We start from the raw sequence: 144,179 nt of genomic DNA on the forward strand, positions 1-144,179 counted from the left end.
AATCACTATAAATCTAAAACAGGTCAGAGTATTTCATCCAGTTATAAACAAGGAAGTGGTCCGGGTCTGCGACCATTTGATTGGAGGAGACAATGTAAGGAGCCCTAGGATTGGCTGAAGGCAGACCGATCTGATTGGCCAAGGAATCTGTCAATCAGAATGATTGGCACGTCAAAAACCAGCACCTTCCTACTGAGTGTGTTGGGTTTGAACTAGCACAATTCTACAAGGTACTCTACAGATAACTTGTGACTTATCCGCTGGGCCACTTAGCGGCACACAGTTCAGCTGGAATTTCCAGGCCACTTGATGTCAGTGTGGAAAGGAAAACTTCACAGTAAATAGTTGAGTGTTTGGCTGATATTTTTTAATCCTCCAAATCATGAAGTACACATGTATGTCTTCCAAACCCATGAACTATAGTATGTCTTTTTTTATCCTTCAAAATCATGAAAAACAACATATTATAGTAAGTCTTCCGAAACTATATACAGTTTTTGGTAACTCATTTCAACTGCCGAAACACAGGATTGAACTAGGGACGTTTAGATCTTCAGTCTAATGCTCTTCCAACTGAGCTATTTCGGTTTGTAAGTGACACATCCAGAATGTATTTTTCAATGCATTGTTAGTTCTTAAACATAAACTCATACAGTTCATCCCGCAGTGAGATCAGCTTGAGAGTCATACGGTTGTCTGTACCTCATTTCTACTGCCGACTCACCTTCTCCCGATCATGTGGCAGCGTTCTAACACACTGAGCCACTGGCTCCAGACAATTCACACTGCTTTTTTGTTTGTTTTCTTCTTCTGAAATTGGTCTTGAAAATAAAGACTTATTTGGGGTTTGAACTCACCATCTCCCAAACATGTGGACAGTGTTCTAACACACTGAGCCACTGGCTCCAGACAATTCACACTGCTTTTTTGTTTGTTTGCTTGTAAGTGACACATCCAGAATGTATTTTTCAATGTATTGTTAGTTCTTAAACAAAAACTCATACAGTTCATCCCACAGTGAGATCAGCTTGAGGGACATACGGTTGTCTGTACCTCATTTCAACTGCCGAATCACAGGTTTGAACCAGGAACCTTCAGATCTACAGTCTAACGCTCTCCCAACTGAGCTATTACAGCTTGCAAGTAACACATCCAGTATTTATTTTTACATTGACTGTTACTTGTTACTTCTTAAACAAAAAAACTCATAAAGTTTTTCACCCAGTGAGATCAGCCTAAGAGTCGTAGGATTTTCTGTACCTCATTTCAACTGCCGAAAGCCTGGATTGAACCAGGGACCTTTAGATCTTCAGTCTAATGCTCTACCAAATGCGCTAATTTGGCTTGTAAGTGTCACATCCAGAATATATTTTTCAATTGATTGTTAGTTCTTAAACAAATAAACTCATACAGTTTTCCCCCAGTGAGATCAGCCTGGGAGTCATATGGTTTTCTGTACCTCATTTGACCTGCTGAAAACCGGTTCCATTTCTACACTGTCAAAGTAACTAACTTAATACTATCAACATCTATCTATTCTATAGTCCCTCTACAACAGTGGTTCCCAAACCTTTTCTTGTCAAGGACCCCCACATTTACACTTTATTAACCTGTGGAACCGGAACCTGAACCTAACCCTAACCCTAACCCTAACCCTAACCCTAACCCTAACCCGAACCCCATAAGAGAAGATTGTTACGGATCTAGCAGTGATCTAGAATGATCAATTATATTAATAAAACGTCCAAAACTGTGAAAATGAAGAAAATGAAGTTGAAGAATCACTATAAATCTAAAACAGGTCAGAGTATTTCATCCAGTTGTAAACAAGGAAGTGGTCCGGGTTTGATTGGAGGAGACAATGTAAGGAGCCCTAGGATTGGCTGAAGGCGGACCGATCTGATTGGCCAAGGAATCTGTCAATCAGAATGATTGGCAGGTCAAAAACCAGCACCTTCCTACTGAGTGTGTTGGGTTTGAACTAGCACAATTCTACAAGGAACTCTACAGATATCTTGTGATTCATCCACTGGGCCACTTAGCTTTGAGGATTTGAAAAAAAATGAAAAAATGAAAAAAACGATGGGTTATAGCCCATCGTTTTTAGAATTTTTGAAAAAAAGAAATCCTCGTTTTTCATCATTTTTGACCATGGGCTTTAGCCCATATCGTACGGCATACTATAGCACGCTGTTTTTCATCATTTTTGAGGATTTGAAAAAAATGAAAAAAACAATGGGTTATAGCCCATCGTTTTTTGATTCTTTTTTTTTCTTTTTTTATCCTCGTTTTTCATAATTTTGGACCATGGGCTATAGCCCATATCGTACGGCATACTATAGCACGCCGTTTTTCATCATTTTTGAGGATTTGAAAAAAATGAAAAAATGAAAAAAACGATGGGTTATAGCCCATCGTTTTTTGATAAAAAAAATTATCATCGTTTTTCATAATTTTGGACCATGGGCTATAGCCCATATCGTACGGCATACTATAGCACGCCGTTTTTCATCATTTTTGAGGATTTGAATAAAATGTTAAAATTTAAAAAACGATGGGTTATAGCCCATCGTTTTTTTTATTTTTTTGAAGAAAGAAAAATCCTCGTTTTTCATAATTTTTGACCATGGGCTATAGCCCATATCGTACGGCATACTATAGCACGCCGTTTTTCATCATTTTTGAGGATATGAAAAAAATGAAAAAATGAAAAAAACGATGGGTTATAGCCCATCGTTTTTTGATAAAAAAAAATATCATCGTTTTTCATAATTTTGGACCATGGGCTATAGCCCATATCGTACGGCATACTGTAGCACGCCGTTTTTCATCATTTTTGAGGATTTGAATAAAATTTTAAAATTTAAAAAACGATGGGTTATATATAGCCCATCGTTTTTTTTTTTTTTTTTTGAAGAAAGAAAAATCCTCGTTTTTCATAATTTTTGACCATGGGGTATAGCCCATATCGTACGGCATACTATAGCACGCCGTTTTTCATCATTTTTGAGGATTTGAAAAAATGAAAAAAAACGATGGGTTATAGCCCATCGTTTTTTTAATTTTTAAAAAAATAAATATCCTCGTTTTTCATCATTTTTGACCATGGGCTATAGCCCATATCGTACGGCATACTGTAGCACGCCGTTTTTCATCATTTTTGAGGATTTGAAAAAAATGAAAAAATGAAAAAAACCATGGGTTATAGCTCATCGTTTTTTGAATTTTTGATATTTTTTTTATCCTCGTTTCTGGGCTGCTTTAAAATTGTCCTTCTGGAAATCAGTGTGCAAAGCAAAGTGTCACAGTTATGACTAATGTGGGATTTGAACCCTGGACCTGTGGCTCCTAAGGACAGCCTCTCAACAGACTGAGTTAACTGCTGGATACTACTACACAGCTTTTTTGTTTGTTTTCTTCTTCTGAAATCGGTCTTGAAGGTAAAGACTTAAGTCGGGTTTGAACCGGCACACTTCTACTAGGTATACTACGGATATCATTTGACTTATCCGCTGGGCCACTGAGGCACACAATTATGGTGAATTTCTGGGCTTCTTTAAAGTTGTCCTTCTGGAAATCAGTGTGCAAAGCAAAGTGTCACAGTTATGACTAATGTGGGATTTGAACCCTGGACCTGTGGCTCCCAAGGACAGCCTTTCATCGGACTGAGCTAACTGCTGAATACTACTACAGAGCTTTTTTGTTTGTTTTCTTCTTTTGAAATCGGTCTTGAAAATAAAGATATGAGTCAGGTTTGAACCCACAATCTCCTGATCATGTGACAGCGTTCTAACACACTGAGCCACTGGGTCCAGACAATTCACACTGCTTTTTTGTTTGTTTTCTGTGAGATCAGCCTAAGAGTCATAGGATTTTCTGTACAGCATTTCAACTGCCAAAAGCCTGGATAGAACCAGGGACCTTTAGATATTCAGTCTAATGCTCTACCAACTGCGCTATTTCGGCTTGTAAGTGTCACATCCAGAATATATTTTTCAATGTATTGTTAGTTCTTAAACAAATAAACTCATACAGTTTTCCCCCAGTGAGATCAGCCTGGGAGTCATAAGGTTTTCTGTACCTCATTTGACCTGCTGAAAACCGGTTCCATTTGTACACTGTCAAAGTAACTAACTTAATACTATCAACATCTATCTATTCTATAGTCCCTCTACAACAATGGTTCCCAAACCTTTTCTTGTCAAAGACCCCCACATTTACACTTTATTAACCCGTGGAACCTGAACCTGAACCTAACCCTAACCCTAACCCTAACCCTAAACCCATAAGAGAAGATTGTTACAGATCTAGCAGTGATCTAGAATGATCAATTATATTAATAAAACGTCAAAAACTGTGAAAATGAAGAAAATGAAGTTGAAGAATCACTATAAATCTAAAACAGGTCAGAGTATTTCATCCAGTTATAAACAAGGAAGTGGTCCGGGTCTGCGACCATTTGATTGGAGGAGACAATTTAAGGAGCCCTAGGATTGGCTGAAGGCAGACCGATCTGATTGGCCAAGGAATCTGTCAATCAGAATGATTGGCACGTCAAAAACCAGCACCTTCCTACTGAGTGTGTTGGGTTTGAACTAGCACAATTCTACAAGGTACTCTACAGATAACTTGTGATTTATCCGCTGGGCCACTTAGCTTTGAATGAAAAAAACGATGGGTTATAGCCCATCGTTTTTTTTTGTTTTTTTTTATCCTCGTTTTTCATCATTTTGGACCATGGGCTATAGCCCATATCGTACGGTATAGACCGATTCCGTAGCGGGTCTCATGGTCGCAGCCTACGTATTTCCTGTAGGCGGACTCGACGTAGCTGCGGGGGTAAAACCCTCACCAGGCGCATCTCTTCCACTACAGTGAACGGCAGAGTGACTGATGTTAGTTTGCCTCAAACTTTACTCTTTTACCTGCTTTTTTACTAACACTAACATTACAAAGATGCTCAGAACATCGAGATGAACCTGTGTAGTTTATGGCTGCTCCAACAGTAGTGGCAACATACAAAATAAATAAATACGGAATGTCAAAATATCCACCGTGGTGGCTGAGACCAGAGCCATTGAGTAATGGTTGAGACAAAGCAGTGAAAGGTTCTGAAAGATACATAATTTCAGTCTTACCCAATACCCAATCTTTCTGTTTTATGAACACAAGGCTGCTGTATTTTATACCTCATACTAAGCATTTAAAGTATGAGGTATAAAGTACAGCAGCCTTGTGTTAATAAAACAGAAATATTTGGTATTGGGTAAGACTGGCGTTATGTATCTTTCACTGCTTCGTCTCAACCATTACTCAATGGCTCTGGTCCCCGCCAACGCGATGGAAATTAGACATTCCGTTTTTATTTATTTTTTATGTTGCCACTACTGTTGGAGCAGCCATAAACTACACAGGTTCATCTCGATGTTCTGGGCATCTTTGTAATGTTAGTGTTAGTAAAAAAGCAGGTAAAAGAGTAAAGTTTGAGGCAAACTAACATCAGTCACTCTGCCGTTCACTGTAGTGGAAGAGATGCGCCTGGTGAGGGTTTTACCCCCGCAGCTACGTCGAGTCCGCCTACAGGAAATACGTAGGCTGCGACCATGAGACCCGCTACGGAATCGGTCTATACTATAGCATGCCGTTTTTCATCATTTTTGAGGATTTGAAAAAATGAAAAAAACGATGGGTTATAGCCCATCGTTTTTTGGGGGGGAAAAAAGTTATACTCGTTTTTCATCATTTTGGACCATGGGCTATAGCCCATATCGTACGGCATACTATAGCACGCCGTTTTTCATCATTTTTGAAGATTTGAAAAAAATAAAAAAAACGATGGGTTATAGCCCATCGTTTTTTTTATTTTTGAAAAAAGAAATTATCCTCGTTTTTCATCATTTTGGACCATGGGCTTTAGCCCATATCGTACGGCATACTATAGCACGCCGTTTTTCATCATTTTTGAGGATTTGGAAAAAATGAAAAAATGAAAAAAACGATGGGTGCCCGTCGTTTTTTTGATTTTTTGAAAAAAAGAAATCCACGTTTTTCGTCATTTTTGACGAGCGGCACACAGTTCAGCTGGAATTTCCAGGTCATCAAGGTCACTTGATGTCAGTGTGGAAAGGAAAACTTCACAGTAAATAGTTGAGTGGGGTTTGAACCTTCAATCTCCAGACAATGACAACAGCACCCTAACTCAGTTACCTATTGCTATCTGCGACAACAGTCTTCCTTTGCCTGTGAGTTAGAGTTTGGAGCTTAGAGCTTGCAAGTAACACATCCAGTATTTATTTTTACATTGACTGTTATTTGTTACTTCTTAAACAAAAAAACTCATAAAGTTTTTCACCCAGTGAGATCAGCCTAAGAGTCATGGGATTTTCTGTACCTCATTTCAACTGCCGAAAGCCTGGATTGAACCAGGAACCTTTAGATCTTCAGTCTAATGCTCTACCAACTGCGCTAATTCGGCTTGTAAGTGTCACATCCAGAATATATTTTTCAATTGATTGTTAGTTCTTAAACAAATAAACTCATACAGTTTTCCCCCAGTGAGATCAGCCTGGGAGTCATACGGTTTTCTGTACCTCATTTGACCTGCTGAAAACCGGTTCCATTTGTACACTGTCAAAGTCACTAACTTATCATCTAGTATAGACCCTCTAGAACAGTGGTTCCCAAACCTTTTCTTGTCAAGGACCCCCGAATTTACACTTTATTAGCCCGTGGAACCTAACCCTAACCCTAACCTGGCTATAATCCATGGTCAAAAACGATGAAAAACGAGGATTTGAAAAAAAGACAAAATCACTTCCAGACCATGGGCTATAGTCCATGGTGTCGGAGTGATTTTCGTCCTCAAAAATGATGAAAAACGGCATGCTACAGTTCCCTAACCCTAACCCTTGATCGTAGGAGATAGTAATGTAGGACTCTACAGATCAAGTGCTATCCAGTCATAAAGTTTGACCACTTGAAGAAACTACTACAGAAAACTGGAAACACCGCCAATGTGGCGCACTGCATCCTATCCGTAGGAATGAACAATCGACAGCAGGTGACAACAGAAACAGGACGGAAGACAATGAGGGTGGACACAAGTGTGGCCTGATAATTTGCCCAGCTGGTACCCACTTAAGGCCCAATCAGATCCCAGTTCAAACCCATATAGGCAAACACAGGTGGCACACATGGTTCTGAAATAAAATGGCCCATTTGGATACCACCTAAGACCCAGTTAGAAACCCATATAAGCCCATATGGGCTAACACGGGTGCGCCCTTTGTGAATACTGGGTGCAAGGCCCACTTGGAACCCAAGCCCATAGCCCATGTCAAAACCAAATTGCGCCCAGGTGGACATGTTAGCTGGGCTATAGCCCATATCGTACGGCATCGTACGCCCATCGTTTTTTTATTTCTTTTTCTTTTTTTTATATCCTCGTTTTTCATAATTTTGGACCATGGGCTATAGCCCATATCGTACGGCATACTATAGCACGCCGTTTTTCATCATTTTTGAGGATTTGGGAAAAATGAAAAAAACGATGGGTTATAGCCCATCGTTTTTTTAATTTTTGATTTTTTTTTAATCCTCGTTTTTCATCATTTTGGACCATGGGCTATAGCCCATATCGTACGGCATACTATAGCACACCGTTTTTCATCATTTTTGAGGATTTGGAAAAAACGATGTTTTTTGAATTGTTTAAAAAAAGAAATCCTCGTTTTTCGTCATTTTTGACCATGGGCTATAGCCCATATCGTATGGCATACTATAGCAGGCCGTTTTTCATCATTTTTGAGGATTTGAAAAAAATGAAAAAAACGATGGGTTATAGCCCATCGTTTTTTTAATTTTTGAAAAAAAAAAATATATCCTCGTTTTTCATCATTTTGGACCATGGGCTTTAGCCCATATCGTACGGCATACTATAGCACGCCGTTTTTCATCATTTTTGAGGATTTGGAAAAAATGAAAAAAACGATGGGTTATAGCCCATCGTTTTTTGAATTTTTGGAGAAAAAAAATTATCTTCGTTTTTCATCATTTTGGACCATTGGCTATAGCCCATATCGTACGGCATACTATAGCACGCCGTTTTTCATCATTTTTGAATATATATTTAGAAAATCTGCCATTGAGCCCCATGTTAAAAGTCTCAAATTTGAAAGCACTATATTTCTAAAACTATGACACCTTTCAAAGATTCCTTTTCAGGTAAGATGAACCTAAGTAACTACAAAAAGTAGAAACTACAAAACATTTCAAAGTAAAACGTTCCAGCATGTGTCTCCACAGTAAGCTGAATAATAAAATCACACACGTGTGAACTGAGTGGTGCAATTCCCCCCCCCCCCCCCCCCCCCTCTCTCTCTCTATCTCTCTCTCTCATTAGAGTCACTACCTCTCTCACTCCCTCTCATTAGAGTCACTACCCCTCTCACTGTTTCTGGCGCCCCCTACTGCTATTTTTAAGTCACATACTCATGCTCACACAGACACACAAACAAGTACGAGACAGACACACAGACACACAGACACACAAACACGTACGAGGACATTGCAAGCTGGTTGTAGGAGTGGTTGCACCACTCAAAAAGTGTGAATGGAGTTTCTAGGTGAAAGTGATTTTTTGACGTGCCAAAATCTGCCTTTGAGCCCCATGTTAAAAGTCTCAAATTTGAAAGCACTATATTTCTAAAACTATGACACCTTTCAAAGATTCCTTTTCAGGCAAACATGTCCGCCGTAAGATGAACCTACTGTAAGTAGGCTAGAATGGGGTTGGTAGGTGTAAGTATGTAGGACTAGTAGCATGCCAAAGTTTGTGCTATTGCCATAGAGAATGCATTGGGCGTTTAAGTTAAATAACTCAGAAACTACAAAACATTTCAAAGTAAAACGTTCCAGCATGTGTCTCCACAGTAAGCTGAATAATAAAAAGTGTGAATGGAGTTTCTAGGTGAAAGTGACTTTTGACGTGCCTATAGAGCAGCCATTGACTCCCATTATAAATGTCTCAAATTTGAAAGCACTATATTTCTAAAACTATGAAACATTTCAAATATTCCTTTTCAGGCAAACATGTCCACCGTAAGATGAACCTAAATAGGCTAGAATGGGGTTGCTAGGTGTATGTAGGACTAGTAGCATGCCAAAGTTTGTGCTATTGCCATAGAGAATGCATTGGGCGTTTAAGTTAAATAACTCAGAAACTACAAAACATTTCAAAGTAAAAAGTTCCAACATGTGTCTCCACAGTAAGCTGAATAATAAAAAGTGTGAATGGAGTTTCTAGGTGAAAGTGACTTTTGACATGCCTATAGAGCTGCCATTGACCCCCATTATAAATGTCTCAAATTTGAAAGCAATATATTTCTAAAACTATGAAACATTTCAAATATTCCTTTTCAGGCAAACATGTCCACCGTAAGATTAACCTAAATAAAAAACATTTTTTGGGGTTGCTAGGTGTAAGTATGTAGGACTAGTAGCATGCCAAAGTTTGTGCTATTGCCATAGAGAATGCATTGGGCGTTTAAGTTAAATAACTCAGAAACTACAAAACATTTCAAAGTAAAAAGTTCCAGCATGTGTCTCCAGAGTAAGCTGAATAATAAAAAGTGTGAATGGAGTTTCTAGGTGAAAGTGACTTTTGACGTGCCTATATATAGAGCTGCCATTGAGCCCCATTATAAATGTCAAGGATACTTTGGCATGCAGCCACAAGTACAGTTTAATGTAAATCTGATATTTAGAAATCTATAAGACGTTTTCTAAGTTATATAATGAACACAAAAACATTTTATTTGGTTGTACTGGCCCAAAAAAGGTAGAGAAACACTGGTGTAGAGAAGAGCCACAAAAGGAGGCCCTGGGGGGACTGGTCAACTAATAAGTAGGGTTTGAGGTGAATCAGCAGTTATGGAAGATGCGGTTGAGTCCCAAGGGCAGTCTGTCAATGTCATGAGATATTGGTGTCTGGCCCATCACACAGACTGGAACAGCTGGTTGCTCCACCGATAACTGGGAGGTAGGCATGGTGCAGAATGGGCAGCTGTATAGACAGCCTTCGACGTAAACTGCAAAAGAAAAAGAAAAAAGATTTAAATATATATACCACAACAGCAAAATTAAATAAAAATAAATGCACATCAGTAAGAATATGCATACTTGTAAAATGCAATAATGATCAAAATCATGCTTTTCTATATTAATTGATGTATCTGCAAACTGTTTGGTTTTGCCTTTTTTATTTGTTAAGTTTTTTTTTGGGCTGTTGAGCCTTTTGGGCATAATAGTACAGCCTATTTTAGGTACCCCGTCCCCAACCACTCAGCTATTTGGTCACCCAGTTTGGTCTTGATCATCATATGAAACTGATGTTGCAATAAATAATATAACTTATTACAGTGCATTAGTGTGCATGAGCTCTAGTCTTACTGCTCAGGTGAGTTAATGTCCTCCTTCATTGCAGATCCCTTGTCCTCAGAACAAATCTGGACTTGATGGGTCAGCTTTAACGGTCTGCTGACTAAAGATCTGTTATCTTCTGCTTGGGAAAACACAAAGTAAACTTAATTTAGTCAAACAAAGTCCTATTGGTGTCAAAATAAATACATTCTTAATATCTATGCTGTACAAGCTCAGATGTAAATGTTATGCTTTTAACATTATCTCCATACTGTATATCGGCCCTCACTCCTCAGTAATGCTCACTATAAGATGGGATGGGACCATTCATATCTACAAGCTCTGTATCTCAAATGTGGGCTGTGTCTATATTAAACAAAAATGCCTGCCTCAGACTACAGTAAGTGTAGTAGACTGAGCGAGGACTGAGTTATGGAGAAAGTGTTATTTTAATCATAAATTAGAAGAAAAATAAATGATACAGGGCAAACAATTTGTTTGTGTAGTTAATTTATAAAGATTATTATATTTTTTTAGCTCAGGTTTGGTAGTCACACTGAAGCTGGACGATGTACTGTACATTAGTTGGCAGTGTTGTGTAAGATACTAGCTGTGTCCCGTCTCCCGTCATTAAACATTGACCACTATGAATGAGATACACAAAATTATACCTGCCATCACATTAAGATCATGTCCCTGTGTATTTCAATGCACGTGTTGCAAGTGTTGAAGGTTTTATTCCCACTTTGGGTAAAAATATTAGAAAATGTGAGCTATACTATTAGATTTATCACACTGTCTCAGGTTATCCTTACCATTGTTAATTTCTGGGCTTGTGTGATATTGCCTTGCACCAGAGGGACTTGACATTGGCATTTCATGAAGTTGCATACTAATAGTCTCCAACTCCATATCAAGCTACATGGAACAAACAAACATTACTTCCAAAATATGCATTACATATACGCACGCACGCACGCACGCACGCACGCACGCACGCACGCACGCACGCACACACACACACACACACACACACACACACACACACACACACACACACACACACACACACACACACACACACACACACACACACACACACACACACACACACACACACACATGAAAATGAAATGACCTGTGTTATCCTTCGCCTCAGCTGATGGTTCTCACTGTGAAAGCATTCTGCTCCCCTGCTGCTTGTGTTGACATTGTCCTCCTGAGATCCATCAACATCCTCACAGGTCTCCTGGTTAGGACCACTCTCTGAGTCTGAAGTATGTGCCACCTCACTGCCATTTGCACTGATGTACACAACCTAAAGAAACACCATAAAAACAAACAAACAAACAAACATGCTGAAGTTCCCAAAGCATTGGTTCCCTCCCTGGCTTTTAATGTCAGTTGAGGTAGCCCTGTTCCCTTCACTAGTGCAATAGTCTGCTTTGTTTGCTCCTTTGTATTGTCTGCGTATATTGTATATGTTTGCTTTCATTTCTTCTAAATGCATGTTTGTTTTCATGTTCTAAATGCCTGTTTATATTGTATTTTTTTGAACCTGTACAGCACTTTGGTTGACCTGGTCATGTAAAATGTGCTATATAAATAAAGTTGAGTTGAGTCTATGCTGCAACCCAATTTGCCCTTTGGGGACACTAAATAAACTTGAATCCTTGCACCTTAACTCAAGCATGTATATTTGTACACTCTTTGTACACTCCTTGTATCCTTGTTTGTAACCCAAAACAGCACACTAACCTTTGGCCTAAACACCAAGGCCAGAATTGTTGTGTTGCAGAAGAGAATATCAAGGGTGGTCAGACAAAACTGAATATTAGGCTGTTGCAGGGTCAGCGAAGATCCCAGCACTCCAAGTATACTGGCGATCACCACAGCACACACACTCAGTGCCAGGTGTTTGTTATTGTCAGGAGGGTGTGATACCTCTGAGTCACTGATTTTCCAAGCAAGAAAACATCCAAGACCCTGGAGAGAAAAAAATAAGATGATGTAGCTTGTAATATGTTAAGATGGTTGTGCATTTTAAGGGGTTAGAATACACAATAACCACTCCTCAGAGTCCTCACCAAAAGAGGTCCTTTGTAGCCATACATTACAGTGATAAACAGGTCTGTCTTGATGCTACCACATTGCTCTGAGAAAGGCCTGATGATGTCTTCGCCATTTGGAGCAGTCTGAAAAATAAAAGATCATAATATATTTACACACACACACTCACACTCACACTCACACTCACACTCACACTCACACTCACACACACACACACACACACACACACACACACACACACACACACACACACATAAAATTCAGAGAATACCGTTGCTGTCATTTGCTTTAACAACTTCTGTTTAAAAAGTACAACTTTTGTATATGGAAACCAAAATGGTTTTTTTGTATGGTGTTTGAAACAAATACAAAGAAAGAAAGAAAGAAAGAAAGAAAGAAAGAATATATACAATATTTCTAAAATATGAAGACTGGAGAACAATTTCCTTTGACAAAAATGCATGTTGTATGTCATGTAGGCCTACTGTTTGTTTGTGCCTAAATGTTAGTCTGTGGTTGGTACTAACTACTGTAGGTGATATATGATATCAACTTATTTCCCCTCATGGTACCGCATTGTGTTCTATTTACAGATTTAAAGAAGTGATCCTGGATTTACCACATTGTGTAATGCTTGATCTATTACTATGTTATATGTGATTTGCTTTAGTTCCATGTTCCTGTATGTTAATTTGCCGGGCAAAAACCTTGTACTTTTCATGTTGTTTTTCCCCCATAAATGAAAGCCCTACTTTGTCGTACAAGAGTGTCACACAGAAGCAGCAAAAATAGTCAATCTAGATCGGCTATTGCTATTTTGGAAACTATTTTGCTTCTTTTTTTTTATCCTACAAGTTTGCAACCCATTTTTCACCCAGTGTCAATTATCGAATGTAATCCTAGGCGCTAGGCTCCCTCTGCCAACCTGGGGGGAGCAACGGACAGATCTCATGCGTGGAAGGAACACGTTATTCCAACCAGTTCCTTTCCCCTCCATCATTCGCCCCGGCTGACCAGGGGGACGCAGTTTAGAGACCAGGATTACTGCATGTTTTATGTGAAGGGACACGGGGGAGAACATGCAAACGCACTGATGACACAGAGGAGAGAACATGCCCCCAGCGCACACAGCGGTAATCGAACCCAGGACCTTCTACCCTAGGTTTTATATATTGAACCAATAAAAAGTATTAGACAGAACTTGGTACTAAATAATAACCACATTGGATTCATTGGAACATAGGTTTCCATATCCTGAAAAGTAATGAAACAGTGACAATTACTGTTTATTGTTACAGTACCTCCAAGCTGTGCTCTGACACCACCCTTGTGACAGGGTCCATGATCTGCCAGGAAGTTAAAACAAACACATCCAGCAACAACATCCCAGCCATTAGCCAGTCTGGCTGCTGCGTCCAGCTCTTCTGAGAGGGTGACAGAAGTTGTTGAAAATTGTTGTGTAGCTAAGATTATTTTATTGTTGTTGTTGTTTGTTTTGACACTATGCTTCACTATGCAAACATTGTGCATTATTAAACAAATGGATGTGTATTTAGAATCATAATAGCCTAGAGTGCACAAAGCTTACTGTTAATTGTAGCAAGAGAACCTAATTATGGGGCTTTGTTTAGATTAGATTGTTTACTTGTTTAGATATCTGATAATTGCTTAAATTGACATATAATTCAAGAACCAAAACAAATTGACAGCTAAAAGAGGAATAGTCATAGGTGGCTATACTGTACCTTTCCCTCTGTTCCATTGTTAACACAGATTGACAGCATCCTCCAGATCTTGAGACACAACGTCCCAAAGCCCACGGTGTGACCTAGTGAGAGAAGCCACAGGTGAACCTGTGGGAAGTCAATGACAAAACATCTGTTCAGATCAAATCTTTTAAAAATGTGAACGAAATGTGCATATTTTCTGCAAAGGGTACAGAAGGCATTGGTTGAATAGAACAGTTCCCTTAGAGAGATGAAGACCTAGAACATTGCATTTTCAATAAAAGATGTTTAGGTGCTTTAACCCAGTGCACACATCTCCTCCTGAAAGTATAAACTGTGACACTACAGTACTTCTAAACCAACACAAAGAACCAGGAGAGAACAGACAGAGCAGAGAGTGTCAGCCACAGAAGAGTCAGACTCCAACGCTCCATATTCTAGACCATGGATGAAGACTGAGCAGGAAGACAACAGCATGGCCAGGAGGAGGACACTGTCCTGGGGTAGACTGGACCCTATCTGCTGCCTGCAGGAGGAGAGAACACAATAGTCTCTCATCCAAGGGATATAAACCGCATCTAAAACATTCATGAGAGCTTAATTTAAGAAGACAAAGCTGTTGTTAAACATGAAATATGTTGCTTTAATATTTATACTTTATATAGTAGGCCACATGTTGATATCGTTGCTGTCGGGCAGAAACCTTGTATCTCCATATTTCAACTTCTTATGTTTTCTTTGTAAATTAATACCCTGATCCGATATACTACATTGTAACACATCCAAACATTGCTCATCACTACCAAATTAAAGGGCTTAGTTAATACTGGCAGTAACACATTCCCAAATATCCTTCCCAAAAAACAAAAGGAATAGATGTTCAATAGATATTCACTTTTAAGATTTCTCAAGAATGAAGCATCAACTTTTAAAGTGATTATTTTACCTCCAAGCACACTCCAGACGAGCATGGATAAAGGTTATAAAGCCGTTATTGTGTCAGGGCATAACTCAAATCAATAGAAAATACCAAGGATTCTGCCCAGTTTCAATCCACAGGTTTTAGATATACAGTAGTAGGTGACACTGGACACAAATGTGGGAGTAAAACTATATGTTTGCCAAGTAATGTACCAGGGTTTTCTGTTTTTCACAATGAAGCAGATGACAACGAGAATGATGAAGATGGCCAAAGCGGTGACTGATGACAAGGTTATGTACAGAGCAGGACCGATGTGCCTTCTACTCCGCAGTACAAGTGTCTGGTCTTTGGCTGGCCTGCCAGCTACAGTACAGGACAAAATAACAGGATTTAAGTGGCATTTTGCTTTAAAACACTTCTGGGGTCTACTCTGGCTATTGTGTGTACCTTAGACAGTTTTGAAGTTGCTTGATTCAATATTTCGATATTTGATATTGATTAGACCATTCAACTTCAATGTCAATTTCAACCATGTTAGACTGATTTAAAACACACACCCCTGGTTCTGGTGACTGATATTTGTCCTAATGTGTGAGGCTGGCTTTTTAAATTATTAATATATATATATATTATTATTATTTTTTCCTTCTTTTTACTTCTTTTTAAGTTCAATGAGTTTATATAGAGGGTTATCTGATAAATAAATATCAAATATCAAAAATATTGAATCAAGCTACTTAAAAAGTCTGTGTGCGCACACAAAAGCTTGAGTATACATTAGCATATTTTAAAGTGTAATGACCATTTAAACGGTAATCTGCACACTAGATGTGTGTTATGTATGTACTGTATAGGCATATAAATACTATACAGTAGGCATATTGCATACATACAATATCATATACATACATACACACACACACGCACACTCACGCACGCACACACACAGAGGTCTGATACCATGGGAGATCTGATACCTTTAAACTTCATTGTGTGTTGAATCATTTGAAGTTGTTTTGTATGGGTATTATATTGTCCCACTACCACCCGTCTTGTCTCTGTGGAAACACCACATTTGAGATATAAAAATAAAATTAGCAAGTAGTATACTGTACATGACATGTTGTATGGGAATGCCAAGGTATTGTCACGTTTTAACGGTATCAGAACATACCTTGAAACTGTCTCAGTTCAATCAATGCCACACGCTCCCCATTTCTGAATAAAACTGGACCCTAGAAAGATAACAGCTTTTTTTGTCAGGGAGTTGCTCAAGTATAAGTACCTACTGTTATGACATCTACAGTAACTCATAATTTGTCAATCACTGAAAATAACAGATTTATTGCTTGAAAATGTGTCAGTGACTGAAGTACAAATGAGGCCTTACTGTTACTCCTTCAAACTGCATCTGCTTCATAGAATCCAGCAGCATTCGTCCCATCTCCTTCTCTGTGATGGTGAGGTTGCGCTGAACACTGTATTTCTCTCTGTGTTTCACTGCCTCCATGACGTGGCTTAAAGCTTTGGCTATGACCCACACTCCATCGTAGGCAAAGCCATGGAGGTAGCTGGCTTTGACCCCTTCCTGCCTCACTTCTGTGAAATACGCATCTTTATATTCCTTGGGGGTCTAAGAAGAAGAAGAAGAAGAAGAAGACTTTTAAACACTTGAATCCCACTATCCATATTTTGGGGGGAATATTAAAGCCAGAAACAGCAGATCTACAAGCTCACAACACGTTGCAACATTACGTGACACGTCGTGAGCTTGTAGATCGGCTATATTTGTTGAAGAGATTTGGCTGCAGATGAAAAGCGGTCCTAGTACAACGTCAACTCATGTCCACATTACTAAATCTGGACTAGAAGGTTTAAAAAAAAGTTAAGGAAGGTGGAGGCTAAAGGTTCTTCTCACCCTTCCAGAGATGCCTCTTATGTTTCTGTCACTTAGGTAGGTGACATCCAGGGTGATGGAAGCCTCCCTGGCAGTCAGCAGACTGTGTGGAGTACATCTAGAAGCCTGCATGTCCAGCCTCGACCCTGCATGCCCAGAGCCACTGGTTAGAATCCACTGGTAGCTCCCTCCAAACAGGTTCAGTCTGTAGGCCTGTAAACAGAACAGATATCACAAAAGGTTTAAATGGAATATCCCACTGTGGAATGTCACGTCACTTATATGCTCCATAACAATGTTAACAATGGATGCTATATGCATTGATGTTCTATCGTTTCTTTTATTTTATCTTGGCCTGGTGTGCACGCCAACCCCCCCCCTACCCACACACACACCCCACCCCACACACACACACACACAGGTTCCTTGATATTGTAAAACACATCTTCACATTTTAAATAATTTTCAATACTCACACAGCAGAAGACATTTGAAGCAGAAATTTCTGCAAACTGTCCAATGATTATCCGTGTGTCACTGTCCTGTTAAAGTGGGACAAGTCACTATTCCATTAATTATATTACATATTAATTGTATAAAGAATGTACATGAAATGCACGTTATATGCTCACATAAAATCCTGACCTAATAACCCCAATTAAAACAAAATATATTTTCATAACGGACTCAGTGAGTCCATTGCAATTAGTTTGGACTTTTACAGCACAAAGGTATGTGCATTCAGGATAGTTATTGAAATTCCATGGCATAATAGATTGTAAGGATGCATATAGGTATTATTTTGAGACGCTATTTTTCGCAATTCAGTACTGGTATCTTTTCATACCTTTCTGAATGAAAGTATGTTTCTCTATCAGTGGTTCCCAAACTTTTCAGGTTGAGGCAAGGAGATTATTAGAATTTTGCCCAGGACCCAAACTAGTGAAAATAGCTATTTTCACCACTTAATTGTCTCCACCAGGCCGAAGGCATGGGGAGAGAGTATGTTTTGCACGCCGTCCATGTGTCCGTCTGTCTGTGTCCATCCGTCCGTCTGTTACCAGCTAATCTCCGTCACCGTTAACCCCCCACATTTTCCAGAACTGCCTGTTATAGCGCCACCAGGAGGCCGACTTTGGAAAAACATTTTCTTTTACTCCTCCAGATGCTGTTAAAAAATCCGGCAAATCTTTACACACTATCTCTATAGTCATGTGTTCAAGACGGATCTGTCCGATATTTTATATTCCATCCTAATTGGCTAACATTGCCTTTCATAGTTGGCAGGATTGGCACGTTTTGAACAAAAAACCTCAAATCATGAACGCAGCGTGCAATTTACGTGAAATCTTTCACTGACTTTACTAGGCTGAGGAATACTGTATATCCCACCCTTTTTTTTTTTTTTATGATTTGTACTTACCTACTTATATCCCACCCTTTTCAAATTGGCCTGTTATAGTGCCACCAACAGGTGGATTTTTGCAACACATTTTTGGAACAAAATGCCTCAAATCATGAACGCAGCGTGCAATTTACGTGAAATCTTTCACAGACTTTCCTACTAGGCTGAGGAATATATGCCACTATTTTCATATTGGCCTGTTATAGTGCCACCAACAGGTGTTTTTTGCAAAACACATTTTTGGAACAAAATGCCTCAAATCATCTAATTGCCATCCAAGGCAAGAAGAAATGGCACCCTTTCACATTGGCCTATTATAGCACCACCAGGAGGCCACAACCTTGGTTAGTTATACCAAGCTGGTAAGGTACCAGCAGAGAGATATAGCCTACCTTTTTATAAATACAATGCAGCCTGAGTTTTGACCGCACCAAATTACCTTTCAGATACATTTTTACTCAGTATTTAATGGACATTTAATGGAATTTGCCGTGCAGTTACCTTCAGTTTCTTGAGGCTCGTGCATGGGTTGTTAGAGTAACTTTCTGTTGCAACAATCTGAATATTAGCCTTCATTAACTGTTTAATAAGATCAGTCTTCATCTGCATATAAAAGAGAGAAAAAAAAACATTTAACATAAAATGCCCTTGTCCCTAGAATGTTTGTGTATAACATATATGTAAGGGCTATAAAGGCATACAAAACATGCAAATCAAGGGTAGAAATTCTATAGTGAAAGCACCTCTGAGAACCGCTGCCCTCTCTGGGTGAGAATTCCCACTCTGCTCCATCTGTAGCTCTGCAGGAGCTTCACTACAGCTTGATTCACTGTTCTTTCTGATGGAATGGTACTGAAGAAATTAGGATACTTCCCTCTGTCAGTCAAGGCAGGGGATGTGGCAGCAAAAGACACCTGGAATATTAATAGTTGGAAGCAGAGAGCAGAATATTGGCTCAGAAACATTAAACGATACTAATGTTTTGCACCATAACAATATACCTTGAAATTGTTTTCAAACTCAATACACAGTGCATGTGAAATAGTTAGAAATGAAACAGTATCAGACTAGTAACTACAAAACTTGTATGGAGGTGCTGCATATAATTATAACATGAAACTGCATAGAATTGCCTTAGAAGTACTTACCTACAGCTTTTACTTCAAGTATTTACACTATGCAAGCAAATCATTAAGTCAATTGTTTTAATGTGTACTGAGAGGGTGCAAGATTTATCACAGCAGACAGCCTTGGATTAGACCCCAATCTCCAATCTTAAAGTTTCACCCAGTTTTAGATACCTGCAAGAGGTTCAATGCTTGAAGGGAGCGAGCCATGAGAGTCATCACTGAAGAACACACACCTCCAAAGATCATGAGGTATTTTGGCCCTGTCCACACAGCATCAAACAATGCTTTTAGTCCTTTGGCACTATCACACTAAAATAGAAAATCAAAAATAAGGCATACATATATAAACGCAGGGAAACTAAAATCACACAGTTTAAACTACTGTATGTTATTGTGCTCAACATAATTCAATATCTGCAAATGACATATAGGCCTACTGGTAAAAATAATTGTGGAGTGTCAGTGCATCTGACAGTGTACAATATGTCTAATGCACAGAAACGCAGACAAGTATTTACATACACAAAAACAACAGACCTGTGAATCTAGTAGCTGAAAGTGGATCTCATAGCTTCCCAGTGGAGGAGGTTGTCTCCTCAGGTCTTGCAGGGCCAGTTTGATGGCTGGTGCCACTGCTGCAGTTAGGTTCTCCTGCCCTGGAGGTGGCATGAGCCACAAGACTGGTAGTGGGTGATAGATCTGAGTGCAGCAGGGAAATACCATAAACCATGCAGATATCAGGAATCTTCCCACCTCTGTCCAGCTAGCCATTTTCTACTCTTCTTCTGGAGTTCTGGACCGACTTCCCTCTATCCTTTTAACTTACTTTTTCTGTACAAACCAACACACGGCCCCTGCAAATAATCCCTAATCCTTTGTTACGGAATAACCAGCCAACTGTGTTCACTGCAGGCTATTGAAGAGGCCATGCGTGGGGATAAAAGGATCAAGATCACTACAGATCACTGACATCTGCCACTAGGATCCTTGTCTTAGACTCTAAACTCTACTGTTGGGACCTTTTTCTTTGGTTTGATGTCATAGATCCCTTTCTGTATACTATTTATAATTCTGTTTTCATCCATAACATGAAAAGAGACCAAATACGGTTCATATTTACCACTCAAAGAAAAGTTGAATTACTGTAAAGGCCGGCCTGTTCTCCTTCCACAGATAAACACAGATTATAATTTCAGCCATGAAATAGGGACACTCAGAATAAAGAAAAGTGAAGATAGTGGGCAAGATCTCTTATTTCCTGTCTCATGAAACAGTATTTAAAACAAATAAACGATGTTCTCCCTGCTTTGGTTTACTCTGACTCAAAATAAAATGTACAGTCAGGTCTGTTCTGTTGTGCAGCTTGTGCTTCTCTCTCTTAAGATTTAAGTTTTAAGGCCACCAGTTTTACCTCAATCTATGATCTTATTTATGTTTTATTTATTTTTAAGTACGTTTGGATCTGCCATTATGGAAAAGAACACTTTTCCTGCTCTTACACCTGACACATGGGAAAACCTCACCTGTACCTTAAATGTGTATTCCCAAATATGTCTTTGTTTACTAAGCCTGGGACCGAGGCTACTTTAGAAGTAAGCCTTGTTGAGCCATGAGGCCCATAGGTCAGGATCCCATCTTCTCTTTCTGTAGCGTGAGGCAGCTTGATGTACACCCACTGGACATGACACTAGTACAGGTATGTCGCAGGGACTTGCCCCCAATCCAACCCTTGATGCTGACTGAGTGCCAAGTAGTGAGGCATTGGGTCCCATCTTTCAGTCTTTGGTATCACCCGGCCGGGGATCGAACCCCGACCTCCCAGTCTCAGGGCAGATACTCAAACCACAGCAAGGCCACTGAGCTGGTTACTTTAGAAGAACATGACCTAAACACAATGAAAGCCATGTGGCTAAGAGTGGCCTAGGCTATAATGTCTAATATTCGGTTTACCAGATGGTGGTGGGGGGGACAAAAATATTTGGGGACATTTATATTTGCATGACAAAATCAAAAAGGTAAAGAAATCATCGTTACATTTTATTTCTCAAACAAAGTCACTAACATTACTGTAGACTTTGAGACATATGCCTTTCACACAATTGTTGAAACAAATTAGACACCAAAAGTTGGTGATTTCCGGTGATATTTGTTTAAAAGCCAATTCAAAACGAATGTAGTTGCCGTTTACCCATCAAAATAAGAAAATACATTTAAAACAAAATAGCTTCGGCTGGTGGCTGCATGGCTAGCTGTGAGGAATCACATGAAAGAAAAAGCATCCATCAATGCAATTCTGGTACAAATTAAACAGAACGTTGCAAGGTTTTTATCAATATTCTGCATTACAGTGGTCAAATGATGCAAGCAGAGGTAATAAGATCCTAGTTGCCTGAACATAAAATATCTGAGTGTCCAGGTGTGTATTCTTCAACTTAAATATTTTTCTAAACTGCAGTGCCTGAATTAACTCTGGCTCTTAAATGGCTCTTTTGGCCGACCAGTATGACGTCCAGACCCTCCCTTTCCTCTGCTGCTGCCACTGCTTCCACCACCTCCTCTCTTTCTCTTGTTGTGTCCATGTCTCTGACCCCCAAAAGCCCCTGCCTCTTCTTTGGCTGAATGAGCCCAGAGGGCATCAAAGTTCCCTGGAGCCTGGTACCCTGGCAGATTGGAATCTAGAGGGTCCCTGGAGAGGAGGATCCAGATGGCCGGCACATTCCTGCTGACCGTCAGACTGTCCAGCCCTGCTGTGGGCTCCAAGGGCTCCCACACCTCGTCCACTGTGCTGTACAACAGCTTGGTGTGTTGGTGCAGCCCCTTCACACGTCGCTTCATAATCTCCACACACGTGATGGCTTTGGAGACCCCTTTACCAGTCGCTGTGAACAGTATCTTCCGGCTGAGGGACTTCTCAGTGGTCAGCGAGCGGCCTGTCACTTCCCGAGTCTCCATGGCTACTACATCGCCTTCATCAGTTCTAGAAAGTCCCTTTTCCTCATCCTCAGCTACCCTTGGTTTGGGCTCCATGCGGCTCAGGGCATAGCGCATTAGGTTGCAGATCTTGCTGCCATCTCTGACCCGTACTTCTGGGGTGGTGGGGGGGAGATCAGGGAACGGGGAGGGATAGGGCTGTTCCACCGCCTTGGCCTTACTGTAGTTTTCCATTTGACATCTGCAGAGAGAAAAGTTTTGATCATGCAATGCAAACATAATGGTTATTAGCAGATAACACAAATATTAAATTAACTTGACTCCGCCAGATGGAAGACGTTTGCTTCACAATCACATTTGTTTCACAACGTGAACTTGTGAATAAATACCGCCCCCATCTGGCGGAGTCAGGTTATTATTAATTATCAGCTAATTAGATTAAATCATGTCATTGCTTGACTGTACAATGGTATTTTGCGTGTAGTCATAAGCGTTATGTAGTCTAACTAATAGTATGTCGACATTCACTAGTATACAGTACAATTGTATCTTGAAGTCCTTTTCTGTATTTGGGGAGACGGTCTCCCCAAATACAGAAAAGCTACAAGGGTCCCGAACGGGCCCGGGTTGAGACGTCACCGTGGCGTTCAACCTAAATTGTGCAAATTGTTTGATGACATGATCAAAATCGTTACTGTAACTGACATGACATCATTCTAATGTTACTTTGTAAAACGCGTTGACCCGTGCTGTAGTCTACCACCCGGGCTACCACCAACACTGCATGAGCTAAGCAGCGAGTAAGCTAATACATTAGCGTGGACAATATGTCTAGAAGTTATTCAGTTGGTTAGCATGTAGCGTCATGTAATTTAACCATAGTCATAGCCTGGTTCAACCAGCTAGTTGGATGTATTGTATACGTCTAATTGTAGCGAACAGACACTGAATTTATATTTAATAATCTTACTTGAAGTAAAACCTTAGAAACTGCCCACATGTTTACTGCTCCTGCCAGTTTCTAACGTGCGACGATACCAACTGCTGCAAAATGCTGTGATGATCTTCTTCTAAATTCTAGGGCACATCGGTGTTCACTAACCTGACTCCGCCAGATGGGGCAGCAGAGAGTACACTGGGTTAGGCGTTCACAATTTCACATCACATCGAGCAATGGTTGTGGAGAACGTTACCTTTCTCTAAATGTGTATTTGTTTTGTAGGCTACATTTACGTTCATGGCTTCTTAATAGCTATAATAATGGCTATAATAATTGAATACCCAGGAGGACCATTATTGGAATAAGAACCTTTGTGTTATTTCCTTAACAATCATTATAAAATCGTATAGTGCACACTCAGACTGTTAATTAATAAAGTATTCAATCAATCACTCAATCATGTGAAATCAAGTGATGTAGGCAGGCCGAAGGCATGGAAAAATGTAGGGTGTATTGTGGGCGATTGAGAGTTGAGATAGTTTTCATAAACATATAAGCCATGATGCATGATGCATGGCTTCCGGCTTTTTGAAGCACAGCAAGCAAGTACAACAGTACATGTTAGCTAATCTGAATGGTGAACACTTGTCAGTTCTATAGGTATGCCTAAGAAACATCTGATTAATATGATTCTGTGTTAATTATTTTAACTTTACTAACTGAAGGCTAACAAAAAAAAGATCACTTCAAAATTACCAGGAGACGTTGACTGAGTCTCTGGCTGATATGCAGTGGTCTAATCATGATCAGTCTTTCAGTACACACAATCCATGTTCAAGTCCCATTCCGGCCTACAGCTCAATGCTTCAGTAATTTGAACTTTTCAAGGCTCGAATGAAAAAATAAACACTCAAAAGCACCAGGAGACACGTGCTGAATGCCCAAAGGTGCCTTGGCTCAATGGTGTGGTGCGCTTGATCGGTTGCCTCTGCCACAGACAGTTGGCGCAGGTTCAAGTCCCATGTCATCAAGGTGCACGGAGGACCATCGGGAGGGCTCTCTCTCCCCCTGTTTCCTGAGAAGTAACGGTTACTATTAATGTTTTTAATGTTATAAAGGTTGACATGATTCACCATTTCTGAAGACTATTGGGGTTTAAGTTGTCATTCATTAGAACAATTAAAACTTCCATTTAACAAACATAATTAATTATTATAGTGGAAAAGAATGGAGCAAAACGTGCAAAAATGCAATTCTGAGGTCAATGACCCCTCAAGGTCACCAGAGGTCAGTCAAAAAGTGTTTCCATGTCTGAAATCAAACCTTGGGGTGTGTAGATGATATGCTGAAAGTTGCACGCTATAGTCATAAAATGCACAATTGGTTTTTGTTTTCCGCGGCACTACTCCACTTCCTTGTCTAGAAGGGAACAACAAGGTGCCTGATTGGCTAACTCAGCCAACTCACAGCAAGCAAAGTTCTTGAGAACAACAGTCAGATATTTAGAAATAGACATTTCAGTAACAGTAAGCTTGTTATTGACGGCTGTAACTTGTATCATTTGCTCTATCATAACACTGGCTTTGAACAAAACCATGGTGGAGAGTATGATGCATTTGAGGACATTACAAAGTTTGTCAAGGCTCTGAGAGAATGTGGGATTAAACCGTATGTAGTACTGGATGGAGAGACAGACTGCTCCGATAAGAAATATGACACCCTGATGAAACGAGCTGAAGACGAGAAACGAGAACATCCTGCCAACCCTGGTTGAGTTGGTGCTCAAACAAACCCTGACCAACCTGAAGGTGCCATTCGCACAGTGCTTTGGAGAGGCTGACAGCCAAATCGCCTCCTTGGCGAGAGAGTGGAAGTGCCCGGTGACTTCTATGTCTTTGACCTCCCTGGGGGGTTTCTGACAATCTCGCACTACACAGAGCATGGCGGGAACCTGATGGAGGGGAAAGGTACTGGTCTCTATACTGCCTCCCCCTGGCCAGCCGGGGAACCTGATGGAGGGGAAAGGAACTGGTCTCTATACTGCCTCCCCCTGGCCAGCCGGGGAACCTGATGGAGGGGAAAGGAACTGGTTGGAATAACGCTACGTCCAACCAGGGAAACTGCCCTCTGTCAGGACTCAGGAGTAAACTAAAGGAGCAACTTGGGCACTCATGAAGGAAGCATGAGTTGCTCTCCATGTCCCCCATATATGGGGACTAGGTTGGCGGAGGGTGTGTAGAGCCCAGGATAACATTAGATAATTGACACAGGGGTGAAAAATGGGTTACAAAATCGTGGGATGAAAAAGAAAGAAAAAAAGAAAAGGTATTGACTTGAACCAGTCACCCACAAGAGGACTAGATCCTAATTCAGATTCGCAATGAGATGAAACCATTTAAAGCCCAATTTATACATCATAGTGTCATGGAGTATAAATTAAAGCATTACATTTTATACATTTAAAAACTGGACATTCTGCATAATGAGTAGATTACTTTTACTTTTGTAGCCTACTTTAAGTATACCGTATTTTGAGGTAGGCTACTTTTGTACTTTCACTCAAGTAAATTTTGAATTCCGGACTTGTAACAGAGTATTTCTACATTGCAGTATTGATACTTTTACTTAAATCCAGATACCATATTACATTGACTGTTTTGACAATATGGCAGATCATGGCTCGTAGTGATTTTGAGCAGCTTGTATAATTTGAATGAGAGCTCATTTTACTATCAAAATCCGTTTTGTCTTTGGTAGTCTCACGTGGCCAGACTGTTGCCTCCTGCTATTTTCAAATGCTTCCGTCATACATTCGGATATTGTGGAATAGTAATTGTCTGGTGGCCTGCGCATGAGTAGTCTGAAACTACACATCTTTTAATAATTTGACATTTATTGCCTTTAATATTAATTTGAGATGACACATCTGGTGTCAAACTAAATGCAGTCTTAGGCATGTAGCCTATAGTCCCTAGTACCATACACATTAAAATAAATCATGGACAAACGGAGGTGAATCTAGTTTATATACTATATTTAGACAGATGTCTGGTACTCATGACATTGATGTCAATAGTACATTTTGGATACATCACCATAACCAGTTTGACATGTCAAGTTTGTAAGCAATGATAAAATGGCTTGCTATGAAAACGTGAATATATACCACAATTTAGGCAATTAGATGCAGTAAATGCCAGACTCAGTCGTAAGCCTTTTGAGTCCAACAGAAGCTCACTGAAGACAGCATGGCTTGCTGACAGGTGAGACATTTTATGACAAATAGGCTAACTAGTTTTTAGTTTAGAAGAAAAGCAATATTTTGACTGCTATATCAAAATCAATATAATGGATTCTAAAACTGTGGACAGTCGATCATTTAAACGATATCAAGCCGCTTTACTTTCCTTAGCTTAGAGAGCAATCACTGTTGCATATTTTGCAGTACACGTCTTTTTATTAATTTACTGAATATAACACATCCTGTCCTGGTCCTGATGGACTGAAATAAATGTTTTCTTTTAATTTAAAATAATGTAGAGGTTAAAGGCATGCATCGTTAAAACTTTATGAATGGATAAGACACTATTTGTATTTACATAATTATTATAAAGTAAGTTCATATTTCAATTAAATAAAATCAGGCCATTAAAAGATTCATAGAAAACTTTAATATACATTTTCATCCAGTGACAAAATATTCACTTCCCCTGTGCTGCACACACAAATTATAAATAAAATATTATAAAGAGTGAGATCATCATTTGACTAATGTCCACATCGCCTAGTAGCACGAGACCAAAGCAGTAGCTGACTCAGACAGAAAAGGGACAGAGGAGAAACTGTCTTCCACCAGCCAAAGTGGCAAGTTGCTTCCAATAACTCAACATCCAGAAAATTAAGAAAACATGACTTTTAGAACAGAGCAGTAGCTTGTCATCTACTGCAGTGGCTTGTAGAGTAGATAATACTAACCACAGCAAAATGTGCAGCATTAAACTGTGTCTGGCAGTCCCACTCTGCTTAGCATTCCAGTTCAGTTAAAATCCTTCCATGTCGGCCATCCCACTCTTGACACAATATTGCATTATAAAACAAAATGCCAGGTGACAATGGAAGAAGAATGTTGCTTTAACGATTTTCACAAAGAAATAGTTGGTCAAGGGGATAGCTTTGGAGTTGCCAACAGGCAAAAACCTTGTACTGTATCTTCATATTTCAACTTTTGATGTTTTTTCATAAATTAATGCCAACTTCATCATACAAGAGTGTTGCACAAAAGTAGTGAAAAAAAGTCTCACAACACGTGCGCTTGTAGATTTCACAATTTTAAATGGTTTAAGTTTTGGACATACAAGGTTTTCACCAGATGGCAACAATTTAATACTATTAACATTTATGTAATAATATGCGATTACAGACAGAGGAACATATCAGTTGTGGTGGCTGGTAAACTTCACCCGTCATCCCAATGCGCCTGGTAATGTAAACCAATTTACTAAACACAGACAAAATATAACAGCATTTTGCTCCAGGCATTGATTCTACTGCTTCCTAACTTCTGCCTAGCAGGAGTAAAACTCAGTGCTAACACAGCAAACAAGGCCCATGTGCTCCCTAATGCAGAACACAGTTGTATCTAGAGAGAAAACTTTGTCAATCATTTTTGGCCCCGATACACAAGATACAGTAAGCACAATTGATATAGCAAGCGCATATGAATGTCATTAAGACTGAGACATATTTGCACTTATATTACAGTGTAGACTGTACAAGTTTACATACAGTACCTAGTATCTTCCATCATATCCAAAAGTGATGGAAAAGTTTGTTCTGAAAAGTGAGGAAGAGGAATGCGAGTCACTCTGGGGTGGCTGGTTTCTGGATGGTGTGAAAACTTAATAACTGTACATCTGGAAGAAACCTGGACACAAGTGGAATATACCTCAAAAACACAGGAAGTACAGGGATAAGAAAGAGATACTTAGCATTATGAAGATTATCCTTTACTTTTAAAATTTATGAAACAAAAATATTTCTGCTCGTTTTAATTTTCTCTCAGTACAGACATTTACTCTTTTGTGGAATCTAAGAGCATCTAAGAGTATCATGGCCAGTGTTGGCTGGGTAAGTAACAAAAACTCCAGTTATGTGCCAGTAAGTGAATTATGGGATTTGAAGTCTTAAATAAAATTAGGAATATAACCGTCAACAAAACATATGGGAAATTGTATCAATCATCTGTAAGGAACTGAATATTTTGAACCCAAAATGTCCATTTAATTGCAATGAGGCCGATATGGGTTGATTATTTTCCCCTTCAAGTGTTGCACCTACTGAACATTTTATTAACACTTGAATGAAGGTTTGTTCTTTTGTCCAGTGATGTAAAGTTAAGGAAAAAGTAATTACTTTTCTAAGGCACAGAAACGGAGAAAGCCATAATAAAGGTGTCAACATTGTACCCTGAAGCTACCATATCAGTGCTAACCTGTTCTGAGAACAGATTGTTGCGGTTTTTGAGGACTAATTCCACATTTAAAATGAAAGAAATGTTTGCATCAGGATGGAGGACAAGAATCTTAACTTTTTCCTCCACCAAGCCCAAAGGCTGATTCATTCAACAGCCACAACCTCAATTGCACCTGCCAAATTTGTAGACGCATGACTGAGTAAATTAGCCAGAATAGCCACAGACACAGGTCTTAGGACAGCTTGGCACTGCACTACCTGTTTTTATTTATTTTCTATCACTTGCTCACAGAGGAGCATTAAGCATTTGGAACCATAGTGCAATGAAGCATGACAAGTGTGAGAGAAAAGAAAACTCACTTTATGATTAAAATAATAAATTATTATTATTTAATAATAATAATAACATTTGTTATTGTCCATATAAACCAACCTATGGTTTCTTTTAATTCCTTAAACAATGTGCTTAGAATTAACCAGAAGATCTAATAGACAACAGAAAATGCTGTATATTCACTTGTATAAGAGTTAAAAAGTATTCCACCCATTGCAAATAATTTACCATTATATTCAACCACACAAAGCAGGCTGTGTAGTGGTCAACACCTCCTATGTATATACCAAAACAAAAACATTGAAAAGAAGGATTGCACACATTTCAAGCCATGACTCTTTCAAATTTAGCCTGCATTATTCCTTGATAACAGGAAAATGAACTACTGTAGAAGTTAAAAGCAAGCCGGAATGCAGGAAGGCCAGTGCCAAACTTCAACAAAGCTATGCTCTGGTACCTTCACTTAAGCCAGACAAGAGGGGCAAACTGGCAAAGAGAGCACAAGTCAAACAAAAGACATGGATAGATGGTGCGTTGAGCTGTGAAAGAGTCGTCCACTGGGCTGGGTACCAAGTCTACAGCGAGCTCTCTCAGAAACCACACTGTCCTGCCACGTCTGTCTGGCCAATCCAGTTCCAATATCCATTAAATAAAGCTCTTCTCATCAACCTAGCTGGAGGCCAGGAGCAACCAAGTCCCCAACCAAAACCGCTGCTGGGTCAGGGAGCCCTAGTCAGTGACACCTGGATCCTTTACAGCTTCCCAGGAGCCTCAGTTAGTGATTGCCGGTTGTTATCCCACACTCATTGTAGTCCAACCACTACCATCCTCATCCTCTCATCCATCAATCAATCCCATCTGTGTTTACATTAACTCCATCAGTCATTGCCCCCAAAAATCTATTGTCCTTTGGCCAGGAGGTCCTTGTGCGTCATACTTCGTAGAAGGTCTCGATGGGCATGTTAGTTGTCCTCTCAGCTCCTCTCCACCTCTCTACCTTCTTGATAGCCTCAGAGACGACACAGACAGATGAGGTGAGGGCCACTAGGAACAGCAGGTCTGAAGGAACAGAGATGCAGACAGGGGGAGAAGTTATGAACCACGCAAGGCACCAATCTGCACATTTGGAGCAATTAGGGGTTCAGCGGCTTGCTCAAGGACACTTCGACACCAACTCTGGTGGAGCCCGGGATCGAACTGGGAACATTCCCATCTGGCCTCTCTACCGGCCACTCTACCTCTGAGCCACTGCCGCCCCATTGCATAGTCCTGACATAGCAGGCCACAGCTCTGCCCTCATTCTTTCCTTTCCATTAGTACCGGATACATCCAAAGTTCCATGTGTGCCAAGCAGGTCTGAACCTATACCAAATGGTGACGTGAAATGCTGCAGACTATTGATTGGTCAGACAATGCTCACTAGCAATGCAAAGACCATGGAGGACAGTTTTCATGGTGGCTGCGCTTGATGACTAAGTCCAGTACAGGGACAAACAAAAGTAGTGGTGTGGCAAGCTGGGACAATGTATAGAAAAGGGACATAACAGGGCTTGTCTGAGAGTAAATGTTTTCTCATCTACAATATACCACAATATATAAAGTCTTTACTAGTTTGAGAGCCAAATGCGATAACACTAGCCACTTAGCTCTTACCAAAAAAGCTCAGGCTCTCAGTCTGGAAGACTCTCTGGAGAGGAGGAAAGTAGATGACCAACAGTTGTCCCATGATGGAGCCCAGCACCGCGTAGCAGAACATCGGATTACTGCACAGACCCATTTCATGTACCATACGGGTCTGAGAAACAGGAAAAGAACGTGTGTTAAAGCTGGGTGCCCAATTTATATGCTTGGGCTGCAAAAGTATTCTCTAAGATACTCTAAATCCATTTACCCAGAGAAAAGTGTTCTAAGATTTGACCATAGATAAGCAACAAAAACAAGATTTATAAACATGCCTCAGTTGACATTTAGGCCCCAATACAATGTTGCTGCAATTCACATAGAATTAATTCTGGTTTTCCTACATTTTCCAAACAAATAAATACGTCCAGGTAAATGTTTGAATATTGTCTGATTCACAGCTGACGGGGCTTTAACCTATTTTGACCTGGGAACGATTCTACAAATGTCTTCTACATCCTGAAAGTTTTCTGAAAAAGCTATGTTTCTATGTCAGTCGTTCTTCGATTTTTCAAAAATAGCAGACCTACAAGCTCTTAGCGCGCCACTTGGTGGCGCACTATGAGCTTGTAGATCTGCTATTTTTCAATAGCTAAAGCATAACATAATGCTAACACCAAAAGGGGTTCCTGCCAAGAATGGGTTAAGGAAGCTCACGTGTGCCGTACCTGTGAGCGGGAACTGAGAGCATTGAACATGTCAAAGAATACAAAGCAGGTGAATGTCATGGTGGTGTCTCGTGGAGTGATGACATTGTCCCGGAGCTACATTACAAAAAGTAACAAAAACAGAAAAAACTAAAATGGTCAAACAGTGTATCCTCCTCATAATTATTTGATGTTAAAGACTTATGACGCAGTGTTATTTTAAACAAGCACCATATACTGTATTTTCAAATATTTCAATTCCTATCAGGTGCTCAGTGTTGTAATAAACTGTGCACAATTTTGCTCTTGATAGCAAATGTGGATGAATATGTAGCTAATAAAATAAATATGCAAGTAATTGAACCAAACAAGAAGACAAGCTAAATCGGAAAACAAATGTTCCAGAGGTTTCAGTTAATAAAGAGCTCACCTCTCTCCAGAAGACAAACAGTGTACCACAGACAATGATGAGTGCTGAGACCAGAACTTTGATGAGCAGACTGCGGGTGAGGATGCTGTCTCTGACGTTACGAGGAGGCTTTCGGATCACGTCTCTGTCAACAGGTTCAACTCCCAAACTAAGGAAGAGAGGACTCATATCACTCAATATCCATTGTGTCTATGACATCCGAGTTTCCCTCCAGGTAGAAACCTCTCAACTCATATATAGGGTAATTTTAAAACAGTTCATGACAGCGTGCACTATTTTCCCATGCACCTGTTGCTAAGATACTCATTGCATACTGATATTGCATTGGCCTTCAGCCATGTCCTTGGGGTATTTTATTTTGCCATCTCAGAGCACAGACACCAAGGTTTTGCACATTGGCTAAAGCCACCAGTGTATAGTTGTATGTATTAATTTTAATTCAAATTTTCTTTGTATTATTCATCTTCAATTCAACATCTTATTTGACCTCGGATCCTTGGGTCCATTAAAATCATGAAAAGCACAATTCCAACGGATAAATGTAAGATTGTCAAATGTTTTTTAACAGTATTGATAATACGAGCATTTTATAATACATACATTTGATGTCTGAGTCAAAGTCTTTCCATTGCAGTAAAATCTCTGTTAGTGTTACAGTACCTTTGAGCTGGAGGTCCGTCCATTATGATGTTGATCCACAGGATCTGCATGGCATTCAGAGGGTTGGGGAAGTTCATCAGCGTTGCCAGGGAAATCAATGTCAGTGCTGCGATGCTCCTGTAGACCACCAGAGGCCCATGCAATAGGGATTAGGAGGAGGAAAAAGTGTTTTTTAATCCATAATCCACGATTTTGTAACCCATTTTTCACCCAGTTCCAATTGTCTAAACTGTAATCTTGGGCGCTACTCTCCCTCTGCCAACCTGGGGAATGCCCCAAACTGAGCTCAATACTTCCTTCAATGTATGTGGAGTGAGTAGGCCGCTTCTTATCACCTGGCAGGGGAGAGTTTCCCCAGGTACAACGTAACACGTTATTCCAACCAGGTCCTATCCCCTACATCAGGCGCCCTGGCTGACCATTGGGAAGGCAGCATGATAGAGACCACTATTACTGTGTTTTGTGTCCACAACTTTCAAGACAGGAATCCAACCCAGTCCCTTCTAACTGTGAGGCTAGAAGGGACAGACTGTGCCACCCATTTACAAGTCTACGGGTCTCCATGATGTCACGAGGCGTGACCATATACAGAGGCGTGATGTTACAAGGTGTGACCATATATGGAGGCGTGATATGGCCATATATTGACATTCCCATATATGGAGATCCCTGATGATGTCAAGGTCGATCTGCAGATCGGCGCGTGCACCCATCCGCCTGGGTGACGGCAGACTGCTGGGCGAGTCTGGCAGTGTGCCGCGGGTTCAACTCCCCATCTCTCTCCCCCATTCCCTGTCAGCCTACTGTCTGTCCCTCTATAAAAAATATATAAAATAAAGGCGAAAGCCGAAAAAATAATAACTAATTAAAAAACAGGTATGGCCAGGGTTCATGGCCATATATAGCATATCTTGAGTGTACTGTAGACTGTAGAGGGTTTGATGATGTCAGACTGACATACAGTATGATGGACTGACAACCATATATGGAGATCTAAGGGGCTCCATTATGTAACGTGATGTCACGAGGTCAGATCCATATATGGAGATCTAAGTGTCTCCATGATGTGGCGCGTTACTATATATGGAGACGTGGTTGACTAACTAGCGGACGGGAGATGCACGTTTTCATAGTAAGCCTTACAAAGAACACCTGACAACTCTTCTATGGAATATTTTAATAAAAAAAAAAGAAAATGACCTCCTCCATTGAACGACAACAGTAAATATGATCAACTTCAATTGTTACTCACGTGCTCAGCTGGAAGCGAACAAAGTTTTTGATGTTGTTGTATATCCCTTTACCTTCCTCTATGGCGGACCTGTGAACAAAAATCACACAAGGAGGTAAAAATGTACTGTGATGTACACATTACAAACTGCATTTTAAAGAAACACGCTCATCAGCACAGAGAAAAAACATTTTAGAAGAAAAGCTCATTTAAACAGATCAACAGATGCAATCAAAGCATTAACTTGTCAAATTGAGCCTATGATTCCAATTACACCTTTGCAAAAATTCCTCATTACATTGTATGCCATTTCCTTTAGCGTTTTAATGCCCCAGGTCTTCCTTCTGCTAAGACTCCAATGGGATTTTGATAATCACTTTTTTTTAAACGTTTTCCATCAGCAGTTTTGATTAACAATCTCTAGAATTGTGGGTGTGCTTGTAAATGCACTCCAAGAGTGCTGGAGTGCATACCCCAGGTGCTCTCTGGTCATTCAGTCAGAGTGTAGTCGTTATACTGTACATGGGATGAATTGCATGAATTTTCAAAAGATGAAAATGGCAACATTAATTAATGAGTATCTATTCCGACCATTCATAAATTAACATATCAGACCATTCTTAACAGAGCAGAGCAGCTTATGAAAAGTATTTCTAGGTCTGAAAAACAGATATACACCATTTTTTGATTTCATGAAGGTTTGGTCCCTATACAACTCATCACTACACGTACATGATGGTCTGAAAGTCATCATCGACAAGGATCATGTCTGCTGCTTCTTTGCAGACGTCAGTGCCCGTCATGCCCATCGCCACACCGATGTCTGCTGCTTTCAGAGCCACGGCGTCATTAACCCCGTCCCCTGTCATGGCAACCACAGCCCCGATGTTCTGTAGCGACTGGATGGATAAAGGGACAGCAGGATTTGATCACAGGTTAAAGCCAACATTCACTTCAGAAAGTGATACATGTAAAGATGGTTTGATATTAGTACCAATTCCTAGGGTCTCTGTCAGAGACCTACAATGGTGCTTTTTTGAATAGAAAACTGGAGAAGGAGTGTGTATAACCTTCATAAGATGACAAAGCAGCTTTAATGTACAGCTTTCAGGGGCCTTGTGTGTGTGCAATTTAGAGCATATTTACATTTCATACTTCTGAGATGAAAAAATATTTTCTTAACAGACTAATCCTCACCATCATCTTATGCCTTACCTTGACTATCTTCAGCTTGTGTCTGGGGCTGGCTCTGTAAAATACTGCTATCTGTGGAGAGAGAAAACACAAGGCTGTTAGAGCACCCCGTCTTTAGAGCCACTTTATTATAGCTTTATGAATATATACAAAGCAAAATCCTCAGTGTTCGATTGAATTGAAGCTTAAAATGTAAAAAAAAGTTTACACTGACGGTTACATTAAACAGTTTCCGCGCCAAGATCGACATCAGACGACCATTAATATACCTTTGAGCTGTGCGGAAATAATAATAAAAAGTCCCCCCATTCTGTGTTTCCTAGAACTGGAGGTCTGAAAAAATCATTAACATTGTGCTCTAAGGTGTCAAAACTCGACTATTGTAACTCCCTCCTTACTGGCCTACCAGCATGTGCACTTAAGCTTCTCCAGCTGATCCAAAATGCAGCAGCTCGCTTGGTCTTCAACCAGCCAAAATTCTCACATGTCTCCCCCCTGCTCCGCTCCCTCCACTGGCTCCCGGTCGCTGCCCGCACAGAATACAAAACTCTGATGCTGGCATTCAAAGCAACCAAAGGTATGGCTCCCCCATATCTTGCAAGTATGATTGAACCCTACAAACCCTCCCGCGCACTCAGATCAGCCAACGCAGGGAAACTGGAAGTACCCTCACTAAAAACGCCGGGACAACGCTCCACACGTCCCAAACTCTTCTTCCTTCTGGCTCCAAAACTGTGGAATGCACTTCCCATTGCAGTCAGAACTGCAGCATCACTCCCAATCTTCCGCCGTAGCCTGAAAACCCACCTTTTCAGACTCCATCATGGCCCATAGCACTTACCCTAACCCCTTAGATAGCATTTCTGTTGGCTTAGATAGCATTTGACACAGACTTATAGCATGTTATGTAGACAGCACTATAATTGTATTGTATATAGTCATAGCACGCCATAGTACATATGTATAGCATAGTAGTAAATATGTATAGTTTATATGTATAGTGTATGTATAGTTTCATTATATAGATATTCCACTGTTACTTCTTAGCTTACGCATGTTTCATGATAAATGCTTTTATGTGATGTATTCCCATGCTTTTGTTCTTGCTTAATGTAAGTCGCTCTGGATTAAGAGCGTCTGCTAAATGCCTAAATTGTAAATTGTAAGGTATATTAATGACACAGTAAAATGTTGAAAATGAGTGGTATTCCCCTTTAATATATGAAAATGTAAATAAATGTATTTTAAACCTGCTTCTCAAGTATTCATTTAATCGAAAAAGTAATTGTCAATAGAAAATAATTTATAGTTGCAGCCCTACTGCCCATATCAATAATAACCATAAACACATTTACAATGAAATGACTTTGACACAGTAAAATCCTCAGTATTAATGAATCGATTAACCACATAAGCCTAATTTTAAACTTCATGCAACAGTATCATGCACAAATAATGGAAATAGCAGATCTATAAGCTCAATTAACTGTTACCCCTAATGGACAGTGAGGAACAGTGATATGGAGAGTGAGGACAGCAGGGAGGCCTACCCTGGAGACTATCTTTGACAACTGCTGGAGATCCATCTGATCCACCTCTTCACCTGACAGCGACTGGGAACCCTTAGTGTACAGACCTAGACGACTCGCTAGAGAGAGAGAGGGGACACACACCAGTGTCTTTAATTAAACTTTAATGTGTAAAAGAAGACAAAAGCTGAGACCAGATCCAAATATACTTTCTCAAAAATTCTCACACACACACACACACACACACACACACACACACACACCCACCTATGGATACGGCTGTCTCCTGGCCGTCTCCAGTGACCATTTTGATGGCCACTCCCGAGCCGATGAGTGTGGCCACTGCTTCTTTGACCCCTGACCTAGGTGGGTCGATGATGCCTACCAGGCCAAGGAAAGTCAGGTTGCCTGTCTCTGATCCAGAGGCAAATGCCAGGACTGCAAAGATAGACAGCATTTAAGTCTGGGGCTTGGCACAATTGAACTGTCCAAGGGGCTCACATTTACATACAAATACTAAAAACTAATACCAAAGGACCTCGCTGAAACGTGCTATACAAATAAACTTGCCTTCAAGGAATGAACACAACTTCCAATATTTGATGGTGAAAATGTCCTGTCAGACCCATTTAACGGAAATATGCAAAATAGAGGTAGAAGGTCAAAAATAATAAACCAGCATAAAAGCAATAAGGTTTCAGTATTTGAACCCCCAATAAAGTAAACACTGGCAAACATGAAGCTGGCTTACCTCTGAGTCCTGCAGTGCCCATGTAGCTCTTTTGCTGTTGGTAGAACTCCCTTTGCTGGTTGTTGAGTGGAAGGGTAGCTCCCCGGCTGTTGTATGAGCTGCACAAACGGATGACCTGCTCATAGGCACCCTTCATGAAATATATTGCAGGCTTGTCCTGAGGGGATGGAGATGGTGGGGAAGGGGGGTAAATATACTGCAGGCTTGTCCTGAGGGGATGGAGATGGTGGGGAAGGGGGGTAAATATACTGCAGGCTTGTCCTGAGGGGATGGAGATGGTGGGGAAGGGGGGTAAATATACTGCAGGCTTGTCCTGAGGGGATGGAGATGGTGGGGAAGGGGGGTAAATCCAATCATCCAATATTCATGTGACCTAAATGGCCTCTAATGTTGTCTGGGACTGAGATAGTATGAAAGGTGGTTCTCTTTCTTTTCTTTTTTTATAGGACTCTCTTATCCATCATATAATCTATTTTCTTTGTATAAAGTAAATTATTATGTATAAAATCCTCTATATTTAAGAGATTTGTCAAATATCACTAAACCAAGTTAATAAAAATAATGAGCAGGAAAATACGAACAAACTCACACTCTCCCTAGTGGTGGTGAGGTTGTTGCAGTGCTACTGCAATCACTACTGAATAAAAATAAGACAAAAACAAAGCGGAGAAGAGAAGTAAAGCAGGTTGAGTAGCGGGTGCAGACCTGCTGGGTGCGGTGAACACAGCGGACAGACATCCACTTCTGCTCGGAGGTGAAGGGTTGTTCTTGCTGACGCACATACTCTTGCTTGAGGCCTTCTAAACCCATCTGGAATGCAAAAGGAGCAGGGGAGATGGCTGAGATAAAGCACCACTACCATCTTTAAATCTCACAAGTAGCAATCCACACATCCACAACGTATGCTGTTCAACAACAAAAAGTGAAGCATCGCCATTTTACACTCGTGCTGTTCCGTGTCTCACTAACCACAAAAACATTTATGCAGAATGCAGGAGTAAAATATGCTTAACAGACAAAGCAGGACCACACAGTATATAGTTTAACATTGACAATTTTAATTGCACCTTCTGAATGAAGTAACACATGCACTCCAAATGTTCAGCTGGTTCAACTCCCATAAAGCAAGGTGACCAGGACAACCTTCTTTCAGCTAATCTTAGAGATATTGCCACGTAATGCTTGTTTTTATCCCTGCTGAAAAACAGATTCACGCTTTTGTGTCAAGTCGGCTGGACAATTGTAACGCCTTATTTACTGGTCTCTGAAAGAAATCCCTACAGAGACTGGAGTGCAATTAATTCAGAACTCTGCAGCTAGACGGCCAACAAGAACCAGAAGACATGAGCATAATCACCCCAGTCTTGGGAAACTTTACATTGGCTCCTTGTTTTATTTAGAGTTGACTTTAAACAAGAATTGATTAAATCAATTCATTACCAGCTGCATTGTTATTATCTGCGGGGGTCCGCAATAACTGCCTCTGTGTCAGTTTCAGCGCAGTAGTTTAGGTAGGAACTAAAATTCTCAGGCGAACCTATTGTGTTCTGAGTCGTTCGTTTCCGCCCGGACATATTTGCGGTGCGCACATACTGTACATAAAAATGTTCGCTGGTTTCATAGAGTGTCCTGACGTCACTCGCTCGTCCCCTCGATTCCCCTGGTTCACGGAAGTAATTTCTCTATGGAGAATAACATGGGGTCATCTTTAAATCGTTTCATATAAGCGTTGTTCCAAAAATAAACAAGCTGTCTCTGCGTTATCGTCAGGGAGGTGTCTGTAGTTTGTGACAATCAGTCACTCATATATGATACATATATGAATCTGTTTCTAGCGAAAATGTAACTCATATTACGCATGCACACAAATTTAGACAGGATCAGCTATTTAAGACCACAGGTATAACCTAAGAATTCCATTGACCCCTTTATCCTTTGTACTTTACAATACTGTGAGCACATAACAGTCCATTTTATTTGCAAGGGTGGTTCCAGAAGCAATTGAAACCCATCACCCCAGGCGTAGTGCCAAGCCACACAGAGGAGTGAGACCACATAATCATTTAAAATCCAATGGCCTGGTGCAGTCGCTGGGCGAAGGAGGCTTATACACAACATCCTGTACACTCCAGACCTTCAGTCACAGGGATTGGTACTGTACCTTGTTAAGGGCACTGAGGAAGGTGAATGAGTCACCACCGCTCAAGGCTTCCTAGTCAAAGAATGTGAACCAGCAACATGTAGATCAACAGATAACTTCTGACATTAGAGGGGTACTTCATCAATTTTAGACACCAGAATGTCTTTACTCGTGTGGAGTAGAACATTTTTTTTCCCGTCTCTAGATCGAGTGGAGAATATTGAACTGAAAATTGAGTAACATCAATTATAATTGTTACACAAACTTAGAATTAGTCAGGTTTTTGCTGTGTAATCTACAGTATGTTGTCTATCTTCTATCAAATTACAACCATCTTGCAAACATCCCAGTTTGTCTGCTTTATAAACACAGTTACCTGGCTCAAAGCGAGATGTGCCTTGGCTTTATCCAAGGCAATCATCTAAAGATCATTATCAGTTGTCATGGCAGCATGCTCACAGCAAGCCACTCCCAAGAGGCTTTTGGCTTGCTTGTTTAGCAGAGATATTCAAACTCACTTTGTGATATGATGCTTAGGCCACATCCACAGTCACACAAATACGTTTTTAAAAGGTTTACAGCACACACAGAATCGTCTCAAGAAATGTGTGTCCACACGAAACCACGAAAATGCCACATCCAATACGCCGCCCTGTAGTATACATGTATAAATATGCCCGGCCTGTTAAGTGGCACTGTAGCTGCCACAATGAACCAAAGAGAGAAGACACATGGAGCATGTGCATGTAGTGCCCCGCATCATTTTGCTAAATGTTGTTTACAATTTTAGAACCCTGCTACAGATGTGTTACATTTATTTCTATTACTTTTCAATTTATATTGCTGTTTGTTCATGGTAGAATTGTTATAGTGTAAATGGGGTGTCAATCAACCTGAGCCAACCTATGCAGAATAAGAGGGGGTGGGACTTAAGGAGGAAACAACTAGAGACCTGCAAGCCCGTCGGGTACCAACGGGGCCCGGCCCGGCCCACCAAAACGCGCCAGGCCGACTTTGTCACTGCCCAACGGGCCCAGGGCCGGGCGGGCTCACGCGGCGTTATATTAATTTTCCGATGTGAATTTCACCCAGACAGGACTTACTGTACTTCAGCAGCGCGGCAGCATGCTGCTGTCTACTCCATAGTGACGTGACCCCCTCCACACACACGCACACACACAAGCACACTAAAATCTGGTCAAAACTATATAAAGACTTTGAAACAACGTGTTTTACATTCCATCTCTCTCGCTCCGCGCCTATAAACTCTCGTCCTCTCTCTCTCCTAATTATTGTGCAGCGCAGCTGTACACACACACACACACACACACACACACACACACACACGCAGTACGATTAAAAAAAATTGCGGATTCACCTAAAAATTTCTTCCAGACGCCTTTTGACACCTTCTGGTCCAAACGTCATCCCTGCCGAGATCACCATTTGAAGCCTATTTTAATATAAATTGATTATGGTTCACAACTGTGTTCTCTACACGCTCGTACAACTCCGGTTTAGTGTTCCGCTTATGCTGTCTATGGTATCTCAGATTCTTCTTTTTGGATCAAAACAAGTTTGATTTGCGCCTCATTTCTCTAAACGATATAATCCCCGGTTACAAAATGCATGTTTTGGGTGAATTAAAGAACATTCGTGGGACCCTTTACAGCGATAATACACTCCCCGACTCTCAGTTTCTAAGTGAAACGGCTTTCAAACTAAAAGGTGTCCACAATAGAAATGCAATGTGTGGCAGTCCTGGAGTACACAATTCAGACACCAGATGGGTGTGTTGACGGTAAATGAGTTAGATAATAAGGACTACATGTGCTGGGATCAACCAAAAAAATAAATGTTCAAAGCACGATGGCTGCCTTCCAGGCATCACTGAGGGAAATAAAGAACCTGTGGCCAATAGTTTAATCAAGCAAGTGTGTAGTCAACAGACAGTCCTCACAAGTGCAGTAGCACTAAAGTAGAAGTGTTGGTGTTTGTGTTTCTACCTTCATGGCCAGGGCGATCAGCGATCCCTCGGTGGGCTGACCCATGAGTGTATTGTTCCTGATCAGAGCGTCATTGCACACACAACCAGCCTAGAGAAACACAAACACACACATTAACAACACACAAGAATCAACCTTTTACATCAACCTTTTTCAGGCCTTCTCTTAAAGAACATTCATTGGGTACTAATTATACAGCATTTTATAATTTTTTGTTTTGGTTTGGTATGCTGCAGTTGTGGCTTCCTAGCCTGGTCACCATGACTCTGGACTGTGACTGTGTCCTTTGATCTTTTGTGCGTTATATGTGTATTAAGTGGATTTGCCAGTAGGATCCTATAATGGTTGATATCCCCAGCTTTAATCATGATCCAGGGATGGTGGGGATTCACTGAACTTACAATTGGATAAGATTCACGATACTGGGTTCACAATACAATTACATTAATTTTTTATTTAAAAAAATTAACAAAATTAGATCCTACAAAGAATGGTTCAGGTCATGGTTAATGTACTCTGTTGTACGAAGATGTCGTGCATTGAAAATAACAGATCTACAAGCTCACAACGTGATGTGATGAGACTCACTTGTAGATCGGCTATTTTAAGGGTTTAGGTTTCCTTTTTAGGCCATGAGATTACTCATACTGTGAAACTTTCATTTCTGTAATCTAAAGTGTTCTGCGATTCCCAGAAGTCAATATGACATGAAACTTAAGTCTCACTGGAGGCACTCCTCATAAACAAACATGGGCCTCCCTCTGAGTTCATGGGCGGACAATAGTAGGATCATTAACAAATAATCTAAACTGGACAAACAATGCTGTGATCATAACTTTACCACTAAAGAGAAATGTATAATATATAATATGTATAATAAAATGTATAAAAGCTGTGTAGTCAGGGGCATTCAAATAATGACACACTCTGGCTGAGCAATTACCGAAAAATAAATTAAGCTTTCCCAGACCTAGTCATATACAGTATAGTAGCTCATTGATGCTGTACCATGCAGTCAGCATTAGCCAGACTAGATGATTCGTCCTCAAAGCAACAAAATAATATTAGGACTCATTTTGTTCCATAGTTTCCTAAAATACATCTTCTACTTTTTCTTTTCATAAATAATCTATTATTCCCAGAGCTGCAGTAGAAACGCTCACCTCTACTATTTTAGTGACAGAGGGGTTAGAGAAGCCGTGAACCATCTCTCCATCCACTAGCACTTCTCCTGCGCCATTGTAGCCAACACCCGTCACCTGAGGATGGACAGCTTGGTTAATAATTGAACAATGAAAACACACTGCCCCAAAGGTAAAATATCAGGTATGTCAACTGGTATGTCCTGCTGTCCAAGTGGAAGTGGAATTGAGTGTTTACAAAGAGTAAACAGTTCTCACCACCCTAGGGCATAGGATCAACACAAAGTCAACATTCAGTTGTTCTCCCTTTCAAGTTTAACGACATGAACTTCATGAATTTAAAGGCATGAACTTCTAAGTTCTAAGTCTGGTGGACTGTATGTTTCAAAGTGAAGACAAAAGAGATGAGACCTCAGCATGGAACCCATCTGATGTGAACAGGTGAGTAACAGTCATCTCATTCTTGGTCAAAGTGCCCGTCTTGTCTGAGCAGATCACATTACAGCATCCTGGAAGAAAGAATATATACACATCACTATAAATATAATACCCTTCAATCTGTTGAATAATCCTCTGTGGGTGAACGCCTCAAGTCATTCAGGAAACCATTTTCTAAGAGTCCAATTTCCACAACCAATGAAACATTGATTCACATAAACCATGACTGTCTCATTTTTCCATTTGTTCATGTGAAACTTTTGGCAAACATCGCTCTAATAGCACTATGGATACCCATCACCTGACTCAATCTCGCCATTAGCCAACAGCACTGAGATGTGGTTGCTTACAGTGTAAAGACTAGAATCTACTGTGTTATATGTACCAGGAACATACCAAGGGTTTCCACAATGGGGAGCTTCTTGATGATGGCCCTTTTCTTCACCATGCGCATGACGCCCAGAGCCAGGGTTACGGTCACTACGATGGGCAGACCCTCAGGGATGGCAGCTACGGCCAGGCTGAAGAGGGAAGGAAACGGATCCACAATCAATGCAGTGTGGTACCAAAAGGCACAATATACACACAGTAAGCAAAACATGAGTGTAATCTTAATAACAACCATAATATTTGTTAAATCAAAGTACAAAACAAGAATGCAGGGTATGGGATTTTAATAGACTGGCCATCACAGTAGAACAGAAGGAACCAGGATTAAAGTTCAATTCAACTTGACAGGTATAAAGAAGTGGGTGAAATTATTTGCCGTAAAAGCTCTACTTCTCCAATGCCGTTTCAATAAAAGTGGAAAGAGATGGAGAAATAAAGAAAATGATCAGATATCAACCGCTGCATACCTCACACCAATAGTGAACATGTCCAATATCCGTTTTCCTTGGAGCCAGCCCACCAGCATGATCACCCCTGAAACATGAAACATTTGCAATTTGGTAGTTAACCGACAAAACTATAAATAGGCCTGGGAGAAGTCACACACAATGACACAATACATTACAAATATTAATTTGAGAAAACAAACATTTGCCAACCTATTATCCCAAAGGAATATAGAGAGAGCTGTTTCCCCAGCAGGTCCATGCTTTTCTGTAGAGGTGTTTTAGGGGCCTGGATACAATCAATGATAGCGGTTATTTCTAACAACACAGTGAAATATATGTATGTGTGTGTGTGTGTGTGTGTGTGTGTGTGTGTGTGTGTGTGTGTGTGTGTGTGTGTGTGTGTGTGTATGTGTGTGTGTGTGTGTGTGTGTGTCCCAAACATTGCTTAACAATAACTCAACAGGTATAATGGGTTTTGTCAGGGGTATTCTGGGGTATTCAAATACATACCTCCTCTGCTTGCATCATCTTAAAAACCTCCCCAAATTCGGAATTCTCTCCAGTTCCTATGACGATGCCCTGGAAGAAAGCAAACCAAAGGGGGACGAAACCTTTTGGTGACCAGCATAACAAATATTTCAAATGACAGTAGAAGACAAAATATTTACCTTATAGTGTTCTAGTTTCAAACCAAAAACACATTATACAAGTAAGTAATGTCTACTGTCTTTAATGTTACCCTGTCAATATATTTATGCACCAACATCACCAAGCAAATCCCTGTGTATTTATCAAACATTAAGATCAAAAGAAATTGAAAGCAAAATATACAAAAGCAGCATTTAACGTAAGAAGAGAAGCATATCATTTCCTGAGAGAGATGAAACCAGTGATGTGAGGTTGTGAGGTGTTGTTGGTACCTTGGCTTTGCCGCAGCGCACCAGGGTGCCCATGAAGGATAGGTTGCTGCGGGAGGCCGGGTCCCCATTAAGGGCAGCAGGCTGGGGAAAGGTGGACTTGGGGCAGGGCGCCGTCTCTCCTGTTAAACTGGACTCATCCACAGACAAGTCAGTCGCCTGGCAAAGGGGCACACACAGCATTGAGATTTCCCATTCAAAGTTAGGGGTCCCCTTTAGAGGTTCCAGGGGATCGCCAGCAAAATGAGTTTTAACACATTAATCCCACGTTATACTTAGTATACTGTATGTTTAAATAGCCAATTTACAAGTGCACTGTGAGCCATTATATCTGCAATTTTTTTAAACAATCTTGACACAATTGCATATAAATGCGGGGGAGCTATTAAGAAACACTGTTATGTAGGACAACCGTGTCAGTACGGTACCTCAAAGAGGCGGAGGTCAGCTGGAACCCTCTCTCCCACAGACAGACACACTGTGTCTCCTGGAACCAGGTCCCTGGCTAAAAGGTGCTCCAGTTTCCCTTCTCTTATACTGGAGGATGAGCATGGAGGACAGAGACAGACATGGATGGAAAGATGGAGTACATGGGCGGAAAGACAGAGGAGAGGTATAATGGTAGGAATGGAGAGGAGGAGATAAGGAGAAGAGGTTTTGGGTTGAGACATTTAGTAATATATTTCTCCCTCATTTTACGCTTTACAATTGTATTAGATGCATTTGCCTTTATTACTCGGTTTATGACTATGACAATGTTATTGACACAGAGAGAGACTCACCAGTAGCATTCTGGAGGTACTAGTTTCCCCAGTTCTTCCAGAGACTTCTCTGAACGGTACTCCTACACAATAACTCAAATCAGACATCTTCCATTTCATAGTTTAAATTAAATCAGCTTAAAGTGCACACACACGATCACAGTATGCAAGGATTCACACTGATTGTTCCTATTCATATTTCATGAACTCCTAAAAGAAATTAAATATCATTATCAATCACAATGTTGATACTGAAACGTTCCAGTGTCATTATTTTCACACACACACACACACACACACACACACACACACACACACACACACACACACACACACACACACACACTTACCTGGACAAAGGCGACTGTTACAACAATTATAATGGCCTGTCAGAAAGAGAGAGGAGAGAGAGTTGAAGGAGTCTGTGAGTGATCAGCAAAAATTACACCAATAGTAGTCAAGCCTGATCAAAACCAATGACATGTGCTCATCAAAAGAATCCAGAACAATCAAGCACAGGTCACACCCACGCGCACACACACGCACACATGCACACGTCTTATTCTGTATCTTTGCGGTCAGGTTCTGTTGTCCTGGAAATGTCCGTCAGCACTCAACGTACAAAACATGAATTTATACTTTGCTGAAAATAACACATGGCGACATCGTGCAACTTTTATAAAGGCTTTACTATAGCATGTAGTAAAGCCTGTCTTGGCCATCCATGTGACCAAGACAAAATGAAGAGCATTTGATTCATGTTTTAATCAGTGTAGGCGTATAAGAGAACAAAAGATCAAAAGGCTGAAAGAAAGACCAAAGAAAAAAGAAAAGGTACGGTAAGTAGTGTACTGTTGCCTGAAAATGAGTAATCAAAAGAATAAAGAAAAGTGAACAATGTCGGGTGCACATACCACAGTGATGCTACAGGCATCATCAAACTGGTGCATGAGAACGCTGATGACTGCCGAGGCCAGCAGCAACATGATGAGAGGATCTTTAAACTACAGAGGAAGGGACAAAGGAAGACAGACGGATAGAGAAATGAAGGAGAGTTTTTGTGTGTGTGTTGGGGGGGGGGGGGGGGGGGTATATAGAAAGATAGTAGTGGTTGGGAGAAAGAGAGCGGAGACGTTATGACATAAATTAAACTGGTTAGCTTCAATAGTGCAGAATCAATGTCAATGTGACTGATACTATGCTGCCCCTGTGTGTACAACTGTGCGTACACATAATTTGTCCAGTCAATACGAACTTGACATGTCAACAAGCTCAGAAAAGGTGTCAATCATTCAGTGAGCCATTGTTGAGCACATTCTTTCAGTGATCCAGGCCAACAGGTCCATGGCTATTTTCAGCAGCACGCATTCAAATGACCCCATTTCCATACTAACAACAGGATCGAACAGCCCAACCAACAAAGCGCTTCTACTATATTCTTCTGCATTTTTCCAGTGAAGAGTGGCAGCACTGCAGTTCGGGGGTTGACACTAAAGTCTCAGAGGCACTTGCCCATCGGTCATGTTCTACTTGCCCTCAGCTGATGGCCACTTGCCCCCAAAATATATATTGTAAATTTTGCATTACTGTTCATTTTACCTTATTTTTGACAGGCGCTAGCCCCTCCTATAAACAGGTTTAATGTTTGTTTTTCCTTAGACAATCATTAAAAACGCCATTGACAATGGACAGAGTTTAATGTTCGTTTTGTCCATGTTTTTTTTGTCCTCGATGTTGTAAGATGATAAGAGCGCCCCTCACTTCACACGGGTGTGATTTTTCACTTTCTATTGCATGCTTGAAACGTTTCCTTTCCCAGTTGAAAACTATGTTTTTGTTTAAGTCACAGGAATCGGCTACAGTAAACAATCAAGTTATGTAAATAATAGCATTTTATTTTAACAATAAGAACATAAACATAGAGGTACTGTAGCTCTCTTCATAGTTGTTCTTCCATTCAGAGGACACCCCTCATTACTGGAGGTGCCACTTTGGCACTTCACACAGCCCATGCTTACTATCGCCGTGAGATGAGTGTTGAATGACTGGCAACTATTAAACAACAACGACGTTCTGAAAACACAATTAATAAGCCAACCAGTGGTGGTATTGTTGACAAACTTGACACTTGGCAGACAGGCAATGTATATTGATGTGTTGTGTGCTTGTTCTGCCAGATTTACTTTGTGGTAAAACGGTGTCGTGTGGCGAAAACAAACGATCCACAAGTTCACGGCGCATCGTATCCCAAGCCTTGTGAAGTGTGCTACATCACCGTACGCCGCAGAATCGCCTTGACTTGGGCCGAGCCAAGTCAAGAGATCATAACTTTTTTGGCGACTCGCGAGGCGGGTTATGGCGTCGGCATGATAACATGTTTAGATTGTTTACTGATTGACTGAACTGAACATACCGATCAGCAATGTTGGAAACTTGACAAACTTTTCGCTGACGTCGTTCTGACTAATATTTACTTTTTCTATCGTCACGTTTTCTCTCTCTGACTGTCCGACAGAAAAATAGGACAAAGCCCCCTCTTATTTCAGGGAAGAAAAGCCAGTCTCTCCTGTGCTTCTCTCATCTCCCATTCCATCCAATTTCTCTCTTGCCCTCTTCTGGTGGCTGTGCTATATTTAACCTCTCTCTGTTCTGCTTGTGGCCACAGAGGACTCAGAACAGCTCACCACCATAGAACACATCTCTGCTTTTTCATCCTTCCCCCTGGAAACCAACACAATATTTGGTAGACAAACACACCAAACTCAGGGGTTGCCTGCGATTGCCTGGGAGTAGCAGAGATATTTCATCACCACTGGCCAGATTGGCTGAAGAAACATCCTATATTACCAGCCACTTAAAACATTTTGACCAATTGATATTATAAAAAGAAGCAATGACTGATTAACTGCCGAAGAAGCTTGTAAATTAAACTACTGGTGTGGTGACTACTGGATCCAGCCTGTCAGATATGTGACAGGTGGTAATTCCACACATTCAATTTGTATCCACCATAGTGATATAGAGTAAGTGGAGAGGAGAGTTTGGAAAAGAGTCTGGGGAAAAAGACTATTCTCGTCACCTCAGGAATTTACCTATTATATATTTATTATATGCATGAATCCCACCCCCTTAAGCTACTATTGGAGTTGACTAGTGACCGCTGTCAACGCTACAGTTATATTGGAATATAATAAAATAATATAACTAATATACTGTAAATCTATGGTCAAAACAATATCCCAAGAGGCTGTATTTTACACATTTGGAGTATACAGTCCAAATTTAATCTAGAAGACATCAAAACATCCTTTGTGTCATGGCGACAACATAAAATCACCCCATTTCCCAGCCTCCCAGTATAATTTTGTATCCAATGCACATCTTTACACCATTTTCTATATATTTATGAAGGCCTACTTCTTCTTCCGGAAATTGTGCCATTACTTCATACATGGTATGGTAAAACACTAGTTATCTACTCAGATAGTTAGGTTAAGGACAGGCGCTAGTAATGAGCGCATCGGAATGGTGGTGTGTCGAAATAGCAGGCTTCGGAATGCCGGTTCTATGACTTTGCGATGAATCAGTCTTAAAATGGTCTTTAAGACTGTAACCTTCTTAATAGGTTTTATTTGTGTTGTGGCCCTTTAAAAAAACATAGGATTTAGTACCTGGGAGATGTATTTCTTCCATAGCGGCTCCTCCTCACTGATGTCAAACTCGTTCCAGCCATGATAAGCCCTCCGCCTACACACCTCCTCCTGGGTTAGACCTAATTGCAGGTCAGCCTGGGAAGAAGACACATTGCCACATCAGCATATGTGACAACGCTGTTTTGAATTTTGATATTACATTTATTTGAATGGAATCTCAGTACACTCGTTTCTGGAATTAATTTGCTACAAAGGATCACATAATTAAGCTTTAGTGAACTCTGACATGCTGATTTGCGCTGTTGAGCAATAACAATACTGCTTTTAGTGTGTTCCCCTTAGATGGTGCCTGAGCAGTAGTACTGAGAAAGCTCATCATTTTAACTTTGTACAATTCTGCTTGGCCAGAATATAAATCAAAGGAGCTACAATCAATGGTTTGCCAGTGGTGAGGCCAGAGTAGATGGTATAACAGTCTTAACTTCAAGTGCTTTCTTCTCTCACAGTCACAAGCAAATACTGCACCTCGAACAGGTAAAATAATTTGTATGTTTTGGTTCATAGGCTTCAGGTCCCGCAACAGGTGAATGAATATTTCTCTTAAAATGTGTCACAGCGTAAGTTAGACCAACCCAAACTTTTATAGAAAACCACTCTAAATTCTAAATATGGCCCATGTAGGCATGTACTGTACAAGCATAGGGCTAAACGTTGAATTGTGCTGTCATCTTGAACGGACAGATTTTTGGGGGGAAGGAGGATAACAATGGTACTGATCCTACCCCCAAATAATCTGTCAAGTTTGATCCAAATCAAATTAAAACAGTCTGCTATGTGCTCAGGTGGCAGAGACGTAAAGTACCTGCCCACCACCATGGAGACTAGGGGTTCGAGACCACCATATGGCTTGCCGATATAGGGATGTGAATTATCAATTCATGCATTAATAGTTAATTAATTGATAAGGTTATCGAACGATTAACCGGTTAGTTGATAAGCGGCGTCTTTGTAAAACATTTTTGGAAAATCTTAATTTCCCTCAATGTCTAACATACAAATCTACATTTTGCTGATATACAGAAATAATACAAAAGGTCTATTATATTCCTTAATCAAATATTTATTTGACCATTGACGATACAGGGCCAGGCAATGGCATCATTGTATGTGCGTTCCTCTGCCACACTCGCTTGCGCAGACAGCATTACATTCACAGAAAACCACCCAGTGATAGCACAGCATATTTTTGATTAATTATGATTAGTTATTAACTGTTAACGACTACAGACTAATTTCTTAACGGCGATCAATCGATTAACTATTAACATCCCTACTTGCCGAGCATCTATACAAACACAACTGGCTGTTGATCTTTTTACTGCACGTACTCCTACATTGATTGATTGATTGAAATATTTAACGGTTTGCAGAATTACAGTACATTTCAAGCACAACTCAATACAAAGACTGTTAACTGTGAGTGGATGACCCAATAAAGCATACAGGCTGGGACGGCGCCCGTCAGTGGGGAATTTAGACAGGTGCGCTGGCTATATGACAATCAAATTAAAAAAACGACCAAACTTTTGTTGTGTATTTGTCCAGTGAAGATCTCGTTTATTAACTGATAAATAATTTATTTAATATATTATACAAACACCAGTTTTAGTACCAGATTTCAGTATTGGTCATCATGATGCTGAATATTTGCTCATGACTCCAGTTATGTAGGATACAGTTTTGCACTGCACTTTATTCACATTACTTCTATTACCTATAATACACTTCTGCTCAGGAGCAGATTTGAACTAGAAACACATTAAGTGTCTCCAAACCTGCCGTTTGTGGAGTCAAACAAAGTTATGAACCGGAACAGAAAATTGGTATGCCAAATTCTGGAAACCTGGGACTGCAGACTAGCCTATTTGCTGCTGTTATTGTGTTAACAATTTCCCCTCAGAAATCAACAATGGCTAAAGTTTGTTGTCTTATTACCTGAAGGATACACGCTACTTCGTTCACAGGGAGTTCACTGGCTTTCTTTGAGGCTAGTACTGGGACCATGGTCTCATCTTCACTGTAAGGTTGTCTCTCGGAAAGCTGCAAGACAAAGACAGAGCTCAGGCAAAGTATTTCAATTTCTGAGAGAAAAAAATGGATTTACAGTTAAATTATGTAGTGGTGCTTCTCCTAAACAGAAAACAGTACATGGGAAAGTGACACATCAAGTATTCTAGTAAATGGTGTAAGGTTGGACAAAGACAATTTTACACATTTGGAAGTAATGGGTATTTGTACTAGATCATTGGTCTTCAACAGGGGGTTATTTGTTTTTGCAGTGTGACCCCAGCTGTGGGTTATGGCTCATCTGTGTCACAATATCGTTTTCCGATTAAGATTATTGAAAAGTGCTCATTTTTGGAATTTTCGGTGTAATACCTTAATTTTAATTTTCTTAAACTTTAGTGATCTCAAACAGCACTGCTACAGAAAATATTCTAAAATAAATATATGACAAAATACAAGTCAAGCTGCCTCATAGCATCAACTTGTCTGTGTGTGTGTAATGTTCAGACGCTGTACATAAAAAACAACTCAACCAAATCTTTGGATATGAATAATATAAACATTCACCATCATTTTGTCAATACTTTCCACTTTTTTCCCCTGTGTCTCCGTTTAGCTACTGGGTCGAGAGAGCTGAATGTGACAGCAAACCAAAACTGAAAAAATATTGTCATAAAAAGGTGAAAAATATATTTGCATGGAGATAGGAGTGTCCAACTACAAACCATTTTGCAGCGTAGCTGACCAAGGAAAAACGTATCAGCCTCGTATTCGCAGGACATTCCGAATTTTGTCCAAGAGTTCAGACAGTTTGCTCTCGCCCAGATCTCGATTGGTGTCAAATATTGGAACCTTTGCAACAGAGACGGGATATATACGAGTGTGTCATATATATCCCCTGGAGGAGGACTGCTATGTAAACTACTCCGGCTGCTGTCAGTGTCAAACTCCAGAGGGCTGATACTACATAATAGTATTTATTTTGTCACTCTTCAGTTATGCACCGTGGGCAAGCTACAATGCAGGTGAAAACGTTTTAATACGTTATCAGATTGGGAAAAAAGCTTTACCCAATTCAGACGAACTGCCATTTCGACACGCTCATTATTAACCCTGTCCCTAACCGCATAAGGAAGCCACGTAGTCGGACCCTAAGCCAGGGGTGTCCAAAGTAGCCAAATGTGGCCCTGACTTTTATACGTCCCACGCTTCATACCTGAATGGAGGGTATGCGCATGCATAAAGTGAGTGCCAAATCGAGTGGCAAAGTGAGTTTAATATCGTTTAATACAATCAGATAGGACTTTTCTGTTTGGATGTATGGGCTGTCACTTGCTGGCTATGGCCGTTTTTAGCCCAGAGGACTGTTTTTCGTGCAAAACTAATGCTTGGAATGGATTTAGAATAATGAAAAACCCCTAGTTTGACATGTCACATGCTACTTAAAGCATAATGAAATTTTGAGTTTTTGCCTTATAGGTTGTTTATGGTGTGGTCACTGGTCACATATAACTGGCATTGGAAGAGTTATCATACCAAAATATAAACTAGAGGGTCACCTTAGGTGGTACCAATTCATGAAAATATCAGTGTTGGCCCCTGCACTAGTAGTTCAATATTGAAAATGAGTCATATTCCCCTTTAAGATATTAAAGTTAAAATAATCACAATTGTAGAATTATGACCATTTTAATACTTCAGAATGATATTATTAGTGTGTTTGAGAAGACATGAAGACAAAACATTGAAAAGACAAGTCAAGGGTATGCGGGATGCAAGAATTTTGCATCAAACGCAAGTGCAACACACAGACTCACACAATCAATCCTTTGTTCCAACTTGACATACTGTAGATATAAGCCCACCACCAGCAACTAATTTACCTACTTTGATTAAACTGCAGGGTCTAGTACTGGTGGCTGTTTGCAGTCGTTTTCCCTGACCACTCATCCAACAGGCAATGGTAGCCGCGAAGATAAGCCGATCATTAGCATGAACCAACTCCAAGACAACAGCAATGCATCCCAGTGTGTCCTATCCCCTCTGCAGTGCCAGTCATCACCTGTAACTCTCAAGAACACTAGAGAGGGCTACAAGCAAAAGTGGCCTGGATGCACTGACCGTCCTATTGCCCTATTTGAAGGAGACAGTAGAAGGCATTGCATACGATTAGGTTCAGTGGCTGAAAGGATTGTTTCTGATTAAGAGTGACACGAGCTTAAAGCTGTGGTACTCCTGCAGTCTCTGCTCTCTCTTCTCCACTTGTTAACAATGAACACACAGTCACACACCTTGTCTGATTAAAAAGTGAAACTCAATAGTCAATCCCCATAACACCCAAAAAACTAAATCAGACATGTTTTTCCCCACTTTCTCCCCATTTTTTCATAAAATAAATAAATACAATCTTAGAGAGGATAATGGTGTAGGCCAGTTTATGGTGCAAGGGCTACATGTGGGTCAGGACAACCCATTTCCTTTGCCTATCTTACCAATCCATGGAGAGATATAGCAATGCAAGTGGTTAATATGGGGTTCGAAATACTGGCGAGCCGTCAAGAGGAGTCAGTGTGGAGGATGTGTATAAACTTGTGATACACATATATGACTGACAGTACAGAGCACAATAAAGGGTTTTCAAAGCTGCTGGCAGAGATGTACAACTTGGAAACACCAGCAGGGCAAATCCTTTGTGGCACCCACAATACACTGGGCTTTAGCAGTGCCATGAATACTGTAAAATGGTTGGTGGAGGCCGATATGAAGATGGAGCAAATGCTAAAGAGTTTCGTGGTGGATCTGGATGTAGACAGCAAGAATGCCAGTGTGGCTGGACAGGCACTGGACATGTGCCTCATCTTGGTGGCTCCTGATGCCCACAAACCCTGGAACCGCTACAAGGAATTCCTCCTCTTCTTTGAGCAAAGGCAGGTATATAGATACTAGATAGTATGCCATTTGCCTACAAAGACAGCAGGTTTGGGTGTCTCTCCAGGGCAGCAGCAGTCCTAACTCCTAACCTACCACTTTGGCCATCTGACAGAGATCTTCAGCCAGAACCCTCACATAAACAACGGCCTGGCCTGCCTCATCAGAGAAGTGATGGAGCTTCCCTACCTCAAGGTGGTCCTCGTGCCGTGGTGTTTGCTTGCCTGGGTGTGGCACTTGGTGGAGCCCTTCTATGCCAGAACCATAGAGAAAGATGCTACCCATACTCAGCTCAGGGAGTTCTACAAGGAACTGCATAAAGGCTTGAGCCAGCCAATCAGTGACAACTACACAATGTTCACAACACCCGAGTATCCTGGAGTGTCTTTTTAGACGAGGTCCTGAACTCGGTGTCAGACATGGCTGGCGAACACTTGGAGGAACTGAAGAAGCTGACCAATCTCATGCAGCCCCACATGCAGACTGCCCTGGCCAGGCAGAGGAGGGACTATGGTATTGATGAGGAGACCTTCCCAATGTACTATCCTGTCAGCGAACAGGCAAGCAAGATAGATGAAACCCCTGTGCACAACATTGGAATGGAGAGACAATGTGGCAAGGTGGACTACAGACTGAATAAGATATGCACATAAAACACAGTCAGCAGGTCAATCATTTTGCAGAAGAGCCAGGACAGATTCCGTCCTTCAGAGGTTTCAAGGTAGCAGTCCAAGCAAAAAGGGAGGTCGAAAAAGGGAGGAGAAGACTACATTTGAGAGTGGGACAGACCAGAAACAAGAGATGGCTCAAAGACAGGAGAGGAAGAGACTAGACATGCTGGACACACTGAAGTCTAGAGTTGGCCCCTTCACTGAGAGGGGTAAGTTGAGAAGTTCCTTGTGGATGAACAACAATGCAAAGCAGCAGAGGATGAAGCTGGATGTTCAGTTTGTCAGAGAAAGTTCCCCACTTCTGCCTAAAGTCGATCCCATCTTCCGAATGAGCCCAGTAGGAAGAGGAGGATGAAAACAGCACAGGAGTTTGGAGATGACCTCATGTCATACGACCTGGGCAAGAGGAGTGTCCGAACCACACTGGAATATGGACAGGAGTGACAGAATAGCATAAGAAAAATGTGAGCTGCTACTTAAGACTGAAAAGCTAAAGTTATTTTCTTCTTTTGTCAATGTGACTGAATAAAAATGACCTGACCTGTTTTGTATTTGAAATACAATCAAATGTTCAACAAAGTATTCCAAATGACTTGTCTTGGCTTTTAGTATTAGCAGACAGTAAGACTGCATAACTGGTGGAACAGCCAGTTATTTTTAATAGTTATGGGGGATTATTTTCAAGATACAGAGTTACTTTGAGGTGTAACAGTTCTTCTATTTATAGTGTTTATTAATTCCCAAATAGGTTTGAAAGTATTTATTCAACAGCAATTACAGCATACAGTAAGAATAACTTATGCATACCAGGCGGAATGGGCAGAAAATTCCCCTTTTCAAGTTCAAGGGGTTATTTTCAAGATACAGAGTTACTTTGTGTCAAATGTCTTGTGTTAACCAATTCCCAAATGGTGATTAATGGTGATGGGGGGAATGATTATCCCCCCACCCTATGTGAGGCCAATAGTAGCCCCCATCAGCTATGGGTACTGGGCAAATGTCCAAGAGGTTCAAGATGAGTAATATACCTAACTGCTTTCTCTTCTCTTATCTCTACCCTCGTTCCCTTCTTCCTCAAGTGTATAACCTTTCTTCCCACTCAGCGGGGGTTAATTATTTTCAGGCACCTATAATTAGATCCAGGTCAAACTCTATTAACGATCTTGGCGACAGTGATGGAGAAGTGCCAAACCCCTGCAGGGAGGGCCACAGTAAAGTACAGATTAATAACGTCACTCTGCCTTTAGAATGCACATCACATAAAGCAGATAAGAGCCAAGACCTGTTTCACTATTGCATGAGCGTGATATACATGCTAAGTGAGCATTAAGGCATGTCCGGTACATGGAGATAACTTAGTTACTTTATGACCAAGATTACAGGTCAGGTGAAACTGGCTGAAACTACTGCAAGCACATAAACTATGCTCTTAGTGGCACTAAACATTTTACACTTGGAAGTGTCACTTTTACACTTTCTGAACTCAACTACCACTGAATAAGACGTTTTATGTTGCCATTGTATTATGTATTACTATTGACTAAATCACTCACTCAAACCTATTTGATTGGTTTAGATCCATTAGAACAGTTTGGGTTATGTGTACAGATCCTCATCACATGCAACAAGACGCACACAAGCCATGCACATGCAATACAGCTTCACATGACTTCACAGCCGAGCACAAAAAAAGGCAAGATGCCAAAATACACAGTGCAGGGTCTGACCTAATAGATTTCATGATATTCATGGACATGTCTCGGTACTGAAATGTAAGCCAGTTTACTCCTGAGCATCTGGTTCTCAATTGAAGGTTCTCAAATAACGGACGCAAGTAAACTTTCATTGCCTGAATTCTAACAAATTCGTGAAAATGCGGCACAAATCTTTGAAAATGTAACAATCTTTCAGAAGACTTTTTTTTTATTTCAACGTCAGGCCTAAATGGGTTAATGTAGGCTACTTTCCAGTTTTCCAGAATTATTTTTAGGTGCAAATGTGATTGAAATAATTGTCTGTCCGGCGTCCGTACACGCCACGAGCGTTCATTTTGTGAGACTCAGTACTTTACATTAATTTAAAATGCTGTTTGTGCCATGAAAGTGAATAAAGTGAATATGGTTGGTTGGTATGCAGCACTAAAGCAATGAATGCATGCATTTTTCGAAATTAGGCATTTTAAATAGAAATAAAATCATTCACCTGTATGAATGATGCATCATCAAATTAAAAGTTTGATGATTAATATTCAGTTATTCACCAATGTATTTTTGTATCTTTATTTTACTTTTTAATACTACTTTTAAAAGTATATTAAACTTAAATTCAACATAGTTACATTCATCTTTAATTCTTTAATTGAACTAGCTAACATGTTATAAATAAATAAACTACATGAAATCAATCAAATTATTAAAAACAGGGTTATAAAAATTATGTCAAGCAATGTCAAGCAAAATTATGTCACCAAATGATATTGCTCAAATTAACTACCCCAAAAAGTGGTTAAATTGTTATAATTGCTGATACTGATGTCGTTAAAACTCTGACTCAATTGGCTAACACTGCAGCTAAGGAGGAAAGGACATTAGTACCTAATTTATTATCGAGCAACAATGTTAAGTGCACACTAGAGACAGTTTGATCAGGAGGTGGTTATGAACAGGAGGTCGTATACCTGTTACTGCAGTGCAGCCTAACTACGCCAGCACCACCTTGTGAAAACCCTATCAATTTTGTGTCACAAATCACAATTCAGTCAAAATGATCACTGAAGTCTACAATACAAGGAAAACTTCCTAACCACAGATTTGAGACCTGACAAGACACCACACAAAAAGGTGTTGCCAGTAATGACCATTGTGTGAATGTTACAAGTGAGGGATGGCTACTATTATTCTATTATTAGAATATTTTTTCATTATTATTATTATTATTTATAATCCTTAGGTTTACCAATATTATTCATATCTTAATTTCTGTTATTTAAGATCAACTGGTAGCTTCTATATAGGAAGGCCACTCGATAAGCCCCTTTTTTTCACTTTTTTGGCACTTCCAGCACATCATGTATGTAACTAATCTTGTTTCCTATTGAAATATTTGCTTTCTGTATTTATTTTATTTTACCATATTGTTGTTATTATTTACATATGTGCAATTAAACTAAACTAAACTAAACTACTAGGCTAGCATAGGGAGATTGCTGGTCTGCCTGAGGTGGTGAGAAAACAGACTGAGAAAGAGAGACAGTTAGAGAGCTGGTGATGTCAGCATGGCCACAAAACTACCTTCCTCCTTTTGGCAGGTACACAACAAGAGCAAACATACAGTTTCAACACACAGCACACTTGAGTATACAGACAAGCGGACAATATTTGAATTTCTGACCAATAGATATAGTTTAGTTTATATTATGGAGAAGGATGTATCAGTTATTTTATGCATTTTCCCTTTCTTCTGAATCTGATGACATATTCGTGCAATATTCCTGCATGAATCAACATTCTGAATCTTACCATGGAAAACAAGGATGCATACAGACTCAGGCTACCCAAGTCTCAGTATCCCAGATAAATATCTAATCTCGGTATCTGAAAACACACCATCTCATTCTGTTGCTTTAAATGATTCTTGCACTCATTCATTGCAGGCAACATGGCACTATTTGTGGAAAATACTCCAACTCAGAAACTTGACCTTCAAGCTTACTGCACTAGTTGGCTTGTCTTTAGTGCAGAAATTTCACAGGATGGTGTAGACTCAATGGGCAGAATCCAGGCTGAAATCTATATATGGCATGTTCGGAAGCTCTTATATAGTACATTTGGCAAGTTAAATTATTAAAAAATAATGCCTAATTTAAATGATGGGAAACGTAAATTATATTTATTTTCATTAACAATCAAGACTAAGTAGGTACGTCAGCAGGTAAATTCTAAATATGTTATAATATATATTTGCAAATATTCTACTGTAAACAATCTCTATTGGGCACTGTGGTGGCACCGTGGCATAGAGGTAAACTTCCACCCCATCACTACAGGAACTAGGGGAATCCAATGTGGTGCCTCCGGCTTGCCTGGGCATCCTTGCCTGGGCAGTCACTTGCACCAGTGACTCCTACAGGTTGGTAAAGGGTGACAAATTCATTGTGTATAGGCCGCCTAGGCGGAGGACGATGTTTCAATACTGCCCCTAGGACCAACCAGTTCTTATTGCCCTTTGTAATTTGACAATCAAATGGAAGTCTTTCTCTTTTCTCTTTCTCATCACATGTTCACTTTTCAGCCTGGCCACCATTGTTTAAGTTTACGTTGTGTTTCCCATTAAAACTTCTTGCATTTGAAGACAGTGTGCAGGAGTTTTCTTTCAGCCTGGACTACATCCATACCAAATGGCAAAAGGTTAGGAAAGGAAACCAGTTTTTGTAGCCTATACCTACATTCCACAAACATTTGTTTCAATAGGACAGCTGAGTAGTTGAGTACAAACCTACAGTACCCACGCCATGCTAAATATACAAGATGTGGACTGGAGGTTTACCATTAGTTAAACTAAATATTGGGTGTAATTTAATTTCTAGGACACATGATCATAAACATCTGTCACATCAGTCCTCTGTACTCAATAAACCAAACTTCCTACAAATCAAAGGCCTGGCTGTCTGTCAGTATAGTAGTACCCATTTTAGATAGTACACAGAATAGAATATATGCTGAATGGACACACTGCACAACCGCATCCCTCTGAGAATATTCTGGATCGTGGGTGTGCTCAGAAGTAATAATGTATTTGAAACTGCTTTTAAATTATATAGTACAGGAGCTAATGCTCTCACAAATAACTGAAGCTGCCCCATCTTGCATCGAGTCTGAACATGCTGTGTCCATCATTATAAAGCACTGTGGGCTCCATCATCACAGACTTTAAACCCCATAGGGAGATGGTTAGAACCAACGTACACGTACACCCACATACAGGCGTCTTAATAATGCCGTTCAATGATGCTTGACAACAATCAGTTGACAACAAACTCTTGTCTTTGTATGGCTACATACATGTTATGATTCCAATTTCCAAAATCAGGATAAAAAAGTAATGCATGATTACAAGGCAAGGCAAGTTTATTTACAGAGTACAGACACACGCAAGTAACACCGGGCGAAGACATATAAGGACATATAACGTTGAAGCTATAGCTAAATGGTCAAATTGGCTGACAACAAGACAGAACGCTGCGGACTATAATTAATATTATTCATGAATATTCAATCCTATAGGATATGGCGGCACGAACGGTAGCATCAGCGATAATGTAAACAACAACAATGTCACCGATATACTACCCAAAGTTAGCTGTGTCTAAGCTAACGTTAGCATGATAGCCTCGATCAGTAGCTTTGCTAAAAGATGCTGCTATCGCTGCGGAAGGAAGTTCAATGCAAAGGGTTGAATACCACTATACATATTTAGTTAAAATAGGCCGTGGGAAAAAAGGTTGTGTTTTTAAAGGGCGCGGTTTTAATGGAAACGTGGCAATAACACAGAAACTTACCAAAAGCTCCCGTTTCTTCAGCATCTTCCGTAAAATCCTGCCAGTGTGTCGTTTTGTCTTTGACGGTCGGTAGGTCGAGCGCTCGGTGGCTCTCGGTGGAAGAGGCGGAGTCAGGTGTCATGCGTTGGTCTGGTCCAGAGCCATGTAATAGAAGAGTTACGACATTGAGGGGGCAGAAAACACAGTACTCGCGCGAGCCCATAGACTCCAATGCATTCCGGGTGTCCCTATTTGAAGCCTTCAAATAGGGACAAACCAAGAAGCCTATGTAGAAGAGTCGCCATTGGACTGGCCCCATGAAGTGAACGGAGTTTGCGTAACTCTTGTCTGTCTATACTCTATGGCTCTGGTATGGTCATTGGGCAATTATTTCACAATATCGTGGTATTTTTGGGTTAACGGTTTTTTTGTTAAACGGTTAAAGCACTACATTCTGATAGTAATCTCTCTCTCTCTTTCCTGATTGGATAAAATTGATATCCACTATCCAGACCTAACACACTATCACTATCAGAATAAAAAGAGAGCTCTATTTAACCTATTTAACAAATATACATAGCACTCAAACTTTTTCATGTGGATACAAAATTTGTGTTGTTAAAATATTTCAAAAATATTCAAAATTGATGTCTTTTGTTGACACATGCGCACACAGTGTTGACAATTCACACTCACAGGAAGTCAGGAATCCACAAGTATTCTAACTACTACTACTACTTGCTCTCACAACTACTAAGGTTTTTATGAGAGCAACAAAGTAGACTACCTACCGGTATGTTAATTAATATTGTGGAACATAATAATTCATGATTATTCTAGAGTCTAGAATAGATTACCTATTAGGCTATTATGCTACAACAAAAACAGATATGTTCCACAATTTTGTGACACATTGACCGCAAGGCCTAAAATAAAGAAACATAACTAGGCTATATGTGTTTTACTTTCAGTTCCAATTCTAGAAAGTTCTTGGTACAAAGACATCTGAAATAAAAATGTTTTTGAGCAGAAAGAGTAGCCAAGTATTCTATTCCTGCTGCTACTAAATCTAATACAGAATAATGGAATTTCCTTTCTTAATTAGGTTAAGTATCTCACACTCAGTCATATGACTATGAGTTCGTGACAGTGACACGTGGGGCTAAAAAAATGCAGTGGCATATTAAAGTTCCCAAGTTTCACTTTTCCCGTCATGATTGAAGGCTAAAGACATGGCAGACAGTAGCCTAATATATTATACAATAATTGTCAGTGATGCAAAAGACCAAATACAAAGAATGTGCCATTATTTTATGTTTTATTTATATTCATATTTTTTTTTACAATGAACATTTTCATTGACCAGTGACACTGATTGATATAGTATGATGTTGTTAAAGCATGTAAAAAGTCATGGTATGACTCTAAACCATGTAAAATGGTACTATGTTATGTAAACCATGTAAGGTGCTATACAACACATGAAAAGAAGAAAGCCAGCCAGCAGCTTAGCTAGTGCAGATCCATCATTAAAAGAAGAATAACAGCAGGGTGGCAGGAGCAGTGGGAAAGGGAAAAGAAGGGAAGGCATTACTTTAAAGTTCAGAATAGTGTGCAAAAAGATGTATGCTACCTGGGGGCAGAGAGATCGAAGGCAGACAATGCAATGGGTCTGGTCCACACGATACACCACCCAGATTCGGCACAAACAAAGGACTAAATTATTTTCGCTCCTATGCCACCAAAATGAAGAATGCCCTACCAACAGTCAGACAAATCCCTTGACTCCTTCAAAACTGCTCTCAAAGGGCACCTACGGACGGCTGCAATTCGAAACTGGCCTCCGTAAAATCTGAATCCCCCCCACCGCCCACCCCTTTTTCCCCTCACTGTATATGTTTCTTTTCCCTTTTTCCCTTCTTTATGATGAATTCCTGTTCTGTTCTTTGACTATATAGAAGTGTCTATTTGTACGTCTCTAAATGTTTTGATGAATTGAACAAGGTGGACCCTCTTGTAAACAAATGTAATGCTTAATTGGGTCGTCCACGCAACAGTCTTTATATTGAGTTTGTGCTTGAAATGTACTGTAATTCTGCAAACTGTTAATAAATATTTCAATCAATCAATCAATGAATCACTTTTGTTGACAAAAGAGGACATTCTGCCCACACACTTTCACACTTTCCAAAAAGATCAAACTGTGGAACTCATGGGAGTGCACCCGGTATGCAGAGGAAAGAAAGAGGATGGATTGAAAATTTTAATTGATTGATTTTCTTTTTTCACAGTATGCAGAATGGGTACATTTCAAACAAAAGCACAAAAACTGTTACTGTGGACGGCACCATTGTTTACAACAGGGTCCACCATTTTCAATTCATCAGAACATTTAGAGACATACAAATATACACTTCTATAAAAAACAGGAAAATATCATATAAAGGAAGTAAAAGGGAAAAACATACAGTGAGGGGAAAAGGGTGTGGGGACTTAGACTTTATTTATCTTGTGGACCAGACCCATTACAAGATGTTGTACGTCAACCCTAAGCCATTCTAGCCTGTCAAAATGGGCAGGGTGAGGTGCGTTCGGGGAGGGAGGCCAAGTAGTAGCCTGACCAGTTTGTTTTGGAAGTACTCTAGAGCCTTATTTTAAGGGCCTTTGAGGTGCTGTGGCTCCTGTTAGGGTCTTCAAGGTGTTTTTGTTGACCTGTACGGTATCTTGTTGTCCTGTACAGTTATCTTGTTCTTTGGTTGACTTTTTTTATTACGTTGGTGGCTATACAGTATCTTATCATCTGAAAGATTTGCCTCCAGGATGGAACCTGTAAGTAATTTCATCTTTTCGTGTGATAATATTATTGTCAGTCAACCACTCTAATCAAGAAGCCATCTGCCTTGCTGAGATTACTATTTGATCCAAAGAGAATGAATTCAGTTTTTCCCAGGTGTAAAGATAGTTTGTTTGTTATCAGCGAGCCAGGTGCAGACTGCAGAGCTCAGAGCTGAGGGCCTTTTCAACCTGCAGTTTGTTCCTGTCTGAGACCAGTGCAGAGTCATCTGCGAACAGGAACAAGTTGCAGTCACAAGCTGATGTCATGACGTTTACATAATTATATTAGGAACAGTAAATGTTCTAGTTTCTAGTATGCTTCTTTGTGGAACGCCACAGCTCACTGGGGGGGGGGGGGGATTTGCAAATCAGACGACACATGGTGAGGCGGGTGACCGGTCTGGCACAGGATTAAAGGAAAAATGGACACATGAGGAATAGGCCTTCTCCCGGCCGGTGGGAGGCAGCAATGTGCCGAAAAGGCATCTAGTCTTCCGGAAATTACACGAAGAAGAAGAAGCAGCTTCGCTGAGCTAGTCAGGGCTGTGGCATTTATTTTATATTTTACGACTGGATTTAAGATAATCGCAAAACACCTTCAAAGCAATACAGATGTTTGAGCTATGTATGTCACGTATGATGAAGCATGAAACTGAATAACACGTCTCCAGCTAAAGTCAGTCAAATTTACCAAGTGTAGACGTCGGCTCCAACACCATTGTCAACAACAATAACAACAGCAGCAGCAGTCTGCCAAAGCCTCTTTCAACATCACCCCGGTAATGTAAAATCACCGCACATTTCTTGATAATTTATCAAATGTTATAAAAAGATTTGACATCTTGCGAACAGATAACATGTATCCAAATCCACCCTGACTAACCGCTAACGTTAGCAAGCTAAAGTAGCACTGCCTTGTTTTTCTTGATCGTGGTGTGTCATATGACTGCTGCTGCTGCATGCATGCAGAATGCACTGTTAATAATTAATGTTGTCTATTTGCATCTGTTTTGCATTATGTTCATCTACCCTTGGATCAAGACTGCCAGATCAAGACTATCATATTTGTATTTTAACGAGTCTGACTTACTTACGTATCTATGATATATGTATTTTATCCATTCTGACTTTCATGTTATGATAGTCAAATACATATTTGATAGTCTTGATCAAAGGCTAATATTGATAGTTTTCTGTTGGCCACAAAAGAAACAGGATGAATCACTAACTTCACATTTCATTACACTTTTTTATAAATTAAGCTGTTGATGATAACTGACATTGCTTGTCTAATTATTACCACCATATCATTTCAATTTTGTGCAGTCATGGGGAATCAACTCGCAGGCATCGCTCCCTCACAGATCTTGTCTGTAGACAGCTACTTCTCTGACATTCATGACCATGAATATGACAAGAGCCTTGGAAGCACCCGCTTCTTTAAAGTGGCACGTGCGAAGCATAGAGAGGGGCTGGTGGTAGTTAAAGTCTTTGCCATTCAAGACCCTTCCTTGCCCCTCACCAGCTACAAGCAGGAGCTAGAGGAACTGAAGATAAGACTCCATTCCTGCCAAAACTGTTTGCCCTTCCAGAAAGCATCTCTCACAGAGAAGGCTGCCATCCTCTTCCGGCAGTATGTTCGGGACAATCTGTATGACCGCATCAGCACACGGCCTTTCCTCAACGGTGTGGAGAAGCGCTGGCTAGCCTTCCAAATTCTCACCGCTGTTGACCAGGCGCACAAGGCGGGCGTGCGCCACGGAGACATCAAAACGGAAAACGTCATGGTGACAAGCTGGAATTGGGTGTTGCTCACTGACTTTGCCAGCTTCAAACCCACATACCTGCCAGAGGACAACCCAGCCGACTTCAACTACTTCTTTGACACATCCAGACGGAGAACCTGCTACATTGCTCCTGAGAGGTTTGTGGATGGGAGCATGTTTGCAACAGAGAGTGACCAGAACACCCCTCTGGTAGACCTCACCAACAACAACCAGAGGAGCAGAGGAGAGCTCAAACAGTCCATGGACATATTCTCTGCAGGTAGGCTGTGTATTGTTCTATTTAACCTAATTAAGGCCTGAGGAGGATTCTGAAAATGTCTTCTAAATCAGTTCATCAAATCAAAAATATTCGTACCACACTGCAAGCTTGTACATCAGCTATTGTTTAATAGCCAACACAAAAATATATTTTTTTGCTTTGAGATTGTTTAATGTAAATACATTTGAAATAGCAAGCTGTTAACCAATCTCCTTACTCATACTCTGCACTGCCTTTTGCCTTTTTCAGGATGTGTGATTGCAGAACTCTTCACAGAGGGAGTCCCGCTATTTGATCTCTCCCAGTTACTAGCTTATCGTAAAGGACACTACCAGACAGAGCACGTTCTAATGAAAATTGAGGACCAAAGCATTCGGGAGTTGGTAATTATCTGTTTTAGCTGCAGTTATTATGGAGAATGTTCTGTTATCCATTTGGGGTGCATACCGTTATTGGTGATTAGGGTATTTAAGGAGGCCCTCTAGTAGCTGAAGGTTGAGGATTCACTACTTTGTTTGATGCTGCAAAAATAATAATAATAATAATAATAAATTATATATATATATATATGACCAGCAGTTGTGTGTCCTGTCGTGCATGCAAAAACATTGGTTGTGTGTTTAGTCTTGTCTTTGAATGATTTGTGTAAACAACGTCCTTGTCTGTATCAGGTTGCCCAGATGGTGCAGTGTGAGCCTGAGAGGCGGCTTACAGCAGAGGAGTATCTAAAGCAGCAGAGGGGTAAAGCCTTCCCAGATATCTTCTATACCTTTCTACAGCCCTACATGGCCCAGTTCGCCAAAGAAACCTTCCAGTCTGCCGATGAGCGAGTGCTTGTCATCCGTAAGGATCTGGACAATATCCTCCATAACTTAAGAGGTGGAGCAACAGGAGCAGGCTACTGTTCTGAGAAGGCAGCCCAAGAGAGTGGCTGTGGAGCAGTAAGTCCCAGAGAAGAACAAGGCCTTATAGTGTTGGTGTCAGTCATCACCTCTTGCCTGCAGACACTGCGTTCCTGTGACTCAAAGCTAGCAGCACTGGAGCTGGTGCTCCATCTGGCGCCACGGCTCAGTGTGGACATCCTGCTAGACCGAATTACACCTTACCTGCTGCATTTCTGCAACGACCCTGTGCCCCGTGTACGTGCACAGGCGGTGCGCACTCTAGCCAAGGTGCTGGCATTGGTAAAAGAAGTGCCCAGAAATGACGTCAACATCTATCCGGAGTACATCCTGCCAGGCATCGCCCACCTTGCCCAGGATGATGCCACCATTGTCAGGCTGGCATATGCAGGTGCCTTTTTTGGATGGTGTTTGAGATGGGTGCTCTATGAATGGGCATTGTTTGTTAACAAGTATACCAGTAATGGTATTTTAATATTGCACAAATGTTTGGGCAAGAAGCCCTTCTTCAGCATGGCAGAAATAAATGACTTATCTGACTGACATACATGGCATTCTGAAGAAGGACTTCTTGCTCGCAGCTTTAGCTTTTAGATTTAATATATAGTTTCTTTGAATCTATAAATTGTGACATTAACATAGCTTACTTTGCCTAACAGTACATTTCCCTTTTTTGTAACAGAGAATATAGCCCACCTGGCAGAGACAGCACTTCGCTTCTTAGAGCTGGTCCAGGAGAACCACCTGAACACAGAACATGACTTGAGTGGAGAGGATGCAGAGGAGACCCTCCACCCTAATGAAAACTATGACTCAGGTAGACATTTAATGAGATCATTAGAGACAGACTGTAAGTGACTGCAATGACATTACAGTCACTTTCATCAGATGAAAACCTTGTGAGTCGTGATATTGTTTTCAGGAATTAAAAATAAGAACCTTTTAAACCTTAATTTTAAGTAAAAACGGCTCTCACAACAAAAAACAAAGGAAAACATTCCACCAAGAGCAAAATTATGGTATACTATACCTAATGTAAGTTAACGGTTGACAATTATTTGCATTCTATTTTTTCATCGTTGACAACAATCCAAGTCGCCAATTCAATCCACATGTTTATCACCAACCACATATTTCTCAGATGTGGAATATCATTTATGTACTTTGATGCTTTTAACTGTTTATTGAGACCGAACTTTCCTTTTGTCTGTCTCAGAGCTGCAGGCCCTCCATGAGATGGTACAGCAGAAGGTAGTGACTCTGCTGAGCGACTCTGAGAATATTGTCAAACAGTCTCTGATGGAGAACGGCATCACGCGTCTTTGCGTGTTCTTTGGCAGACAGAAGGCCAATGACGTGTTGCTCTCACACATGATCACCTTCCTCAATGATAAGAATGACTGGCATTTGCGTGGAGCTTTCTTTGACAGCATCGTGGGTATGTAGACTCATGGGGCATTTACATTCTAGTAGGGTAGGAAAATGTCAAATGTTTCGCAATCGTAACTTTAGTTTAAAAATGTCAGATCCACGCCGTTTCTATCAGCAAAAGAAAACATGCTTGATTTATGTTCCATCACACAATGTGTGCCGGAGAGTATAATTATGAATTTAACCCAACTGTTGACCACACTACCTGTATTGTGTTGTCTAGGAGTGGCAGCCTATGTAGGTTGGCAGAGCTCTTCCATCCTGAAGCCTCTCCTCCAGCAGGGTCTGAGTGACGCAGAGGAGTTTGTTATCTACAAGGCCCTCAATGCCCTCACCTGCATGTGCCAGCTGGGCCTTTTACAGAAGCCCCATATATATGAATTTGTCAGTGACATCGGTGAGATGAATAGCTCTTATAATTAATTAGTGCTGTGTATTGCCATGTTTTGTTCTTGCTTAATGTAAATCGCTCTGGATTAAGAGGGTCTGCTAAATGCCTAAACTGTAAATAGTGTTTGTTTAATTATATCCTTGTCTTTAATCAGTTAAGTGTGTAGTATTTTATTTCTATTGTAATTCTTAGGGGCACAGAGTAAAATATTCAGTGTTCATTTAACACAGTAATGGAAATGTTCTCACTCTCAGTTAATAAACACGAATTTGGGTGTGCACAATCCCAAATACAAACTTATATTGCCTATATCTTGATTATATTTCTATGCCACTGTTCATAGCTCCATTCCTGTGTCACCCGAATTTGTGGATCCGCTATGGAGCGGTGGGTTTCATCACTGTGGTGGCGCAGCACCTCAACGTGGCAGATATATACTGCAAACTAATGCCTCACCTCAACCCCTTCATCACCCAGCCCATCATACAGGCAAGTCCTCAATTTACCATTGGCATGACTTTAATACTGTCGTAAATCTGTTTGAGCGGCACTGTCATGATAATTTAGGCTTTTACAGTAGTCTTACCCCTGTATTCATCAGTAGCACTAATCCACTTGCCAGAATCAATGTTGAGGCTGGATGTCAGTAAACATTGGCATGAGTTTATTTTTTTTAAATACCTGTAGTGAACAAGGCACTGCTTTCTCTTCAGATTGACAAGGAGTTGGTGCTTCTTAGTGTGCTGAAGGAGCCAGTGAGTCGTTCCATCTTTGACTATGCACTGCGCTCCAAAGACATCGCTAGCCTCTTCCGCCACCTGCTGCTCCGGCAGAAGAAACGCGCAGGCTCCATTCCAGAGTGTCCAATACCCGAGGACCCGGCCATCGCCCAGCTGCTAAAAAAGCTGCTGTCACAGGTCAGAAAAAGATTATTAACAAATCTACATACAGTATACAGGGGTTGACACTAAGGTCTCAGAGGCACTTAGTGTAGTACAGGTCATGGCCACTTGCCCCCCAAAAATGACATGTTGTCATTATAGCGAAGTAAAGACGGTTGTATCCCCACTCAAACTGCACACCTGCTCGGTCGGGCAACCCGGTAGAAACCCTCACCTGCCCGACCATTCTTTTTTACTTGCCCGGGGCAACCGTTAGTGTCAACCCCTGCATATATATAATGTACAAGTAAGACGCGCAAACGCGGGAAGCGAACGCAGCTCGTGTGTGTGTGGTTGTGTGTGTGTGTGTGTGTGTGTGCTACAGCTGCGCCCTGTGTGTGTGTGTGTGTGTGTGTGTGTGTGTGTGTGCTACAGCTGCGCCCTCTGGTGGCGGGCGGGTGGTGTAACAGCGTGACACACACACACACACACACACACACAGACATTCAGCCCTTGCTGTCATAGTAAGTGGCTCACTGCGTTCGCAAAAACACTACAATCCAGGTCAGAATGAAAGAGTTTCTTTAGTTAATTTTGATGACTGTATTGGGTTTCCGAGGCTACTGTATTAGTGACTCATCACTAATATGGGTGGGGGATCCATGCTACTCATAGCTTTTAACAGATCTGATAATATTCTGTTGAAATGAAATCCTTTCCATGAGTCTAAAGGGATTTTAGGACATATGACGGCCCTGCGATTGTGCCATACCCCCTCACCCAACCACAGACACAAACGCCCACATAATCATTTTCATCCTTTTTGCCTGCCTTTTAAGACATGGTGTCATTAAAGTTCCGCCTCCATCCCTCCTGGATCCAATCAACTTCCAGACACTGTCCTGGAAGTGGGTGTGTGGGACTCCCCTCTAGTATCAGTGGTGTCATAAAAATAACGTTCCTATAAAATTATTGACTGTGTGTTTTGGCACTCAGTTTAAAGTAGCTCCATATGAAGTGTTGAACAGACAGCCTGGCTTTCATTAATGATGTTGTTTTTTGAAAACGACAAAGATTTGTAGGTGAACTTTTTACATTATTATCAAGGCTTATGTATTAATTGTTAGAAAACAATGGACTTAAAAAACATACATGTAAAATGGACACATTTAGAGTCGAATTCTGCTTGGAAATGAATCCCTCCATAAGGAGAGGTCATGTCTAGTCAAGCCACATGGTGTGTTGTTAACATCCAGCCTAATTGGTCTTTGCAGGGAATGACTGAGGCTGAGGAGGACAAGCTTCTGGCGCTAAAAGACTTCATGCTGAAATCCAACAAAGCCAAGGCTAACATGGGTGAGCAGAGCCATCTGGGAGAGACCGCCCACAGCGGTGTTATCGACCTGGCCACGTTGGGCATCACAGGCTGCCAAGTGGACTTGGTGAAACCCAAGTCAGAGACAGAGGACAAGAGAGGTAACATTTGATAATGACATGAGAAGAAACATTGTGTGCCAAGAGATGTTAAGACGGTTCAAAAGAATAAAAGTCTGCACAACAACATTGCTCCTCAGTGTTTCTCCTCAGACATGACGGGGTACACGATATTGTGTCCCATTCAGCCGGAATGCTTTCATCAGGGATGTCTGTCCAATGTACTACTACTAATAAAGCAGTACATTATATCTCAAATGAAAAACTTATTTTAAAGAAAACAATACAATGATTAAACAATAAGAAATAACCTAAGCATTAAAGTAAATGTATTTTTATATACAATGGGAATAAAACTAGGTATTAAAACACGGGATGATTTTGGTAGCATACACTTCTCTCAGTAATTCAAAGCCCAACAAGGGCCTCAGAAGCCAAGTTCCAGACAAATTTGGTCTTTAGCCCAGACATTATATTGACCAGGAGATTTCTCCTTAATGATGGAGAGTGCTAACATCTGTGTTTTTTGTATTGATTGGTTCTCCTAGAGCAGCTATGATAAGAACAGGATGTATGCTAGATTTGAACCCTTTGCCTTGTGAGCACATGCTACACTTACCTTAACAGTTCAGGGAGAACATTCATTACATTATTACTGCACACAGCAACACTGTGAACAAGCGCACAGGTCAAATAATATAACTACCGGTATATAAATAAATTCAAAAGGAAGCATTAACAATAACTAATGCTATAAGATTTCTTCTATGTTTCCCTCTACACCAAATGCCTTAGCCAAATCTTAGACATAGACATATTTAGGCAGACATAGACACAGATTAACCTGTTTGCGTTCCAGCTGGTTACAGTCGCATGGCCACATCCTCCTGGAGTGTTGGATTGCTGTGTGTTTGGTTTGCTTTTGGTATCTGCCAAGAAACAAACCAGTGTTAACATGACTGAAGGAAATCCCCTTTACTGACCTTTTGCACAAAATATGCTCCAGGGATGCTGAAGATCTATTCAATTCTTTCCTGCCCCATCTTGTCCTGTTTAAGCAAGGTCTTTATAGACAAACTTTTGTGTTTTAATACAGCATATGTTATTTTACTCTGGACCAAGCACAATGTGTATTATTAAGAACTTTGGAAGATTAGACGGAGCAGTCTATGTAGTTCACCTCCTGTGCAGAACAGAACCCATCTATGTTCTGTATGTTTACGGAAACAAAAGGCCTTGAATTAATCTGAGGAATAGAACCCCTCTAATGTTGTTTTATCACAGAAACATTTTCTCTCTATCTCTCGCTCACTCTGTCTCTGTATATCTTTTCCAAATGATTACAAATCCTTGTTTTGCCTTGGTAATTGTGAACAGCCCTAGAAGTCATAGCATGTGGTAAAAGAACATGCTTCGTTTTCCTTAATAGCCCTAACTGTAATCATGACTCCATCAACATCTAATTCTTCTATACTTGTTTTGTGTTTTCACCCATAGCGAGGAAGCACACCAAGCAGGACTCCAACATGAATGAAGAATGGAAGAGTATGTTTGGATCACAAGAGCCAGCCTCACAACAACCCCCCACGGTAAACTACCCCTAAAGAGGGCATTGGTTGTCCTATTGTTATCAATTGTTTCCGGTCTAAGCATGGGGGGTGGCAAGACATAGACGCAGATAGGTCACTTATCCGAACAGAGGTTGCACACACCCTCGGGTCCTCTGTGATACATGATACGCGAGACAGACACGCACGCTCACACACACACACACACACACACACACACACACACACACACACACACACACAACAAAGTGCTGTGCTGTATTAGCATTAGTAATAATAACGTTGTGTCAAGATATTTACAGCCAGCTGTTGTGTCCCCAGGCAGCCGACGGGCCAGTGAGTCAGAACAGAAAGAGCACTGTAGCACCTGCCGTTCCTGTGGCTCAGTCAATTGCCGGAGGTCCAACCTACCAGCGGCGCCTGAACACCTGCAAGGCAGAGCTCCAGCAACTGCTGCAGCAGAAGAGAGAGCAGTGCAGCGCTGAACGCATGGCCAAACAGATGATGGAGAGCGCTGAGTGGGAGAGCAGGCCCCCACCACCTGGTAACACACTGCTCTCAGGCTATGGAAAAGTAGATGGATAGTAAATAGTACCAAGAAGGCCTTTAATATGTTAATGATGTGTGGGGCTGTGAGAAGGAGGTTCAGGGTTTCTTTTCCAGACTGCTTTGATGAAAACCACTTGACAAGAGAGGTAATTTACTTGATTAGAAGGATACATGCTTACTTCAAACCACATCAACGAAAGGAAACATGGATCCACTCTTTGAGAAGTATACTGTAGATCAACAAATAAATAAATCATAAGACTTGGCTAACACAGCCCTCGATAGAATTTCAGAATTTCTTTAGGTATGTGTTCAACCAAAAATGTAGCTACTTTAAATTCACAGGATAAGCAGCCGTAGTATTCCTGCAAAGACGGATAGAGACAAATTAATCCTTGTTCTCAAATGTTTTTCTTATGCTGTAGACTTGATTAGGCTTTATTGAAGTCTAAAATGTATAATCTACTGTCTGTATGTGTTTGGTTTGGGCATCCAGGTTGGCACCCCAAGGGTCTTTTAGTGGCTCACCTCCATGAGCACAAGTCTGCCGTCAACCGCATTCGCGTCTCTGATGAGCACTCCATCTTCGCCACCGCCTCTAACGACGGCACTGTAAAGGTTTGGGACAGCCAGAAGATGGAGGGCAAAACCACAACCACCAGGTAGGTTGTCATCACAACTATTGTAACAAAACTACTTCAACATGGTAGTTTATCATAAATACTACTATGACACCATAGTTTATCGTGCCAACTATCAAAACTACTACTACATGTACATGGTAGTTTAACATCACAGCTACCAAAACAACAGCTTGAGATGCTTTACATTACCTATACTTTACCTAACATTGTAATAGTGATGGTGAACATAGCCCATAATATGTATTGTATACTTGCAGACCATATAAATATACATATATAATATATATATACTTTGCCTGCCTATTCCTCCAGGTCTGTGCTGACTTACTCCCGTATCGGTGGCCACGTCAAGACCTTAACCTTCTGTCAGGGGTCACATTACTTGGCAGTGGCCTCAGACAATGGTTCCATCCAGCTTTTAGCTGTAGAGGCTAACAAACCTCCCAAATCTCCCAAGGTTCAGCCCTTCCAGACAAGGTTGGCAACACATATCATTTTATCACTGTGAAACCAGACATATTGACTAAGATGTCGTAATTGAGGTAGTTGTTTAGGGAGTATTTGCAATCGTAGTGAAGATTTCGTACACAGTGCGCACACACGCACACACATACCTGTACATATACTCACACATCTGCCCAATGCAGCCAGTCTTTTAATGCTGGCCAATGTGGGGATTATTCGTCTTGTTCAAGAGCTTTTCAGCAGGATGTAGAGGCTATTATTAACAGATGAGTGTGTCTTATTAACTTCCCAGTGACTAAACGAACTAAACACTTAGTCTTTGTTTTAGTTTTTCTGTTGTATTTATTTGTGCAATAGAAGCAATACAAAGGTAACATTTTATTAAAAGACAGAAATAAGTGCAGGTGAAAAAGGAAACCCATATAGGTTATACAAGGTCACAAGTGAATCCCTCACCTTTGTGTACTCTTGTTTTCAACAGCCTTGCATGCCTGACATTTTCCTCTGTCGTCCAGGTCTCTGGATCAGCAGGACGATGGATGTGTGGTTGACGTTCACCATTTCAATTCTGGAGCCCAGTCGGTGTTGGCGTACGCTACAGTGAATGGCTCTCTGGTTGGCTGGGACCTTCGCTCCAACTCCAACGCCTGGACCCTGCGTCATGACCTCCGCCTTGGCCTCATCACCTCCTTCACCGTGGACATGCACCAGTGTTGGCTCTGTTTAGGTGCGGGTGCTTTTGCCTACCTGTGCTGCTTGCAAAGACCGGAAGTTTCCACTTTATTAATGTTAGCAGTGTAAATAACCACCAAGATACAGATATATGAGTTCATATTGGTACTGAAAATCCTTCCTTCTTAGGTACAAGCAACGGCACTATGGCCTGCTGGGATATGCGATTCCAGCTTCCCATCTCAAACCACTCCCACCCTGCCCGAGCACGAATCAGAAGACTGCTAATGCATCCACTCTACCAACAATCTGTCATTGCTGGTGAGAAGACATTTTTGGATTAACTTACATTTTCGTAGTTTCCTGGACAAAACAATAAACTGGCTTGTGGGGATGAGACGTTACGTGGAGTGACTTGTGTGAATCATCTAGAGCAGATGTTCCCAAATGTTTTAGCTCTCCCCATGACCCAAACATAAAAAAAACATTATGAATGAACCACTTTTAAATTTTAAAAGAAATATGTAGAGGTAGTGCTCAACTGCATTGAGCAAAATAAATTCTCAGGACTCTTTGTCTGTTGCGAGGACCTCACATTACTTCACTGTTAGGTTGTTTCCTTTCTTGACATACTGCAAAGGAAGGAAATATAAAAGGGATTAAATGGAATTTACTGTATTCCAGTCAGGCTATCCTGACCTGTGCAGCGGTTATGTTCACCTCCCAAATATAAGTTTGCTGTGACACTAGATGAGCTCATTTTATTGGCCATGTCTTGACCCGAAACACTTTTTATTGATGCAGTATACTTTGCACCTGTTCTGTATTATGGAACATGATTGTAAGTTTTGTAAAACAGAATATCGGGAAATGTTTCATGTGGAAATGGGTCAGGATATGCAGATAAGTGTATTCCTTTCCCGTAACAATTCACAATAGGCATACGTTCCACGTTGAAGAAATGTTGCAATTTTCACTGTTCATTTGTTGTTAAGAACTTTGGCCAACCCTGGTTGTGTTAATATGCTAAATAAAGGTTGATTGATGTTCCCTGTTGTTCTTGCAGCTGTCCAAGGAAACAACGAGGTTTCAATATGGGACATGGAAACTGGAGACCGCAAGTTCACCCTTTGGGCCAGCTCAGCTCCACCATTATCTGAGATGCAGGTGTGTGAGGGTGGGGCCTGTGCATTAGTGTGTACTTGTTTGTGGTGAGAGAACATGAAAATCAGACCTCAACACATCTGGGAACGGCAGTACATGTCATGAATGGTTTTAGTTGGGAGTATCGCTGCAATTTTGATGCCTGGTTCATTCTTTATATTCCTCAAACTCAGAGAAGCATGAGTTTTTTATATTTTAACTATCATCATTGTTTTGCATGTTATACTGTATGGCTAATACTGATTATCTGGCTCACATTTACCTGTCACTGGAAAATGAACGAAGCCTTTTCAAGCAGCTTTGTTTTTATTCCATGTATACAGTATATCTCTTGTTAACAGTAACTCCATGGTGATTCAGCCAAAAGGGAGGTGATGCTGACAAATGAGCACCAGGATTAGCCATAGTATTAGCATATTATTGTTAAGACAGATGTGAGGATGAAATAATCAGATGTGGTGCTATGGAGTACTTCAAGTTGTTGTAGAATCAGTTAAATAAGTTAAATAATCACTGAAAATAACGTGTGTGTGTGTGTGTGTGTGTGTGTGTGTATGTGTGTGTACCTCAGCCATCTCCACACAGCGTTCATGGGATCTATTGCAGTCCAGCTGATGGGAACCCCTTACTCCTGACTGCAGGCTCTGACATGAGAATCAGGTACTGCACATTTACATTTTGATACAGTAAATAGTGTTCCTATAAGTCCCGTAAATGCTACTGTTAGAGAAATGCTGAACCCAAACCAGGAAAGAAACCTGAAGAATTTCAGTACCAATTTTTTGGACCAGCTGGTCATCCATCCATATATTGTGTGTGTGTGTGTGTGTGTGTGTGTGTGTGTGTGTGTGTGTGTGTGTGTGTGTGTGTGTGTGTGTGTGTGTGTGTGTGTGTGTGTGTGTGTGTGTGTGTGTGTGTGTGTGTGTGTGTGTGTGTGGTGTGTGTGTGAAATGACTTTTCACTCTCTCTCCAGGTTCTGGGACCTGGCATATCCAGAGAGGTCATATATTGTTGCAGGTGGGGCTAATGATTCCCTCCACTGCCCCTCCGTCCTTTACAGCCGCAAGATCATCGAGGGCACAGAAGTAGTGCAGGTACTAAAGGTGTTACTAACTGATGAGCTTAAGATATATAACTGTTACATTCTCTGTCTCTGTTCACTTTATTTTGTTAATTTCTTTGATTTGTATCATCCTTAGGAGAAATTCACATTTATCTATATTCTGTATGTACTGTAACTGTTGGATTTTCTTATTTAATTATTGTCAGAAATAAATGAAATGCCAATAGAAAGCCACTCATTGCAGTTGAGACATACGTGTACAGTAAGGGGCCAAGGGCATACATGTTCTACACGCTCACAGCATGTCTTGATGCAATGCGGGTTGGAGCTTGTAGATTTGCTATTTGTTTTGTTTTTTAAATGGGGCTTAATTCATAATGTTCTTTTGTAATTGGCTATTTATGCTATTTTTGAAATGGGGCTTATTTCATAATGTACTTTTGTAATTGGCTATTTATGCTATTTTTTTAATGGGGCTTAATTCATAATACGTACTTTTTTTTCCGGTACCTCTAATCTGTTCAGATAGGACAGTGTAGACTAGAAAGTGGGAATGACGAGCAACATACTGTAGATCATATTTTAAAGTGGTCATTGAAATAATTTGATTGATACACTACCCAATACTGGCACGCCCCATGGCAAAGTATGTTCACATTTTCATCAACATCACAATTTTATCTTCGCATGGTGTCCTTGCAGGAAATACACAGTAAGCAGAAGAGTGGGGCACCAGAGGACACACCCCGCAGGGGCCCAGAGTCCCTCCCCGTTGGCCACCATGACATCATCACTGACATCGCTACCTTCCAGACCACACAGGGCTTCATTGTCACCTCCTCTCGAGATGGCATCGTCAAAGTCTGGAAGTAAACTGCTGCTTGTTGCAGGCAGAAGTGTAGTATATCTAAAGATAGGCGCAGAAGGATATGCACTCGTACTGTCTCATACACATACGGGCACAAATACCCCCCTACACATACACTGTACGCTCCCCACCCGTCTCCACATTTCCTCCTTGTTCCCCCTACACTGTACATAGCAAGCATATTTTAAATCAATTGAATAATATAAATGACTGAAATTAGAATCTTGTATAAAAGAAAAGAAAATAGATTACGTTTTTTTATGATATTCATTACAGTAATTACTAAGCAATGCCTACAAAACGTTGCTAGCATTTTTGATGTTCTTTGTCAACTGCTCAAATTGACAATAAAAAAAATCCAATATCAATTGACTCCTCCTTGGTTTTATTACTTTAAGATTAGTCCAGTGTCTTCAGTGTATGGGCTAAGTTTTCTTTTTGTTCATGGATTATGCATACAGACCATTGTCCATTCCATTAAAATCAGTTATCCCAATTTCCATTTAACTACACACAGAATTTATCATAATCGTTGCTGTCAGGAGGAAACCGCCTAACTATTTTTTTCCCCTGCATAAATCAGTGCTAGTGAAGTTGTGTGTTTTGAAAATATTGAACAAATGGAAAGTAGTAAAAAGTGCTTTGGACAAAACTACTTAGCTCCATTGGACCCTCAAACTGTCTGTTAAAGCAACTCCACAACCTCTCCCCCTCTCATGGAAGTCATTGACAATATAGAAAGTCACAACATCAACTTTGATGGGGCAGTATTGCTTTGTTTTCTAAATATAAGGTTTTCTTAATTTCCTGAAATTTTTTATTTCCTGAAAAATGAACATTTTGGAGTTTTCTCCAGACAGCAGAGATATTATAAAATGTTTCTGATTTTGTATTAATTATTTTATATATCTTCACCAAACTAACTAGCTTTTCTTCCCTCAACGCACTGCAGATATTCATTCTAGAAGATAACATTTGCTATAAATAAGCCAATGTTGGGAATTCCTTGACTTTGATTTAAATTTGACAAATTGCCAGTCTTGTTTAAGTAGCACATATTTATTATCCATGACACATGCTCCTTTGTAGACTTCTTTTGACAGTTTTAAAATATATTGTCTACTAAGACCTGTGATACTGATCTTTGTGATCTCAACTACTTTGAGTATGATATTATTTGGCTGTTGTTGCACTCATTAAGAGCCAGCTAAAAGAGTGCAAGATAAATTCCCCAAGCAACCAAACATGTTTCGGCAAGTGGCAAATGATTAACCTAACATTAACCACTACTGAAGTGTAAACAGATTTTCACATAACCCTGTTGGCTTAATTTGTCCATAAATTAAAGGTTTTACTTTGTCCAGCTGCTTGTGCCAGTATTTCATTTTCTTCAGCTGTGTAGGATAAACACTCCAGTGGCAGGTTAACTCCAGGCTATAAAGCCCACACACAAACAAGCCCACAACCCTGAAGATTTTATGTATTTATTTTTTTTAACCATGAAGCACCATTGGTCAGTTTGATAAACTACACACACTGAAGTTATGTTCAATTTACAAACAGTGAGAGAGGATGATATAGAGACTGAACGTTTGGCGAGGTTCACTTTCAATCTCTATCCAGTGCAGTGATGAGTTCCAGACCATTTAAGGCTGACTCTAACTCGGACCTGAGGTTTGCTCCAGCAACTTTAGGGATTTGTTTATGGTGTAAAGTTGAGACTGTACAGACGCAAGGGAAGCCCCTTTGTTTGCAGTTCATTCCTCTGAAGTGTAAACCATAATCTGTCCCATTTCCAAGTGCTATCTTCATTTAACATTCAAATGACTGCTTTGACTGTGTTTTCTATTACATGCAATGACTTGATATTTATTGGCAATTATGTCAAAGTATGATCAATGATAGAGCCAATAAAGCACAGCAGCAAGAATGGTGTACTGTACATCAACACCTGGGACCAGCTTAAAGGGTGTAGTGAAGTGTACACATAAAAATGATTGATGAACCAATGTCCAGGAAGACTCAAGCATTTCTAAACAAAAGTAAGAGAGATCATCTTATCTTCTCACTGAGTATAGCACCAAATGTGTACAGAAATGTATGTAACTGGCAACGCTGAAAACAATAAATAGAATATTAAAAAAGAGAAGGCTGATTCTACTATCAGATACAACTATCATTACCGTTTGCTTACACTGTAATTTAACTCTGAGATGGGTCCACTATCAGAGATTTAGCTTTGTATGTTTTACACCTGCTGTTATTTTATTTATTGTCATTTGTGTGAATCATCCATATAGCAAAACAGAAAATCTAGCAAACACCAACTCCAAAAACATGTGTATTACAGGTAGCTGACAAATTTCGAATATTGGCATTGCTTATGTAAGCATAATTTGACCATTTACACCTTTGTGTGTACTAAGTTGTTTACTTGTGAATTCATGCAAACTGACATCTGGCCCCAGGCTTGACTATTAATACATCTACACTTTTGACTACACCTGCTGCAGGACAGCCAAGTAAAACTCAAATCAGCACATCATACTATACATATCTTAAGAATTGTATTTATTATGGCCAGGCACAATCTATGTGGAATCAATGCTCACCGTCACATTTTCGAAGGCCCCAGTACAGATCAAATTATAATATCGAATTGCAAAGGCCTGTATGTACTTTTAAGTGCTACTAAACCCATACGACGAGGAAGACGTTTGGATATCATAGAGACATCTTGACATCTGATGGACATCTTGGTCAAACTCAAGCTGCGTAGATGCACGTAACTAAGCTTATTAGCTTATTATCGCCTCTTTATCAGACAGAGATTTTCACATTCTGTTTGCGTCTCAAATCGATTACCATTCCCGCCACAACCTCCAAACCAGAACCGAGAGCACTCGCTCTGCTCCGTGTCAAAGTACCACTTCATGGTGTAGTTCTGACAACTTCCCACATCTTGCCTTTGGAAGCAGACATCTGGGCCACAGCGCATGGTGGGTGGCAAAGGAACATTTGGAGGAGAAATTTGAAGAAAAAACAAAGAGTAGGAAAGGAAACCATTTTGTAAGAAAATGCATATAAAATAATTGTGGAAATGTTTGCATAAAAACAAAAACTGTGCTTGACATTGCAGTAACTTTAAAGCTACTGCCAGACAGACATTCAGAAATTAATGTAGCCCTTACCTTTGTTAAGATCACTGGCCTCTGTTTTTAGGAGGTAGGTAGGGTCTGTCAAACAAAAAACAACTACTTCAAACAAATTCAAAGCACTGACATACAGAAATATTGTCTCCATATTGAAATAACAGTGTCCTGTTATTAAAAGCAGTCCAGTCACCAACATGTTACTTGGTAATGGGCAACAGTTTTATCCTCAAACTAATAAACAATGCTATTGATCAGGAACAGCCCAGGTCAACAAGAGTTTAACATTAAATTCATACTCCATTGTGTGAGGGTGTCGCTTGTCAAAAATAAACTACCCGTAATTTCCGGACTATAAAGCGCACCTGAATATAAGCTGCACCAGCTAAATTTAGGGGAAAAAACAAATGTGTACATATACAAGCTGCACTGGACTATAAACTGCAGGTGGGCATAGAGAGAGATTTAGAAGGTCCCCTAGTGGCCGTTAGCTGTAAAAATCTGTAGATTAGCCGCACCATTGTATAGGTCGCAGGGTTCAAAGCATGGGGAAAAAGGTAGCGGCTTATAGGCCCGAAATTACGGTATTAGCTTGTAGGCCTAGTTCTGTTCTTTTTGGCAAGTGACAATGTTGTACTGTATAAATTAGGCTTAATGCTATTATTATTATTCACCTCAGTGCCTCTCACTTGGAAACTAACGTTGTCTCAGGAATCATTGTTAATGCTTGTTAAAGCCTATTATGCTATTTAAAACAAGAATTAAGTAAGTGCCACATGCATCACATCAAGTTTGACTTCAACACTTGAGGTTAATATTAAACAATAACAGACAGGTTGGCTGGTACTGACCAAAGCATTATGGAAGATACTGTAAAATAAGATAAGACAAGATTAAATAAGATCACCAGAGGGAAATTCAGGTGTCGCAGCAACAGCAGTGATAATGAAACACAGGAGAAGTGCAGTTAAGTATAAGTCAATTACCAAACCAGTAAAAATAAAATATTGAGCAGCTGGGCCTAGATAGCTGTACTGGATCTCTAAATGAATGAATGAGTGAACATGTACCTAAAAACTATAAATGCGTTATCAACAATGAAATTAAGGATGAGTGAATAATATCTCACTTATTATCCTTAACCTGCTGAAGTTAGGCAATGTACAGTACATCCTAGTAGTCCATGTGCAAGTGCGTCAGAGTTCATGCAGTAGTCAGTAGTCAAAAATAACAGTCACAGTAAGACAGTGCAGGTCTAAGCAGGTGAAGCGTCTACAAGAGCAAAATCATCTATGTGTTTAAAGGGCTGGATATCGCAGTGGAAAAATGATTATAAAATACAACTTTCATTCCATAGTAAAATCTATGGCTCAATGTTGATTGTTGTACAGTAGGCCTATGTATACCCGATTTGAAATACCCAATTTTCTCAAATACTTTTAGGGTGATACAAAGCATGATATTTGATATTTCAAAGCTTTTGTGAAGCTGGTAACAGTTAGCTACCCAACATCTGTACCACTAGATATCGATAGCGAGCCCTGGTTTGGGGACCATCTCTGGAACAGAGTGCTTTGGGACTTACTATAGGTGCCACATGTCCGGAAGCATTCATTTTCCGTGCTAAAGCTGTTGGCATTGCCGCCACAACCACCATACCAGAAGGGGGAGCATGCACCGATGGCTTTGTCAAAGAACCAGCGCTGGCCATAGTCTGCACACTGAGTGCCAATGTCTGAATCCAGCTGACACTGAGCTGAGAAAGCAGAAGATGGAGGTTTAAAATAGACACACACTATAATGTTCAAGTGGAATACATGCAGTTTGTTTGCATACTATACTCAGCCCTGTGATATTTGATACATCATAAGGACATGTTGCTAACACAAAACATGCATTCAGCCATGCATTCAGGTAATGGTGTTGACAAGGCTCATATTTAAGTGCACTTTCATTTGACCTGTAAGAGAGTTGTGCTTTAACCACTTAAACTCTATACCTAGTTGACCACGGCCCCCCTGTGGTCTGTACTTGGCATCATCCTTTTTCCCCCTACACCAAACCTCCCCCTACACCAAACCTCTTCACCGGCAATAGCCTCTACAAGCCACAATGATTTTTTGGCCGAATGCTCTCCTATACAGGTGTGCCCAGAATAGGGAAACTAACGTTCATGTGGTTAACCCATTCTGAACGGGCACCCATTTTGGTGTCGGCATCATGTTATGCTTTAGCTATTGAAAAATAGCAGATCTACAAGCTCATATCGCGCCACCGAGTGGCGCGATACGAGCTTGTAGGTCTGCTATTTTTGAAAAATCGAAGAGCGACTGACATTTCTAGAATCTGATCTCAGGTCAGAATGAGTTCATCAGACCAGCGTGTGTCCGGCGGAAACCTCGTATGAATCTGATCTCAGGTCAGAATGGGTTAAAGAGCATAGAATATATTATGATTCATAATTCTAGTCGAAATATTGCCAGGTCACCCCAAAGAAATATATTCTGATTTGATTGTGTAAAAGTTCTAGCACTCAGTAAACTGTCCTGTGTGGTAAAAGTGATTTTATTTGCAAAATATGGGATGTAGAGAAACGCACACCTGTGTTGGTATAGTGCTGACCATGACTGTGTGTGGGCCTGTAAACTAAACACTACACATTCCTGTCTTGATGTAAAATATGTTTTGACTTAGCTCTTCATTCAGGGCAAATTATGAACAACTTCATGGTGTCATTGGAATTTGTCAACATAATTATGCATTATTAGCACGAAGTGGCTGATCACATCTGGTATCTTGGCCTTGGGCTGTCATAGATTTCTTGTGTCTCTAGAGTTCTCGTGTCTCTCATTTCGTTTGCATATCTACTGTATGACCGTCTTGGTCTCAATCTTCCTATAGTCACTGGAAAGCCTGTACTTAAAGTATATTTTTGATACCAATACTTTTGTACTTTTATTCAAGTAATTTTTTTAATAAAGGCCTTTTACTCAACGGTATGTTTATATTGTGGAATTGCTACTTTGTTAAAATGAAATCTGTCTTCCCCCATTGATTGTGAGATTGCAGCCTACAGTACTATACACCTGGCATATGCTAAGCAGAGACATTGGCCGGGTTTCCCAAAGTGATTTTAGGTTGTGCGTTAATCCCTGTGATAGTGTAATGATAATAGCTAGCTAGATGATATATAAAGAGGAAGTCTTAGAATAAAACTAGAAAAAGTACCCCTCAGGTTCTGGCCTCCTAGTGGCGCTATAATAGGCCAATGTGAAAAGGGTGCCATTTATTCTTACGCCTTTGATGGCAATTGGATGATTTGAGGCATTTTGTTCAAAAAATATGTTTAGCTAAATTCTACCTGTTGGTGGTGCTATAACAGGCCAATGTGAAAAGGGTGGGATATATTCCTCAGCCTAGTAGGAAAGTGGGTGAAAGATTTCATGTAAATTGCAAGCTGCGTTCATGCTTTGAGGCTTTTTGTTCCAAACCGGCCAATCCTGCAAACTTTGAAAGCCAATGTTAGCCAATTAGGAGGGTGCAGTAGCCTACTTAGTTCAGACTAGTCATTAGTCCGACAAACGACAACCTACCTCAAACCCTAACCTAACTATAACCGCAAGCACGGGAGCAGCGCATGTCGGATTAATGCTCCAACGGAATTATGTGTGGTGCGGATCCCAATTAGGATGGAAAATGACATATCGGACAGATCCATCTTGAGGACATGACTATAGAGATACTGTGTAATGATTTGGCGCTATAACAGGCCGTTCTGGAAAATTTGGCATCGTTGGCATCCAGGGAGTGTGTGCAAAGTTTGGCATCGACCGGGTTAACGGTGCCGGAGATTAGCTGGTAACAGACGGACAGACGGACACAAACACATACGGACACACACATGGACAGAGTGCAAAACATACTCTCCCCATGCCTGCGGCTGGTGGAGACAAAAGTTCAAACAAGGGTATTGTGCACAATGTGCAGTCACAGTTACAGTTCCAATACAACAGTGCTTAAAGCTAGTTAATTGTCAGCATTATTTTATTGACGGGCTGGTGCAATCCCACTTGTTACAGGCCACACTTAATTTGCAAGCACCTTATAAGGAAGTTGCGTGGAAGTTGAACAATCGGTTAAGTCTGGCATCGATTGCTAGGGCTCTTCGACAGCTCTGCGTGCTTAAGGTACATCGTAACCTGTTTTAAGAGAGGCGCTTACACCTTCGATAAACACCCGTAACGTAAGCCCTTCATAGCAGAGCCTTCGTATGGATCGCATGTAAGCACCCTGTGCAGATTCTCTTTGGGAAACGCGACCATTGTCATCATCATTAGATACCATTTCATCCATGTTAGACAACCAGTAAACTGACTCTTCATGCAGGCTTAGTGTAAAGCCTACCTTTCAGGGTAGGTTGTGAGTGAATGCCCTCTCCATCTCCCCTGGAGAAGATCTCTATCACATCCAGCTGACTCAGGCCCTTCTGTGTCCGATGGCCTGTATGTGCTTCAAAGGTCTCCCGCTCCTCTCTGACTTCCTCCACATTTGCCTCCCCTTGGCTGGAAAAAACGGTCGGAATATGATTCTTTTACTAAATTAGAACATGCATAATGAGTTTGTTAACCATCAACAACAAAAAAAATAGCCGAACATTCAGCAAAAATAAGCAAAACAATATATAGGGCTTGGGTGAATTTAATTGCATATACTGTACACCTAAAAGATACTTGATAATGTCAGCTGTACCCGAATACAAATACTTCCTGTCCCTGTCCCTGTTGACCCTCCAGCTGGTCACAGGTCCGTTTGAGAGAGGCAGGTGGGTACACATTCATCCCCCCTAGATGCAACAGAGACCACACACATTTATTTGGGTATAATGCTGTGATTTTATGTGAAGTAATACGCTTTCTTTTTTAGTTACATGCTTTTTCTTACTGTTAAGGGCAGAGAGGAAGGTCCTGAAGAAACGCTGGGTGTAGCCCTGTTCCTCTGCCTTCAGATGACTCACGTGGATCAAGTGCTGCTCCGTGGGAGGACTGGCCATCTCTTCTACTTGGGTACGGTTGTAACCCTCACCCACTGTCACCACAAACACTGCCACGCCCTGACATTTGGCCTCTTGGGCGATGTACTTCAGTTTGGCCCGGTCCGCATAGGCCGTCTCCGACCCCACCACGGCCAGGAGCACCCTCATCTTCCTGGGCTTGGTGGCTTTGAGTAGCACCTCCCTCAGGGTGTACTCTAGGGTTTGACCCAGCACTGACCAGCCTCCCTGCTGCTGCATGTCCTGGACAACGTGCCTTTTCATCAGTTGATGGGTCTCGTACGCTTGCAGGCCAAACTCCAGCTTGGCAGATACTAGTGTACCTGGTGTGCGGAGTGAGCCGCTCTGCTGGACAAGAGCCACTCTAGCCTGGCTATCTTTCTCGCCGGGTTTGGGACTGACAGCCAGCTGCTCCACCACAGAGCCCAACAGCTGTTGGACGCCAGTAAACTGGTCAGCCTGGACCTCCCTTGAGCCGTCCACAACTACAGCAAGGTCAATATCCACAGCCTGTGGTCCTGGGTTCTCTTGGATGCTGCCACACTCCTCTAGGGGGCTACAGGGATCTGAAGAGACCAGGGAGTAGCCACTACTTTATAAACTCACCAGTAAGGTTAAGCATGTGTCCTGGATAGTATAGCCTTGTTACCGCGTTATTGATATCAGGTTGCAAATTGCATTTGTATTATGAATTAAAACGGTACTCAAATTATTGTGTAAATAATGTATTATGTTTACAACTAACTACCGGTATACTTTAATTGTTATATAAATGATGTGTTACTGAATACCGATTAGTGAATTTCTTATGTAAATTATCTCATTACAGTTACAGTAAGATTACATGTTACTGTCTAAAATGCCTTGCCAGCTTCACACCATGAGGATCCATACATGACAACCTAAAAAAAGAAGTTAAATCTTCATGTGTTTTGAAGTTGTGATACGTTCTTACAATAATGCAAGTTATAATTTTGATGAAAGGGAAGCTATAAAAGGAAAGCTAACAAAGGTTGTCATGAATGTCAGCAGGCTAGTTAGATGCATGTATTCAAGTCATTACCATAACAAATAGCACAGTGTCTGGTCCTTCGCAGGTCAGCAGCCAGGTTTTCAGATTTTTCCAGCAATGTGAATAAAGCACTGCCCGTGTCATCAACCTGCAAGCAAAAATGTCACTGAGTCACTGTTATGTTTGCTATTAAAAGTACTGAAAATTACACAGATGAAATCCTGCCCCACCCATGCTTACTGTTCTGACATTCCATATGTTGATCTGACCTCATCAAACCCTGTACACTCAAGACACACTCCATATATGGCCAGTACAGAATTCATTCCATATGTTGATCTGACCCCCCATGCCAAAGCGCCATCGCTCGCCCAGCAGTCTGCCGTCACCCAGGCGTGCACGAAGGGCGAGGTCGCTTTCTCGCCCTCAGAGCATCTTACTGGTATAATATAATAATGTATCATCGTAAAGTTAGATTATAGTTGCATTTTAGCCAATTCTGAATGAATGAGTGTAGGATTGTTTCAAAAAAAGTATTTTCTGTTGATTAAAGAACTGGAAGATGGTGAGACCCTTTTTACTAAACACATAATAATACAATATCTCAATTTTATATAGTGCCCAAAGACTCTTTACATATATTTGTTTCCACTGTCGCTTCAATCGCTTCACTTTGGTCGTGCAGGTCAGCGTTAAAGTCCCTTCACTCCAGCTCACTCTTTTTCATCCCCCTCGAGTGGTGGATTGTATTATTTATATAACAGATATAAAAAGTACACAGTAATTTAACATTGAGAGTGTAACCAAATGGACCCGGTCCTTCCATTTTGTGGTCTCGAAACACCTTTAGGCTACTGGGAAAGTGTGTGCATCACAGTGCATGTGTTCACGATAATGCACGTTAACGTTGCGGCTGTTAATTCTCCCGTGGACTGGGACTAGAAGAACCCTGTTGTATTTGTCTTTTTTTAAAGGATAAAAAATTGCGATAATAACTGTACCGGTTAATTAGCCGGCAAGGCCTGACGGTAACCGGTAAATAAAATGTCTCCATTTGGCCAGCCCTAGTCCACCAAATAAGCATATGCACAACACTCACTGAGTATCAAAGAATACACCATTGTACTTACTTTGCTTAAAAAAAAAAACTTTAACATTACTCAATAATGTAATTAATGTAGTTCATGGTTAAGCAACAACTTCCTTTGTAAGACAAAATGGTAACAGTAAAGCAACCTAATCTACCAAAACCTTAACTGAAAAAGTAAACTCCATGTAAAGGGATTGGAATGAAATCATGGGTCATAACGTTCTCCTGGCACACTGAGACTAATTCCTGCTACTACTAGATTTGTCAAAGCAGAAAATGGAACTGGTCAGATGCCTTGAGCCCTTGACGTTCATCCTTCGGTTGTGGTGTTCGGTTTACACTTTGGCATAAGCCTAGCTTGTTCAGTACTGCATTGTTTAACAATTAGCAATACTCCCTTGGCTCCAACTATCTGTCAGAATGAGCCAGGGAAAAGCTTGTGCAAACTGGTTTTCTAGCTTGATGCTACTGTTTTATGTCAGAAGATGTGTCATTCAGATTCCGATCAGACCCCGCATTCTGAATACACTGTAATCTAATCAATTGATTAGAGGACATAATGCATTTCTGAGGATATGCTTATGGATCATTTGGTTCTGAAGTGAACAGCAGCTCTGGACTTACTCCTTTGATTTGTTCTATAGAACAACTCCCAGGAACCTGATAATACAACAACTGGTTTGGATGGGAGAGTTGATTACTAAGGGTTCAGAAATATTGCAAATAGATATAGATAATTCATTCTGGCTAACAATGTTCACCTGTAAAGCCTGGCGGATATTAGCGCTCTTCTTCAGTGCGATGACTGCAGGAACAATGTTGAGGGCCCGGAATTCCATCATTGCTGTAACAATGGTCTCTGGGTGCTGGGATGGTCCATTGGCGAAGAAGACAGCCACCTTTCTCATCCTCATTCCCTGCCGAATGCGCTTGAAGACATTCTGACCAACGAAGCGCATGGCTGCACCCAGGTGTCGCTGGTTGGCTGTGCGCTCCAAGGCGATGTTTTGAATGGCTTCGATCAGCTGCTTCTTGCGGCGGTAGTCTTGGAATCGGATCAGGTACTTGGTGTAGGTGCTGTATGCCACCACAGCAACGCGTGCGCCGGTTGGGCAGTTGCTCTCAGCAATAGTTATGTCCTCCAATAGAGAAAGGAGGGCAGAACGTGTTCTCTCAAATGCATCAGGGGTCACATCCTCTGACATGTCCAGGGCAAAGACCAGCTCTGTGGGGTATGCAGGGCACATCGTCTGACCTGGACAACAGAGAGGAATATGAAACACTATACAGTATGTGTACCATTCATAAGGCTCTAAACTCTTCTAACAAACTAGGGCAATGCCTGTTGGTTATGCAATACCCGTTGTACCCGTGTCAAAGTACTTTGTAGGACTCCAACTACTGATCATTCCGCCTATCCATCACTTTTTCGATTTATCGAATAATCGAAAAGCACATTTTGAATAATTCGTTTTATTTTGTATTAATCAATGAATTGACACAAAAAATATATGCGATTTGTGGATGTGTAGATATAAATAACTGCTGAGCCGACCAACTTCCCACACACACACACACCAAGTTTGAAATCAATTGTTTGTTCTGTTCTCGAGATATGCAAGGGAAAGACAGACAGACATACAGACAGACACACACACACAGATAGACATTCTTTGCATTCTGTGCGGATTTGTGGAAGAAATGTAATGAAAACAAACAAACTTATAATAAGTGTTGTACTTACAGTGCAGTCCTTACTGACAGAGTGGCAAAATCGAGAAACTTACCATGGGAGCATGCTGGTTAGGGGAAAAAACATCAGTTAGATACAAAATAAAATTACAGAAGATGATGCCAAGTATTTCATCAGAGAATTATTGTATACTGTATATCAAATCATCACATTGTAACAAGAATATTGGTGACACAATTATGTGTCCAAATTAGGTTTCTAGATCAAAATTGCCTCCCACAACTTCTACTGTAAGGTTGCCCTTAAGCAAGGCACTTCACCAGCAGAATACAGGACGTCAGTCAAAAATGTCAAATTGTCAAATATCAACATTATTGGATGTATTATTTTACAACATGCACTTACCACAGTTGTCTCGGATGTAGGTTATTAGCTGGCATTCCTACGGAAAAACAGTAGTCAAGTCAATGTAATGTTAATACAATTGTAATGTAATGTTAAGTTAATGTCATGTACTGTTTCATAACAGATCACTGGTTCAAGAATCTTGTGTATAAGACCACTTACAGACATGGCTTTTGCTCCTGCAGGGCCTCTAGGACCCTGAATGGACAGAGAGAATAACTTGTTTTTACGAATATGTATTTCATTTTGGAACATTCACTTGATCACCACCCCCAACACCATCATTGTTTTGCAATACTCCAATCCATCCATTTACCCATCCTGAGCCTAAACTATAATAAGTAATGTGAATGTGTTGAAGCATTATGTACTGTATTAGGCTTCATACTAACCGGATGACCTGGATGTCCTGTTTCTCCGGACACACCTGATTCCCCTTGATGGCCTGAATACCCCTGCATCAGTTGGGAAATAAAGAATAGTAATAATAGTCACACATGAACGGACACACACGCACACACAATTAACACCCTCACAACTAAACACAAATATTTCAGGTTTGTCTAAACATTTTCACAAATGAATTAGCCATAATTACACATTTGTTTGGTGCTGTTTTGTAATAGATAACATACCCTTCTACCCAGGTTTCCTTTGGGGCCTGGACCTCCACTGGTTCCCTGTAGCCCACTTTCACCCTGGAGACAATTAAGATTCCATAAAAAGAAAGTATTGCTTAAATAAATACAAAGATGCCAAGTGACTCAATGACTTCTTCAATGTATTTTGACCAGTGAGGTTTATTTAGTTTGACTTTTGTGCTGCACATTCATTTTGGGAAATTAAATAATCCTCCAATATTGATATTCCTGTCTTGATGATATTCCGGGCTTCCGTAATGACCCCTCCCATGTGGTTTGTGTGTTGTTTTGTCTGTTCTGTGTAGAAGGTAGTGGCCAGCCTGAGATGAGAGTCATGAGTACACATCTGCCTCCAATCATCCCCTGGAGCCTATTTAATATAGAGCAGCAGTGGCCTTTTTATTTTCTATTGAAACAGAGGCTGGTTGTGGCAGCCAATCACAGTGCACCATTCCTACTCTGTCTTGTGACATTGACACTGACAGTGCCGACACTGACAATGTACTTGCACATCGCAACGCGACGCAGAGAGAGAGAGGCAGTGACAACGTACTGTATTGCCTATTAAAAAGGCAATGCAGTAACAGTACCGCAGCATCCTGATATGGAGGAACATTGAGCTATGGTAATCACACGGCACAGGTGAATGAAATCATAATTTATGATTATTCATAAGGGCTTGCTGATTGGACTTTTGACACAAAAAGTGTTGTTTTGTGTTTGGTTGCTAGGGTTTATTTTGTACACTTTCAGTACACCTTCACTCATTACACTACTGACTCTGATGATGACTAAACACGTCACCTTGTATATTATGTATAGTTTCTTGTTTGTTAAATATATTATTATTATTATTATTAGTTAAATAAATTACTTTAATTCATGACAAAAATGGGAGACAACACACAAAGGATGAATTCAAGCCAGTTCATGACACCTCGCAGAGACATCAGATGCTGTAATGCATTAATAGTGGGCAGCGGTGGCTCAGGGTTAGAGTGGCTGGATGGTAACCGCAAGGTTGCCAGATCGAACCTGGGCTCCCCCAGAGTTGGTGTCGAAGTGTTCTTGAGCAAGACACTGAACTCCGAATTGCTCCTGATGTGTTGGTTGGTGCCTTGCATGGTTTCCCCCGCCATTGGTGTGTGAATGGGTGAATGTAATGCACAATCTATGTACAGTAAAGCACCTTGGATAAAGGTGCTGTATATATGCACCATTTACCATTTAATAGTGCACATTGGCTCTATAATGTAGCCCTTTGTTCCAGAAACATCACGGGACCTAAAATGTCTTGCATTCGGAAGATATCATTGCCAAACCTACAATCATCTTTGCATTCCAGTGCATCCCTATCTGCCTCTGTGTTCATGACCTCAGCCTAACTATAATTTGGCATTCAAACAAAACATGCACTCTGTCATTGCATAAAATACATTTGAACCTCACTAGTGGATAATATTAAATATTATCTAATATTTAATCCAAGGTGCTTTACTGTACATAGATTGTACATAGATTGTGCATTACATTCACCTATTCACACACGAATGCAGGCTATAAAGACAAAGTTTCTCAACTTTTAATGTCTCACGGATTAATTAAAATGAATTAACTCACTGGAAAACCAGGATAACCAGGGAAACCAAGCTCTCCCTAGGAGGAAAAAAAACAAGTATATTAGAAGAATTATGAGACCCAATAAGAACATTATTTTACTTGTCTCTCTGTTAATCTATCTTACCTGCAGTCTGCTCTCCTTTCCAACTATGTTGCTGAATAACAGATCCAGTGCCTGAGCACTTATTGTACATAGCCAAAGGAAATTACCTTTCAAATTCTGTAAACCTATATTACAATATACAATACAATATCCAATAAATTGTGCAGCCCAGTCTGAGAGTACTAGTTAAGATGAAGGACATACCTTTGCTCCCTGCCGTCCAGGGGGTCCATAGCCATCTCTGCCATCCTGACCCTGAGAACACAGAACAGAAGTTGTAGAGAGTAATGGACAGATACACAGGTATTCACATGCACATACACTAAACATGAGCACAAGCACAAACTCAGTAATGCATGATAAACAATTCCAGAACCTAATTTGTGTCCTGACCCATGGCTTAAGAAATGTCAGACCGAAGGGCACACAAACAAACACAAGCAGACACATGCTCATGGACACCATGCCTATTCTACGTACAAAGCACAAGCCCCGACATCTTACCGGCATTCCCCTGGGGCCCTCTGTTCCTGGCACTCCCGGTACCCCTGAATCACCAGGTTGACCCTGCAAAAATGCGACAGTTGATCAGAATAGTTCAACTAGACAGAGTTTAATTCCACAGTGGAGAGCGTGAAAATGTAATAAAAAATGAACTGATGATCTGTGTGATTATTATTCTTATATATGTTTTTCTTTCTTTCAATCATTTTATTTTTCATTTTTGTACAAACCGACACATGACTCACATATACATACAGACTAACCGACATACCTACATACATTATACATACATACGTCCATACATCATCTTCTTCTTACTACTTATATAATTATTCATGTAGTTTTAGAAATCATAAAGCCTTTGTTCTTAACATGAATAGTTCCTTAATTTGCCAAACCTCTTAATAATATTTCTGCGTATTCTACTCCCATGTATTCCACAACTGGGCCCCAAACCAAGAAGAACCCATCCATGTCTCCTTGGAGAACATGTGTGAGCTGTTCTAGTGGGAGCAGTTGTAGAACATTATGGAGCCAACTCGATACAGATGGAACAACATCCCAAATCCAACATTGTAGTATTGACAACCTAGCACAGTACCATAGTATATTCAGGATTCTCTTAAATCTATTAAATGCAGGTGTCGTTGGGTGTAAGCCCAAGATACATTGTAGGGGATCTAGTTCGATCCTTAGCCCTATTATAGTAGAAATCTCGTTCTTCACTTCATCCCAAAATTTTTGGATTACTGGACAGCGCCACATTAGGTGCACATACGTGCCCACGTTTTCTTTACATTTCAGACATGTACCAGAGCAGTCTTTATCATATTTGCTCCTTTGATATGGAGTAGTTTGTAGTTTATGTATAATCTTGAATTGGATTTCTTGAGGCTTGTAGTTGCAACATATCTTTTTACTATTTAACATATGTTTTTTCCATTGAAGGTCATTAATTGTAATTTGTAAGTCTCGTTCCCACGACTGCCTGCTGATGTTGGTATTAACGTTCTTTATGGTAATACATTTTTGATATATATAATATATATATTTTTTTTTCTTCAGCTGGCAGACCTGGTGAACAAGTCTCTCAATCTGCTCTGGTCCATGTCCTTCTTTATACTGGGGTATAGAATTTAGATAACTTCGAATTTGTAAATACCTAAAAAAATGTATCCGGGATAACCCATATTGATCCTGTAGTTGTCCAAAAGACTTCAAGGTACCATGCTGGTATAGATCATTTATCACCTGAATTCCTACTGTATGCCATTCCTTGAACCCAGGGTCATTACAAGAGGGGATAAAATTAGGGTTGTTAACAATCGGTGCATAAAAAGAATATTTCTTTAACATTGAGAATGCCCTCTTTATGTTATTCCATGTATTCAGGGTGTTGTTCACAATAAAATTAGCCCCAATACCTGCTAACAATTTAGCATCAGTTATGAATGGTAGATTTGGTAGTAATATAAAGTTACATCTCTGTGGTACCAGATCCAACCATGTTGAGTTGGGGTCTTGTTCCACCCATTCTGCTAAATTGTTCACTACTGTTGCCCATTGATAATATTTAAAGTTGGGGACTGCTAATCCTCCCTTTTCCACTGGGAGCTGGAGCTTTTCCAATTTAATTCTTGGGCGTTTATTTCTCCAAATAAATGCTGACATGGCCCTATTTACATCTTTGAAAAGACTGTTGGGTATGACGTTGGGTATCATTTGCATAGGGTATAAATTCTAGGGAGTATATTCATTTTGATAATGGAGATACGTCTCAAGAAGGATATTGGAAGCTCCATCCATCTGGTTAGGTCCAATTTAATCTGTTTAATAACGGGGGTCAAGTTTGTGGTAAGGTAAGGAATATATATCCCTAAATATTTGAAGCCTTTATCAGTCAGATTGATTGGAGATACTATATTATTTGGATCTCTTGTTCCCAGTGGTAGGGCTATGGATTTGCTCACATTAATTTTATAACCAGAGAAATTACTGAATTCATTAATTATTTCTAATACAGCTGGGATAGTTCTCTTAGGGTTGCTAAGAAAGAGTAGTATATCATCTGCATATAGCGAGATAACATGCTCTTTTTTCCCGCTATTGATCCCCTTGACCTGTGGGTGCGTTCTAATGGCCTCTGCCAGAGGTTCAATGGCTACAGTAAATAGAAGTGCCGATAATGGACAGCCCTGGAGGCAAGAGCGTTCAAGGGTAAACTGTGGTGATATACAACCATTACTTATAACCATTGCTTGTGGTGAAGTATACAACAGTTTCACCCAACTTATAAATGCATTGCCCATAGAAAAGCGTTCCAGAACCTTGAACATATATCTCCATTCTATTCTATCATATGCTTTCTCCGCGTCCAAGGAGACCACTGCCGAGTCTAATATTTTATGTTTTGAATACTGAATGACCCACAATAAACGCCTTATGTTGGTATAAGAGTGACGCCCCTCCACAAATCCTGTTTGCTGAGGTCCTATAATGTGTGGTAATATAGGGTTCAATCTTTTAGCTATAAGTTTGGCCAGTATTTTGTTGTCCACACATTGTAAACTGATTGGTCTATATGAGGAGGGCTCCTCTGGGTTTTTACCCTCCTTTGGAATTAGAGTAATACTGGCCGTCTGTGTTGAATTTGGCAACCTTTGATTTAGGAAGGAATATTCATACATTTTTAATAAAAGTGGGGATAAAATATTCTTAAATGTTTTATATACTTCTGGTGGGAACCCATCAGGGCCTGCCGCTTTCCCCGAAGGGATGTCGTCGATAGCCTCTATTATTTCTGATAATGAAATATGTTTTTCTAATGGCCATCTATCGTATTAAAGGTCCATATCCGTGGTCTGGCATGTTTAGCTTATATGGTTCACAGTGTACTTGACCATTTCCAAAGCATACCGTTTGTCTTATATTCGTACAATATGAAAATATAACTTGCACGGTCGGGGGTGGGCAGTGGCTCAGTGGTAGTGTGACCGGATGGTAGGGCTGCACGATATGGAAAACAATTCATATCACGATATATATGGCAGATATCTCGATATCGATACGATACAATATATATCGTGCAGCAACATATTTTCTTAATGGGCGTGGCTAGCGATTCAGGGCTGGAGCCAGGCTACAACAGGACAGAGGGACAAACGGAGTGATGGTTTATTTTCCGAGGGGCACAGGCAGAGGGCTGGCTTTAGAAGTGGACGATATATCGATATGTCGACGATATATCTATATCGCGATACCGTTGCCTTTTTGCGATACTGATATTGTGCATGTTCATACCTCGATACCGATACGATAACGATATATTGTGCAGCCCTACCGGATGGGAACCGCAAGGTTCCCAGTTCAAACCCAGGCTCCCCCATAGTTAGTGTCAAAGTGTCCTTGAGCAAGACTCTGAACCCCTAATTGCTCCCAGTGTGCAGGTTGGTGCCTTGCATGGTTTCCTCTGGCATTGGTGTGTGAATGGGTGAATGTAATGCACAATCTCTGTAAAGTGCCTTGTATAAAGGCGCTATATAAATTAATTATATAAATAGATTTACCACACAGAACACACAAAATGTCATCCAATAGATTCTTGTCAAAGTTTGGTTATCGTTGTGTTTAATAAAGTGAAAATTGATTTGAACAGTCTAGAGAAAATTTCAATGAAAATGCTATAGGATTGTATTGACTGCTACTATGAAATCTGGCTTAACGTGCTTTTATTCTGTGCAAAGACTTGCTTCATTTTCATTCCACAACAAATGTCCTTGTTTGTCTTAAATGAACAGAATGTCAATTGCCCCCCACCTGGTCTGCTTAGAAGTGTTATATTAACATATAATGAAGTGACGTCACACACCTTCTGTCCATTAGCTCCATGGCGGCCTAATGATCCCTTGCTTCCTGCTGGTCCAGGGCCACCCTGCAATAGAGTCACATTCAGTTACACCACAGGCCAGGATTAGGCTACACAATGTTTTGGTCTTTCACGATGGTCACCATGTCAGATTATGCAATTATAGTGCAATAAATTCTAGCCGCGTCTTGGTCAGGACTGTGTGATGCAGATTAAATGGAGTTGGAACAACTGATGTTCAGGAGGAGGAGAAACGCGCATTGGCCCTGCCCTTCATGCCACTCTCCGCCCTCCACGTCAATCCACCTGCCCCCATTTATACCTGCCCAGTACCACCCAGAATCCTCCATGCTTCGCCCGCCTCGCTGCGTCGCACACCAGCCGCCTTCCTACAGGCTTCTCGCAACCCAACCCCACCCCTTCACCTCCATAGCAGCTCCTCTCCCCGCTCCCCCCAAAGGAGCTACTACATCCACCTCGCCAAAAGTGGATCAAACGATTAAAACAAAACTCTCTCCTCTCCTTATCAGGTTCCTGCGGGGGGATATTGTCCATGCGCACTGTAAGACGAACGCCTAACGACGAACGCCACACGACGAGTGCCATTCAACCTCCTCCCCAAAGACTCCAGGGTCGGCGACCCCCCCCCCCCGGAACCTACACATCCGCATTCATTCATCCCTCCTTTTCTTCACTGTCAATAAATTCCTTAAACCTCCCCAATGGCGTGTTTATTCCTACTAGTGAATCATCGTTTGCCTTCTGAACACAGACAGTGAGTCAGGAAAAAAAACAAACAATATGAAACGATGACGTGTATGTGTGTGTGTGTGTGTGTGTGATGTGTGTGTGTGCGTGTGCGCACTGTGCACATGTGTGTCTACTCCAAACACACACTGTTTCCACACTAATAACGTATGGAGCCCCTAAAGGGACATAGTTGTCAGAGAAGTTTCAAGGGTGCAACACTAGTATACACACCAATATCACAAAGACAAATTGCTTTACACTCATTGAACTACAGTAATTATAGTAAAAGATAAGTAATAAATATACAATTGGACTTTCAATAGCACAGGCAGTCTTTCAACATATTCATTCAGTGTAAGCAGAAACAATGAGATCTATTTCTTGGCAAATTCATGCAGTTATTTTACACTTGATAAAGAAGCATGTTGAGAAGAAGGGCATACTGTACCAACCTGAGGTCCAGGCAAACCCATTGTCCCTCTCATTCCAGGCTGGCCTCTTACTCCTCTGGCTCCCTGTGGATAAAATGTGGCACAATATGGTGATCTCATACACCCCTAGGTAGGTCACACATTTCACAAATGAATGCAAACAATGTCATACAGTGTGCTAAATGTATAATTCTTAGCTAAACAGGGCTGCTGTAAAGGGGGGTTCAATGGGGTTGTCGCAGAGTGCCTCATGCCTGTAAGGGCCTTCAATTGTGGCAGTAGGCCAAGGAGTCTTGAACATGGCTTGTCTGTGTGTATGTTGTATGCATGTCTGTCCCTGCAAAAGTAAACAATCACAGCTAATGCATCTATGTGCACCTGAACCCCAGCATCCATATTCTGGGAGGAACATAAGCCAAAAATAGCAGATCTACAGGCAGAGGGAAAAAGCCATCCAAGTATAGTTGTAATTCGAAGTCTGTTTCTCTAAGAGTGGTTAACACAAAGACGTCATGGAGGGGCACACACAAAGCCAGGCGTTGGAGGGGCTAGCACCCCTCAAAAAAGGCATGAGGAGTTAGGGTTATGTTAAAGAATGCTGATTGTTAATTCCTTGTGGCAATGATGTTTGTATAGGCCCTGCATTTAAATGACAGCGGCCCCTATATCTGTCCAAATTGACATTCAAAGAATAAATTACTGAGAGCATGCAGCCAAACAAAATCTCTTTTTCTAGTTCACAGTAATTGCGGAGGTCATCTGTGATCTTAATCGTGTGTGAACCAGCCATGTCACAATCTGTAAAATAAAAATCCCAGAGCAAATTACCTATTCACTAGTTGGAAGAAACACACTATTGGAAGGTTTAAGGTTTTTATTGAAAGAGAGAATGAAGTGATGAGGGTTGTGATGAGGAGGAGAGCGGGGCGTGGGTTCCGGGGGTTCGCCGACCCTGAAGTCTTTGGGGAAGGGGTCGTGTGGCGGTCAGCCCGCGGCACACGTGGGGCGTGATCGCGTGGCGGTCAGCCCGCGGTACGCTGGAGGCGTGATCCCCCGTGGGAACTGTGAGGAAGGGACGAGGTGAGGAGAGATGGAGGAGAAGGAGCAGTGGAGCTGCTGATCTTGAGGTGGTGATGGGGATGGTGGCGGGATACGAAAAGCATAGAGGATGCTGGGTTGTCTGAGGCGGGTATAAGTAGGCTGGGTAGATTGTCAAGGAGGGCGGAGGATGGCATGAGGGCATGGTCAAAGTGTGTTTCTCCGCCTCCTGAACATCAGTTGTTCCAACTCCATTTATATTTCAGCAAACATGTGTAAAGTCCCGTGTAAATCCTTTTCCTGACACTTTCCTTGGCCAGAATTATGGAGACTCCATTGGTATATGAAAGCTTTGACAGCATTTTGACATGAATTAAAATATATATTTATTGGGAACAGGAACGTTTGGGGGTGATTCTGTCACATGTATGCAAATGTATAATAGTATGTATATTGGTGTTGATCAAATTTGGGCTTGCACCAAACTACATCAGAGAATGGTTTCCAGGCAGAACTTAGGAAGATAGACTGACTATAACTCCACTGACGGCTTAAAGCTGCTATAAGCAATATGTCAACATTTTAATAACCCTTTATTTTGGTATCCAGTCAGCCAGGTAGAACACTCCCAAAAAAAGTGACACATCTAGGGGCCGCAATCTGCATTCAAAGATGTTCCTAGAAGCTTTGTCATTGGTCAAAAAAAAACCCGGTCGCAATGACTAACCAATCAGGAACTAGACATGCAAATCGACCAATGACAAGGCTTCTAGGAAAATCTTTGAATGCAGATTGCGGCCCCTAGATGTGTCACAGAGAGCGTGGGAGCGTTCTACCCATTGCTGGCTATCTGAAAACTGAATACCAAAAAAAGAAAAAGAAAAAAGGTCATTCAAATTTTGACATATTATTGCTTATAGCATGCTTTAATGGTAGAACAACAATGCCTCTCATTCCACCTCATTTTATACAGAACAGAACATTCCTGTCTTGAACAGGCTGAGCATAAGTGGCTATTGACAGACACACATGCTTGAACATCATAAAACAATAGTGCTGGGAATCCCCACAGTGAAACATCTGCCTCTAAAAAAATAAGAGCCAACCCTGTTTTAGTCAAATTCTCAGTTAGCATACTGTTAGTGTACAACTGTACATGCTAGAGGATGTAACTACCTTTGTGCTAGTATCGACTGCTACATCTTCATAGTGGATTTAAAGGTATATTCAGTGATTTCACTCAAAAAACCTTAGGTTTCGTTTTTGGCTGTGGGACCCAGCCTTTCGTCCAATCAGGATAGAGAGTCAAAAACGAAACCTAAGGTTTTTTGACCCCCAGGGGTTAACTGGGGACAGGGAGGAACTCCTTATATGGTCAGCACACTCTATAGTAGGGAGGATTATCACAACAAAACAAAAAAATAAGTGATATTTGAATTAAGTGAAATCACTGAATATACCTTTAACTTAACTTAATAACTGGCTTATGAAAATTGCTTGAGTGTGCCAGAAACAAATGTTTTCCCCTTGAAAATGTGTTTTCTTTGGTGAGCAACGTGGTTGTAAAACAAATTATATATTAGGTTTTACTGCAACTACTTTATACTTCATCACCATTAAAGCTTCAGTTATTTAGTTCTTTCTGCTCTCCAATGATTGACCTCCCACTCCTAAGCCACTACCAACAGATCCACACTGACACAGACACAAATTCACAAGAACACAATGAAGTCATCTCACATTTGGCAGAGTACTGGGAATCCCTGCAGCTTTACCTACAATTCCTAACAAATTCCAAGGAACCTTTATCACCGGCAGCCAAATGCAAGCGTCAGATTATTAAGATCCAAGCCAAGTTACACTGCAAGGAGACATTCCCCAACAAACCCTGTTACACAAACTCTCAGCAAATCTTTATACAGTATCAATCAGCTAATATACAGAACATGCTAAAAGATGTGGCTCTGTACCTTTGTGCAGACAGCATTAATTTATGCTGAACCAGACTGAAGAGCAAGCTTATATAAAGGCACACTGTAGAAAAGTGTAGATTACGTGGGCCTGAAACAAACTACTAGTAAAATTACTTATGCAGCATCTCTATTAATTGATGAAATGATTGTTTTGGCTTTTCTTTTTTTTTCACGATTTTGTAACATATTTTTCCCTGTGTCAATCATCTAATGTGATCCTGGGCTCTATACACACCCTCCGCCAACCTAGTCCCCATATATGGGGGACATGGGGAGAGCAAAAGACTTGAACTCATGCTTCCTTCAAGTGTCCAAGTTGCTCCTTTACACCTGACAAGGGGGAGTTTCCCTGGTTGGATGTAGCACATGGAAGGACCACGTTATTCCAACCATTTCCTTTCCCCTCCATCAGGCGCTCCAGCTGGCCAGGGGGAGGCAGTTTAGAGACCAGGATTACTGCATGTTTTTTGTGAGGGTACCTACCCTAGGGTACACGGGGAGAACATGCAAACTCCACACAGAAAGGCCCTTTCGCCAACCCCGCCTCAGGTATGGGCATGACGCGGAGGAGGAAACACGCCGCCAGCAACCACAGCATCCAGAGCGGGAATCGAACCCAGGACCTTCTAGCTGTGAGGCGACAGCACTACCAACTGTGCCACCGTGCCCCCTGTTTTGGCTTTTTAAATACTGACTTGTATTTACTATTATGCAAGTTTGTTCCACAGATGTGATAACTTAACGCTTTTATTTTTTTTAGATCTGAATTTAACTGAATTGGTCTCGTTGTATCGGGCATCAAAGGCAGGACAGTTTACCACACTGACCTGGGGTCCTGAAGGCCCTGGGGACCCTGGAACTCCCGGGGAACCTTCTCCTCCAATTGCCCCCTGGAAGACAAATACACGCACGCACGCATTCGCACGCGCACACGCACACGCACACGCACACACACACACACACACACACACACACACACACACACACACACACACACACACACACACACACACACACACACACACACACACACACACACAGACAGACAGACAGACAGACAGACAGACAGTAAGACTCACTGCCTGAAAAGGGAGCATGAATCTGTAAATGACCAGCATGAACTGAGGAGATTTGTTATTATTACTTAATCTCATACCGTACCTTGGGACCAAGTGGTCCTCTTCTTCCTTCTGGGCCCTACAAGGCAAGAGGACAGACTTAGTTTGTGAGCGGGCAGTATGGTCTGTCAGTACAATGTACAAATGTAACCAAAAGGACCCTTATGGGCCCTTTTTGGTTACCTTTGTCAATTAGTGACAGTTTAATTCACAGTCTCGCGGAGGAGAATGTAATTTGGCCCATAGCACTTACCCTACCCCCTTAGATAGCATTTCTGTTGACTTAGATAGCATTTGACACAGACTTATAGCATGTTATGTAAACAGCACTATAATTGCATTGTATATAGTCATAGCACGCCATAGTACATATGCATAGCATAGTAGTAAATATGTATAGTTTATATGTATAGTGTATGTATAGTTTCATTATATAGATATTCCACTGTTACTTTCTTAGCTTACGCATGTTTCATGATAAATGCTTTTATGTGATGTATTCCCATGCTTTTTGTTCTTGCTTAATGTAAGTCGCTCTGGATTAAGAGCGTCTGCTAAATGCCTAAATTGTAAATTGTAATTTAGAAACGTCATAATCTAAATAGGCATCTATTGCTAATCAGCATTTAGCCCCGCCCACTGTACCTCTCTGGTGCTGAAATGGTCAAATCCTGCCACCCCCATGCTGTCTTTCTGTTTGTATTCATGTCCCCAGGAACATATTGCAGGAGGTGGGACGAGTTTAAACCATTGCAAATCATAAATCGTCAGAAATCTACCGGGAGTAAGATTAAGTAAACAGTACCTAATATCCTTCTTGCACTTGTCATAGTGTGTGCCTGGATAATGTATTTCCACTTTTTCTTGCAATTGCCTATCTCACCACTGTGATGAAAAAAACAAGTCAGAACGGTAATTCTAGCTTTTTAAATGTTAAGCTGTGTCGGAAAAGTTTTTTTTTTTTTTAACTATTTACTGTTAATGTTTCTTCCATGCATCAAAGGCACAATAGGTAAAAGAGGATACAAAACAAAACAAAAATGAAAGGCGCATTCAGTGGAACGCATATATCCGACAGGCCAAGTGGAGCTCACTATTTGGGCAGGTCTATGTCTGTCTATAGCATATCTATGACATATGACTCCATATATTTACAAGGTTTATTATATAAACATGGAACATTTGTGAAATATCAACTGAAATATGAAACTCATTGAGCACAATGGGATTTAGACCTCGGCCTGGTACACATGAAGTCAATAAATTGTTCCCAAACAGCAGACATGTGACATCTGGTCACTTATCTCAAGCAGAGTTTCACATAGCCGTAGTAGCTGTGTGACTATTACTGTATATAGTTTGAAGACAGGATTTGTTCGCAAAAATAAAATAGCTGAATTTCTAGTTCATTGTAACCTAAGGCTTGATTGCACCTTAAATAGAAAAAAGAAAAACAGGAAATTGAATCTCCACTTATTTATGTTCCTTTTCTATAAGAATATGAAGTTATTCTCGCTAGCAGATGTTCCCATAAATGCTAGCACTGTTAACACTTTGTAGGCTAGTGGTTCTCAAAGCCTTCAGGGTTCCTTGAAGGCATTCCAAATGGACCCTTACGGGTCCGTAACTCTCCGATTCATGGGGATCCTTGAAATTGAACAATTTGAGAATAACTTTGGGGTTTTAGAGTATAAAATGTAGAGCTTTAAATTCTCACCGGGCCTCCATTAACTCCACTCTCCCCTGCTACGCCATCGCCTCCTGCATCTCCCTGGAGCAGGACAAATATGGGTTTTTGATTGATTGATTGAAATATTTATTAACAGTTTGTAGAATTTACAGTACATTTTAAGCACAAACTCAATACAAAGACTGTCAACTGTGAGTGGACGACCCAATTAAGCATTACACTTGTTTACAACAGGGTCCACATTGTTCAATTCATCAAAACATTTAAAGACATACAAACATTTAGAGACATACAAATAGACATTTCTATGTAGCTAAATTCATCATTCGTCATTCGTCATTCGTCATTTGTTAGTAGTATGTAATAATTTAAGTACAAATTTTAAAGGCATCTGGGTTCTGCTTTATCCTATCAATTGTCAGCCATGATGTCACCTACTGGTAAGCCTGGGTTCCCGACATCTCCTTTGGGTCCCGGCACAGTGTTGTCCACACCCGGTTCACCCTATTGGATGACACAACACAGATTCTTACTTTGAAGATTTTCATTGAGGTGAAAAGACCATGGTGCCATGGCCCAGTAAAGGCATGCAAATTGAAGTCTCTGCTACGTATGCTAGCTGGTGGGTTACAGATGCGTTCCAGCTGTGTGACATTTTGTAAATACAAATGACCTGTCACCCAATCATCCTCCAATCAAAACCAATCAGATCAGTCAACAGTTTAGTCTAGAGTAACAGTGTGTGTGTGTGTGTGTGTGTGTGTGTGTGTGTGTGTGTGTGTGTGTGTGTGTGTGTGTGTGTGTGTGTGTGTGTGTGTGTGTGTGTGTGTGTGTGTGTGTGCGTGCGTGCGTGCCTTTTATGCGTTTTCTTTTCAGGTATTTTCAGGTATTGTCAATACCTGAAATCATGAAAGAATACAAAAAATAACTTGAGTCCCAGCAGACTTAGGAACTATGACACGGATAATGTAATATTAACACTCCTGCCATACATGTCATGTGTGAGTGAAGCACATAGTTCTTCTGCTTTGTAAAGAGAGAAGCAGCTTAGAAGGGGAAATGAAGTATTTCTGTCAGCATACCAAAGATATCATGTAACCACATGGCTAACCACAAGCATAGAGGAGGGCATGGGGTCACATGCTGTCTCAAGTGACAGGAGAGCAGTGGTGGAGTGGTGAAGTAACTAAGTACATTTACTTATTTAAGTACAATTTTGAGGTACTTTACTTAACATGAGTATTTCCCGTTTTCAGAACATAAAATGTACTTATATAAACCTCTAAAATTGTCTTTCAGATGATTTATCCCTTTAAATTTATGTCCCATAGTCCATAGATTCTAAAGGACCTATAACATAAAATTCAACTTTTTCTATTTCTTTTGTGTTTTTGGGGCTCCCATGTGTATTTTCTATCCCCACAAATAACCAATTTTGAACAATCAGGCCTTCATGTCATATGGGTGTTTTAATGGAAATTGCTCTCAGGAACAGCTCGGCTGATTTTGGCCTCATTGTGATGTCATCAATGTCACCCTACTTTGTATGATTTCCACTTTGTTTACAATGTCCACCATTGTTGATTTTCCAAGCTGGCATGGAATGGAAACAAGCCTGGTTTTATCTAGCATCAGTATTATAATGACTCAAATATTAAATTATCTGCATATCAGCACCCTCACCACCTCAGGACATTGTGGTACTGCAGCTAAAACTGCTGTCAAAGTCCAGAAATAAATGACAAGGCCTGGTTATATCAGAGTGGTGATTGAGGCTCAAACCATTAGAAATAACTTTGAGGGACATAGACCATATGATTATTAAATATTAAAAGCAGTTTTAAAATGCATGTTATTTGCGCTTTAAAGGACAACTTTATTTTAGTTTTTTTCAACCAAGGTTCATGTTTTACAAACTGACGATTGAGCCTACGACACAGTATGGCATCCCCCTAGTACCTCTCCCTTCACATTCAATAGAGCCTGTGATATTTTGTTGCCAGAATGTAAATTCCCTAGCTCTAGTAGGACTTTACTAAATAATAAAGAAATCGGCGTAACAATGTTATATATAAAAAAGACATATTCAGCCATTTTCCCGAATGCCCCTTCCCCACTTTCAGCAAATGAAAAAAATGATGTAAATGTTTTACAATCTCTAAGCGACTGATCGTTATTTATCAAAGGTTGGTATGGTGCAAAAAAGGGGGGGTCATTCAACTATTTTTTGAGCCTGAGGGGGGGATATGTTTGTGTGTGTGTGTTATTTTGGCTTGGGGGAGGTTGTACAACTTTATTTTGTTGAATTTTGTATTTAAAAAATGTTTTGAATATTTTGTTTTTCATAGTGTTTGGTGACACGTTGTTAGCTTGTAGATCTGTTCTACCAGCAAAGGTCCCTCCCCCGGCCGCTGATGTAGTTTGCCCCGTCTGACGTGTAGCCACTTCAAAACAGCGCGGGACAGATTGATTCTGCGTTCATAACATTTCCAGTAGAAAAAGCTAAAAATGTTTCAAGCTATAAACCGCAATGTTTGAATTGCGGGCCAGCAGCAGCAGGCTGCTGAAAAGAGCCAGTGTTGTCGGTCAGAGAGGAGGAAGGCGAGCAGCAGCAGGTTGACTGCACCGCTGCTGAGGTTGCGGTGGTGGTGTGAGGTGTCTCTGTGAAACCCAGCGCCGCATCACTGAGTCAGGAAAATGTCAGACTGAGATGATAATAACAACAATAATAATAATGTTGGGGCTGAGGTCGTGGATGATGTTACGATATAAACTTCTCACAAGTTACTGTTTGTGACTGAAGTTGCTTGTGAACGAAGCTCCTCCACATAGAAAGTAGCAAAACATCACAGGAACACCTTGAGGCCTTTATGTTGATGAACATGGAACATTTTGATGGAAGAGACTCTACCGTCTTTGGACAACGCGTATGTGGTTGTAATAGATTAAAGAAAGAGTTACACTATTCGGTGGTGCCTGGCTGGCTAAATGAGCCGAGCAGGCAGTTGAACGTTGTTGTTGCGCAAATTGTGCTTTTGTGAGTATGACGCTGTAGTATTATGGTATGCGACTGCGTGACATATTTATTTAGCATTCATTCATTTTCATCATCCTGGGCTTGGGCACAGAGGCGACATTTTTTGTGCTGTAGGCCAGCGGTTCCCAAACCTTTTTGGCCATGTAGGGCAGGCTATATACACTAAGAATTGGGACAGTGAGACAGACAAAGTGATTTATTTTCTTTTTATTTTAACTCACCGGGTCTCCTCTCAGTCCTTTTTGACCTGGTACCCCCGGCTCTCCGCTGATACCTGGGATGCCCTGGGGAAGTGAAACAAATCAAACTTAATTGCCACTGAAAAATAATGAATCAAACCATAAATAAGTGGTTAAGGGCCAACAGTGTTAGAAAGGAGTTCATGTTGTGATAGAAAGGAATTTGTGATCGGAAGGAGTTCATGATGGAACATTTTAAAGTGGCCCTACACCATATACAGTACATAAAACATAAATATAATATATAACATAATAAATATAATATGGTCCATAACATTGAGAATTGTTTTGTTTGGGTTGAATATATGTAAAAGAAGTCACTGTTGAGTGGTGCTCGTCTTTAGTTCGAGAGAGAGAGAGAGAGAGAGAGAGAGAAAGAGAAAGAGAAAGAGAAAGAGAAAGAGAAAGAGAGAAAGAAAGAAAGTGAGTGCCAGTATGAATATAGTCTCTCGAGCCAGACTGTCGGCACACACAATTTTCCAATGCTTCCGTCATTTGCAATGAAAACACTGGAAATTAGAAAAAGCGGAGCACAGGTCTCCACCAGGTCAGGAACTTTGTTGTGGTCGTGCAGTATTAGCCAAATAGCAAAGACTTAACAGTAGCTGGAACTTTTAGTGTGTTGTAGAGGATTTATTATGATAGGATCACAAAGAAAAAGATCACAAAAGTTGGCCTCCTGGTGGCGCTCTAAAAGGCAGAATGGAAAATGCAAGCCAGTTATTTTTCCTTGGCCTCTAGGGATTGTGTTACACAGATCGGTGCAGTTATAGGTAAAAATGCTCTACAGCCGGCACCGGTCTAGTTTTGATCAAATCTGAAGGAGTAATACCCAAAAATGTGTTTTACATAAGTTCACCTCCTGGTGGCGCTATGAAGCTCAGATGTGAAAAATGCACGTATGCATAGCTTTTTCCCTGGCTTCTATGGAGTGCGTATACAAAGTTTTACACAGATCGTTGCAGTTATAGGTAAAAAGAGCACACACACACACACACACACACACACACACACACACACACACACACACACACACACACACACACACACACACACACACACACACACACACACACACACACACACACACACACACACACACACACACACACACACACACACACACACACACACACACACACACACACACACACACACACACACTCCATTCGGTCTTTGTAGTAGGGTCCTAATGTAAATCAAATTAGTTGAACCCTATAGCCTATAGTGAACGGAAAACGACAAACTGATGAGAGCTTCCGTTATCGACATTCAGGAGGCATATAGTTACAGACTCTCATTCGGAGTTTGTGGAATAGTAGTCTGGCTTGAGAGACTGATATGAACATGAATGAATAAATAAATGTATATTTTTACTGGGTTTCCTGGATTTCCTCTCTCTCCTGAGCTCCCACCAATTCCTGTTAGGCCCTGCAAACAGACAATAACAACTTAATTAGGATACATAGACAAAAATAAACAAACTTCCTCAACACGCCCAGTCACTTCCATGACAACACAAATAAATAAAAGTTTTCAAATTGCTGCCCTATAACAAGCCAAGACATTGAGCAGCAATTAGTTGATGTGGTGATGACTACAGACAGAATACACAGAATATACAAGGCTGTATGCTGTATTTTATTATTGAAATTGTTACAATTTCTTTTTATACAGAGCCTGAGGAAATAAAGAAAAGTAATGCAGTCAGTAGTAGGGTGTCAACCTCAAGGATTTAAAATCTCCCCAGTTTACTCCTTTAGAGAAAGGTTATTTATTTCCTCTTGGTCTCAATGTATTAAAAATATCTGTTTATTTCTAAATGTAGTGTTTGATGGAGGTCCAGGGGGTCCCCAGCTAAATGATGGATAGTTAGAAACTAAATGGACCCTTGCAAATGGAACCATTAAATTAATGGTCCCATTTGTTAATTCTGAACGAATTTTCATGGCAATCTGGCTACTACTTTGGGACATATGTTGTTCACAGACATACAGACTCTGGCAAAATCATAATTGTGGTGAGGGGTTGCATACGTTTGTTCCACATACTAACAGTCCGACAGGCATTAGTCCGACAACTCCGTCGCTCCCGACATGTGCAGCAGGTTAAAACTATCCAGTGGCTGGTTAAAACCAACCTGTGCGGGTTAAAACTAACCCGTGGCTCCCGACATGCGTGGCAGGTTACAACTAACCCGTGGCTTCCTGTGAGGTTAGATTTAGGGTTGGCTTTTGGGTTGTCGGATTCATGACTGTAGGACTGGACCAATCACATGCACCGTGGTGTGGGTGACGGCTGTTTTAGGCAGTTACTCCTGGCCAAACTACTGTAAATGGGCTTTGAGCTGGGTGTGACTGCTCGCTCACCTGTTGTGCATTGATCTAATCGATACACAACAGGCTACCGCGTTTAAACGACAACGGTCTCTAGAGAACGCAACAAAGTGAAACCCCCTTCCAGAGTGGAAATCTTTGAAAACGCTCCGCCTCATGTCTCCATGTAAATGGGCAACACAGCGGAATCCGCAAAACGTGTGATGTCATGGCTCATGTCGGCTCACGTCAAGTATGCTATTACATTTTGTGCAGAACTGCAGAATCCTGCATTGGTGTCAAGACAAAAATGGCACCAATAAATGAATAAACATAGGACGTGTACGAGATTTGCCGTCAGACGCTGATACCCACTTACAGTAGGAGACCATTAAATAAACAGCTGTGATAGGAAGTAGAACGGAAGTGTTTCTACTCACGCATGTCTGGTCTATCTGGCAGAGTGTCACACCGCCACCTAGCCACCTGGCATGCACACTACAGCCTTTTAAATCACTGTTGCGTCTCCATGTAAAAGTGAGAACACAATGGCCTTTTGTCGTTCTATTCTGATCGTTGCCATATCCATGTCCATGAGACGTGCCCTCACATTCACTTGAGGTAGACCCTCGGTCATGACAGCATTTACATCTGCTTTGGTTTGTACCATCTTGCCACTCTACAATAAATGTGATTTGAACCATCAAGCTGACTGTGTCCCTACGTTGGAGTACCAAGCCAGTGGTGGCTGGTAGCATCAACCTTGTTACAACAACCTCCTCTGCAGTTGTAATAATAACACAGACAGACAGAGATTCCAAGAAGTAGCGTAATAGAAATAAATAATTATATAGTCTTATAATTACCTGTTCGCCATTTACTCCATCAAGCCCATCCTCTCCATCATCACCCTGCAATGGCAAAATGATTCAAAGATGTTAAGTAACTGTAACTGTTACGCATTTAAATCCTATTTTCTTTTCGTCTTCTTTTTCCAGCTATCATGACCTTTAAACTTATCATTTAGACTTGTTAAAGGTATTTCACACTGCATACAACGTGTATGTCTTATAACTTCCTTAGATAAATACATTTGCATTCCAAATGAGTCAGTCACTCACCCTGTTTCCCCGGTGGCCTCGGTATCCCTGTAACATACACACAGATTAAAGGCAGGTCAGCAAAGGTTGCTCGGCATATGTGACTAGTGCAAGAGCAGCAATTCATTATGTAAATAATTATATTTATTTGTGTGTGTGTGTGTGTGTGTGTGTGTGTGTGTGTGTGTGTGTGTGTGTGTGTGTGTGTGTGTGTGTGTGTGTGTGTGTGTGTGTGTGTGTGTGTGTGTGTGTGTGTGTGTGTGTGTGTGTGTGTGTGTGTGTGTGTGTGTGTGTGAGGGTGTGTGTGTGTGTGTGTGTGTGTGTGTGTGATTATCTGTTGTACCTTCAGTCCTCGTGACCCAGCACAGCCCTGTATCCCCTGAGGTCCAAGTGGTCCAGGTAGACCTCTGTCACCCTGGGGGTAGACACAGACAGCTTCAACAGTGAGTGAGCATCCAACAAAACATCATGACACTACATGCATGTTGCATGCTTTCTTGGCCAGAGGTCTGTCATGAACAAAATAAATGAAAATGAAAGGACAAACACTTACAGAAATGCCTTCCTCTCCTGGGTAGCCAGGATGGCCCTTTGGCCCGACCACGCCCTGTGCAAAGAAAGACAACAGGTGAGGAGCTACATTAAGACACTATTGTCCCGTTCGATCGCCATTTACAGCATTCACTCAAATCTGTCAAAGGTCAGCACACAAATGCATTTTACAGTTCAGACACTTATTCCCATACATTTTGCCCCTACTTGTCATCTATTTTGCGCTACATGAAAATGCAGTTTGTGAGGGTAGGTACCCTCACAAAAAACATGCAGTAATCCTGGTCACTAAACTGCCTCCCCCTGGCCAGCCGGGGCGCCTGATGGAGGGGAAAGGAACTGGTTGGAATAACGTGTTCCTTCCACGCGCTACGTCCAACCAGGGAAACTCCCCCCTGTCAGGTGTAAACTGTAAAGGAGCAACTTCGACACTCAGGCATGAAGGAAGCATGAGTTCAAGTCCGTTGCTCTCCCCTTGTCCCCCATATATGGGGACTAGGTTGGTGGAGGGTGTGTAGAGCCCAGGATCACATTAGATGATTGACACAGGGGTGAAAAATGGGTTACAAAATCGTGGGATAAAAAATATATAAAAAAAAAAGAAAATGCAGTTTGTCCCAAGTTCACAATTGTGTTGCTAAATTTCAATTAAATTGAAAAGCAGTTCTCTTCAGTGACAGTGTTGATTTTGTCGACTATTACTGTGACAAAAAATACCTCTATCAAATACCTTTTTTCACTGACAAAAACTAAATAGAAAGTAGAAACTAAATGAAAACTAAGCTATGATGACTAAAACGTAATGCTTGTAGATCTGCTGTTTTCAGCAAGTCTAAAATCAGTCATTACAACGGCATCAAGACCCGCCAAAATACATTTTAGTCGACCAAATCAACTGTAGATTTAGTAATCTTATGATAATTTGTCGATTAAAACTAGACTAACACCAAAAATATTCCAGGTGACTAAAACTAAAACTATTCAAGAGACTATGACTATGACTGTTTTAATCATGGAATTGGATATGAAATGGAATGTTATTTATTTAAATAATTAAGTTTCCTCATCGTTAATGTATATCTACAGTATGTGTTCTGAGCACAACCAAAGGAATGTTTTAAGGTTTTTCTTCTGTTGTATAGTTTCACACACTTTTGCACCAAACGTTAAATGTTTAAAGTCATGCATGTTACAGTCACCTTTGACCCTGAGGGGCCCCGAAATCCACGAATCCCTTCGTGTCCAGAGCACTTGCACATAACATTACAGCAGTCTCTATCTGCCACTGCGTCCTAGAGATAGATAGACAACACAATACATTCAATGGGAGGGAGAGTGTGTGAGGAAAGAGGACTGACAAAAAGATAATTATGGTAAATGATTATTAGGAGGGGGGACTGTCAATCATCAAGGTTCTCCTTTGAAAGACAGATTTACCATCACCCACCATTATTTCCTTTTGACATTACCCTCAGGACCATATTTTCACTCCTCCAAACTGACAAGCTGAGGCAAGAAACAATTTCTGAAGAGACAATAACGCCTGCCATACTTCACATGCTGAAATGTCACTCATTTGCAAAAACAAGCCTATTATTGAGCTTTCACTTTCAGGTTTTAGAAATTAGGACTACGATACAAATGTGTTATTGGGCAGTCTTGTCCCATTAGAAGACTAAAGTAGTCGAGGTATTAATGGCTGTAGACTGACAGCCACAACTTACAACTTGTTTCAGCATGGTGCTGCCCACACTATGCATGCCAATGCTGAGAGGAACTTTGTAGCCAAACCCTCGACCAAACTCCACCATTTGCAGTTGGCCGGCATCTCTCGCTCCCTCCAGGGCAACTATCAGCAGAGCACTTATACCTTAGCAAACAAGACATGATATTGAATTAATGCCTTTGTTCTTACAGAAGATATACTGTATAGTTGCATCATGCCATGCATCATGCATGTCATTGTCAACACATGCAGTAACTGAATTTCTATTGAGGAAATGAACTGGAAATATAATATTTAATTATACTGTATGTATATGTACACTAACATCTGTCTAAATATTGAATGTATTATACCATGTGTACCAGTATATACATATATAATGTAGGTAGAACAGTATGTCTCTATTTTGTTTTGTTTGGAAGATATACATTTTTCAAAGTATCAATTGAGCCTGGCAGCTGGAAGTCGGACTAGCTGTTTAGATGATAAGTTAACAGCAATGATTTTCCTTGTATTTTAAATGTAACAATAGCTGGTAGTTATTTTGGTCCACACCCACTGATAATGCCCACAATCTACCCATCAAAGCAAATGTCTACTGAGCCTTGCCCAACCACAATCAGTGAAGTGAAGATTGTGGGCTGGCTTTGCAAGGCTGAAGGCTAGTATACTCATGCCTTTACAGTAATAATGACATGTGCTATATTACCATCAAATCTGAAATCAAGGCATTTAATCAAAATGAACAATAAATGATTATTATTGTCCACCCAACCCCAACACACTTTGTCCCATAAAGTGGTCCTGCTGTCGTGAAAATGTTTTGATCTGGTCCACCATAAATAATTATTATTATTGAGATTCTCTTCATTTTTACCAGATTGACGTAGAAGTTCTGATTCCCGCTCCAGTTTCAGCACGTCTTCATCGAGTCCATCTGAGAAGATCACTAGCACCTGGTGGGTAACAGCAGCAGTCACATTAGATTGGTGCTAATCCTGATGGACAATACTTATACTAACAGGTCTGTCACCATTTATAAATAATAGCCAGGGCCGGTTTAGCGGTCCAGGCACCTTGGGCTGGTAATCCAGCATGACAGTGTCTCACGGCCCGATCCCAACAAACTTTGCTGTGTGTCTTCCCCCCATCTCTCTCCCAGTTTCCTGTCTACCTACTGTGATCTATCAATAAAGGCAAAAAAGCCCCAAAAATATCTTTAAAAAAGGCATTTTAAAACAATTTCTAAATAATTATTCTATTCTATTCTTTCTAAATTACTGTACACACTATGGGCTCCATCTTGCGGCAGGGGCCCTTTTTCCTTAATTTGGGGATTTAATATTGTGTGAGAGGTGTGGCCCCGTAAAGTTTGTTATCGGCCCAGGCCGTAGTGTAACGGTCTGGGCACCGGACTGGTGATCCAGTCGCGGTGTGCCGCGGGTTCGACTCCCGGACCCGACACGGCCTTTACCGCATGTCATCCCCCCATCTCTCTCCCGTTTCCTGTCAGCCTACTTTCTATCCCTTAAAAAATCAATAAAGGCGTATGCCGCAAAAAAATATCTTAAAAAAAAAAAAAAAAAAAAAAATTTGTTATCTTGTGCCACAGCCTAAGGGCTCCAATGTTGTCGCCGCTGTTTCCCGCGATGCGGCCCGCAATGCAGCAGTGGCCCGAAAATTACGAGTATAGGAGCTTGCTATGTCCCTTAACAGTATTTTGGTCCAGCGTTAAAACCACCCGTAATGCCAAATTATTTTGGTAGAGCGGCGTGCACCTCAATGGAGATGTCCAGGCACAGACTAGTCAGGCTGCCTCATCTCTCCTTATGCTCCTTTTGCATCTCTTTGTAATTTTCCTATAATCAGCAGAAGTGAGTGCTATGCCACTTCCTTGTGTCCATTGTGTTTATATAATTGTATAGTCAAGTTATTTGTGCCAGGAATTGTGCTGCGTGTGCGTGCGGGGGGGGGGGGGGGGGGTTCAGGGGGGAGCAGGGTGCATCACAAGTGAGACTTCAAGGCAGCAGCACATCACTCTTCCATGGGCTATAGACCGTAAGGCTATGGAGCAATATAGCATAACGGGCAACGGATATGGGATCTCTTAAAGGCAATGGCACATGGACTGGTGATTGGTTCAACTATTGTAACTCCCAAACCACACCTATGCATAAGCATAATATAACGGGTAACTGAGGTGTTTTAGGGATTTAGACAGGTAACCAAGATACCAACTTTAGTGGGGGAACACCCCTTCCCCACTGCTAAATACCAAAATTGTATTTAGAAAGATCGAACGAAAATGGAGCCCTATGTCCCTAAAACACCTCCATTACCACTTACATTATGCATAGGTGTGGTTTGGGCGTTATGATGATTAAACCAATCACTGTGCCACCTGTCATTGCCTTTATCCATTATCCATTTAACATTATGCCCAGTGATTTACACTATGGCCCATGGCCATGGAAGAGTGACACGTTGCTGCCTTGAAATATAGCCTATTTATATTTGATACAGAGGCCGGGTTGTTTTGTGTCCAGTAGCTCCAACACAGCCTCACTCATACAAATCTAATAACTTCTTTGACTAGACAATTAAACACAATAAGCACAAGGAATTGACACTGCTGATTATAGTAAAATTCCAATCACAGAGATTTGTGGAGAATTAAGACAGAACGAGACCTCTGAGCTGTGAATGTTGTGCAACATGACTCAAACCGAGGCAGCTCCAACTCAGGTCTCACCGTCTCAAGAGTCAGGAGCGCATTCTTTTATCAAACAGAATTCGCATTATGGGTGGTTTGAAGAGGCACTTTCCATTGTCCTAAACCTGTCTGCATAAGATAGCAAATATTATAGGGAAAGCGCATCAACACGGCTACAGACACACCTCCACCCGCAAATATAGGAGTCGGCAAAATGAATAGTGGGTTGTGTGGCCGCAAGATAACATTTACGCATATAGTGGAAGCTCCTAAATGCGTAATTCACGGAAAATGTTTATTACTTGAGGATAAAGCATGGCATAAGATGGAGCGCAAAGTGTTTCAGGACTCAACCAACATTCTGGACATTTACTTAACTACCAAAGAAAGGTTGATAGGCCAGTGCATCGACAGTGGTGGTATAATGTGTGCAAGATTTCTTTCAGCATCCTTCCAACTCACCTTCACACCAGCATTAGACTCTGTCCTAAACTTGTCTCTGAAAGAGTGCAACAGATCAGTGTTGAAGTAGGTGGCCTCAGACATCTGCCAGGCCATGACTTTCTTCACCACCTCATCGCTGTAACCTTCGAAGTGGAAGTTGTGCAGTGCCTGTCCATTACGGCCCCAAACGCTGTATGCAATGTTGGCAGTGACGGGTGAGGGTCCAATACAGCACAGGCCCTGCAGTGTGGACACATAGTGGGCGATCTCTGGCAGGAATGTTTGGAGCTTGGGGTGACCGCTGACCAGAGGCTGGGTTGTGGGCCTGTCTGAAATGTCGAATCCAAAGGCGATATCTATGCTGCAGGCTATGGGAGAAAAGACAAACCATTTGCTTACTGTCACTCAGTCAATGCTTCTGAAAGAGATAGATAGACAGAAACAGTGAAAGAAAGAAAGAAAGAAAGAAAGAAAGAAAGAAAGAAAGAAAGAAAGAAAGAAAGAAAGAAAGAAAGAAAGAAAGAAAGAAAGAATAGAGAATGAGACTAAATAAGGTACCAGGTCCATGGACCAATTTACCAGGTCTGTCTGGGATGAATGGACTGGATTGGCAGATGGTATCAACCACTTTCTGCTTGATTTTTGCCAAGTCGTCAAAGGTCTTCACTGTGAATAACTTCTCAGGGCTGCCCGTGATCTGCAGGAGCTCCAGGTCGTGCACATCTCCGATGCCAATGGCAAACACCTCTATTCCCTCAGCTCTGAGGATGGCGGCCGCAGCATCCACCTCATCCTGCGAATCACCGTCCGTGATCAGCACCAGGTTCTGGGAAATGCCTTGTGACTTGCGGCTGCCATGTGATGCTAGAAAGTAATCCTTAATGAACCCTAGGGCAAGTCCGATGTTTGTTCCTCCTCCGAGTTGCCTCATGGCGAGGATGCGTTCTTTCACTTGAGCTTCATTGTGTAAATCATTGAGGTAAAACTCCTTCTGAGGAGAACTGCTGAACTGGGCAACTCCTACCTGGACAAACTCCTCACTAACTTGGAAACTTGACACCAGGTCTGTCATGAATGTCTTCATGGTCTTGTAATCCGTGGGGTCAATACTGCCAGACTGATCGATCAACATGACCAGGTCAGCTTTCTGTTTCTCACAGGCTGCCAATACAAAGACAGGTAAAGATAAATGTTCTGTGGCAGTAGATAGAGCAGGGTTCTTTTGAAAATCATGCAATAATTGTATATTCATTTTGAAATGTATTTAGAATGTGACGAACATTTGATTTAAGAAATATTTCTACATAAGGTTTTACACATGTAAAAAAAATGTTGTGGGGGAAAGCAATGTTTTATAGACAGATACATAGATAGACAGATATCTCACCTGGCTTAGTGTTATTGCAGAGGACATGTGAAATATTCTTATATAGACCCTCTAAAGCTTCAAAATCGTTCACATAGAAAACCCTGGATGCGTCATGATCAGCCATGATCTCGAGCTGAGCCTTGTTTGCTTCTGCCACTCCAATACTGAAGACCTTGATGCCATTGTCTCGCAGTGCATTAGATGGAGCAACTAAATTATTGGCGTCGGTAGCGTCGCCATCTGTGATCACGAATAGAATCTGGGGCACGTGTAAAGCTCCTCTGCCACCATTTGCTGCATCAAAATATTGTAAGGAATATGCCAGAGCTTTGCCTGTATAGGTATCACCATATGGTGACTTCAGGCTTGCTATGGCCTTCAGAACTTCTTTTTTGGAATAAAACTGATTCAGAGTGAAGTCCACTTTGGCTTCGGTGGAAAAGAGAATGACGCCAAAGCGTGTCAGCTTCTCGCCAACTGTGGTTTCATTTACCACAGACGACATAAACTTAATCATGCTTTGGAACTGCGGTGGTTCGATACTTGTGGATCCATCCACCAAGAAAATCATGTCAGCAACTTCTGTCTTCTTACAATCTGTTTGAAAGAAATTGGAAAGAAAAAACATAAAACTTCAATCCCAATGCCAATTATGTGTTTTGTCATCTAACTAATAATTCTAGTGATTGCGTCCTCCAAACTGTGTCCTAAAAATTTGAGGATGAAATGTGTGGACGGAATGCATCCGTGCTGTGATTGTCTGGAAGGTGTGTCATTATGCGCTGTGATTGGCTGAACTGGTGTGCCACATGAGCCAATATAAGTGGCATAGAGACGGGGAGAAAGAGGGAGAGAGAGGTGAGAGATGGGGGGAGAGAGAGGGTAGAGGGTGAGAGAGAGAGAGAAAGGGAGAGAGAGAGAGGGGATAGAGGGGTGAGAGAGAGAGAAAGGGAGAGAGTGGGGATAGAGGGGTGAGAGAGAGTGAGAAAGGGAGAGAGAGAGAGGGGATAGAGGGGTGAGAGAGAGAGAAAGGGAGAGAGAGGGGATAGAGGGGTGAGAGAGAGTGAGAGGTAGGGAGAAACTCTGCACATACTTTGGGTATATCATATCCCCAAACGGGTATGGACTAGTGATAACTGGAAAAAATGCCCCTCTGGGCACAGGTCTCCACCAGGAGGATAGGAGTGTGTGTGATGTTTGGCAAAATGTTTAGGAGTAATATAAACATGTTTTTTTGTTTGTTTGTTTGTTTGTTTTTTATGCAACAATTTTCATCATTTTGTTGGGGAAATGCAGAGCCAGATCACTCATAGCATCTCTCATGATATAATTCTGGATGAGCATGTGCAGCATTTTGTACAAAACGGGCCACTCCTGAAAACTTTGAAAGGCAATCAGTGTAGAATCTGAAAAATCCAACAGACTCGTCTAGATCACATGACTACAGAGATCATGTGTACTGATTTGCGTGAGATTTGGATGAAATCTGTGCGACTAACATAAACAATGTGTTTTGCAGAAATCGGCCTCATGGTGGCGCTATAACCGGCAGATGTGGAGAGATGCAGGGAAAATGTTTTTCCATGGCCTCTAGGGAGTGCGCATACCGGTACATAAGTTGTATACAGATCGATGCAGTTATTGGTAAAAACAGGAATTGCCCTGTTATAGCGCCACCGTGATTTGGAAAAAAATGAGTGGCATGTCGTCCTCGGCCTAGTGGAAATGTGCGTGTATAATTTCACGGAAATTGCACACTGTTTGTGACTTGTGACATTTTGTTCAAAGCGAACCAATCATGTGAGCTTTGGAAGCCAATCTTAGCCAATCAGGATGGAAGATGGGAAATGGTGCAGATCCGTGTTGATCACATGACTATGGAGATAGTGTATACCGAATTGTGTGATGTATGGATAAAATGTGTACGAGTAATCTACAGAAATGTGATTTGCCTAAACCGGCCTCATGGTGGCGCTATAACAGGCCGTTGAGGAATATTTGGGGCAGAGGTTCGTCGTTGGCATCCAGGGGGCAGGGAGTGTGTGTGCAAAGTTTGGCATGGATCGGGCCAATGGTGCCGGAGATTAGCTGGTAACGGACAGACGGAAGGACGGACGGACACACGCACACACGGACGGAGTCCAAAACATACTCTCTCCCCATGCCTTCGGCCTGGTGGAGACACTAAATCAGTAAATTTGTTTTGGTGCTATTGATAGAAATTATGAAAAATCTTTGTAAAATAATGTTCTCTTCCAAAAAAAAAGCACATAAGTCGGACTGCCTTTTGGTGTTTAACTACAGTCCCAAAGCAGTTATACATGAATCACGATCCTCTCACCTCCTTCTTCTTTACAAATCTCCAACGCTAATTGACTCTCCAGGTCCTTCAATCCATCAAAGTCCCTCTGAGAATACACCCTCTCCTGGGTGCCACTGATCTCCTGCAGCTGGGTGGAGTTGGCATTGACCACTCCAATTGCATAGACTAACACCCCCTTGGCCCTCAGGGCTTCAGCAGGGCCCTTGACCTCATCTTGGGACTCTCCGTCCGTGATAACTATAAGTCTCTGTCCCAGTTTCGGACGACCTCCATTGAGTTCATCAAAGTACAGAGAAACAGCAGAAATAGCTTCGCCAGTAAGTGTGCCTCCACCGATCTGTTGCATAGCTTCTATTGCCAGCGACATTGCAGATTTGTCAAAGAAACGGTTGAGAGGGAATTCAAGTGTCTGAATGGTGCTGTACTGCATGACGCCGACATGCACTTCGTCCTGAGCAACAAGAGACTTGCTGACAAGTGATTTCATGAAGTCCTTCATCTTCTGAAAGTCCTCTGGATTGATGCTACCTGAGCTGTCAATCAAGAAAAGGAGGTCGCCTGGTTTGTCTTTGCAGGCTGTGAAGAGAGAAATAGCAATTGTTACCTTTACCCTATTGCATTACGAGGAGATATGCTTTGACTCCTACCATAGCTAATACATTATCTATACTAAACCTGGAACATCAAAGCCATCTGTAAAAAACAAACAAACAAACAAGCAATCCAGCTTATTTTACCATCTTGGGCACAGATATCTGTCATGATGTCATCCTTGATTGGCCTCAGGGCATCAAAATTATTAACCATGAACATCTTCTGTGGGCTGCCAGCAATCTCTTGCAGCTCTGCCTTGTCTGCACTTTTCACACCAATGGCATATATGATGATGTCTTGGGCTCTTAGTTTCTCTGCAGGAAGTTTGACCTCGTCTGTAGACTTTCCATCCGTGATGACAATGAGGTACTCTGCGACTTGATGACCACGGGTGACCGCTGCTCTGTCAAAATGCTCCGTCATAAATGACAGCGCAGCTCCTGTCTGAGTGCCACCGCCTATTTGCCTGATATTCTCAATACCCTTTTCCAGTGATTGGACGTCTGTGTAAGCTGTCAGGTCAAATTCTAAGTTTGGTGTATCTGCATACTTGGCGACACCCACACGGACAAATTGTGGCCCGATACGCAATGTATGGACAAACTCCATGATGAACTTCTTCATGTCTTCGAAGTCAGCTGGATAGATGCTTCCAGAGTGGTCAATAAGAAAGAAAATGTCCGCTTCTTCAGTTTTCACACAGCCTACGAGGAGAACAACAATGTCACTTTAGGATTCATTTATATACAGTACATTCTATTCTGAGCATCACTATGTCAATTTACTAAACTTCCACCAGGAGTTCCACCTGATCTTCATATGCTCATTATAAATGGCACAATTTCAGTTGACTCACTCTGCGTCTAATTGGTGGGCTGTGTGGACAGTTCAGAAACCTACCTACCAATGACATTGTTGATGGGGATTCTAAGCTAATAAAAACTACAGCCTTTCTCTCTCCCTGGAAAGTTGCAGCAATCTTGCATTATAAAACACATGACCCACCCTGCCTACCGATGTCACTGGTAGGCAGGTTTCTGAACTGCCCACAGTCCTCTGAACAGTCCTCTGACAAACAGAGTTGAGTAGAGAGAAATGGTGTCATCTTATAATGACCATTAGTGAGGACCAATTATATGACCAATTATATTGAAAATGGTTCAAAGTGGTCCTTTAATACAGTGGTTCTGAACCTGTGGGTCGGGACCCTCACATGTTTGTTTTGGGGGTCCCCCAGATGACAGTAAAGTAACAATTTAAGGACTTTTAACTTTTTTAATACCATTACTGCATCAAAAGTAATCATCAAACTATACTATAAAAACTGCTCAAACATTGGCCAAATTGTCAAATAATATAAGAAAGTTACATTAAAAAATTGATGATCTACGAGGCATTGTAAGCTTGTTGATCGGCTATTTTCACAATTTTTATCTGTAGAACCGAGTCCATCAAAATGTTATGCCTCAACTCCTACATTCCAATCCCGATCAGGGTGTGTGGGGGGTCCCAAATTCAAATATGATCATTCTGTGGGGTCACGGCCTGAAAAGGTTGAGAACCACTGCTTTAATACACAAGACATGCTGACTTTTGTTGAAATCTGAACATTTAAACACATAAAACAGCTGTCTCAAACCTTCTTTGATGGCCTTTTTTCGTGTATTGATCGTGATGGCGTTGTCAAAGATGTCATTGCACAGGATCTTTTGCATACTCTGCACCATGGGCTTCAGTTTGGTAAAACTGTCCACTATAAACACATACCTCCTTGGAGGATAAGTGGCCATCTCCACTAGTTCATTCATATTAGCATTTTGGATCCCCAGACAGTACACGGTGACACCAGATCTACGGAGATCTTTTGCCGCTGTTGTCACATTGTCTTGGGATTCACCGTCTGTGATAATTACAGCCACCTGCTGAACACCCAGGCTTTTCCTGCTGCCTCGCGTTGTGACGAAGACGTTTTCCTTAGCAAACTTCAGGGCAGCACCGGTACGGGTACCGCCTCCACGGTAAGGTAGGATCTTGATGAAGTCAAGAATCTCACTCTTGTCATCAAAAGAGTCAAGGTAGACTTGTCCCGTGGGCTTGTCACTGTACGAGACGATGCCAACTCGCACCCTTTTCCTGCCAACATCTAGGCCATTCACAATGTTGTGCAGAAACGTGCGTATCAGCTGGAAGTTGGCAGTTCCAATGCTGCCTGACTCATCAACGATGAACACCACATCTGCCAGTTTGGCTTTGTTGCAATCTGGTAGAAAAAAAAAGAAAAATTATATAATTTTTTTTAGGGTAATTCTATTCATATTGCTTTGCGCCAGACCTCTAAACTCAAAGTAATTCATGCAATATTTTCTGCCTTAAGGAGGCGGTAGGAAGGATGTGTAATCATTTAATTAGGGTGAAATGTGTAACACAGGTTGTTTTTGTTTATAGTTTATGGAGAGTAAATGAATAATGAATTCTCCTAACTAGGGTATGATGGGGGAAATATTTATAGATTAAGCATATTTTTTTGTAATCACATACTTTACAATTCATATACTATAGTTATAAAATGTTACATTACAGTATGTATGAGGGTGTTGCAATGGCATGTACAGTACTAGTGTGATAGTTGTATGCATGGCTTGTAGGTATACATGGTGGGTGCACCTAATGAAGTGTCTCTACACTCTCATACCTATATATCCTATATCTGTCGCAGCCTGGAAATAGCAGATCTAAAAGCTCACAGCCCATTGCACTAGAAAGTATTGTGAGCTTGTAGATCTGTGATGTCCGGTGCACGACACTGGCGGACCAAGTATAAATCAGGCGTAAGATGGCACTGGCAGGACTTGGTGTGTGGGGGTGCCTGGTGACATGCATCCACTGGGTGTACAGTATGTATGTTATGTATACATTTATATTTTGTACTGTTAGAGAGGGATATACGGTATTTATATATTCTGCTGTGCTGTTTTATATTGAGACGTGTTGTTTTTATTGTAACTAACATTGTTTTTAATGTAGCCTAAGTGATGGTACAGGGTATCTTAGTCATCTAGCTGTGACATGTCTTCTTGGAAATAGGAAACAAGCTATCTTTCTGTACTTTTTTATGTCAAATAAATGATATCAAAGGATAAGGATTCTCACCTTCAGTTATACTGGCTGCCTCGTCCTCAGTCTCAAAGAGGGTCTTCAGTTGAGGTGCAATGTTGGTTGCCTGGTATACATATGGAGATGTAGCCACTGCCTTCATCTCTCTCACTGGTGCAGAGCCTAATGCTATCCCCACCACTTTCACCCCTTGGGACTTTACTAAGCGGGAAGCCTTGATGACAGGATCACTTGAATTGCCTCCTGACACAACAACCAGGAACTGGCCGAAGCCTTGGTCTTGTCGTCCACCAGCTGCACTGGTGAAGAAATTGGTGCTGGCAGTCTCTAGTGCAAGACCCATGTTACGAGGTTCGTTGGGTTTCACGCGACGCAGACGGAAGCGCCGCACTGCAGCCGTGGTCTCCGCTTTGGTTGCATAAGCCTTGAGAAGGAAATCAACACTGGTATCTTCGCTAAACTGGGCCAAACCGATGCGGTGGGCAGAAGCTCCTATGTTGAGTTGGGCAGTCAATCGGCTCAGTAGGTTCCGGGTCTGCTGAAAGTCTCCAGGTGACAAAGTGCTGTCGACTAGGAAGAATATATCTGCAAACCTTTGGACCAAAGCTGTAAAAGTGTAAAAGAAATAATGAAATTAAAGAGATAGAAAATGTATAAACATACAGTACCTACTACTAGTAAAGAGAATGTCTTCAACTAAGCAAAAGTATAAGCTTCAACTGAGCAAATTAAAAGCAACTGCAAATACGAATACTGGACAATAATTTGTCACATATCGATACTATAGCCTTACTTACTGGCATTTGATCAACACTTGGCAGATACTCCTGGCAGGCCATACGCAGCCATATAGTGAAGCGTATAGTTACTATGTTTGTGCCTGGATAAAGTCCAGTGCCTCCTCAACCAACTGCCGTGTTTGATATGGTGATAATAATGATACCTCAGATTGAATTACTCAAAGTTGCTTTACATGGGGAATAAAGATAAAACAAGCTTTATTAAATTGACATTAACACACCGTTTTTGTTTTAACACAAAATGGCAAATTATTGATCTATTCCTTTATAGTTTGCAGTTAATTACTGTAATTATTCTCTGAGTGTATTGGTTTTCATTTTCCCTTCCTATAACACATGCAAAAAGTTCCCCCCCATTATAATGGATGGGGCAGATCCCTCCATCTGTGGGAGCTGCAGCACCACCTACATTAGTGTCACAAACATAGCTGCAGGGTGTAGCCATTGTGCATGTTGGCACAGTGAAAAGGCCCAGCTACATTTAATTTAATTACCTAATTGTTCCATTAAACCTGTGTTTTTATCCTACTATAAAATGGCTGCCACAAACAAACAAGGTTTGTTATATGGTGTTGCAGAAATCTTTGCAACCTGCCAAAAAAGCATTTCTCCCCATTTGAGTTCCCACACAAAATCTGCTAACCAAATATTTCAAAACACATTATGGTATTTCTTATTTCTAAATAATGTCTGCATTTTAAAGATGCTGATGCTGCATTTCATGGCTGCGTGAACTCAATAGTACAGTATTTGGAACGAGAAGAACTGCATTAATCATGATTCATGATGCTTAGAACTTGTTGAATTTTTGTAATATTATAAGTCATGGGTTAGGGGTGTGGCTAAAGCATGTTCTAATAAGTTTTGAAATAGTTCAAATCAGACTTATTAGGTTTAGGCTAATTTAGTTCCATAGAGTATTGTTTCTTTTTTTTCTATTTCATTGTTTTGTCTACAGAGAACATTGGACAAACAGTAACAAGGTTGTTAACGACTTCAAAATCCTAGTAGGTAGAATTTAGGGTCAAATATGGTCAAGTGAAGTCAGATGCCTATATCTACCTTGTGCCTAAGCACAACTCAATACAAAGACTGTTAACTGTGAGTGGACGACCCAATAAAGCATTACACTTGTTTCCAAGAGGGTCCACCTTGTTCAATTCATCAAAACATTTAGAGACGTACAAATATACACTTCTATAAAGGCAAAGAACAGAACGGGAATTCATCATAAAGGAGGTAAAAAGGTACAATAAACATATACAGTGAGGAGAAAAAGGGGTGGGTGGGGGGGGGGGGATTCAGATTTCATGGGGGCCAGTTTCGAATTGCAGCCGTCCGTAGGTGCCCTTTGAGAGCGGATTTGAAGTTGTCAAGGGATTTGCATGTCTTAATGACTGTTGGTAGGGCGTTCCACATTGTGGTGGCATAGGAGCGAAAATAATTTAGTCCCTTGTTTGTGCCGAATCTGGGTTGCACATGGTTTGTTGCACTCCATCTGGTGTTGTGGGTGTGGACTTCGTTAACATTAAGGAAGTATTTGAACAGGTACATGGGCAAAATGTGTCTAATTAATATGCAGATCATATATGCAGATATACATATTTATGAAATAGCACCCATGGTAGACAAACAAGCAATATAGTGATTAACTTACCAAGCCTTTTATCCTCCATAGAAGTGCACACAGTCTGCAGCAGACCTTCAGTCAGTCTCTGCAGATCCTGGAAGTTATCAATTTTGAAAATAAAACGTTCATGGGGCCGGTTGGCGATGGACTTGAGTTCATTCTCGTCAAAGGCCCCCACTCCTATGGCAAACAATATGACCCCCGCCTTCCTCAGGAGCTGGGCCGGAACGGCAACATCGTCTGCCGACTCCCCGTCTGTGATCACCACAGCAATCTGAGGTACCCTCTCATCAGCACGGCTTCCTGCCTCCTTCGTGAAGTATTGAGTCTGGAGGAATGTGATGCCCTTGCCCGTGGAAGTGGCTCCTGTTTTATAGGGGAGCTTGTCCACTTGCTCGAGTAGAGATCTCTTGTCTGTGTGATCTTTCAGTAGGAACTCCTGCCGCGGCTCATCACTGTATTGTGCCAGACCAACGCGTACTTTGTCTGGACCAATATCCAGGCCTTCAATGATGGAGTGGAGAAACTTCCGGATCTCCTGGAAGTTGTCGATGCCGATGCTCGAAGAGCCATCCACTAAGAAGACGATGTCAGCCTTGGTGGCTGTGGTACATTCTGCAGAGCAGGGACAACATAGTCAGTATTTGGCATCACAGACTTGATCTAGATCTACTTTCTTGAATGGTCACTTGAATGTTGAGCAGACCATGTTTAATCTTTGCAAAGTGAATGTGATGTTGAATTTACTGAGAAAGCCGATGTGTTACCATCACAAAGGCATTTCATCATGATGAACACTATTTGTGTTTGTCTTGTGCACTGGCCACATTGTCTATAAAATAGACAATAATAATAATAATAATATGTTGCTTTATACTGTGTATAGCCACAACTACAGTAGTACACACAGAGCGGTTTCCAGCTTGAAAGTTATAACAACAAGGTGTTCCAAGTCTAAAGCCCTAACCACACCAAAGGGTCAAGACGGTTTTAGCATTGTCTTGTTGCACGTTGACCCACGTTGACCCTAGTGAATGGACACATGGAATGCAATGGCCCAAACCACACCAAAGGGTCAAGACGGTTTTAGCGCTAAGTCCTTGCAACCGTTTGGACCCAAGGAGTTGCATGGTGACCCTTGTAATTGTAAATTGTTAGGGCTTAAATAGGCTAAACAAAGACTTTATATAGCAAGTCTTGTGCCTTTCTTGAAACTTTCCTGTTTACACACATATTTTGGGTGTAAAGGAATTTTTCAAATGTTCCACTAATAAGGCATTCTAATGACATACAGCAAGCTTTTGTTCCATGCATCTGAGCAGACTTGAGAAAGAGCGGCCCTCCGCAAAATTCAGACAAAAAGGAATTACTGAATCAAACTATACTAACGTGGGAAGTTTGGAAATTTCCTTTACACCCAAAATATGGGTGTAACAGCTTAGAATCTGGCCCATTGTCACAGTACAGTAGCTCACTGAATCACAGTAAACTGTATGCTAGCAATACATGCTCATACATTAGTTAGGTAGGTTGGGGTTTCTAATTTAATTATTTAACTCTTTCCCTTGTGAATTCAAAACTACAGGAATAATCTATTAACCATTTAAGTTTCTGTTAAAATAATTCTCAATTTCTAAAAGGCGAGACCTCATCCCATCTCTTAATTACTATTTAGGTCCTCGTATTTCACTGAATTATCCTGAGCAGTACACTAGCTACACGTTACCTTTCACCCTGAGAGTGAGTTGACGTTTGGCTTCCTCCACAGTTGTACACAGTGTTTGGACAATACTTTGGGAAATCCCCTGCAGTGCTGCGAAGTTGGACACACTGTAGACATGCTGGTCATGGGGTTCATTTGCTATCTCCCTCAGCTGGTCTTCATCTGCATCTTTGATGCCAATGGCATACAAGACGATTCCCTTCTTCCTCAGCTCCTGAGCGTGTGGCTCCACATTGTCCTGTGATTGGCCGTCAGTGATCACCACGGCAATCTGTGGCACGTTGGCTCTGCTCCCGGATCGGTCTGCAAACTGATCAGTGAGCATGAAATCTAATCCCAGGCCAGTAAGGGTTCCACCTCCCTTGTAAGGCAGGCTGCTGATATTCTTAAGGATATCGTCTTTATTGTCAAAGGCGTTGAGGTGGAACTCAGTTCGCGGTGTGGTGCTGTACTGGACCAAGCCAATGCGGACCTGGTCAGGCCCCACGTCAAAGCTGTTGACCAGAGTGTACAGGAACTGGCGGATCTGTTCAAAGTTCTCGGTGCCGATACTCCATGACCCGTCCACCAGGAAAACGATGTCAGCTACAGCCTCTTGTGTGCAGACTGGGGGAAGGGGGAGAGCAGCCGATTGCCGGTTCATGGATGGTTTTCGGACAAGAAAATTAAGATAGGGGAAAAACGCTTGTGTGGCCAGGATCATCCCTGGAAGAATTGCCGCCAGTGAAAAAGCGTGTGCAAGATTGAAAAAGGAAGGTGGTGGAGAATGGAGAGCATTCGATCTCCAGGTCATGAACAGTTTCCGAGCTGTAGCAGGGAGCTGCTGGTAAAAGCATTACCTGCAGTGTCATAGAAGTGTACCCCAGGTGCAAAGCGTGAGCATGATCTACATAGAAGTGGTGGGTTGCCATAGGACTGGCTGCATGTCCACAAATAGATAGTGCTGCATATAGTGGTACCGTATACAGGTTGTTGTCCTAACCCTAAACACTAAACTATGTAACTTACATACTTTAAATGCCCAGCAGTCTGTAATATCCTCCATTGTGTGTTATTGTGAATCTCTTAATGCTTTGCTTGTGTGCCCCATAGTGAACAAAAATAAATACAAACACGTGCAATGTTAGTAAAAGTGCTCTATAGGTGGTAGGTAATAAATATGAGAAACTCACCAATTATTTTGTTGTATTGTGTGTGTGTGTGTGTGTGTGTGTGTGTGTGTGTGTGTGTGTGTGTGTGTGTGTGTGTGTGTGTGTGTGTGTGTGTGTGTGTGTGTGTGTGTGTGTGTGTGTGTGTGTGTGTGTGTGTGTGTGTGTGTGTGTGTGTGTGTGCGCGTGCGTGCGTGTGTGCGTGTGGGTGTGCGTGTAATTTTTTTTAATATATTGTATGTCCATGCGTGTGTGCATGCGTATGTGTGTGTGCGAGTGTGTTAATGTGCCCTTGGATGATGTTTTGTGTAAGTAGTTTCACAGATGTAATGTTGACATGAAACATTCGTTGACATGAAACATTCGAAACATTATATTGTGGTATGCAGGAAGTTAAGTCATATATGGGTAATCATACACACCTGTTTTCTGAGCACCGTTGCCATAGAAACATGCGGCTACAATGAGACTAAAGAGAAGGCCCCATCTCCCCTCCATGCTGGAATGGTTCTCAAGTTTCTCTCTTTACCTACAATGAAGAAACACTGTATTATGAACGATTACATCAAAAATAGGCAGTTATTACAAATAATGGCATACTATATCATTTATGTTTATTCATACTATACAGTGCTACATGTATTGCATACTGTACTCTGAATATTTGTAATTGTATTGGCCAGTGGGACTCCCCAACATTGGCTGTACTTTATATGAAGCCATTCTCATGTGTGTTCATTACAGTATGTTATAGCCCATCACAATAGAGCGTCATAGTCCCGCCCCTTTCATGGCCCAGGAAATGATTCCTTGTAGATTAGCTATTTTGAGCAAAGAGCCTTTGGTGTGTAAACAGAGGGGAAAAAGAGCAGACCAAGGACAGAGTTAAAGACTCTGACACAAGAGCTGATACAAAATACAAATTTTATAGAATATCTAAAAATGTCATATTGCATTCCATTCTCCCTGATAAGCATACAAATTCCAGTACATCTATTGTTCTCTAGCTCTGCTTTAGGCTACTAACAGTGAGATCTCTTCAAAATGATTATGTTTCTTTGAAGAAACTTAGAAACAGTCACATTGGATATGCGATCTTCTAAATCTACAGCACTTATCCCTGGTTTGGTAAGTACAGCATTAGAAGTTGGCAGTCACATTTAGTTTGATTGCCATGTGGGCTGTAAAGGGCGGTTATTTGGCGCATGTAAGTACAATTAAGGAAGTTGTGTTCGTTTCCCTCAGGGAATGAGGTTTACCATGAATTTGACACATCAAAATGATATAGGACCATGGGGAACCCAAGGCATGATGCAAAATCATTCAATGACATGACTCTCCAATCTGGTCTATATTAGGGATATAAATCAATAAACAAAAACAATGCAAGGGGATGTTTTCAGGGCATGATTGCTAAAATGTGTGCTTGAAGTTGACACTGTCTGTCTGTGAGCGTGTCTGCATCAGTGGTGGAAGAACTACTCACATTTGTTACTTAAGTAAAAGTTTGTTACTTACAGTAAGTAAAAGTTTATTAAATCAATGTAGAAATACTCAAGTACAAGTCTGTTATTCAAAATGTGCTTGAGTAAAAGTACAAAAGTATTGTCATGAAAATATATTTGAAGTAGTAAAAGTACTCATTACCCAAAATATCTGGGCTTGTAGATCAGCTATTTTCAAATAGCCAAAGTAAAATATAGGGCTGAAGTGGTTAATGCATGTTTTATAATAATAATCAAAACTAGTAAGTTTTGAAATATTTCTAGTGAACTAAAAGTAGAATATGTAAAAGTATTGAAAATCGGAAATACACCTGGCATGTGAGTAAGGGTTTTTCTAAAATAAGAATTAATTTCCTTCCTTTGGTCATCTTTAACACTTGTCTTAAGCTTTTTGAAGTAAGCCTCCCTCCTGGTGAATTGAACATGCCAGGAAAGATGAAGGGACGTACATTACAATGCACTGAATGCAGAAAGAGAGACTCGACAGTAGGTCAGGATTCTGGGGTTTCAGAGGGATTTAAAGCAATGTTTGGAGTTGTACTAGAAACATGCTTTTAACAGTTGTCGATTTCTAACTGAGTGATTTGTTTTACTGCAAGATACTAATAGATATATTTTCTTATAAACAAAATAAGTACATCAAGAGCGGACCTGAGACAGCTGTAAACGACTGTGGTAATAGGGTATGCTATTAGCTTGCCATAACTAAATGGGAACCACTAAGCTTGAGTAAACATTTGTAACCGCAATGCAACAGACAACCTGAATTAACAGCTGTGAGCTGATCTACTAGCCTCGCAACGCCATCCCACAAATAGTGCTTGATCCATCTTATTAAAGGGACACTTCACCCTTTTTGCCAAAAAATGTATGTTAATGACGTTTAGAAGCTTTAGAACACTTTCCTGGAGATCTTTATGTGTGTAATATGTGGTTTTAGATATTTTAGATTGTAGCAGTGAGCCTGTTGTCTCTGATGTCATGGACACTGGGCTCACTTCCTTCCTGGACTACATGTTGTCTCAGTAAGACAGCTCTCCCCCTATCCACAAGGAGGAGCAGTGCACCAAAGAATTATGGGAATTGTAGTCCAGGAAGGTAGTGAGACCAGTGTCCATGACATCAGAGACAACAGGCTCACTGCAACAATCTAAAATAACTAAAACCACATATTACACACATAAATACCCCCAGGAAAGTGATCTAAAGCTTCTAAACGTCATTAACATATATTTTTTTGCAAAAAGGGTGAAGTGTCCCTTTAAGAGCAGTGTGTACTGCGTAACCCCAGGGGGCACACAGGCAGGTTCAGTGTCTCGTTTAGGGACACCTCAACATGAAGCCTGCAGGAGCTGGGTTTGAACCAAGGTATATGAAACGTCATTTTCGCTATCATGCAATTCCAGAATGCAGATTCGTCGCACCATGGGAGCCTAACTGCACCCGGAAGTTCGGCAGAATGCACTGGAGTCAATGAGAGCTCAGTGACCAGCTCATGAACAAACACTATTTCTGAATGACTGAGATATTTTGTAAAGTAATCGCTGCTGGCAAATAACAGAAGACATATAACACATTATGTCTGCTGTGTTGCTTTTCAATGTGTACACTGTGTAATTTCATAGAGGTATCTAAAGAGCAAAAAGTACGTTTCTGAACATGCCAAATATCACGAGACTGTCCACCGTTTCCTGTCTGGCAGCCAAATCTCGCGATACCCCTGGAACAGAAACGATACCTGCTGCTGTTTAAATCCTCAAATAAAATGATGTACTGTGCACTCTGTGCACATCGAAAAGCAAGTGATTAGAAAACAACCTGTGATATGTCTAAACCCAGTGCAACACAGTAACACAGTGCAAACCAGATGGAATACTATGACTATGTGTCCAAGGGAAACACTTTCTTTACACTCCCTAAATGATCTGTGTCCAATAGCGTGGTGGAGAGTTCAAAGTGTGTTTATTTATTTAAAAAAGAAATGTCTTCTGTTAATACTCGGTTTTAAACATTTTTAACTGTTTGCTTTGTTTTATCAGACCCCTAGTCTTGATTTCTGGAGCTTTCTTTACTTTTTCAATTGCAATGTTTGGAATTCCAGAACCCAGCATACAGTTCTCAGTCCCACGGTATGGGAAAATGGATGAGAGCAGCATACTGAACTTCTGTGAAAGTAAAACCAGGCCTCAAAAGCAGAGACGATAACCAGTCAGTGCTTGTGAGTCCATGTGAGCGTGCACTATTTTTCAGTGAGCACATTAAGAAAGTTGCCCGTTTCCATCTGTGCGTGTGCCCGGTTATGTCTGCATATATAGTAAATGTGTGTGCACTGTGCACTGCCATTAACTTGCCAGCAATGCCTGTGTTTAGTCACACGCCAAATGGTTGAGGCCCCCAGAGTAAGGGAAATAGGGGTTCACTCTAATTTGAAGCATGTGGACATAATCAAACGAGAACACTTCAGTGACAGTTGATTGGAGTGAGGGGCTCGGCATCATTCAGCCATTGAAATGTTATTTACATTGACCTCTCAAACATTATTTGTTTAAAGAATGTACAAGCAGTTCTTTCAAGCTCAGTGCTATAGATGAAGTGTTTGATGTTAAATAGCGGGCCCCATTGCTGGGAATTTGGGCTGAACAACAATTCTTGTTGTTCAGCCCAAAATTGGAGAAGAGAGTTAGCTGGAGTTTTGAAGTGTGTTTCTCCAAAATTAATCACATTGATTGTATTTGCAGTGGAGCTGTTATAGTTGTATAGTAATTTAAGTACTCATGTAATGTTAAAAGCAGGGTTCAAATGTGATGGCCAGCTTGAACAAGTTCTGTCCAGGTAGTGAGCCATTCTGGCCCTGCTGTGTTTCAGCCAGATTTGGAAAGGCAAAGATTGTGAACCAGACAAGCCACACATCATTAAACACTAGAGGAGAGTACAGTAATGGCATATTATGGCAGTGTTGACATTTTCAAGGTTGATACACACCTGAAAGACTAGCTCTCTTTCAAGGCTTCGTAAGATCTGAGACTGACAACAACCTCTCCGACCCAGTCCTTACTTTATTGATATTTTTTTTCTGTCACTGTGGATGCAGCAGGAATGCAGCCTAGGTACAGATGAGTACTGTCTGTATCACCAAAGGCTAGCTAAGCTTTATACAAATTATCAGCATGGTTGGAATCTGTCTTTCAAAGATTAGAAGTTACTCACAGTATAACAAACAGGCAATTCTACAAAAAGTCACAACAGCTGTGCTGCAAGCAGTGTTAAAAAAGGTCATGTAAAAACTATGAAAACAATTACTATGAAAAAAGAAAACAACTATACTATTAAACAATACAGCTGCATATATAGTTTTTAGATTTCTACACATTGTAGTTGCCACACAGTCACATAGACCCACCAAGAGGAATGTTCTAGCTTCAGGCAATCAGCTTAATCAACAAAGCAATTAAAGATGACTGCCCAAGTAATTAGGGTTTCCACATCTTGAGAGCACATGTTTGCAAGATAGGCCCTCCGTTACTTATGGATCGCCATATTTCCCATTATCTCTTGTGTTAATCATGTATATCTGATCAATTAATTGCATTTGTTACAAAGGGAAATCCCAAGTGGAAATCCCAATGTGAGCAAAACCTGTACAATCAATTAACTGGTTTGGACAAAGCCAAAGAAGTGCTGTAGTGTCTGCTGTTAAAATGATACTGCATCTGGAATGGTATAAGCAGCATACTCAAGCCGCTAGGTCATAGTCAACAGCCATGTTAAACAATTTCTGACCACTTGCATAATGCAAGGTGCAAAGAGACAGAATCCCCCGCCCCCCCCCACACACAAGCCCTTATTGGCCCCCACATAAGCTCTTATTGGCCCCCACATAAACTCTTATTATTGGCCCCCCACATAAGCCCTTATTGGCCCCCCACATAATCTCTTGATTATCCCCCCGCCCGCCCCGCCCGTCTGGACGTGCCTGGGCTACAATAATCCAATGCAATGCCATCCATTCCTATAAAACACAGACATATGTGTAGGATTTACAGCACATCTGGCCTTTGAAGAACAAGGGGGACACCATTGAACTTTTCTCCTCTCCCCAAGCTGTGTGGTGTAACCCACCCTGTCAAACACAAGGACACCAGGACCCCCAATCTGTTGTCTCCCAGCTGCTCTGGATGTGGCCCCTGACGCTTTACTTCACTAAACACAATCCCTACGTATGTTTTTTAACCCCTCACTTGTGATTTACAGTTGTTGATAGCTTTGTTTGAAAAGCAGATGTGTGTGCTCTGGCTAATGTAAACTAAGGGATTTGTTACTTCAATGTATAGACCCCATGAACCCTATTCTGAGGTAAACATTTGGCACAAATAACAGACTTACAAGCTCACCAGCTTAGAAAGGGATTGTCGTTGAGGAGATCTGGAAGCAGGAAAAAGGGAGTGGACCTACTGTAGTACACAGTTGGTCAACTAAGTATATGGTTGCTGTGTTTTATGCATGTGTTCTGCAACGTCGTACAACAATGTCACGGAAAAGTAACCAACAAGCTCACAACGCATCGCATTGCTAAGCGTTGTGAGCTAATAGATCAGCTGTTTTGCTATTGTTTTAAATATAGCAGCTACCCTGATGAAGACAGCTTATTGAAATGTAGGTAATTAAAATCGATTCAGTGTGCAGTATTCTTTCCTATTTTAATCATGCTGCCAGTACCAGCACCTCATAAAAACTGTTGTGTGAGTTTTATCTACTCTCTCCTACTCCAATTCATGACATAGCCTGCATGGCTATGTCTGATAAACTGCAGTAAAATGATGTGGAAAATGGCAATGTTTCAAGACTTGTAATACTGAATGTGTAAAGCAACCTGTTATCTGCATGATGTCACACAGAGTATCACATGAGTAATACAGAACATGTTAAAGGCTCCAGGAAAATGTCAGTGTGCCTAATGGAACAAACATTACAGTACACAATCTTACTAGCATATTCTTTCTGTGACTTTACCATTATGAGGTTTTTGGCCAAAGTGCTAGTAGAAGATTGCTTTTGTTTCATAGACTTCAAGGCAAGCACTTTGGGGTTTAGTCTAATCCAATCTGGGAACCCATCTGCAAGGGAAAAAAAAGGGGGAGGGTGTTTTCCTTTGTTCTCCTTCCAGTGGTTCTCCTATGTTTTCATTCCTAATACAAGTAAGACGCGCAAACGCGGGAAGCGAACGCAGCTCGTAAATGGAAATAACAACAATTAGAATAAAATTACATACTTTTTTAAGGTTTTCTTTTTAAAGTTCTCTTTTTGTGTTTTTAAAGTTTTTTTTTTAAGTTAAGTTTTTTCTTTTTCATTTTAAGTTAAGTTTTTTTTAAGTGTGTGTGTGTGTGTGTGTGTGTGTGTGTGTGTGTGTGTGTGTGAGTGCATGCGTGCGTGTGTGTGTTTTGTGTGATACAGCTGCGCCCTCTGGTGGCGGGCGGGTGGTGTCACAGCGGGACAGACACACACAGACACACAGACAGACAGACATGATCTGCAGGGTCTCATAGTTAGTGCTCAGTGCGTTCGCAAACAACTCTACTTTGTAATGGGAGTGTTGCCGACAGATTCACCTGCGGAGCACGGAATCTGTTTTGAGAGATTAAGTCAAATCTGATACCATTTTCCTGCACAGGAAACACACTAATGATTTATTTTGTCTTGTTAGCATTGCTCATGTTTAGGCTAATGTCATTGACAGACCAAACACAAGACAGTTTAAAAAAAAGTTAGTTTGATAAGACAACGCAAAATGCGCATTTGGTACATCTGACCAGTGACCATCCAGCTCTAATAAGCTCTTCAATCTCTCCTCAGTAGGGTAGGCCTACTATACACAAGTAATTTAACTCCCTATTGGATTTGCTCACTGCTGATTGGTATCTTCTGCCTTTAACCACATGAACTCTAGCGTATCTAATATCTTTGGCATGTAATAATAGGCAAACACATCATGCAAAAATGGGGGAACATCAGGCAACAATTTGGTGAAAATAGCACATCTACAAGCTTACAATCCGTTGCACTGTGACCTAGCATTCTAAATGACAGTGTCCCTATGAGGCCACTGTGAAGCAGCTAGCTGATTGGTTGAAGGGTATCACCAGGAAATTCCTCATTATGAATTTCCTCAAACGGATAAAAAATGCATGCACTTTAGGGCAACGTTTAGGGCAACACAAGTGGACCTATCTAGGAATAAAATGTACGGTTAAAAAAATGTAATAGTCTGTTACAAATGTTTTATTTAAAGGACCGTATTAATCAAAAGCAAGTATCTTGCACACCTGCAAAGGCGACAGGTGTGTAGGAGAAGACCAAATCAGAATCCTGCACAAAATGAATACAAATAAAAGTTTTAGTGGGAAACAATGTTTCGGTCTGTTGAAGTGTGCTTCTCCAAAATTAATCACATTTATGTAACCTAAAGATTAAAACTTGTATTTGCATTTGAAGCAGTGCGCAGGAGTTCTTTTCATTTTCAAAAGGACAGTATTATAAAAGCATAGAGAGCATTTATTTTCTATCCTTTACCGATATACTTTATTTAGATGTATAGGGAATTGAACCATGACAGGCAAGTCGATATTCAACTTTTAACCCTGGCATTATTAGATAATTGCACTACTATACGTACCAACTGACCAGTTTCTCTTTAAAATACTCCAGGGGTAATTTTAATGTCTATTCAGGCTTTTGTGTGCACTCCTGTCAGTTTTTAAGTTCAATATTTATATATTTGTCATTCATTTGATCAGACACATCCTCCTAGGGTGACCAGATGTCCCGATTTGTGCGTGATTGTCCCACATTTCAATGACTTTTCATGCGTCCCGCAAATTGAGACGTTGTCCTGCATTATGATAGACAGGCTCCAGTTTTCAAATGTGCGCTTTATCTGTGGGTCTGTGGAAGAGCAGCGGAGCTGCGGAGGCTGTCATGACAGGGCCAAGGGTCGGGCCGTGACTGTGTGTGTGTGTGTAGGTATATGTAGGATTGGCTGTCAAACAGCCGGGCAGAGAGGGGGAAATCAAATCAATGCGGTGCGGATAGTTTAGTGAACACCCACCAAAACAAAACAACGCACGAAACACAGTACAACGAGGAGAAAGGGGAAGAAAATGAAGTGCACAGGGAAACTATTTATCCGTGGGTGAAGAAGCCATGCAGTGCAAGGCATATTGAAAGAGTCTTCTGTGACATTTGTAATTAGAGTCGTTTCTCAGTGACACACAGAGGAGGTGAATAATGACGTGAAGCAACGTGTTGATCAAAAGGAGGCTTAACGTACATGGACATGTTGGTACTAAAACCAAAACAAGAAGAAAAAGGTTAATTGGAAAAACATGATCCCCTATAATCAGTCACCAGAAGTACCAAGGACATGTGTTTTCAAGTCCATTGTAGATTGAAGTTGAATGGGCTGATTGGGCTCATATACAGTGAATTACAGTCCAATGCTGCCAAGTCTCACCCTTTGAGAGTGAGAGTCACGCAATTTAACCTTTTACCACGCACCACGCGATTTGCATGAGATAATGCAGCGTAGTATGCAAGTAGGGTAACAACCAAATCATCAGCAGGGTCCCTAACTGTGACGTATGGAAATGATGAGCCAAGTAGATCAGTAACATTGGTTCGAGAGAAAGAGAGAGAGAGAGAGAGAGAGAGAGAGAGAGAGAGAGTGGGCATGGAATCATGGAATGGTTTTAACTAAGACATATTCCCCCATTTCCACTGAGATTATGGGGAGAATGAATGTGGCAACAGACCCATCTTGTCTCTTTCTGTCATAGTGACATTGTCCTGCATCAGATCATGTGTCCCTATCCAAATCAGGCTCTCCAGTTTTTGTTTTTTTGACAGACAGACAGAGAATTGTTCCACTGAGGTGGGTGATTAATTTGTGATGTAGTCTGTCTTATCACATCAGAATACGTTTTTAAAAGTCTGACTTTTATGTAAACCAATATGGATATTTAATAGGAGACATAGGCACACATAAGGAGAAGGTGCACCATATGACCAATAGGAGACTGACCAGGCCAATGTTTTCAGCCCCGGGTGGCGTGCATCAGGACACTAAAGTCTCACTCTTGCCTTTTCCTGAAACTTGGCAGCCCTGTATACACTGTAATGTCAACTAAAATGTAAATGTTTCCAGACTCCAGAGCATTGTTTTGGGGGCACACTGGTAGAAGCATCCACCACATACAGTAATGACAATGTCAAGTTGTCAACCCAGTTTGATTCTGGCCAGCAAGCTGTGTTGCACCTTCCCTCCCTCTCTGTCCTCTCTGTAATCCTATCTCTCTACAATGTGCAGTCTGAAGAGGAAAACTAAAGGTGTTGCAAGAAATGTCGAGATAAACTAAGTATGCAAACAGGAACAGAAAAGAGATTAACTAAGGAGTCTGACTAAAAGCTCTGGTATCATCCCTGACCGCACAACGATGAAACGAACATGAGTCTAGTAATGAATAATGTGCACTGATGAGTCAAAGTATGTGTGGGTGTACACATCTGCAAACTCAAGTCCTTGTGTGGTCCTTTGCTTACTTTAGTTCAGTTAACAGACTCAACATTTGATCTCTCCAGTTTATAGCCTCCGGCTATAAACATTATCATTGCTTGTCAACTGCATTAGTTTAGCGCTGCTGTGGACACGTCTTCTTGTCCTGTGGCTGCATTAAACTGTTGATGTGGCTTTAACATTGCAGAATACGGTAATCCATCCTGGAGTCTCATTTTGCTCCAGTGACTTGAATCATTGACCTGAACATGTTCTGAGTAAGCAAGTAGGGTTCAAGAACACTCTGACCCCTATTGTACGATACGTTTCAATATTGGTTAGCTAACAGGTAACGTATGTATGTATATGTAAGTTGTAAATTGAAAAGTACTATACTGTGGTCGGCTGGATTTTTCATGCGTATGCTCCGAGGTATATATACTATACTGATTTTGATTGTGACGTAATGAAGATATGTATCAATGCCGGGGTATACGTAATAGGTTTCAGATTACATACATGTATACATACAGACATTACCTTTAATCCACCCGACACTGAAACATATCCTAATAACGTCACCATCGACAGCCAGTTATAACCCGACATTGAAACATATCTTAATTACGTCACCGTCAACATCGGTACCACCGAGCATACGCATAAAAAAGCCAGCACGACCACAATACTTGCACGCTCTGCTTGCGCAAGTAAATACCAGAGAAGAAAAGCTCTCAGACATTTGAAAGATTACGTTGTCATCTTAAGACGACAATTCATAAAATAAATGGGGCTGTTAGGAGTCAGGACCCCTGTTGTCTGGCCTATTATCCTCCTGGCTTTCTGGTTGTCATGGTTCTCTCCCCCCCCCCATCTCTCTCTGTGTGTCTCTCACTCTCTCTCTCCTCTCTCTGTGTCTCTCACTCTGTGTGTGTAGGTGCCCCTCTCTCTCTCTCTCTCTCTCAAACACACGAAACGCACGCACACACACATGTACACACGCACACACACACAGCACAAATGCTATGAATGCACTGAATACTAGGTAACATGTTTAGTAGACCTACCTGAATGGTAAGAAGAAAGGATTCCAGCATTCACTTGTTCACATCACTGAAAAGAGGAGGGGATAAGATTTATTACCCTATAAAGCACCACATTAGCCTAAATTATTTTGCCCATCCTTAAATCAGTCCTATGCGTTGATAGTGCTATTACAGCTAACAAACTTACGACATAGTTGTGACAGTTTTAAGAGAAGTCATGTTCAGTGTCATGGATTAATTGAAAACATGCCTAGGGTGCTCTACCGAGAGAACCTCAGTTGGGAGTGTTCGGAGATGTAATGATACATAAATTATGTAATGATTAGGGATGCACGATATAATCGGTAGCAGGTAGGAATCGGCCATATCGGATCGGTCTCAAACTAATGCAGATAAGATAACAAAACAAAAAGAAAATGTAAAAATGAATCAATGAGTTCAATATAAATCAAAAGTTTCTAGTACCTCTAGTCTAGAACAAAAGCCAAAGTAAGTCAAAATAAACTTTACAGTTTTCTACACTTTGTGTACTCATCTAATTCAGTAGGCATTCAGTTGTGAAAACAGACACTTGGAAAAGAGTATAGGCTATCTATTGATTGATTGAATACTTTATTAACAGGCTTTGGGCCAAGCCCCTATAGGCCTAGGTTTGTTTCCATTGTGGTTCTCTATTATCGGAATCGGTCAGAAACAGTTCGGTCATAATTTCATAATCGTGCACCCTTAGTAATGATACATAGCAGATGTAATGATAGCCTACTACTATACAGTACAAATTGTCGACTTAGGCCTACACATTATAAGTTTGTCTCATATTCTTGAAAGTTTTTTTTCTTTTTTACACAAAAAACCGAATCACTGTCACACATTCACAGTCAAAACTGCAAACGAAATAATTTACAAGAATGACATATGACAATGACAAATAGTCATTCTGATTCTGGAACTGCAAACGAAGTCTTGCTGTCTGGCTATGGCTCTTACCCAAAGTAGTCCCAGGACCCAGACCCTCATGGCTCATGTTGATTTAAACCAGAGCTTAAGTTGAGACCCACAATGTATTAAAGACAATGGAAAAATAAAAGGTAAACTCTGATTACCACAAGGCTAGCACAAAGCAGCAACCTTAAAATGTATTTATTTCTTTGTTAAATGAAAAGTTTTCTTAGAAATGGCAATGCGCATGTTCTGATCATGGTTCTGATGTGTTCTCCATCTAATCTCAAACAAAACAGTACATTTTCAAATGTGTCAGTCAGGATAACCGATTTATCATCCTCAATTTTATAGATTTCCAATTCCGTTTTTTTCATAACTTTCATCACTATGAAATTGGTATCCTGACCGGAACATGTATTTTCTGTAGCCTATACTTAAGGGCTTTAACTAGGTATAACTAGGTAGCCTAATATTACATTAATTAGTCTATATCTACCTATCACATTAAATAGTCTATCTAATTGCATTTTTAGAAAATTATCCATTGTTCTCTTCAAATATAGTATAGTCATGTTAACCAGCCACCAGGCAATTTGTTACAGCATTACTCATTAGGCTACAACAGAAAGCAGCTGCCGCTCAACCTGCAACTTGACCAAGCCTGCAGTTTAATATTGTTAATGAAAGTTACATTTGGAGCTATTGTATTTAATTTATCGCCTAATAGGCTACATCCATGTTAACCTGTAGAAAGCTCATATTCATGCTAATAAACATATTAATTGTGTTAACTTACAGCTTGGCTGGTGGTGCATGCATGTGAAGCGCGAAGGCAGGAATCCCGTTGCCTTGTATGGGAGGAAGACTAGTTGTTCTGTCTCTGTGTTCCACAGCCACTCCTCACACCCAGCCCCATCCCACTTAAGCCTAATTTATGCTCCGTCGCACAACGGTGTCGTGCGCCGAAAAATAGTCGAATGCTATTTTCGATTTCGATGCGGGACACCGTCGTTGACTCGTGCGAGGAAATATTCAATGCAATACGTGGTGTAACTTATATGCCTACAGTTAGACTGGAGCCAGGCACAGCTCTTCACGCTGATCATAGACACATGGACAGGACACATTAATCATGTCGACACTGACTTTAAAGCAGTACCCAGAAAAAGTTGTATTTGTGCAGCATTATCAAAGCACTTCTTGTGAAAGGAAACTACAGTTGATGATGGTGTGTGTGTGTGTGTGTGTGTGTGTGTGTGTGTGTGTGTGAATAACCTGGATCATGAAAGTGAAATGAATGGGTTGTATACAGATTTATAGTGCATCATGATTCATGCATGATGTTAATTATTCAAGAAATGTCAATGTCATATTTTGGAAGTTAGATTAGCCTACTGGTATAGCCATTTGTATAATCTCTAAAATGCCATTTGATGAATGCTTTAAATTGGTGAGTGCTTACATAATCATTGGCCACAGTATAATAGGCCACCACCTTTATAACCCTCATGAAGCTCTGGATAGTAAAGTCCTATGCATAATATATATTACTGCCTCTAAAGAAGCTCTATGAAGGGAAAGAAGACAAACAAACTGACATGTTTGGGCTAAAACTTAAAAAGAAAATGTTTATTAATTTCTTGAAAATTCCAAACATAACTTTTACCAAAAGCCACATAAATCACAAAGGGGAAGAGATATAGGCCGGCCAAAATCAACAGGAGAAGAGGAGCTCTCTCTGTCACACCCACGCAATCGGACATCAATCCCAGAATGCTCGCCTCCAATACATAGAAATTAGAAACCTAGCTATAAACTAAGCTACTGGACCCATTTTTATAGAAGAATAAAGCAATGTGAAAGTCTCTAGAAAACACAAAGTGACAACTTAGTCAAACCTTTGGCAAACTGTAAGAGACTGTTGGGGAGATAGTGACTTAACATTGAATTGTAGCCTACTGTACACATGGGCTGTGGGCAGATTTAGACAGACTAAACACACACACACACTTAAAAGAGGATGCTGGTCAGACCCGAGGAAAGAGAGGGTGGCACTGCAGACATGCAACAAAGGTTACCAGTCCTAATTGAGTTCCTTTTAGTAAACAGTCCTAATATTGACATTGTGATTATGTGGTCAAAAAGGGAATGTTATGCATCATGAAGTATTAGTATAGTTTTCATAGGTGCCGTTTTCTCTGGCTTCCTTTCTCTTGGGAATATTGGACTAAATTGCATAAAATTCTGATGATATGCCTGTAGGTCAGCAAGAATGAGGTCAGATCAACATATGGAATGTCAGATAAGTTTAACAGGTCAGCTCCATATATGGAGATCTAAGGGTGGCAGCGGGGGCAGTGTCAGATTTAGAGTTGCTGACCGGCTCCATATATATGCAGAACTAGGTGATGATCCAGTCCTCTCCATGTATGGCTTTCCAGGGTTTGATGATGTCAGTGTTGTGATCTTCATATATGGAGACAGCCATATATGGAGCGTGGCAGACTGACGGCCATATGGTGATGTGACGTGTCACGAGGCGTGAGAGACTGACGGCCATACTGTATATGGTGGCGTGATGTCACAAGGCGTAATGGACTGACAACCATCTATGGAGGCATGACTAACGGAGACAGGTTTTGCATGTCTTAGACTTGAGTCCTAACCTTATAAGACGTTATGTATAAGCTACAGTATTAGTTATTCAGTACGGTCTGGAGCAGTCAGAACTCCCACACAACATCAGGTGGAAACTGGCAGCCATGACTACCAACAGCAACTGAATGAATAAAAAAATCACACCTGTGTGAACTGAGCGGTGCAACTATGCCGTTATTGTTATAGGTACTGTACTGAACTCTAGTGCAAACCCCAGGTCACACAGCGCTAGCCGCCCAACAGTGCCACCCCAGTCACAGAGCACTACTGCAGCTGTCCGTTGGAGCAGTTAGGCACCGCTAAAAGAAAAAAGAAAAAACAGAGAAGAGAAAAACATGTTCCCCCCCAAAAAATCACACCTGTGTGAAGTAAGTGGTGCAACTCCGTGTGGGGGTCCCCGGAAATTCCAGACCCACAGAACCACGGCCAGGGTGGTCCTTCATTCAGTTTATGCACTTTTTGGCACTGGTTTGAGGTCAATGACTTGTACTGTAACTTTGTAAGTGCATCTGTGGATGATACAGAATACATTTGGCACTAATCAGACCAAGCTGTGTTTGTCTGTGAGAAAGTTTCTGATGTTGAAAGACTAAAACCACCCACAGACCCAGGGTTATATCACTGTGCGTGTTCAAGAAAGGTTTCATAAAATGGATGGCAAAACCAATTATTCTGGCAGGACATTTATCTTAGACCCTATAGTATAGGTGAAAGGGGTTCCCAGGGCTCTATACTTGATCTGTTCCTTTTCCCCCCTCAACACCAAATATCTCCCCCAGAAATAGCCGATCTACAACACTGGAAAATCATCTGGTGAAGATTTGTCCATGGAAGAGCCTGGTCTGAGTCAGTCTTGCGTAACGGCACCCCTGATTGAATTAACAAAATGAGGAACAAAGGCAAGTGTTAAAAATCAGACCCCGTCTGATTGATTTTACGTAAGTAACATGATAACAGGTACATGGATGTGTGTCAGTCAGGTGATGAAGAAAAGTCCAAGGACATCTACTGGACAGCTACATGATGGAAGGTCTTGGGTGTCTTGAATGTCCGCACACTGAATTGAAGCTCCCAGGAAGATTCTTTATTTGTAACAACGTTTCAACCACAGTGGTTGAAACGTTACAAATCCCGTACATCC

General features: G+C 41.0%; 5 protein-coding genes across 7 annotated transcripts; 1 reads left to right on the plus strand and 4 right to left on the minus strand.

Moving 5' to 3' along the window:
* Positions 1-9,853: 9,853 nt before the first annotated feature.
* On the minus strand, positions 9,854-20,333 carry LOC310856682 (gamma-aminobutyric acid type B receptor subunit 2-like). The gene is made up of 19 exons (XM_083762153.1): positions 20,108-20,333; positions 19,742-19,879; positions 19,184-19,354; positions 18,942-19,043; positions 17,512-17,577; positions 17,057-17,248; positions 16,529-16,771; positions 16,313-16,373; positions 16,116-16,196; positions 15,351-15,501; positions 14,562-14,742; positions 14,235-14,474; positions 13,791-13,913; positions 12,507-12,614; positions 12,178-12,405; positions 11,558-11,737; positions 11,235-11,337; positions 10,450-10,558; positions 9,854-10,088 (listed from the first exon to the last, which is right to left on the minus strand). Exons 1-19 carry the CDS (start codon positions 20,291-20,293, stop codon positions 9,971-9,973), a joined length of 2,781 nt encoding a protein of 926 aa, XP_083618279.1. The 5' UTR covers positions 20,294-20,333; the 3' UTR covers positions 9,854-9,970.
* Positions 20,334-21,594: 1,261 nt separating this feature from the next.
* rpp25l (ribonuclease P/MRP 25 subunit-like) lies at positions 21,595-23,543 on the minus strand. The gene is made up of 2 exons (XM_083761044.1): positions 23,472-23,543; positions 21,595-22,742 (listed from the first exon to the last, which is right to left on the minus strand). Exon 2 carries the CDS (start codon positions 22,733-22,735, stop codon positions 22,034-22,036), a length of 702 nt encoding a protein of 233 aa, XP_083617170.1. The 5' UTR covers positions 22,736-22,742; positions 23,472-23,543; the 3' UTR covers positions 21,595-22,033.
* Positions 23,544-27,089: 3,546 nt separating this feature from the next.
* On the minus strand, positions 27,090-60,540 carry atp2c1 (ATPase secretory pathway Ca2+ transporting 1). 2 transcript variants are annotated; one of them, XM_083761080.1, is made up of 27 exons: positions 60,489-60,540; positions 51,261-51,365; positions 49,284-49,400; positions 46,527-46,616; positions 45,963-45,998; positions 45,634-45,695; positions 45,280-45,388; positions 44,855-45,010; positions 44,445-44,513; positions 44,145-44,220; positions 43,953-44,019; positions 43,492-43,616; positions 43,069-43,166; positions 42,679-42,774; positions 41,516-41,605; positions 38,075-38,179; positions 37,370-37,526; positions 36,886-37,056; positions 36,640-36,737; positions 35,111-35,161; positions 34,628-34,794; positions 33,917-33,985; positions 32,665-32,781; positions 32,005-32,152; positions 31,596-31,691; positions 30,901-31,042; positions 27,090-30,306 (listed from the first exon to the last, which is right to left on the minus strand). In XM_083761080.1, the coding sequence occupies exons 1-27, from the start codon at positions 60,510-60,512 to the stop codon at positions 30,179-30,181; spliced, it is 2,769 nt and encodes a 922-aa protein (XP_083617206.1). In that variant the 5' UTR covers positions 60,513-60,540; the 3' UTR covers positions 27,090-30,178. The 2 variants fall into 2 exon arrangements, with proteins under 2 accessions (XP_083617206.1, XP_083617205.1); XM_083761079.1 differs by lacking the exon at positions 60,489-60,540 and adding an exon at positions 53,220-53,433.
* Positions 60,541-63,815: 3,275 nt separating this feature from the next.
* Positions 63,816-77,747, plus strand: pik3r4 (phosphoinositide-3-kinase, regulatory subunit 4). The gene is made up of 20 exons (XM_083760459.1): positions 63,816-64,081; positions 64,629-65,348; positions 65,598-65,731; positions 66,020-66,641; positions 66,933-67,067; positions 67,467-67,688; positions 67,905-68,078; positions 68,416-68,561; positions 68,786-68,989; positions 70,228-70,429; positions 71,885-71,976; positions 72,277-72,499; positions 73,001-73,166; positions 73,461-73,625; positions 74,129-74,340; positions 74,475-74,606; positions 75,352-75,452; positions 76,021-76,109; positions 76,423-76,543; positions 77,215-77,747. The coding sequence occupies exons 2-20, from the start codon at positions 64,631-64,633 to the stop codon at positions 77,383-77,385; spliced, it is 4,029 nt and encodes a 1,342-aa protein (XP_083616585.1). The 5' UTR covers positions 63,816-64,081; positions 64,629-64,630; the 3' UTR covers positions 77,386-77,747.
* A 2,178-nt stretch (positions 77,748-79,925) lies between these two features.
* col6a4a (collagen, type VI, alpha 4a) lies at positions 79,926-141,281 on the minus strand. Of its 2 annotated transcripts, XM_083761342.1 has the most exons (43): positions 141,177-141,281; positions 139,460-139,505; positions 128,765-128,871; positions 127,198-127,800; positions 125,499-126,086; positions 123,078-123,647; positions 121,567-122,187; positions 120,071-120,631; positions 119,352-119,909; positions 117,029-117,607; positions 116,221-116,802; positions 115,660-116,009; positions 113,362-113,440; positions 112,483-112,628; positions 111,958-112,050; positions 110,760-110,813; positions 110,550-110,621; positions 110,228-110,254; positions 109,973-110,017; positions 108,169-108,222; positions 106,774-106,836; positions 103,954-104,019; positions 103,543-103,596; positions 101,869-101,904; positions 101,535-101,597; positions 97,718-97,780; positions 96,519-96,581; positions 92,651-92,713; positions 92,351-92,401; positions 92,044-92,079; positions 90,418-90,480; positions 90,175-90,237; positions 89,945-89,980; positions 89,783-89,819; positions 89,472-89,483; positions 88,446-88,939; positions 86,646-86,742; positions 85,474-86,148; positions 85,282-85,375; positions 84,937-85,094; positions 82,118-82,288; positions 80,572-80,616; positions 79,926-80,362 (listed from the first exon to the last, which is right to left on the minus strand). In XM_083761342.1, exons 3-43 carry the CDS (start codon positions 128,838-128,840, stop codon positions 80,187-80,189), a joined length of 8,337 nt encoding a protein of 2,778 aa, XP_083617468.1. In that variant the 5' UTR covers positions 128,841-128,871; positions 139,460-139,505; positions 141,177-141,281; the 3' UTR covers positions 79,926-80,186. The 2 variants fall into 2 exon arrangements, with proteins under 2 accessions (XP_083617468.1, XP_083617469.1); XM_083761343.1 differs by lacking the exon at positions 127,198-127,800.
* Positions 141,282-144,179: the final 2,898 nt, after the last annotated feature.

This window comes from Protomyctophum parallelum, assembly GCF_964188405.1.
Source record: "Protomyctophum parallelum genome assembly, chromosome: 3".
In the NCBI taxonomy this organism is placed as follows: Eukaryota; Metazoa; Chordata; class Actinopteri; order Myctophiformes; family Myctophidae; genus Protomyctophum; species Protomyctophum parallelum.

Bases quoted from the DNA above. Each gene is read 5' to 3' on its own strand.
- LOC310856682 (XM_083762153.1), bottom strand. From the start codon at position 20,293: ATGGTATTTCCCTGCTGCACTCAGATCTATCACCCACTACCAGTCTTG. The intron at 14,743-15,350 runs GTACATTACTTG...CTCCTCCTGCAG, and splicing joins GTGAAAAACAGAAAACCCTG to GCAGCAGATAGGGTCCAGTC. The intron at 10,559-11,234 runs GTAAGGATAACC...TTTCCCAAGCAG, and splicing joins AAGCCCAGAAATTAACAATG to AAGATAACAGATCTTTAGTC.
- rpp25l (XM_083761044.1), bottom strand. From the start codon at position 22,735: ATGGAAAACTACAGTAAGGCCAAGGCGGTGGAACAGCCCTATCCCTCC.
- atp2c1 (XM_083761079.1), bottom strand. From the start codon at position 53,282: ATGAGTGGTCAGGGAAAACGACTGCAAACAGCCACCAGTACTAGACCC. The intron at 45,389-45,633 runs GTGAGTCTCTCT...CTCATCCTCCAG, and splicing joins GTACCTCCAGAATGCTACTG to TATAAGAGAAGGGAAACTGG. The intron at 45,011-45,279 runs GTACCGTACTGA...CCCCTTTGCCAG, and splicing joins CTGACCTCCGCCTCTTTGAG to GCGACTGACTTGTCTGTGGA.
- pik3r4 (XM_083760459.1), top strand. From the start codon at position 64,631: ATGGGGAATCAACTCGCAGGCATCGCTCCCTCACAGATCTTGTCTGTA. The intron at 68,990-70,227 runs GTCAGAAAAAGA...TGGTCTTTGCAG, and splicing joins TAAAAAAGCTGCTGTCACAG to GGAATGACTGAGGCTGAGGA. The intron at 74,341-74,474 runs GTGCGGGTGCTT...CTTCCTTCTTAG, and splicing joins CCAGTGTTGGCTCTGTTTAG to GTACAAGCAACGGCACTATG.
- col6a4a (XM_083761342.1), bottom strand. From the start codon at position 128,840: ATGGAGGGGAGATGGGGCCTTCTCTTTAGTCTCATTGTAGCCGCATGT. The intron at 116,010-116,220 runs GTAAATTGGTCC...TTTCTCCCATAG, and splicing joins ATTCATCCCAGACAGACCTG to CCTGCAGCATAGATATCGCC. The intron at 101,598-101,868 runs GTACGGTATGAG...TTTGTCTTCCAG, and splicing joins GAGGACCACTTGGTCCCAAG to GGGGCAATTGGAGGAGAAGG.